General features: G+C 36.7%; 11 protein-coding genes, 1 long non-coding RNA gene and 3 pseudogenes across 15 annotated transcripts; 10 read left to right on the forward strand and 5 right to left on the reverse strand.

Annotated features, from left to right (window-relative positions):
* Positions 1–341: 341 nt before the first annotated feature.
* On the forward strand, positions 342–2801 carry DFL1 (Auxin-responsive GH3 family protein). The gene is made up of 3 exons (XM_008228536.2): positions 342–807; positions 907–1838; positions 1939–2801. Exons 1-3 carry the CDS (start codon positions 482–484, stop codon positions 2523–2525), a joined length of 1845 nt encoding a protein of 614 aa, XP_008226758.2. The 5' UTR covers positions 342–481; the 3' UTR covers positions 2526–2801.
* A 12588-nt stretch (positions 2802–15389) lies between these two features.
* Positions 15390–17527, forward strand: MORF9 (plastid developmental protein DAG). Its single transcript, XM_008228537.3, has 5 exons — positions 15390–15788; positions 16661–16758; positions 16846–16911; positions 16993–17169; positions 17251–17527. The coding sequence occupies exons 1-4, from the start codon at positions 15442–15444 to the stop codon at positions 17166–17168; spliced, it is 687 nt and encodes a 228-aa protein (XP_008226759.2). The 5' UTR covers positions 15390–15441; the 3' UTR covers position 17169; positions 17251–17527.
* A 4867-nt stretch (positions 17528–22394) lies between these two features.
* Positions 22395–23906, forward strand: LOC103326315 (serine protease, putative (Protein of unknown function, DUF538)). Its single transcript, XM_008228538.2, has 2 exons — positions 22395–22931; positions 23552–23906. Exons 1-2 carry the CDS (start codon positions 22436–22438, stop codon positions 23605–23607), a joined length of 552 nt encoding a protein of 183 aa, XP_008226760.2. The 5' UTR covers positions 22395–22435; the 3' UTR covers positions 23608–23906.
* Positions 23907–28292: 4386 nt separating this feature from the next.
* On the forward strand, positions 28293–30498 carry LOC103326356 (Uncharacterized conserved protein (UCP012943)). Its single transcript, XM_008228571.3, has 3 exons — positions 28293–28855; positions 29440–29626; positions 29784–30498. The coding sequence occupies exons 1-3, from the start codon at positions 28497–28499 to the stop codon at positions 30177–30179; spliced, it is 942 nt and encodes a 313-aa protein (XP_008226793.1). The 5' UTR covers positions 28293–28496; the 3' UTR covers positions 30180–30498.
* Positions 30499–31170: 672 nt separating this feature from the next.
* Positions 31171–35690, reverse strand: LOC103326357 (mRNA capping enzyme family protein). The gene is made up of 13 exons (XM_008228572.2): positions 35422–35690; positions 34779–34918; positions 34619–34687; positions 34463–34534; positions 33480–33581; positions 33263–33319; positions 33013–33151; positions 32725–32789; positions 32549–32599; positions 32369–32431; positions 32029–32152; positions 31783–31844; positions 31171–31651 (listed from the first exon to the last, which is right to left on the reverse strand). Exons 1-13 carry the CDS (start codon positions 35495–35497, stop codon positions 31556–31558), a joined length of 1116 nt encoding a protein of 371 aa, XP_008226794.2. The 5' UTR covers positions 35498–35690; the 3' UTR covers positions 31171–31555.
* Positions 35691–36438: 748 nt separating this feature from the next.
* Positions 36439–38575, forward strand: LOC148918839 (uncharacterized). The gene is made up of 3 exons (XR_016125142.1): positions 36439–36654; positions 37370–37891; positions 38264–38575. It is a non-coding gene; the product is annotated as an uncharacterized LOC148918839 (long non-coding RNA).
* On the reverse strand, positions 37034–40637 carry BGLU41 (beta glucosidase 41). 2 transcript variants are annotated; one of them, XM_008228574.3, is made up of 14 exons: positions 40290–40635; positions 40140–40206; positions 39957–40015; positions 39459–39534; positions 39308–39379; positions 39119–39206; positions 38789–39044; positions 38549–38664; positions 38370–38469; positions 38246–38279; positions 37844–37875; positions 37658–37760; positions 37475–37583; positions 37034–37329 (listed from the first exon to the last, which is right to left on the reverse strand). In XM_008228574.3, the coding sequence occupies exons 1-14, from the start codon at positions 40404–40406 to the stop codon at positions 37104–37106; spliced, it is 1455 nt and encodes a 484-aa protein (XP_008226796.1). In that variant the 5' UTR covers positions 40407–40635; the 3' UTR covers positions 37034–37103. The 2 variants fall into 2 exon arrangements, with proteins under 2 accessions (XP_008226796.1, XP_008226795.1); XM_008228573.3 differs by having other exon boundaries at positions 38246–38469; positions 40290–40637.
* A 4030-nt stretch (positions 40638–44667) lies between these two features.
* Positions 44668–47740, forward strand: LOC103326359 (RNA-binding (RRM/RBD/RNP motifs) family protein). Its single transcript, XM_008228576.3, has 4 exons — positions 44668–44957; positions 46052–46120; positions 46204–46310; positions 47351–47740. Exons 1-4 carry the CDS (start codon positions 44804–44806, stop codon positions 47447–47449), a joined length of 429 nt encoding a protein of 142 aa, XP_008226798.2. The 5' UTR covers positions 44668–44803; the 3' UTR covers positions 47450–47740.
* A 4035-nt stretch (positions 47741–51775) lies between these two features.
* Positions 51776–52705, forward strand: LOC103326360 (uncharacterized). Its single transcript, XM_089048159.1, has 2 exons — positions 51776–52299; positions 52439–52705. The coding sequence occupies exons 1-2, from the start codon at positions 51980–51982 to the stop codon at positions 52494–52496; spliced, it is 378 nt and encodes a 125-aa protein (XP_088904285.1). The 5' UTR covers positions 51776–51979; the 3' UTR covers positions 52497–52705.
* Positions 52706–59321: 6616 nt separating this feature from the next.
* Positions 59322–64058, reverse strand: LOC148918840 (organic cation/carnitine transporter 4-like). The gene is given in 4 exon segments (XM_089048956.1): positions 59322–59726; positions 59729–60637; positions 63488–63855; positions 63857–64058. Coding segments are annotated over 4 exon segments (1629 nt in total). The 5' UTR covers positions 63928–64058; the 3' UTR covers positions 59322–59445.
* A 1109-nt stretch (positions 64059–65167) lies between these two features.
* On the reverse strand, positions 65168–66133 carry LOC148918841 ((-)-alpha-pinene synthase-like). Its single transcript, XM_089048719.1, has 3 exons — positions 66017–66133; positions 65795–65921; positions 65168–65607 (listed from the first exon to the last, which is right to left on the reverse strand). The coding sequence occupies exons 1-3, from the start codon at positions 66131–66133 to the stop codon at positions 65168–65170; spliced, it is 684 nt and encodes a 227-aa protein (XP_088904845.1).
* Positions 66134–78644: 12511 nt separating this feature from the next.
* Positions 78645–89698, forward strand: LOC103326366 ((-)-alpha-pinene synthase-like; annotated as a pseudogene). The gene is made up of 7 exons (XR_016125327.1): positions 78645–78905; positions 87555–87824; positions 87938–88312; positions 88393–88611; positions 88728–88866; positions 88986–89234; positions 89313–89698. The product of XR_016125327.1 is annotated as a (-)-alpha-pinene synthase-like (transcript).
* Positions 89699–106041: 16343 nt separating this feature from the next.
* Positions 106042–107261, reverse strand: LOC148918842 (uncharacterized; annotated as a pseudogene).
* Positions 107262–124037: 16776 nt separating this feature from the next.
* On the forward strand, positions 124038–126534 carry LOC148918843 (cytochrome P450 736A117-like; annotated as a pseudogene). Its single transcript, XR_016125288.1, has 2 exons — positions 124038–124963; positions 125672–126534. The product of XR_016125288.1 is annotated as a cytochrome P450 736A117-like (transcript).
* A 969-nt stretch (positions 126535–127503) lies between these two features.
* On the forward strand, positions 127504–130080 carry LOC103326362 ((-)-alpha-pinene synthase-like). The gene is made up of 7 exons (XM_008228578.3): positions 127504–127764; positions 127873–128152; positions 128250–128625; positions 128712–128933; positions 129007–129145; positions 129233–129481; positions 129590–130080. The coding sequence occupies exons 1-7, from the start codon at positions 127636–127638 to the stop codon at positions 129884–129886; spliced, it is 1692 nt and encodes a 563-aa protein (XP_008226800.2). The 5' UTR covers positions 127504–127635; the 3' UTR covers positions 129887–130080.
* The last annotated feature ends 14099 nt before the right edge of the window (positions 130081–144179 follow it).

A 144179-nucleotide genomic window follows, 5' to 3' on the forward strand; every position in this document is an offset into this window, starting at 1 on the left:
TTATAAATTCATGCTCTTAATTGAATGTATGATGCTCATTAGCAGTATAATTATGTAACATGTCAGATGAGATATCCAGTACTACTAACCATAAAACTTATGACCAAAAAAAAACTAAGCATAAAACTTGTATATTGGCGTTGAATGCATTGAAACTCCATGTTTTTATGTGTGAAATGAGCATGTTCAGAAAAGAAAAACAAAATGATACCAAGGTTGCATTTTTACAGTTATGCCCTTCATAATATTGCTCTGTTTACTTTCTAATCCCTATAGCCTATAGGTGAAGCAAAGCCACCTCCATTTCCCTGCTCTATATAAACACCGGTTCTCCCTTTCTTTTCCCCCACACCTAAGCCATCATCTTTATTTTATAACAGCAACAACTATCTCTATCTCCATATACTCTCTCTCTCCTTTTCCTCTCTCTCATACACACTTTCAGACCCATCTCTTTCTCTCATTTCAAACTACAAAAACCATGCCTGAAGCACCAAAAAACTCTTTGAATCCCTCAGTGGACTATTATCTCCAAGACAAAAACGAGAAGGCCCTTCAGTTCATTGAAGAAGTCACAGAAAACGCCGATGAGGTTCAGAAGCGTGTGCTTGCTGAAATCTTGGCTCGCAATGCTCATGTTGAGTACTTGCAGCGACATGGCCTTAATGGTCACACTGACCGTGACACTTTTAAAAAAATCATCCCTGTCATCAAATATGAAGATATCGAAGCTGATATCAACCGTATTGCCAATGGTGACACCTCCCCAATCCTCTGTTCTAAGCCCATTTCTGAGTTTTTGACAAGGTGGGTTTTTGTTATCTTACACATTTTCATTAATCATGATCATCAGTTAATTAATTTGGTTGGTTTAGCTAAATGGGTTTGTTTGTATTTTCATTGTAGCTCTGGGACATCTGGTGGAGAGAGAAAATTGATGCCAACAATTGAAGAGGAGCTTGAGAGAAGGTCACTGCTTTATAGCCTTTTGATGCCTGTGATGAGCCAATCTGTGCCTGAATTGGACAAAGGCAAAGGAATGTACTTTTTGTTCATAAAATCAGAGGCCAAAACACCCGGGGGGCTTGTGGCAAGACCAGTTCTCACAAGCTATTACAAAAGCTCTCATTTCAAACGAAGGCCTTATGACCCTTACACAAACTACACCAGCCCAAATGAGACCATTCTCTGCCCTGACTCTTACCAAAGCATGTACTCCCAACTGCTCTGTGGCCTTTGCCAAAACAAAGAGGTCATCAGGGTTGGTGCTGTTTTTGCCTCTGGGTTCATCAGAGCCATCAGATTCCTTGAGAAGCATTGGCCTAGTCTCTGCAAGGACATAGCCTCTGGCACTCTAAACCCCCAAATCACTGACCCTTCAGTGCGTGAGGCTGTGATGAAAACCCTCAAGCCTGATCCAAAGCTTGCAAATTACATTGAAACTGAGTGTGGGGAGAAGTCTTGGCAAGGGATCATAACAAGACTTTGGCCCAACACAAAGTATGTGGATGTGATTGTGACTGGGACTATGTCACAGTACATTCCCACACTGGATTATTACAGCAATGGGCTGCCTTTGGTTTGCACCATGTATGCTTCTTCTGAGTGCTATTTTGGTTTGAATCTCAACCCTTTGTGCAAACCCAGTGAGGTCTCTTACACCCTCGTTCCCTCCATGGGCTACTTCGAGTTCCTCCCAGTTCAGAGAAACAATGGGATCAACTCCAATTCTCTCTCTGTCCCCAAATCACTCAATGAGAAGGAGCAACAAGAATTGGTTGATCTTGTTGATGTCAAGCTTGGCCAAGAGTATGAGCTTGTTGTCACAACCTATGCTGGTAAGTGGTATAACTTTCTTTTTCTTTTCTTCAACTCAACTTGGGATGGGACTTGATTTTTAGTCCTTGACATTGATTTGGTACTATTAATTCATTGCAGGGCTATATCGTTATAGAGTTGGAGATGTGCTGAGAGTGGCTGGTTTCAAGAACAAGGCTCCACAATTCAACTTCGTATGCAGGAAAAATGTGGTCCTAAGCATTGATTCAGACAAGACTGATGAGGTTGAGCTGCAAACCGCAGTGAAGAATGCTGTGAGCCATTTGGTCCCATTTGATGCAACTGTCTCTGAGTACACAAGTTTTGCAGACACATCAACAATCCCAGGCCACTATGTGCTGTTCTGGGAGCTTTGCCTTAATGGCTCAACCCCTATCCCTCCCTCAGTTTATGAGGACTGTTGCTTGGCCGTTGAAGAATCCCTCAACAGCGTTTACCGGCAAGGCCGAGTCTCAGACAAATCCATTGGGCCCCTGGAGATCAAGATCGTGGAGGCAGGGACTTTTGACAAGCTCATGGATTATGCCATTAGCTTGGGAGCTTCAATCAACCAGTACAAGACACCAAGATGCGTCAAATTTGCACCCATTGTCGAGCTCTTGAACTCGAGGGTGGTCTCAAACTACTACAGCCCCAAGTGCCCAAAATGGGTTCCAGGCCACAAGCAATGGTGCAACCTGGATTAGAAAGGAAGGAAAATAAATGAAGGGGTCTTAGCTTTATCTGCTTTTCTGGCCTCTTAATTGATTTGTTGTAGCTGCTTTCATGGAGGTTCACAAGAACTGTTTTTGTGATCATCTTTAGGGAAAAGTAACAACTACCCATTTTAGGTTAACCTTTATGCTTTCATGTTCATCTTTTTTTAATTTACTTTTTTGAAGTTTTTAGCGGCTGTTTAATTAATATGCATAACCATGTACAAAAACAGTTCCTGTTTCAACGAAGCTCTTTTTTTTTCTTTTTTTCTTTTTCCTTTTTTTGCATTAATAATCATCACGTTTCATGGGAATTTTGATTCTTAATTCCAGCCAGAAATCATGCCCACTGAAGTCTCATGTGCCTTTTATACTAAAACGGCACTCAGTGAGAGTCTCATCAGAAAGCCAACCTCTTCTCAACTCCTTTCTTTTTCTCTCTACTCTCTCTCCCAACCAAAGGTCACCAACTTTTCCCATAATTTATGTTGCAATTGAGTTAAACACCTTTCTAAAGATAAATTACCATATTCCGCATAATGAGCCCCAACAAAAGGCTAAACGCACAATATTAATCACATATTTTTTTTTAAGTTTTTCATTAGAAATAAAACCCTTTTAAGTTGTGAGATTTAATTTAAGAAATTATTTATAAAATTTGGATAAACTACAGTCTTGATAGACACTGTGTGTTGAGAGATGTACATATGGTCACCTCCAATTTTGGATTTATATATTATAGGAACAAAGTTATGAAGCATTCAATAATGGATTGTGACAAAATTGCATGCAATAATTTGGCATTATTATATGTGAGTCTTTGATTTGAATTTATCCGGAAATTTGGCGCAAGCAGTCAAAAGACAAGAACTGCTTGCTGCTGCTTTGGTTTGGCATGGCAGGGAAGGGCAGATGAGGTCGAAGCAGAGATTGTTCCCTGTTTGGCCATTGTCTTTCATAGCAAACAAAAACAGTTTTGGTTTTGAATTATAAAAAAAAAAGATAAATAAAAAAGATAAATATATATTTTCTTTTTCAGAGTATCAGCCAGACCAAATCATAATAGCCCCAGCAGACAAACCCAGAAAAAGATGGAGACAAATTCAGAGACAGAATTTCAAGGTCTCAGATAAAAAGAAAAAGGCTTTTTTCAGAGGCAGTACTGGTGAAGAAGATAAGGTTATGCCTTTTTCTTTTCTTAATTTTCTTTTTTTCTATTTTGTGCTGTTGTTGTTGCTGTAGTGGTGCAAGCAACTGTACCATATGGGGCTTTGTCTTGTTCATGAATTTCCCATTTTCCATAACAGATTGAATCAAAGCAAATAAGTGGTCGAGCACCAAAGGCAACTACACTGTGTCCACTCCAATGCCACCCAACACACTTTAGCCGAGGAATTGCTTACGGAAAAAGCTGATTCATGTTTATGCATGTGGTTTTGTAATTAGTGACTAAACCAACTTGTAAAAAGTTTATTATAACTTTCTACAACTTTTAAAATCTGTGCAACTATTGTGTTAAACGGAAATGGAAATACGTGTGGTTGAGTTTCATAATGAGTCTTATATAGATCAACGACTATTATAACATGATCCGTTTTCTTGTTATTGATAGTAACATAATTCAGAATAAAATTATTAGCTAGTTCCAACTGAGGTGGGCCACTTTAATATTACAAAAGAGAGTGCAGTATTTTTCCTTAAAATATCGGAACACAAGATAGTCATTCTTTGGGCATGTAAGTCATGATCCATCCTATATTTTGAAAAAAAAAAAAAAAAAGATGTGGTCATAGATCCTTATTTAGATCCTTACTTAAGGACCCTGTTAGAGAATAATTCCATATCCTTGTTCTTTATCTTATGAGGACATTTTGTCCTTTACTTAAAATTCAAAAACCAAAAACCTTATCATGAACACCAACTTTGAGATATAATTAGTTCATTTTTCTCACAATCATCAATGAATAAAAACAATTTCAAGAACTCAAAAACAATCTCACTCATGAGATAAATCACTGGCACAGGGAAATTACAAGCCCTGCCCCTGAGTCCTGACGATTTTCTACAATTCCTCGTGTATCAGCTGTGGAAATTCAAAACCAAAAAATCGGCGAGGAAAGTGCCAATTCGACGAACCGACTATAGACCTTTATTTGTGGGTCCCGTAGTCCATGCAGTACGACAAGCGAGGAGCATAGAATACCTGCTCGTCTTCAAAGGGGAAGGGGGACCATGTATGAGATCTCGACACGTGGCAGTGAAAGCAGCGTTGACCTGACGTGTTGGTCTCTCTCTTTCTCCTGCTGCTCTAAAAGAGAAGGCGACTTCAGGGCCCACCTGGTTGGGCCAATGAGAGTATAGAAATCCACGTGGGACTGTCGTTTTGAGTTTTGCTTTGGTCGGCCCCAACATGGAGGATGCAAACTCTGGTAAGGCACAGGAATCGGGTGGTGGTGCTGCCACTGGAGGAAGGTGGTCTGCCGTCATTTGGTGCTGCCACGTGGGAAAAACATGTATTGGTTGATGATGTGGCAGAAACTAATTGGATAAGACATTTTGCTGGAATGGACTCTCTCCCAACTCTCATTATCGAATTATCCAAATTAAGTGCAATAATTTGAATTTGAATTCCTTTTTTCATTTTCCAATATTTCGTTTGAAGAAAAATACAGATTTATGAAGGAAAAAATGGATGATCAATTCTCACCCTAAATGTGGAGTAAGAACTTCACTACTTGAGCTATGAAGTCCTATCTTACAACAATATTGGATTTTGTTCCGTAAGTTGGATTTTATGGCTGGATAGAATTCATAATCATAGTAAATTATTTAGTGGCATAAAAATAATTTTGGATTGGAATATTTGTAATCTCACTAGGCCTAAATGTAGTACGATCATGATCACATATCTGTTTCAACTAATCCGTACTTAATTTCATGATTTCTGTTAGTGTGAATCTCACTAAAATTATGTTATATTTCTACTAATTCGACTCCTTATATTCTTGAATCCAATTCTACCTCATAATCCTATCCAATTCGACTATATTTCACAATCAAAGCATAATGCAAAGAACAAAAATGGAGCATATACACAAGTACATGATTAGTAGCAGAAGGGAAAGAAACACAACCATCAATTAGAAGCTGAATGGGTGAGTGAGGTACCAAAGCAATTATTGAGCAAAATGCGATGTGAGATGGAGATTGAAAGACATATGAATAAGAGAGGAGAAAAGTTTTAGCACTGAAACAGAAATTACACCGTGCTTTTTGCGACAATTTATCAAACAATGATGGGGATAGCAACCAATTTTATAAACTAGATTTGAAGTCGATAATGAACCAAAGGTGAAAATGATGGTAACCAGAGCGTGATTGATTGACTACAAAGACAAGATTTAAAAGAAGAAAAAAAGTAATTGGGTTGTTAACCCTAGGATTAGGCGTGGAAAATCTCACCTTAATTACATTGAGTCAAGGATATATCCATGCATTACGTCATGCATGTAGAGTGTGTAGATGTGTAGCATACAATGACTCAATGAGTTTCACATTGATTAATGGCTAGGGTAATTAAGTCAAAGCGATAAACAACCAAACATGACACGTTATATTAGTATCATGCAAGGCACGTTGTGACACAAGAACCTAGTTCTACTATTGATACGTTGAATTTCTTGTCGACCTTATTAAGACACGGAGAAAAACCTATTCTACATACTTCTTTAAAAAAAATTATTTTATTTTTTATTCACGTGAGAATATTCAATCAACAAAATAAATTCGTTTTTTCTTATAGCAAGGATATGTGTTACGTATGCCCACAAAACACGCATTCAACCATATCTACTAGCACATGGTGCATTTGTTTGCCATTTTAGTGAGACCCATCTCTCTCTCTCTCTCTCTCTCTCACTGTCTCTCACTTGAAATTAAATTAAAACATGAGAAGTCAAAAGTGGACTTAGGACTTGGAAATTAAATTTGTTTGAAATCAAATGGACCCTCCGAAAAGAGCAGAGGAGAATGTGTCGAAAGAAAATACCACATAATATTATAATATTATTAATGATTGGCTCAAACTCAAAGGGGCAGGGCCAAAAATGGACCCCCCGATTCGTTTAGAGATCCGAAAATGGCCCAAACTTCACGTGAAATGTCACGTCCCATCCGACTAACTAGAAGGCGACGGCCCAACTTAGGTGGTTTTGGTTGCGGTTGTGGAGTGGGGTCCACTTCCCCTCCCATGTCACCTCACACGTGGGCTGTGGGCCCCTTTCAGGGTTTTAACCTCCCCACCCGCACGTGAGGGCATATCTGATTTGTTTTCTTGCCGGGCTCACTTTATGGGGCCTCTTGGGTCGGGTTGGGCCCATTACTAGCTCATCAACAGTGTCGCTGTTATTATTTATTTGTTGCTGTTACTGCTCTGCTGCTGCTGCTAGGGTTTTTTTTTCCTCTCTCTCTTAATTACAATCAGTAGTGGGTTATAGCTGTTTCCTAATCAGGCTTATTATAATCTCGTTTCTGTATAATTGCTCCCTGATAGTCAGTAATCTCCAATTATATATGAGATAATTATGAGCTGCTCCAGTGATGCAACAATGCACAAAGAAAAAGAGTGCTCAAATTGGTTAGGACAAGAAAAAGGGTTGTAGAATTGTAATTCAACGGAAGAATTTGGCTGACATCAATCGCGCCACTAAAATGCGTGCAGATGAATATAAAGCATTGGTTTGTGTGGAGCTATTCATTCAATTCGTATTCTTCAATCTCTATCAATCATCTACGTGCGCGTGAACGACTGACGCTAGCATTTCTCTTAATTAAGAAGAATGAACGAGAACTAAAACATTTAACAATTAACAAATGAGATAATCAATAATGCAACCACATAGACACCTAACTCCATGTTGACATCACACTAATTGGTTGGATATATAGAAACCAATTAATTTTTTTGCCTTAATTTCAACTTTTTGGACTTTTAAGTATCTCTTTTTTAAGCGTCATTTAGAGAAGATTAAGCAATCATTCTTATGGATTGGTCAACAGTTCAAAACTCCTCAGGTCAGCACTGCAGTCTCCACCCATCACTCAAGTCACTGGAAGAACATATTCATTAAACAAAAAGCTGTGGTTGGATTAGCTTTCATCACCAATATGACTACTTCAGACATTCTGCAGCACACAACTGACTACTTTTTTCATGTATTCAAATGCCTTATATATATAGTGAACTCACTTGAAGATTATATCATGTTCGTCTTACAGTCCAAATATTCAAATGAATGGGAAAAAAAGAAGAAAAAAAAAATACATGTCGTTCAAAGATTCTTCTCTTTCTTTCCTTCTTTTTACTATTTCTGTTGTTATTTAAAACAATTTTAGGTCTCTGTTCCTTTCAAGATGGCGTCTGGAAACTGCAATGCGAAAATGAAAAGTGGAAGAGTAATGAAAATGCTGCATGCACTTTTGAATTTAAGGGAGACGTTTGTTCCAAACTTCAACCACTTGAGTCCCACATATAAGTTATTATCAGTCAGATCAGGACATGATCCATTAAAGTAAATCTTAAAGACAAGTTACTCAATATATAACAAGTGTATATGTATATGTATAAAAATGTCCTCCTATCAGACCCGACTATCTTACAACATAACATGTTAATTAATATATCGTTGACGAGGTTGATTCTTACATGAAGGCGTGATTCAGGACATATACAATTAGTGGGCTCATATATTGTTGTTTAATTGTTCTGTTGGGTTGTTGGTTTAATGGTTACGTCTTCAAAGTGTAGAAAAATTAGCAGATAATGATGCTGACACAACTCAAGAGAAGAAAAAATCATATCAGACAAGAGACATTGTTGAACAATTAGCAAGACATAAATGGTTGTATTAAAGTTGATGATACCAAAACCAATATATATTCTGAGAATGAGACATGGTGTTAGATATTATTAATTTCTTCAATTTCATTGACCAATTCTTCAGGCTACTGGCTAGGTAGGTAGCTAGCTAGCTATAGAAAGAACTTGGTGACACTGACTTGGAGGTTGCTTCCTCCCATCAAACAGTGCTATAAACAACTAGATTTGTGCTTCCTCACGCAAACAGTTACGTCTTCAAAGTTCATATATAAACCATTATTCTCTTGTGCAATTATATTTAAGAACTGTGAAAAGAACGTCTTCCAAATCCTATTCCATTGAATTATTTGGGGTTTTGATATTCGAAAACGTACCTAGTGATCCCATTTGTTGATGTTAGTCTAATCTTTAAGAAGCAAAATTATTATGTAGTTTAAAGTTTTTGTTCTATTTTTTAGTGACTTGTGTTTCTTTTTTTATGACAAGTTTCCATCATGATTTTACCCCAAAAAAAAGGAAGAAAAGAAGAAGAAGTATCCACCATGATATCAAAAGGAGGTTCTCTAGCTATGTTGTATTGATTTCGTGAGTATGGATTAGGGTAGTCACTAAATCATTATCGTGAACATATAAATCGAATTGGAACATATTTATATAAGGTTGCACATGCACTAATACATTCTTATATTTGGCCAGTGTACCATCCAATACACTAAATACATAGTGTATCATCCAACACACATAGGTCACGTGGAATTATTCTCCAACTTACTCTATTGTTTTTTTTTTTTGACATGTGGTTGGCTGAATTGAAAGTATTCCGCATGTCCTACGTCTATTGGATGATACACCAACTATATGATGTACCCGAAACACCCAAAAATTACTCAAATAGAGATGGGCTATATTTAGAGGCTCTCATAATTTATTTTCTAAGGGATAGATTTAAATGTCCAAAATCAAATAGCTCGCAAGACTTTTTAGAGGCCCTAGTATGTGATATAGTGTCTTGACACCAAATTCGGCCCAAGAGAACTTCTGCAATAAATGTTAGCCCAATACTATTAACAATAATAAAAACCGTCAAACCTACACTCCGTTTGGATGAAGGAAAATAACTCGGGATTTAGCTAAAAGTCAGGAATTAAATAGGAGAAATTGATATTTCCATTATTTAGCAACTTAAATAGAGAAATTATTAAAGATGAAAAATTGTGGATACTGAGAATCGAGATTTTTGAGTTTAATTTCCCTCAAAGAGGCGTCATCTGACAATTTCTATTGAGTGAGAATTTGTTTTCCCTGTCATTTTTGTCATTTACAAAATTTGATATACATAAATTTAAAACATTGAAATTATTAATTGCCATAAATTTAAATGATGGAGATCTAGATTGCGTCATTTAAGAACTTTATACAATTTTCATTTCCTTTATCCAAACATAGATTGTTTCATTCTATGACCTTTGCATAACCTTTTGGGCCCGTTTAGATTGCAGAAAAGATTTGATGGGAAATAATTTCTCATGCCTTTCCTAAGGGATGAGAAATGAAATATTCATTTCTCATGTTTGGTAATCCTGGGAAAGTAACCAGGAAATACTATTTTAAATATCACTTTATTTCCTTTTACATGTTTGGTTTGTGTAGGAATGTAAAACAAAGTTTGTTTAATTTTCTAATTATACCCATATGAAATTTAAACAAAATGAATTTAATGCTATATTATAATTCTAAATTGTTAATGAGGACAAAACTATCATGAAAAATGTCCATTTAATGTTGGCTTATTTTTTCAGCTGGTGATACTGCCATTCAAAATTTGACATGTGTATAACTTTTTGACAACTAGATTTAGTATTCATTTTTACCCTTAAAAATAAATTTAAAAGAGTTTTAAAAACTTACAAATAAAAAAGAAAGAAAAATAAAAACCCAAAAATCATTTGCCTCATCGACGGCGACTAAGCCTCTCGTCATGACTATCTATCTCTCTATCTGTGAATATTATGATAGCCATGACAAATGAATCCTTCGAGTTCACAATCAAGAGAAAAACTTTGATTTTGCTCTTGATATATGTTGAAAGTTGGAATTCCTCAAAGACCATAAACTTACCCCCAAGAAAGTTTCAATCCAAATTCCTTGAACCCTACTCATAATAGAGAGGAGGGAGGAAGGGGGAGGGGAAGAGAGAAAGACACGAAGACATGAAAAAAGAAAGACTAGTAGCAACCATGGCAGAAAGGTGAGGGTGGGGGCCAAGTTCAAAGAAGAGGTTGATGTTGCTGAGGAAATTTTATTTATTTATTTTATACATTCCATTTTTGTTAATTTAAATTTAAATTGAAAAATGGATTTTAAATCTAGCTGTTTAAATTTTTAAATTTTCTTTAAAAAGTTGTACACATGTCAAATTTTGAGTAGGAGTATCACTGTATCACCGGCTGATATAATGGTACGGTATCATTCTATAATTTCTTGGGAGGAGGGCTTCACTTTCCTTCTACTTTCCCATATGCCAGACAACAATTTATTATGCCTGGACTTACCATACATAGGAAATTAGTTGATTTCTCATCTCCAAGCCTCCTTTCCCATTAACCAAATGGGTAGATAACTTCTTCTTCTTTTTTTGTTTTTCCCCCCCTTTTCAACAAGGCAATAGTCTAAACTAGTCTAATATATAAGGATTGGCAGTCGAATTCAACTGTAAAAGGGAAAACCATGACAAACTGGTCTAATCCATATATGTATATGGGAATGGACAATGAATACCGACCACCATGTCGATCATTGCTACCACCACATAGTTCATACTATTCTATGCAGGCAAACAATTGGAGCCTCAAATTTCCGAACTGTCATGTATTTGGGGAGCTTCTGTAAGAGCATCTCCACCCATAAGGGCTAAGTCTAGGGTAAGGGCTGCCACTATTCATATGAATAGTGTCAGCCTTGCCATTTGTGGTTCCACCCATGAAGGATAAGTCTAGGGCAAGTCTAAGGCAAATACTATTCATTGTACTTTATTTCCTATTTTTTTATACTTTAAATCATTAATTTTGATAATCTTTTGTAATTAAATTTTCGGACAAGATTTTTGGTTGTCAAGTGTCCATTATTTTTCAGAAAAGATTTTCGGATGAGAATCTCGGTTGCCACGTGTCTTATTCCAGATAAAATTTTCGGATATTCATTAAAAAAAATTATAATATTAGATTTCATATAAGATTTTCACCCTCTAAAATTATGCCACGTGTCCCATGTCAGATAAGATTTTCATATATTTAAAAAAATTATAATCTCAAATTTCAGATAATATTTTCACCCTATAAAATTGTGCCACGTGTAATCTCTATCTTCTGAATCCCTCTATAAAACTATACCATCAACTCATACCTCTTTCTTATCTATTCCTTCATTTCTCAGATTTTACAAAACACATTCTACTCTCAATGTCAAACTTGAGGAGGGTGTTGGAGAGGCAACAGAAAGAAAAGGAAGAAATATGGCGTAGACGTGCTGAAGAAGATCGGGATGCCGATGAAGAAAAAGAACAAATGCTTGCAGCAACGGTGTGTATGCTTAATCAATCAAGGCAACACCGTTGTCGTTGTGCCCCGAATGTGGACAGACGTAGAGAGTCTCGGGGTAAGAATCTCTTGGAGGATTACTTTATCCCAAATACGTTATATCCTGTTTCTAAGTTTCGAGAGAGATATAGAATGCAGCCATATTTGTTCCAAAAAATCATGCATGATATTTGTAATTACGACACATACTTCATTCAAAAGCATGATGCTGTTGGAGTTTTGAGTCTTATCCCGGAGCAAAAACTTATAGCTGCTTTGCAGATGCTTGCTTATGGGGCATCTGCAGAGCAGTTGGATGAGATTGCAAGGATGAGAAAGTCTACTATCCTAGAGTGCTTGGTGAGATTATGTGATGCAGTGAAAATTTGTACACGAGGGAGTACCTTTGCAAACCCACGCCGAGGGACTTCCAAAGGCTTCTACAAAAAGCGGCTCGAGGTTTCAGAATGATTGGAAGCATCGATTGCATGCACTGGCAGTGGAAGAATTGTCCTCGCTTGGCAAGGGAGTACGAAAATCGGAAGGGCCAAAAAGTATAATTTTGGAGGCATTAGCTTCATTCAACTGTTGGGTTTGGCATGCCTTCTTCGAGGTTGTCGGATCTCAGAATGACCTCAATGTCCTTGATCAATCCCCGGTGTTCGACGAGGTATTGCGAGGTCATTCCCCCAGGTCGCGTACCAAATCAACAATACTGTATACTTTGGTGCGTACTACCTTGCCGACAGAATTTTTCCTAGGTGGACGACATTCATGAAAACAATTCCGAATCCCCAATTCGAAAAGGAAAGAAGCTTTGCTTTTTTCAAGAAGGTTACAGGAAAGACGTGGAGAGGTGTTTCGGTATCTTGCAAGCTCGTTGGGCAATTATTAGGGGTGCTGCTCAAATGCTAAATGAGGAGGTGCTGCGGAGTATTATGATGACTTGCATCATCCTCCACAACATGATTGTGAAGGATGAGTATGACTACGATGCTCCAGAGGTGTTTGAACCCGATCCCATGAACATGACGTTGACAAGAATATATGAAAGGCCAATGGGACCAAATGGACTACCAATGGAGCACGAACCGTTACTTCGGGATGGTCGATTCAACAACCCCATGATTGATCATTATCAAGAAATGCAATCTTCATATGTTCACGAGAAACGTCAAGTTGACTTGATCGAGTACTTGTGGGAGATTAAAGGCAATCACAATGGATGAAGTCAAGATTAGTGCTTTGTTTGGAATTATGCTTTGTTTTTAATTATACTTTATTTTGTGTGTAGTGTTTTTTGGAATTATGCTTTTTTTTATTTTTTTTATTATGCTTTTATGTATAGTTTATTTTGTGTGTTGTTTACAATAAATTAAGGTTTGTTTTTAATTAATCTTTGTTTTGATGCTTAAATGTTTTTAATAAATAGTCATATTATTTAATGCTTTTTTTATTGAATAAAAAGAAAACAATACAACAAATTAAAGGATAATACAACAATACAACATATAAAGGTGTTTCAATACAACCTAATGGCTTTCATCATTTAACCAATCCGTATTTCTAGGTCCGTTGTCATGAAAAAGTTTTCTTCTCATCACATCCTTTCGTCTATGCTTCCAATAGGCCTTTGTTTCAGGAGACATATGGCTCGTATCCATGACCATGATTTTCATCTCTCTATCATCCATGTCTTTTTCTTATGCCTACTGCTGTTGAATAACAAATGCTTCCTCTCGTGCCATGTCTGCTTCATCTCTTTTCATGTCTCTCTCAATTCTTAGTAAGGTGTTCTTAGCTATTTGCTCCAATAATTGTACACATTCATTGTTCGAAGTGCCCCATCTCTTGGCCTTTGCTGCCTTTCTCCCAATAGGTCTCAACGGAAGTGGGAGTGGTGACTCCGTTTCCATTGGGGAGTCCAATGACGAATCGGTTGATGGCGAATCGTGGAGTGACGTCTCATTCAACACAACCGGCGGACCGGTGAGAATAATTTTGAATCTCGAACAATCCTTCACAACTTCCCAACATTGGAAATGCACGAAACTTTTTTTGCCTTGCCCCATGGCACTGAACCACATTTGTGCTTGTATGATCTATTAAAAATAAATAATTAGAAGTGCAAGAAAAAAAAATGCCAGAAAATATAAACTATTTTGAAATGCAAGAATAAAATTGATTATGCAAGAAAATATAGACAAATTGAAAATGCAAAAAGAAAAAAAAAAGATTATGCAAGAAAAAGAAATAGAACATGCAATAAAAAAAAAGTTACATTAAATTCATTAAAATGGCAATTATAAATATTTTTCCTCATCGGTAAAATTTTGACCGCTTCAAATGTTCTCCCTTGCTTTTGTTAAGGCATTTCTCCATTTCCCTAACTCTTTATTCAGAAGTTTCCATCTACTAGATAAGGTCATTTCGGTATGAATGGAACCCGATCTTTGACAAAATTCTCCATGAATTTTGCTCCACATATGATGGAACTTCATCTCATTGCCCGTGATAGGGTCTTGACTAATATTCACCCAAGATGACACAATGCAATATATTCCTGATTTGACCACGAGCCTCCGACTTCAACAGAAGATGTCATTTGTTTTTTTTTTTTTTATACAAATGGAAAGTAGTAGAAAAATGTGAGTGGAGAGTAAAAAATATTGGAAGGAGAAGAGTTTGTATGGAGAATTGGTCTGGAAAGTGAAAAATGTGAGTGAAGAGTAAAAAATATTGGAAGAAGAAGAGTTTGTATGGAGATTTAGTGTGAAAAGTGAATAATGTGAGTGGAGAGTAAAAAATATTGGATGGAGAAGAAATTGTATGAAGATTTAGTGTGGAAAGTAAATAAAATGGTTAGGTATTTATAGGGAAAAAATACAGAATTTTTTCGATTTTTTTTTTGCAATGTTTTTAGCCAAAACGAGGACCGTCGGGTTTTAGAAAAAAAACACCGATCGGAGCGTCCCTATTGCGACACGTGGCACATGCCGGTTGGATTATGTCGGGTGACGTCGTGCGGTACACGCACCAACGGTAAAAATTGAATTACCGTGCGGTGGACGCGTCATCTGGCCGGCGAAACTTGCCCTTGGGCTCGCCGCTTCTTCTCGCTAGAGGGCGTTTGGGCTTGGGGCCTTTCCTGGTTTGGGTTCTTTGGAGACGCTTCTAATGAGGATAAAAATGAGGGGGTTCAATTCACCAGTCCAATAATAACTATGCACTCAATCGGATGGCTATTAAGAAACCCCTCATTATGGCCCGCCTATGTGAATTTCCACAGTATAGGTAAAGATTTAATAAAATTTTGATGGGCCATTGGACAAAAAAAACCCAATTCATAAGCCCAAGCCCAACTCCAAACTATCCAACATAAAACCTGAAAATATCGTCCTTCTCTCTCCTTATCTGCGTTTACTCTCTGTCTCTCTCACTCTGAACTCTGAAAATGGCAATGGCACCGAGCCTCTATCTCACTTCCAAAGCCCTAATACCAACCCTAAGACCCTCTCTTTTTCCTCCTTCTTTCCAACCCTCTTTCTCTTCCCTCCGATTCAATGCGGAGACTCGGCCTTTAACTCGCTCGGTTCCTTCAAAGCTGCGCGTTCGAGCTGTGAACGACAGCGACTACTCGTCCAGGAGGAGCAGCAGCAATGAGCAGAGAGAGACGATAATGTTACCTGGCTGTGACTATAACCACTGGCTTATAGTCATGGAGTTCCCTAAAGACCCTGCTCCCACTAGAGAGCAAATGATCGAGACCTACCTCAACACCCTCGCTACTGTTCTTGGAAGGTGCTTCTTTACTTATTTATGCTTTAAATTTATATTCTTTAACGGTTTTTGTTTGTTTTAATAGAAAATGTTTTTGGGTTCTATTTGTTTTGGGCCAAATTTTATTGCTGTGGAGAAATTTTTGGTGAAAGCAGTCAAGGATTTCTGGGTTGTGTTTGTTTCGACTGGAAATAGTTCCTAGAATATGTTAAGGGGAGATATAAGTTCAAGTTTTGCTTAAATAGAATAATTTGTTCACGAATTCCAAGTTGAGTGAAGCGTGTTTATATATTTCTTTGATACTATATCAAGGAAAGGAAATGTTTATGCAGGTAATTGGGAGTAATCTGTTTGTTTTTATATAGTGCAGAAAATAATTAATTATTAGATAAATAGAAAATTACTTTCCTTCTATGAAAGGTCCAAGAAAATGAAAAGAAAAGTAATGCAATGAAGCTTGGAAAGTGTAGTATGTTTGATCACTTATCATTAAGCAGAAGATTCTCTTATATTCTGGAAGTAGTGTTTGTAATTTTCAGAGACTGGATAATAAACTATCTTCTAATTTTGAGTGAACTTCAAATACGTTTTTATGTGGGAAATCAAGTTCGTTATAGTATAACAATTATCATAACTAGCTAGCAAAACAACTTGATAGTTTGAATCTGACCAATGGCATCTGAATTGATGTTAGCTGTTGCGTTTATCGAATGGAACCATTTTGAACTAGTTTTGATTGATGATGTGGAAGGCTCTTCTTAGATCAGTTAACTTAAGATTATTTAACTCAGTCTGAGCCTAAGTGGGTTTTGTTTTGATACTCTCCTAGGTTACACACACTTAGTGGGAAGCACTTAGTTATCAATCTCACAACTTGGTTTTTTATGTTGCAGCATGGAAGAAGCAAAGAAAAATATGTATGCTTTTAGCACCACCACATACACTGGATTCCAGTGTACTGTATCTGAAGAAACATCTGAAAAATTCAAAGGTTATGTATTGCATTCAGGTGCATCTTTCTGCGGGTTTCTCGTATAACAGTGATTTTGTAGAGCTAACTTAGTTCTTCCTGATGCAGGATTGCCTGGTGTTCTCTGGGTATTGCCAGATTCGTATATAGATGTTAAAAACAAGGATTATGGAGGTATGATAAGTCACAAACAAATGGTTTGTTTTACCACTTTAGTGTCATTCTAATGATTTCAACTTGGGGGTTTGCATGTAGGTGATAAGTATGTTAATGGAGAGATAATTCCTGGCAACTACCCTGTTTATCAACCAAAGAAACGAAGAGAATCAAAATTTGAGAGCAGAAGATATGAAAGACGAAGGGATGGACCTCCTCCTGAACGAACACGGCCAAAGCAAGAAGCAACTCCATCAGAATCAGCCTCTGGATGAGGTAATCAGAATGCCATTGTATGCAACCAATTCTATTTAATTTTAAAGTTATTTTTAACTCTATTTTCCTTTACTTCTACAGTTAATTAACGTGGGAATGCAAAAACAAATTGTACTTTATGAAACTGGTAGTGAAGGTCATCTAATGGAGGAACTCATCCAGGGGTTCGCATATCTGTGCTTAGATTTTGTGGTGAAGTCTTTGTGTTTTGCCTCGATAAGAAATATTGTCTTATGAGCTTGTTATCGAGGCATAACTTTTGGTGAATTACCCAATTGACCTAAGATTACCTTTGTGATAGTGTTTTTGCTTCAACACTAAGAATTAAAGTTCAGCTATATAGTTTATTTTAGTTGTACGGATGTTTGATTTGTGATTGTCTTCTTTTTCTCTTCCCCCCTCTCTCTTATGCTTGATTGCCATTATATGCAATTGTGCCCGCCAATTTTGCGATATATTTTCTGATTTCTTTGCACTGATAGGCTAGCATAATATAAAACACACAACATAAATCTGAGTGACCTAAATTCACAGCACAAAATGATCAAACCTGTGATGGTGATTCCTTCCCTGGACAAAGCTGAGATGAGAGAGCAACATCTTACAACTGCAGAGAGTCCTTCAAGTATGCAAATCATGAAAACTAAGACAATATAAATCGTCAGAAATGAGTCATGGTGATTTTTGTTTCACTTTTTCTTGTGATATCCTGCCTCATTACCACTGCTCCTTTTCTTTTATTTGTATCTGCTTTAAGCCAGACATTAGCTTTGCTCTTTCTCTTGTGAAAATTAAAGGCAAAAATATGTAGATCCTACCAGCAAAGCTCATTCTCTTGTACACTGCAGCGTATCTGTGTTCAAAAGATTTTTACTGGGTACCTCTGGGTTCTCCCATCTAGCAAAACCCAATTCAATCATTGATTCATATTCTCATTTTCTTCAAATTTGATTATGAAAATTATAATACACATGCGATACACGAGATTACAATTTACAAGGGAATTAAAAAATCATACCATAGAAGGACCAAAAAGAAATCCCATGATGCATTTTATCAGGAAGCCACATTGCATGTGTTGTTAGCATGCCACATTGATGATGGATAATTTAAAGGTGAGTGTAAAAATGATTGCAATTGGTTTTTGTCGAGGAGTCCCATGATTTTGTTTTTAGCTCACCCACCGTGTTTGGGCATCTTTTCGAGCCACCCGCCTAACCTAATCTAATTTCAATTCTCTTTATCGATCTACGTTGTTTTATTTATGGATTAGTGGCACTAATTTATGCATACAAGACAGTGCATGCGGTTCAAGTCTAGGATTTGAGGTCCACAATCATATGTTCGGGGTTTGGTATTGGTGGGTATGGTATTTAGATTAGGATTTGTGGATCGATGCTCTCAAGTTTGATCCCGATTCAGTTCGAAGAAAGTCTCACTCTTGTTTTTGGACTTGACATCTGAGACATGTAGCATGGGTCTCGAGTTTGGAATTTTGGGTTTAGGTTCAGGTTCATGATCATATTATGAGGTTTAGGTTTTTGAGGATGGGGTATTTTGTGTGTGTTGAATATTTGGACAACTATAGTCACGACCCTGCTTCACTACTAAGATATTGTTTGCCTTGGGCATGGGCCCTCATGATTTTGTTTTCTGGACGCAAGCTTATGTTATATTACCCAAAAATGTCTCTTGTTAGGAAGTTAAGTGCCCACACATATATGACAGTTGCTTCACCTTTCCATCTTTGAGGGATATGGGATTGCCTTCTCACCTTGCATCCTTCAGGGCTCACAAGTCTTACAATTCAGCCCATTTGGGGCCCAACGTTATCGTTAGCACACTTCCGTTCAGGGTCTAACCCTGATACTATTTTCTCACATGACTTTACTTAACTAGTAAGATATTGTCCATTTTGGACATGGGCCCTCACAGTTTTGTTCATGGATCATGTCCAAAATATCTCTTGCTAGAAGTCCAAGTGCCCACACATATATGACACTTCACCTTTCCCTCTCCGAGCCGTTTGAGATTGCTCACTCATCTTGCCCATTCTCGCCTTGCATCGTTCAAGGCTCACATGTCTTACAACTATTTTTTTTTTATTAGTGAGTATAATTAAAATCCTCAAGTAATAAATCTTGAATGATATTAATCACTTCTTGAATCCAAAGGGCAAACTGCACAATATGATGAGCAACTCTGTTAGTATGGTGCTGAGCATGGGTAAACACTAGTTCAGTGACCAACCCCAACATGACCTTCGTATTCGGTAACATGACAAATGAAGAACATATATGAATTTGCATTGACATGTAAAATAATATGGAATGAATCAGTCATAAAATATATTAATGAAATTTGTTTTATCCTTCCAAAAAGAAAGAAAGAAAGAAAAGAAATAGTAGATGATAAACAATTATTGAAAAAACGCTACGATATTTTGAGACATGATTTGCTATTTTGAAATTTCTTATTCCCCATTATTTTGAAGTGGTTAGTTTGTGATTGAAGAATCTTATTCTCAAATTGACATGCTATATTATATTCTACTAGATCTTTTTGTAAAAACACTTTGTTTTATTTTATTTTATAGGTAGGGGTATCAAATTTGGAACTTCTTCGATATTGAGAAGAGAATTAACACTAGACTAAGAAGTAGTTGATCTTGTAAAATATACTAATAATTATAATTAGGGGTGAAATTACGTTCATGGCTACAGTGGATTGTAGCCTAGAGAGGTTTTTGGGGATAGAAAAATCAAACCTATATATTTGACTTTGGCAAAATATATATATATATATATGTATATATATATATACTTATATATTTGACTTGTTTTAAATATAGCCAAGTATGTTCGTCCAAAAAAAAAATATAGATATATAGCAAAGTATGTATTATTAAAGTCCAAAAAAGTCCAATTCTTTATGAACGTAGTTGCATGGCATTAATAAAAATACACATAAAAATATGTACACTTTCAATTATGTTGTTGAATTTATTTTTATTTTGATAATATGTGTTTTTTAGTTGCATTTAATATGTATTCTTTTTATGCTAAAATTTATTAAAAATTAGCATTTAGCCATATACTCGAGATCCTAGGTTTAATTATCCCTCCCCAATATCAATTGTATAAAGAAAAGCTTTTTGAAAATTAGTCAATAGAATTATGAATTAGCGTGATTTATATGATTTAACGTATACTTTTATTTCTAAAAACACTACAGAAATTGGAAGTGCAAAAAAGAAAAAAAAATAGATTTTAAAACTAATAACTTTAATTAGCCTACTTGTTAAAAACTCCTGATTATGGTCTTGATTATAATCGTGGCTAAAAAAATTATAAATCCATACAATTTGTTGGTACAAGAAGCAGAAGTGACGCGCATGTCACGCATGGGGACCTGCATGCACAGTACACACGTGGGCCTATACTCACTAAATTTTCACTGGCACTGGACCGACCTCATTGGTCCACGTGTACAAGTCATTTCAGCTGGGGCATCTACTGCCCAGGTCTCCCTCCCACAGCAAACTTTAATCATTACCTCCTTGAAAACTTTTTTGTGTTGAAGCACAGCGGACTGCTGGTACTGTCACTCTGCTGGGTCTTCTTCAATGGCAAAACAACAAGGAAAAAATGAAAAATCTTCTTGTCCTTTTTGGTCACAAAAGTTTCATCAACTGCATAATTTCCTTCTGGATCCATCCATGTTAAACCAATTCTAAGCCCATTTTACCACATGTGTAACATGAAATTAGTTAAGGCAGTTTGCTCGTTCCTTGCACTCGGGTTCGATCATTCTCTCCGTGCATTAGAGGCAGTTTTGATTGAATATTGTCTTATAAAAAGAGAGAAGTTTTTCATGTCTGTAATTACTTATTTACCATCCCTTGAGTTGCAGGATTCATGTGAGGTACCTCCTGGATTATGACTTTTCCACTTGCAGGTGCAGCCGTTACAATCTGGTTATCATTCATGCTCCATTGTTCATGTGGGATTGTAGAATGCCTAAAATGCCCTTGTCACTGTTAGTATTCTCTATCAGACGCCTTTGTTCACCGAGTCTTTTCCAAATTTAGGTTGGATCACTTCCAAACGCAGAGAGACCAATGTGGGTGTTTGTTTTCTTTTTTATGTTTAAATTAGTCCTGCCCAATTGTTTAGGCAAAATTAGTTAATAGAAAAATATTAATCATAGAGTCATACTTTGTTGTCAATTTGTGTGATGAAATGTTGGCAGCAGGAGGTCCTGTTGGCTGAGTTGTTTTGAAGTTTGGACCACCCAGAGACCTTTTTCAGTGTACATTTCTTCTGGTTCTAGGTATATGATACTTAATCAGCAAATATTATAATAAACCCATTGTTCATGCATGATTATGTCATGAATACTGCAGAGACCACTACACTTGTCTTTTATTTTGTCACTTTTTCATTTTTAGTTGCCTTTTGATTAGGAAATATATATATATATAAGTAATTTGATCCGATATGATGATATCGCAAAATTGATATCATGTCGTGAAAAGCATGTGTTTTGTGAAGCTAATTATGTTCCATTCTCATCACTCTTCAAAATCACTAGCTGACTCTTTCTGTCGTGACTATTGTTAATTTGACTAACGAGACTCTAGTTGTATAAGGAATTTGTTCTCCATTTATATTTTGTTAGCGAAAGAAAATGTGAAATACTTTGACATTGTTTCATTATCTGTGGTTTTATGTTCAAATTTCCATGACACTTTTGATAGTGTGTGAAAGATAACCCTCCTTCCCCAATAATGCTTGTATCACAAAAGTTGTCCAAAAAAAAAAAAAATCACAAAGGTTGTCATAGAAGACGACCTTTAATTAAATTGCACTTATAGAAATTTGCAATTGAACATTAATTTAACTTAAAGTAATCAATCTCATACTTACAAATTACAATTACAACAACTAAGACTGAAATGGAATATATGATTAGTATCTAACAAGAAAAATGGAGTACATATGGTGTAGATACAATCATACAACAAGAAGCAAGCACACCGATTCATTTTAATTTTATTATAAGGACAACAAACCCATATCTGGTTAAAGGATATACTCCATTATAATTAGGTGCTACAGAACAAAATAATTAAACTCTAGGCCCCTCCATAGTCACCAACCCAAGGGCAAAATGGTAAGTTCACCATTCAATCTCCATTATTAAAACAGTCTTTCAAACTTTCCAACTCTCCAAATATCATCCCCTAAAAACAAAACCCCTCTACATGCTCTCTCTCTCTCTCTCTCAACATTTCCAACCAGCCATCATGTCCTTGTTTAACACCAGCCACTACTTCTTCTTCATCACAGTCTTTCCATGGACCTTTCTCATCTTTCTCTCTCTACCCCTCTCCCTCTCCTCCTCCTCCATTCATGACCTTCTTATCTCCCAAGGCTTGCCAGCAGGCCTCCTACCAAAGGAGGTCAAGTCCTACACTCTCTCTGACAATGGCCAGCTCCAAGTCTTCCTTGATGGCCCTTGCCTGACCAAGTTTGAGAACAGGGTCTTCTTTGAAAGTGTTGTGAGGGCCAATCTCAGTTATGGAAGCCTCATAGGGGTGGAGGGCTTGACCCAAGAAGAGCTCTTTCTATGGCTGCCAGTCAAAGACATCATTGTGGATGATCCAAGATCAGGCCTCATACTCTTTGACATTGGGGTTGCTCACAAACAGCTCTCTTTATCACTCTTTGAAGATCCACCTGACTGTAAACCCTCATCAGGTAATTCATTTTAATTGATTATGTATCAGATTAGCTTAATTAATTTTTTTTTCTTCATTTGATTTTATTTTGATTTGCAGTTTTTGACATGTGTTGCAGTTTCTATGGACATAGATTTCTGGGTTTCTGTTTTTTTTTTTGGTGTGCTGAGCAGTTTTTGGTTTTTAATGTATGTCATGTCTGACGATTGATGTATTGGTATTGCAGAGACAAACATGTTTGTGTTTCAGGAACTCTGTGAGAGAGAGAGAGAGAGACTTTATTTTCTTGTTTGTTTGTTTGTTTTATTCATAAACAGATATTTTCCTTTGTCTCTATTTCCTGTTCATACACATGATGTATAAAAATTTCTCTTATAAACAATTAATTTTACGAAAAATAAAAGAAAAAGAAACACAGAGTATCCAAGAACTTTCCTATGTAGAAACAAAAGAACTTTGGTTGCACCGATTTCCCTCGAACCTAGGCTAGGTAGCTTGCTCACATAGTGCTTGCGCTAACTCTGAATTTTGATAACCAAAATTTCCTTTCTTTTAGCTTTGTTTTGGTTTGGGGTACTAAAAGTTTGCATGCAAGATGGGGCTTGATTGTGGAGCCTAATATTTCATGTGACTTTGCAGGTGTGTTGAAGAATCATGTGAGGAAGGAAAAGGCAGGCTTTGAGGGCCTGAGATAGGAGGAGATGCATGCCATTGCCAACCTGTTTCAACTTTGTCTTTTTTTCTTTCTTTAAAATGCAATTTTAAATTTGATAGGTCTAATGATATAATTAAGTAGGTGTTGTAGGTGGCCTGAGATTAGAGAGGGAGGGGTTTTGAGGAGAAGGAGAAGGAAAGGAAGAGGAGTTTGTAAAGATTTGAACTCCTGGAATCAGATGTCCTCATCATATTAGCGGTTCTAATCTTCTAACTTTTGTTAATTCCGTTATTCTACTCTCTAATCTGTTTAAGCAAAGCAAAGCATCAAATTTCTTTACTCTCTCTCTCTCTCTTCACCTATATTTATATATATACATATATATTTTTCTCAAGTTCGAATTGACAAGGCAAGAATTTTCTTCTAACATGCCCTTTTTATTTATTTATTGTTTTGAGTATGAGATCAAAACAAAATTTTCATCACAAAAATTTGACCTTTTTTATTAACTTATGATTTTGTTTTTGGCTCAAAATGCAAGTTTGCATTAAACAATCTCTAACCCGAACCTGCCGCCTATCGTATGAGCTTGGTAATTGAGCTACATCCTAATCTACACCTAGGTTCACAATTTTTGAAGCTACTTATTCAACCTTTTATTTTCTTAATGATATTGGTTCTCTAGCCATTTACTTGATTTTTCTGACCACCGAAAGTACTTTTGAGACAGTATTTGATAGGAAAATCTTGAAAGTGTTTTTGAGTTTATTTCTCGATGGGGCATGAGAAGGGATATAACTCTGCGGTAGAGTGACAACGTTTTTTAATGGAGTGTTAAGTGCTTCTACATAAAACACTTATTAATTTTTTAAATAAAAATATTGATTTGCTTCTTAAAAAAGTACTTACGAACATAAGTGTTTTCTCCCAAACTGGGATTTATAGAAGGAAGGGTGTGGAATTGTTTAGAACATAGATTCTTAATAGCCTATGATTAAGGTAGGGTAGGAAGGAGAAAAGCCTTGTTTCACGGGTGAATTGGGTGCTGTCGTACAGACAAACCTTTCTTCCTTGGTTGTATTATCAGATATTCAGATTCTGTTATTCTTCTAATATTTCATATTAGGGATTGGTAATATCCTTTGGGACTATTTTAATGTTACCCAATCACAACTCGGGGGTCCTACTTCTTGTATGGCCCACAAGCACCTCCTTGCTGGAATTGGCACCTCTTGGCCTCCTCCTTGGGGCCTTGGATTTGTTCTTTAATGTTTATTTGCTTGTGAAAGGTCATGTTAGCAAGTCGTTTCAAACAATGGTGGCCAAGCAACTTAAATACACAAGTTTATTAAATAAAGGCAATCACTGTTTTGAGCAAGTGGATTGAACCGTCCAACTTCTTTTTATTTTTTTATGCCGACAATATTATAAGCAGGGATCGAATCTAAAACTTCATATGCATGACTAAATGCTTTTAATAACTTGAGCTATAAACCCCTTACAACCCGTCGAACTTCTTAACCTTGTTTCTAGAGTCTCTCTTTTTTACTTCTTCATCATATTATCATTGAGTTTCAATTTATATTGCTTTGCATGGAGGGGAAGACTCTAATAAATAAATGGGTTGACAATGCATGTCTGACTGCAAATTGCATGACCAATATTAATATCTGGTTGCGGCCAGCCAATGTACTGAATAAATCAATGATTTTCTCCCCGTTAAACTCAATTTGAACAGTCACTGAACTACACGATGGGCATTGAAGCAAGGCCTTTCACGTATCAAAACAATCCGGTCTACAATATTGGGCCAAAAATTAGGGTTTGGGTTCGGGTTGGATTTGCCATACTTCTGCTTGAATTTTTTCTTGGGCTTTTACATACATCAAACTGTTTGAGTGTTCTTAAGAAAGAAAGAAAGAAAATGTATTTAGTTTAAGGAAAATGCTAGAGAGACTAATTTTAGATACTAATTTGTGTTGATCAAAAAAAGATACCAACTTGTGTATCATCTCTCTAATAGAGCGTGAGACCATCTCTATAAGAGAGATGATACACAAGTTGGTATCTAAAGTTGGTCTTCCTAGCATGACCCTTATTTGAAAGTACCGAGTATTTATCATACCGCAACGACGGTTTGGTTTGGTTCAAAAATTATTTAATTATTTAAATATTTTATATCAATTGGATATAAAGCAAAACTCTCGATAAAATTGAGTTTAATAATGCTTCAAACCAAATTGAATATTATAATTAATTACAAAATTAATCTTTTACTATACATGCCACCATTTTATTGGAATTTGAAAATTTGGTATTTCAAAGCGCACTAATCAAAGCTCAGATTAATTCTTGGCTCAATTCGGATAATTGAATGTAAAAGAGGTGCAATTAGGACAAAAGAGAATTTGTAAGAGGCATCAATACAAGTTACTGGCCACGCATCATGCCAAGCAAGCACGTACAAAAGGGCCAAGAACATGCCAACTTTACAAAAATCACGCTCGTATACTCATTAGGTGTTACTTGGCCCAATTATAACTTATCGCGGAATAATAAAACTCAAGCACAAGAGTATGTGTCATGCAAGAAGAGCCATTATTATAACACCAAGCTATGCCACAAGCTTAAGTAGGCCCAAAACACAAAATTACCTGGGACTTGTTGAGAAGGTTGTGGTATGGAAGGAAACAAGTAATCACAGGGCCTATTGATGGTTCGAGGAATGAAAGTTTTAAGCCACTTGGGAGCATTAAAACTGAAGCTCATTTCTCGGACCCAAATACATGGGTTAGCATGAGAGAAAATGGAAAAATGGCCCAATACCTTGGGAAGACATCTAGTAATCTGTATACTTAGATAAGCCCACATCAAAAGAATGCCCAAAATTAACAAAGCCACTTCCAGCAGCTTGACGAAAACCTATCAAACGCTGGAAATAACAAACCAATAACCCAATACCGTGCATACAAGCCCGACCCAACAACTTATAAAAATCTGGCACCAAGTTCCACCTCTGCTAGAACTCCAAGAACGGTCAACAAAGGATCCATGGCAGAGACCAAAGGAAATCTATGAAGGTAGGATGAATACCCATCGGACAAAAAAACTCTACCCATCTTCTTTTCCATTACAAGCTTCGTTTTAAAAACCAAGGGGGAAAGCAGGTGGCGCCTCATCCTTATGGGGAGGTCCAACTGCGTCAAACCCTTGGAACCACAAAGGGTTCGTTACCCATGCGCCTTGGATGAGAGAATTGCACCAAAGAAGATAAAGTGGAAAGAAGCAACGAAAAAGAAGGAAAAGGGTAGATGAAATTAGGGTTCTTTGTGGCTATAAAAGAGGGCCTCTGCTACCTAGAAAACCAACCCATTTAGGGCCTGACCAAGCATTGTCAAGCAACTGAAAATTTGCTTAAGCCACCCAATCTTCTTTTTTGTTCGTTTTCTTCTTCCTTTAAGGAAGAAATCATTCTAATTCTCCTATGCCCACTTCAAACCCTTGTTTTTCTGTAAGAAATTCATACTTTTCTCTCTCTCAAATGGCTTAACTTGTGAAAGCTTAGCTCCCATGCCACAATCTCCTCAAGCTAAGCCATTAATCGATTTATTATATTTATTTGGCTATTGGTGAAAAGAACCTAAGAGTGTTTTTCTAAAGTTTCATTAGACTTTTCAAAAACTCTTTTGGGGGCTTGGTTTTTGAACTTAGACACTTGGGGAATTTCGTTTATGTTTCTTTTCTACTTACGACAGTCCAAGCCCATTCGTTAGGATGTTGGAACAAAATGTGCTTTCTATGAAAACAATAAAAATAGTTAGAAAAATGTGGAATAAAAATGACTCACTCACACAGAATCAAACTAAAGCGATCTTATTTGGACCGTTACAATTTCAAAAAGGCATTACCAAAATAATCGATTCAGTTAACAGTTTAGGCTCGTACTGAACCAAATTGGAATATGCGCCATTGGCCATTGTATGAAAAACATATTAACATTAAAAAAAACTAAACTTTTTTTTAATAAAGAAAAAATAACTTTACCTTCGTACTTTATACAAAAAAAAAAATTCCATTTTCCATTGAACGGATAATTTTAGTTCTTCTATTTTCGAGTAAAATATTCAAATGATTTTGATGATTTAAATTCAGAATCAATTTATAGCAATAGTTCAATTGCACACAACAATTATAAGTCAAGAAAAAAAGGGTAAATTCTATATCTGGGCCTCTTTCTTGCATACCACACGACAAATCTTTACCTATTTATCTGATTTAAATAAGGAAAAGAAAAATCTCCTCGCACTCTCTAATTGAATCAAATAAAGTAACGTCGAATCTTAGTTGAGGGATTATTACTACATTTTAAGCCCTTATTATTATTATTATTTTTAAAATGAAACCATTGCTCACTTCTCAAAGAAGAAAGGAAAAAGAAAGAAAAAGGGAATCTTCTATTTTCTTCAGAGTTTGACTATTATTTTTAAAATTTAAAAGAAACTTAACAGAAAGTCAAAAATAGTTGAAAGCTAAAACAGAAGCTCCAACAAATTAAACTAAAAGAATATAAAAGAAAACAAATTTATGATTTATCCATCGACCAACAGTAAAAAAAAAGAAAAAAAACAACCATTTTAACCACTGTTAATTAAAAACATAAAACTATTTTACCCCACACGTGGCAGCATGAGAGCGATCCATAAATATATAAATCTCATCACCTCACAGATTCTGTAGATAATCAGGAACTCCTTTATTCCTTCTCTCTCTCTCGCCCTCCTCTCTCTCTAAATAAATCCATAAATATATAAATCTCATCACCTCAGACTTAAGAGAGACCTCAAGAGGAAGGAAACGGAGGGCGAGAGAGTCGAGTGATCTCAAGGGTTTTTATCGCACACGCTTTTTCACAGTGTCCAATCAATATCAATGGGAGGCGGAGTCATGAGGGCGGCTGCTAAGGTGGCGGGGATCGGCGGCGTTGTTCAAGGCGGCATGCTTCGTGGCGCGCCGGTTCCGTCGCCCTCCAGTCAGACCATCCGAAAGGCCTCGATCCCCGTTGCCGCGACCCTCACGGCTGAGAATGTCGGCGGGGTTGACGTGTCTCCGATCGAGAAGACGGCGTTGGATGCGATGGACGACTTCGTCGACTGGCAAGTGGTCGGCGCCGCAGACGAGGAGCTGGTGATGTCGGCCGGGGAGCCGATGCCGAGAGTCGTCTTCGACGCCGCGCCGAGCTTCAAGGAGGCCAGAGAGGCCACCACTGAATTGAAAGACGCCCTCGATAAGTACATTTCTCCGCCAATATAAGCCTTAATTATTTTTTCTTCGTTAATTCTGATTTCCTTCTGTGATTTCTTATTAAAATTTTCTTTTTTTCCAAAGCAATGACGTCCCCTTTTGTATTTATTTGTGTTATGCTCTGTTTCGTTGACGAGAAAAAAGTGCAAAAGAAGCGAATGAGTGCAGAAATGATTGAAATTTATATTTCTGCTCTGTTATTTTCTAAAGATGGTGTTTTTATTGCTTTATTTGAAACCCAAATAGATTTTTTCGAGATGATCGTAGGTGGTGAAAATTTGTTTATTTGGAGTTTTTGGGGATTTTTCATTTGGGATGAAGAAATGATTGGATGGTAAATTGGAGTTTTGCTGTTGGAGTAATGGATGGTGAAATAATTTAGTTTCAAATAGTTTTTTTTTTGGGTGTGAACTGTGAATTATATATTGGTTTTCATAGTTCATGAAATTGAAAGTGTTTGCTGTTGTTGCCCGTTTGTCAGCTTGTAGGTTGGTCTATTGTGTGTAGTCTCATGCTTGAATAATTTTTTTTTCTCCATCATATGTTCAATTTTCAATAAATGAACTTTCAGGGTATATCTGTCTTCACCCAAATCTACTGAATTTGGGAAGCAGTCTGCTGCTGATAAGGTTTCTGGGCTGTCTCAAATTACGAACCCTGAACCTGAGGAGGTGGAATCCCTGATTCTTACTAGGACTTCCGTGCCAAAACATGCTTTTCAGGCATTTGAAATGCTGAGTAGAAGTACTGAAGCTCAGGTATTTGATTGAACTCCCAACTCATATCCTTTCAAGATGTTATCGCTGTGAATTTGGAAGTTAGTGTATGGCGCTTTTAGCTACCAAAATTCAGTTATGATAGTCTGGCTTATACCATTTGTTAGGGGACTAATTTATTTATTTTTTTCATGCCCAGAATGTTGTTGCTTCAATTGCAAGCGACCCAAATATCTGGAATGCTATGATGGAAAATTCTGCGGTCAAGCAATTCTTGGAGTCCAACAAGAACTATAAGCTTTATGAGCCCGAATATGTGTCAGATACTGAGCTTTCTGATCCAGTATCACCCAAGAAGCGTGAAGACAAAGACAAATCTGATGGGTTTGAAGCTGTGCTCCATGGTTTTGTGCAGAAAATCAAGCTTACCGTGGATAGGTGGGTGGGCGATTTGTCAACTTACGTCCAGAATATTTTTCCCTCCCCAGCTGAGAATGGAAATGCAGATGAGAATGGGAATACGAAGACGGTAGCATCTGCATTCATGGGGCTGGCAGTTATGGTTGTTATGGTGGTTTTGATGAAGCGTTCGTAGAGTTCATTATAGGTTGCCTATCTAAATCTGCCGAAAACACAGTCCTTATGAGTGTCTCTGCCTAATGTGCTTGTAGAATAAATAAACACAAATTTGCTGCCGGGAAGTATTGCCATTAGGTTAGCGTGCTGCATATAAGTTTCTTAGCTTAATTGAACGTTTTCCATTTGGGTCAGTCCATTATTGATCGTTTATGGGAAGAGTAGTAAAATGACATGTACAGCTTATGTCTTTGGCACTCAGAATTTTTTTGGTATGTTTTGCAGTCAGATTTTCATTATGGTTAGAGGATCAAGCTTAATCTTGTGTTTGAACAGAACCGTTGGAGTGTATTTTCTGTTCTTTTTTTGATCTTTCACTATTTACGAACTGGCAATTCATAGCCTACGTGCTTTTACAGGAGAAGATAATTGTTGCTTGGTCATATCAGGCGAGGAAGGTAATTGTTGTGCGGCTCTATGCCAAAGGATGAAGTTTCCTAGGGTTTACAATGTGTGATTTTAGCATCATGTTACGTCAGAAAATAGAAATGTTTTGCATTTCAACCTCATCGTGGGTTTGAGATCTATGAATGATGATATCCTGTGTATATATCCTTCGTTGAATTACGTTTGGATTAACTATTGTGTAAACTGAATTACTTGTTGAATAAGTAAAGCCTCCAAACACTCGAAGAGAACCCTCTTGCAACTCACTCACACATCCATTAAATTATTACAAAAAATGCATTATGACTTTTCTAGAGTGCAAATAAAAACTTCCTAAATTAAGAAGGATAAAATACGTACTTTTTTTCCTTCCTGCCAATGTCATATTCTAAACTATTCTAATGTACGAGAAAGGAATTGAACTCGGAAGAAAGGAGGCAAACATGTTATAATGACAAACTAGTCTAGTCCACATATACGAATAAAATTTGTAATTTATTATACTAGAACAAAATAAGGAATAAAACTTGTGTTGAGGGAAAATGAAAATAAAGAAAGTAAAGTTAGCGAATTTGGGGGTTCAAATACAACCACCCAGTTTTATTCAATTGTTGCCCTAATCTGACGGTGATGTTACAATTCACCAAACACTCGGTTGGTGGTCACGTTTTAGTAATTAAACTATATTTCTCATCCCAGAGAGACTACAAACTGTTATTTCCTCGGGAGCATTCTTCAATTAAAATGTAAATTACAAATCTTAGATCATTGTTTAAATCTACAAAATTGAGTAATTACATCCATTTCTACAAGTAGCTAGTAGAACAGTGTGGGGAGTTGAGCTCTCTTCCCTTTCCCATTTGGCCAAGCAGAGGCTTCTCCATGCTGCAAAATCATTGTTCTTTTTTTGCTATGAAAATGGATATTCCAGACATTATTGTTTTTCCATTAATCATTGCTGACGTACATTATGTCCTCTTTTGATATATGCATCTTCCCTTTGTCTCTTCTACCGTTTGCTTGTGCCTGATCAGGTTGGCCTCGCTGAAAATAACACAGATTTATTCCTCAACACACAATCACACGAATGCAAACACGGACAATATTAACAGCAACAGCGACACCGAAATGGGATTAATCACACAGGTTATTTTGCACTAGGAACATGCACTCACCTTCCTCAAGACAAATGCCAAATACAAATAAGCTACTTCCCATTCATCTTGTGATAGCGTGCCTGGATATTGCCAAAGCAATAATGAAAAATGATCACTACTAAAAACTCATCAGAGGCATTCTAATGACAACACATCATTTTAGTGAATGACAAAATCAATAAGCAGTTGAAACAAATTTGGGTCACAATTAATCCACTGTTTGTTTGTAAAGAGGAAATAAAGGGTTACAGGGAATGAACATACTCTGATCTTGGTTACCATCACCTAATGCACCAAGCCTCCGCATTAGCTCCACATATTCTGGTTTTTTCATATACTCATGCACAAATTCATGTGAGTTCTTCACAAAAACTAGCTCCATATCATACTGCAAAAGGTAAACACAAATTCATGGGAGTTCTTCACAAAAACTAGCTCCATATCTTGCAAAAAAATTTCACATACTTGTTCTCAGTTACAAGTAGAAAAACATTTTAAATAGCAAAGAGTGTTCTTCTGAATGCACTTCCATCACCATTTGTATTTACAAGTAAGATACAGCTTTCAAAAGCTGGTGACATTGATATACAAGAAGAAATTATACCTCTTCTACCAGGGATTTGAAGACATGAAAGGGGACAATCCATTCAGGACAATCAACAGCATCCTGCATAGAAAATTTATATCAGAAATCATGGGAAAAAAAGTTAAATGGAACCATCCAGCTTAACATTTTAGATACAACCATATACAAACAGAGCATATAAATAAACATATTAGATACCTCCAGGTGAAACTTGTACTGGATACCAAAGGGGCTTGAAGACTTGAATTTCTGAGTCATACATGAAGTCATCGTCAAATTTGGAAAATTTTCAATACTCGTGTTTTCATAGGTAATGTATCAGCTTGGAGAATAACTAAATAAATGAAAAATAAAGCACATGAGTGACAACATACCTTTTCCGAAAATTCTTCATCAAATCGTATCCAGTAGACACTATTACCAAAGACCAATCCTTCAGCTGGACATTCACAATGAAAATAGGAACTCAAATCAATAATGACAAAAGTGGTTTGCCATGCCCAACAATCTTAATGCTAAATATTTCTATATCTAATGAACTTCTCTATCTACTGGGCTTAAAAGAACATATATTGCTTATGTGAGGATTTACAGGACTTATGAAGGGGTGATCCTTGGTTACTCTCCAAAAGAGACGAAAATGTTTAAGGTGTAAAATAAACCTTCTCTAAGCTTTTTGATGATCACATTGGCATCAGGCATTGTTCCAATGAAAGTACCGCCAGGACGAAGTAAAGCCGAGACATTAGCCAAGGCTCGTCGTGCACGTGCTTCAGTAGACCAGGAATAATGCAAGGCAAACTGCAAAATAAAATGTATTTTGATGGTTCTGTTTCAAAGCTTTATTCCCCTCAAATTTTTAGTTACGTTACAACAGAAGGTAGAAATCTATTAGTGCACGGATAGGCTCACCTGGCAACTGCAAATATCAAAGGGGGCATCATCAGCCAGGACTTTATCCAGGCGAACCTGAAACCATCCACAGCATTAATAATCATAGTGCATAGAACAACATAGCAGCATTACCACATATGCTGCTGCCTAATGGCTGCTTCTTTGATTGAGTCAAACCCAAGCTCCCTAGGGACAAAATAACAGTTTTAAGAGCAGCAATTATATTTGCAAGTACCTCAAAACAATCTCCACATATAAGGTGGGCGGGAAATGTAAATTTTTTACGGCGTTGATGATGGTCAGCATCGCCATTGTAACGGGTACGACAATCTTCTATCTGTACGTAAATTTGAAAATAGTAATAAGATGGTTGATGGTGGCACACATTTGAAAAAAGTAAACCGTAACAACAAGGCAGACAACAAAACGACTACAGCACATCTTCATAAGGTCTTGAGCGAAAAGAAGTCATTTATTTGTCATCAGGAAAATATACCCATACAAGGAATATGTCATGCTTGAAAGAGGAAGGATGGTGTTCAGAAAATCCTTTACTGTCGTAAAGACTCAGCAATTTATCACTACATGATGAGGTGCAGGTTAATGAAAAACTATGTAATTCACAAGAAAGGCAAACAAGCACACAAAAGACAGAATTTACATGGTTTTAAAAAAATAGTCCACATCCAGAGGGAGATCAAATCCACCATCGACAATAAGGATAAGTTAAAGGTACTGTTGAAACCTCTCAAGTCTCAACTCATGGCCTCCACGGAGCAATACAGCATCATCCTAAACCCTGGACTAGGCCCTATATACTAGAGTTCCCCAAAACTCATTCCTTGATTGAAAAGGGAAATACTTTCCTTCCACACCAAATAAAAATGTAGGAAGTATTGAATAGAGAAAAAGAAACCTCTCCAGCAGATCAGGCCAAATTTGGAAATAGAATAAAGGACACTTCATAATAGCTATAATGTAGAGCAACTACAACTCTAGCACTAGTGCAAAAATTATGCATTCTGGAAACGTAAGTGAGCAATTGAGTAGCAATACAGTAAAATGGTCCTAGAATCAATTTTTGTACTCCATAGAAAGATAACTTTGATGAAAAGCTTAGACGGCCTCAATCACATCTAAGTTATAAATATATGGAGCTATTACGTGAAAGAAAATTGTGAACCAATGAGCTAATTGTAACCAAATTTCAGTACTTACTGAGCCATCAGCGATATCGATGCCAACATAATATCCAATTTTGGCCTTGTCCCATTTGATGAGATCACCACCCTAGCCAAAAAGAAAAAAATATATTAAAAAGAGAAAATTAGTGGAAGGAGGGGGAAAAAGGAAGACGTAATGGACTATCAATACCTTGCCACATGCAAGATCAAGTACAGCATCTCCTCTGCGAGCATAGAGTTGAATTAAGACACTCTTAATCTGCTCAATATGAGAAGGAACTATAAGCAATTGGAAAAATATGGAGTGTGATTATACCATTATGGAGTATCTACGAGATTAAAGGACATACCCAATTGTTAAGCTTTTTTAAATGGATGATTGGACTAGCTTCTCGTTCTTCCAGCGTTTGATTCGTCCTTGCACTGTAATGATCTGCCACTTTACGTGCAAAAATTTTTGTGCTTTCATCCTCCAAGAATAGTGAATCACCTAAGGCCACATTGTAAGAAACTCAGATTAATTAAAAAAGAACAACCTAACACCATTGTTGCGTTCAATATCACTGCAAGTTTTGTACGGAAGAGCTAAAAAATAGATTTCAATATTGAAATTTTCATTATGTAGAGATTGAAAAGAGTAAAAAGTAGCAAAATCAAAATTTAGTTATATTCACCTTCTCTCAGTTTCCACTGTTATAAACCAAATACGTTAGTTGGGGAACTAAGAATCCCAGGTTCGAATTAAACAGCCACACTAATCAGGAACACAACAAATATTGAATGAATTACCAATCGAAAACACAAAATAGAAAAAGAGTTCAGACTTTGATGTTTCTCTCCCTCTCCCTCTCCCTTCACTTTATCAGCAAAAACTACAAGACCCAGATCCAACAACTCCCAAACAAACCAAAAAGATGAACAATTTACCACAAGAAGCAACAAATCAGAAGCAGGGAACAAAAGGGCATATGAGTTTGGCATCACAAATATTACCTTCTGGGTTGGGCTTCAACCTGGATTGAGGTGGCCCAAGAGAGGTGGATGGGGATTCTGAGTACCCTCGTTTCATGGCGAAGGATCAAACTAACACTAGCACACTATCCGGGTTTGCGGTAAATAATCGAATGCCGGCTCAAAATCAGAGCTTTGCTATCAAAAAGGCAAAGGAAACAAATACAGACAGCAACGTTTTTCTATTTGTGTTTAGTAAGATGAGAGAGAGACAAAGAATGAATAAGAAGGGTGTTTTCAAAGGCTTAAAAGTTGCTTTGAGTGTTTCTCTGTATCAGATTTTGTGCTCGCAGGCTGTGTGGGCCTAACATCACCTAATAATAATAGGTGTATTTTGTTTAACGTGGTATGGTGCGTATGTGATTTTTCTCCTAGGTTGAATGAAGTTGGTCTTAGCTAGGGCATGGTTTGGGTTGATATGAATGACACCTTTCTCGCATATGGTCAAAGTAACAATCGAAAGCCGCAAACTCACTCATACGGTGTGTTTTGGTGATGTTTTCCATTCGATGTCTCGATTCATGATTTCTCTCATTCTTACTAATCACACACCGAAATTATAAATATTATAATTGAGATTGATTTAATTCAAATCTCAAAGTAGTAACATAATTATATCATTAGTGCTGGTTTGATCAGCTTCCATTCATGAGAAACTTAGTAAATACCCTCCATGCTCTATCATAGAGAGGTATATCGTATGTGTTTGATGTTGTTGTTGAATCTCTTCATATTGGTTGTAATTCTTTATAAGCATTTGTCATGATTCTTATAATATGATTTATGAATGCAATCTCACTATGTATTAAAAAAAAAAATTACACAAAATAATGAGCTTAGTTGCATATAGATTAAAACTCCTAAAAGTTCGAGTCATGAAAACTATTTTTTATTTTTATTTTCGTAAGCAATGGGAAATTACTCAAAACATACTCTACATTAAGAAGAGAATATTTGAGCAAGAAATGTGCAAAGAGGGCCATATTAGAGACATAGAAAAAAGAAATTCCAAAATATGAACAATCCGTTTTGAGGGTCTCCCAAAATATGAACCAAACAATAACAGCAACACAAAACAACAAAACTAACGACAGCTACAAGTTAACAACAATAGTATCAGTAGAGGTTTCTCGCTCTGTCTTCCTTCCTGGAATCTTAGCCTCCGATGATTCCGACTTCACTGTTTCAAATCGTACTTTACCTCTGGGAGCAAAGGTCGGTATGCCATTCTCACTGCGCTCTTTAATTCCTCCTCCAAAATTTATGTGCTTTTTTTTTTTTTTTGGTTTGCCAAAAAAATATTAATTATTCCAGTCTTTTGCAATTGGCATGATAATTCATGGTCCCTGGCTGGGGGGTTGTTAATGTTAGCCCATATGCTCCTTTTGATTTAGCAAACCGCCTGTTAAATATGCAAGCTTGCAAGTTGGTGTTGTATGCAGAACATGGTTTTTTGTTTGAATGAAAGACATCAGTTATGTCAATCAAATTGTATAAATCATGATGTTGGTTATTTGTGAATAAATTGTGTTCTTTTTTTGGGGGTGCTTAAATGGTGTCTAATTTAGATAAGAATGTTTGGACTTTTGGAGAGTTTAATTGAATTTTTTGCTTTACTGACTTTTCCTTTGAATGTTCAATGCATTGTACAACATGTGCTTTATCTAATTTGTAGCCAAAAGTAAGTTCTTAGATCTGGTGTAGTCTCTCAGATCATCATTAACTTGGAGAAATCTTCTAAACCATTGGACTGAAGTTTTAGGAATCCTTGTAAGGTTCTTCTTGTAATCCACATAGTAAAGTCCAAACCGAACAGTGTAGCCCATGTTCCATTCCCAGTTGTCGAGCAATGACCACACGAAATAACCACGAACATCGCAGTTGTCTTGCCTGTATTCATTTAGTTTTCTGTTAATGTGGCATGTACAAGGTTGGAGGTCTCAGGCATTGGGGTCTCACTTTCCATCATCCCAATCCAAGCCTGCAGCAACCCAGGAAATTACACCAAGCTATCAAAGTGGGGAGTTGTTATTACCTTATAGCAGCAGATAGGTTCGAGAGATAGTCCCCGTGGAATCTTATCCTCTTTTCATCCTTTAAAGCCTTTTCTAAAGGTATGAAAGGTTTGTTTGGATCATCCATACCTGTTCTCATGAATTTGAACCGTTAATACTTTCTCAAAGTTTGATTTGTAAATTTTAAATCCGAACCTACTCACCATTTTCTGTAATTATCACTGGAGGGTTCTGGTACTTATCTTTCAGATGTCTTGCCAACTTTCGGATGCCCCATGGGACTATGCGTAACCAGCGGGAAGCTGCCTGGAGGAGGAATGACTGATGAAATTTCTTAAATATGAAACCAGTGACTGAATTCAGGGGTTTAGCAAGGGGTTGATACATACTCTTTCTCCGATTGCCACTCCTTCTTTATATGCTACAATCAAAGTCAGGTATAATAATTATCAGTTGAAATTCTGATTTTCATTATTTCATATTTACTTTTAGGAAGTGTTTGGTTGATTGGAATGAACCTTGGAATGGAATAGGCATTCCATAGGTAAGAATGCCATATGGAGCACCCATTCCATTGCTTGGTTGACAGAAAATAAAGGAATGCACGTTCCCCATTCCCCCAAAATGATGGATTCCAATTGCTGTCCTTACCAATTTTCTATTCGTCCTACTTCGACCTTTAACTCTTTCGACATCCATTCCTATTTTTTATTTCATTCCATTCCATCCCAATGATCATTCCAGCAACCAAACACTACCAGCGGGTAGAAGGTTGTACTTTGGCATCTTACGGGTTATAATTACTGCAGCATCAGATATCGCATCCTGCATTATGAACTTTCGAATCTGAGTCCTGTCATTTCGAGCATATAGTGTGGTGTAGTGGTTTATGCCAACAAAGTCCAAAGATCCAACCAGGAATTTTGAGATTGCCTGTGAAATCTCTGGTAATCTCTGACCCACAAGCTTCTTCATGGAAAGAGGATATTTGCCAAAAAATAGTGGATCAAGGAACCTGGTTCACTTTTCTGTGTTATAAACAATTTTTGGACTCTTCCTAAATGCAATGCATAAAATGTTTAAACAGAAATTACCATCCTAATGAGAAGTCAATTGCTCTATGTGCTGCATCTATGTCCTCATCATTATCAGATACAGGCTCGTACCATTTGACATCCAGTGCAATTCCTACTTGACCTCCTTGTCTCGCCTAGGTTTCCAGTAGAAAAAGTAAAAAATACAGAAAGCCTAAATTCCATTTTTGGATTCTTTAACACTTAGCATAATGATTAGTACTTGAGTTAGGAAGTAATATTCTATGGAAATCAGGGTACCTTGAAAAATTGCTGGTAACTATGATAAGCAGCGGCATGAGAGAGAAGGATGTTGTGAGCAACAATGTATGGCTCTGCAGATGAATTTCCTTTCTTACAAAACAAATGACCAAGAATCGAACATCTCCCAGGAGCTTGTATGCCTAAGTCATAACCTTGGAGAGCGGTATTATGAGGCTCGTTGAAGGTGATCCAGTGCTTCACTCTATCTCCAAAAGTTTGGAAGCAGGTGAAGGCATAATGTTCAAAGTCTTTTCTGTAAGCGAGGTAGGTAAGGATTATGTTTTATCAGCATTTTCAAAATGTCTCCTGCGGCTGTTTGATACTTACACTATCTGTGTGCTCAACCATCCTTCATATCTGTCTTCAAGCACTTGTGGAAGATCCCAGTGATATAGTGTTACAAAAGGCTTGATCCCTGATTGAGAGGAATTACATTTAAAAATAGATCAAATTATATTCTTCTAAAAGAATTATCTCTCTAAGAATGTATTTATTAGAGAGGTCTCATGGAGTAACCTTTTTCCAGCAAAGCATCTATAAGGCTGTTGTAGTAGTTTATTCCTTCTGAGTTGGGTTCTCCTGTTCCATCTGTTTAAGGTTATTTTCAAAAGCGTTAAGTAATCAGATGACAATGAAATAGTTAAAACAAAACAGAATCAGATCTTACTTGGAAAAATTCTTGGCCACGATATCGAGAATCTGTATGCATCCACTCCCATATCCTTCATCAAGTCTATATCACTCTGTAAATTTTGAGTTTTTAGTCTCTCTATTTTGGGGCAAAGTAAGAGATTAGCAGTCTGTTGGCTAATAATTTATTTGAACTCTGCCAACTGTCTTGTTTGGATTTGTTTCCTGTTATACTATTAAAGTTGTTGATGCATCATTGCCATCGCTTATCTCAATGTTCTTACTTTTATAATTTTATACTTCTTTCATTGTTAGAAGATTATAAGTAATCTTATCCAAATAATTTCTCTCTCCATAACCATTCAATGGACAGGTTCTTTGTTTAATTGAAGTGAGAACTTCTTTTATATCTAAACTAGAGAAGACTTAGAAGAAAAGAAAATAAAGAAAAGTTGGAGATAATCTGCTATTGCTTGTAAGGTTAAAACTCTACAATGTTAATTTTAAAGTCAATCAAGGTCACTCTGCAGTTCACCTGAAATCTGTGATATTGATCCACGGCTGTGTCTGCATTGCTGAAGTCCAAAATCCTCCCTGTTAGCAATAGAAAACAAGCAAAGCAATCACAAGATGCCGCTTCGGATCATATGTTCTGTATTTTATTGTTAAATTTCTTTTTAGCATAATTTAAAACTGCAAATCAAATTTGAGTTCTTACCTGGTTCTTTTGTGAAAGTATCCCATACGCTAGCTCCCTTGTTTCCTTCATTTACAGCCCCCTCAAACTACCACATACAATACTCCATGATTAACTGCTCTTTTATGTTCTAAGCTCTATCATGTTGTTAAAACCAAAACAAAGAAGTACCTGGTATGCTGAAGAAGCCGTTCCGAAAACGAACCCATCTGGGAAATCAGCTCTGCTAATTGATTGAGAGTTTGTAAATAGCCTGGTTATCAAAAACAGGATAAGGCACAGTCTCATATTGGTGAACTCTTCTTCAGTTTCTGCATAGGAAGTTCTTGAGGTGCTTGCAGGTTAGTTTCCAGCTTCATTGAAGATTCTTAATTTATAGAGGAAGTAGAAGCTATCGTAGTTGTAAAGTGAAGAATATTTCCCACACTCACCCAAAAAAAAAAGGAAAATAAGAAGAAGAAGAAGAGAGAGAGAGAGAGTCAAAATGGGCAAAAGCGATGTAGCTTTCTCTTGCACTAGAAGGTGACTTGGGGAGGTTGGCTGCCCATTGTGTGCACGGTATATAAGATTTGTGTGCACGGTATATTAGATTTGAGGAACTTTTTTTATTGAGAGGGGTATACTAAACTCACACACACAATACGAATGCTATGACTCGAACCCAAAGTTCTTACTTGAGAGAGCAATTATTCCAAACCACTACACTAATGGGTCATTTGCAACACATTATAGAAGATAAAACACTCCCTAGAGGAAGCAAATTACACATTTGATAATCAATTTAAAAGGGTTTATCTAATTTTGAAAATTTATATTGTTTTATAATTTTGCTCGTACTGTTTGTGGGGATTGTGATTGAGAGGAATGATGAGCATGAAGCAAGAGTCCAAATGAAGGGTAAACTTAAACCTTGAGCAACGTCGTCAACTACATATAAGCTCTAGTTGGTAGGAAGAAGAAGACTAATATATTTTCATCTCCATTGCCTTCTTTTCATTTATTTTATTTTATTTTTTAGTATTGACTTTAAAAAAAAAACATGTAGCCACCATCTCATGATAGAATAATTAGAGTATGAAAATTATGTGGCCTTGATTAGTCATCAACCCAAAAAAAGAAGAAAAAGAAAAAGAAAATAAAAAAAAAGGGACAGATCATCATCGACTGCATTAATTATATTATTTTAAAACATGGATTATTATTGAAACACAAGGGGCCTTGGCTTGGCGTATGAATTGCGTGGAAAATACGAACTTATCAACTTTTGAGCCTCTGAAAATCTGGGGGAAAAGACAAGAAGAAAAAAAAGATAGAAAAAAGAATACCGCTTGTGGCGCAAATTCTGCAGCAGCACTAGTGGAGTAAAAATGACAACAGTCAAGAATTTGTGGCCGAATAGTTTTATCTTGATATGCCGTTTTATTCTTCTTTTCTTACAGAAGTATACCCATTAATTAAACATGACAAATATTTACCCCTTCGCTTGGTTCCCAAGTAATCATACTCACAGATCCCGAGCATCTATATTTAGATGTTGTGCATTTATCTTCATTTCACAACATTTAAATCATCTTATGATCTAACCATTTACGATATGTCACATGACACATAATTCAAGATTAAAAAGAAGGCAAGCAACTCTTCCTCCCCAGTCCCCACCCTTATCCCCAGCACCCATACCCAACCCAAAGCCACCCTGGCCACCATACAAGCCACCATCTCTCTCTCCCTCTCACGCATAGATTGACCCCACAACCATAAAATAAGCAGGGTGTGAATACAAATCAAACTGGTTCTCCAAATTATTAAATTTGGGGATACAGTTTTTGGTCAATTGAGTATATTGAGAAGGGCAGTGAGTGGAGAGGTTTATTCAATGAATATATACAATTCCAATTGATATTCCATAAAAAACTTTTTCACGTACTTTCAAAATCAAAATCTGGGTGGATCAATACCCAAGCCCCTTTTCCCTCCTGACCTCAGCCCAGATTCCCCTTCCCTTCCCCTCCCCAACTCCTCCCAAGCCCCTTACCCTCAACGTTCATCTTTTTTACTTTATTTTTTTTATTTAAACAATAATATAATTAATTTGAAACAATTTTCAAATGAAAAAACTAATTTTTAATACTTAAATTGTTGATGTGTCATGTCCTAAACAGTTAGATCATTAGAATGGTCTACATGTTGCGAAATGCAGATAAATGCACAACATCCAAATGCAAAGGCTCGTGATCGCGTACTTCTCTAGATCCTCTCCTCTCCTCTCAAACCTAGACTCTAAAAGTTTACTCGTCCCTAATGGATGGTGTTATCAAAGCTAAACCTAAGGGTGTTGGGGACATCGTTCAAGACCCGAGTAGGGGTGTGTTGCTTGCTCATGTCACATTCCGCCACCCCCTTTTGGTACAAACAGCAAAATGAGCTATTTGTTGCTATGGAAGGCATATACTATAGACATGTCAGTTTGTATAGCGTGGCAGAAAGGTCAATTTGACAGTGAGGAACGTGTTGCCTGTGAGAATGTAAATGTAAAAATATCTCATATTGAAAAGTTAGAAATTTAACAAAGATTTATAAGGAGTTGGGCTACCAAAAACTAATTGGCAAAGTGGTGTAGTTTGTATGTGGAACATTATAATGTTGGTGGTCAGGGATGGACCTATGAACATGTTAACATGGGCTATAGTCTGGGCGACTTGATATTTTATAGTTCAATATTAATACTTAGCCCACCAAAGCACACCTCCACACACCCCATCCTAGTGATCCCACCCACAGAAAACCTTTTTTTTCTTCCTTTGGTTAATTAATATTTATTACTCAGCCTTTTCATAAAACACACATTCCTAGAGAACATCCTTTACTTTTTTCTGTTTAAAAAAAAAAAAAAAACCTTTACCTTTTCTATGTACATAAAATGTCAATTCATTTTTTTTTTCTTATAAATTTTGGCTACTTCTACTCATTTTTATTTTCCAAGTTGGCTTGGATGGATTAAAATGGTTTAGTTTTTTGTTTGTTTTTGTAATGGATAATAAATACTTTCAATTGTTTTCCTTTCATGGAGAAGTTTATCATGTAATTGCTAATTGACTTTAAAATTTATATTTCAATGAAATTCATTCGTTTCGTTTTCTACTATGTAAGATAAATTTAGCCTACCATATTTTCAAATCCTGAATCCGTCCTTGTTGGTGGTGGTGGTGGGGTTCTTGTTGGAGCTTCCGGTGATAGTGTGATGTGGTCTCATTGCTGCAAGGAGGACTGGTCGCTGTGGTAAACGGTCGGATGCTAATGCTGCTCAAAATTCTTGACTCTTAATTAATAAAGAAACATGAACTCTAAGAACTACAAGGTTTAAGTGGTTGTGAAGTGGAGCATTGCCCATCATCACCAAAAGATCAATATATATATATATATATATATATATAAAATTATGAAGTGGATAGTAAATAGTATCATGCCTTGTTCATCCAATTGGTTTGTGTTGTGTACGCATCCCAAAAGAAGTTGACTAACCATATGTAAATCATTATAATATAAATGATTATGGTGTGTTTAATCTTCTTTCATTAATTATTATATATTTTTTACACCTTACAGTGTTTGTCAGCTTGCTATATAATCAACTTAAATTAGTTAAACCCATCATGCAATGCATTTCCTTCCAATTTTTTGTGATAAACCAATAGATAATTGACTAAATAAACATCCTCAAAAGTTTCAATAAAATTTTCAAGTTTTTCTTATAATTTCTATGGTTTTTATTCAATTTTTATCGATATTGATAATATCCCGCTATTTCCATTGAAATTTCCTTGTTTTTGGACTACTAATATTTTCGATACTATTGATATTTTAGACCTTGACCATATGCCATGTGTGATCAAGAATTCACCCAAAAGAAAGAAATTATACAATTTTTACCATCTTGAATAAAAAGTTGGGAATTTTCAACTTCTTATTTCCTCCCCTAAACTCTCTAATAAATACAAACTAGCTAGTCTAGTAGTATTACTTATCACGATAATGAAAAAGTCTTAAGTTCGAGTCTCTTATCCTTGTTTATTAAAAAGAAAAAGGTGAAAATCAACTAATTTGTTATGAATCTAGTGAATCGTACGATTGTTACATCTAAACATTTTTTTAGGTACATCGATAAGGAGGAGGGGACACACACTCTCTAGAATTCAAAGCTAGGTCATGGGGGGATGGGGAAACACCTCAACCACTGAGGTAAACCCAAGGACCCTATTTTTCATTTTTCTTAGATAATAGGAGAAGTCATGAATCTCCTCCCTACAAAAGATTTAAAGGAACCGAAAAATTTGAGTAAGACATATTTATAGGAAAATACTTCCCTTCTTACTAGGTAAGTAGGAACCCTACATTCTTACTAATAGCAGTGTAACATGTGTGCATAAATTTTTCTTTTTATATTTTTGAAGAATTATTTTTACAAATGTGTATTCGTAAGAAAAAGGAGCATAAGCCACTGGTAAGAAAGCTATTAACCAGCGGATCAAGGCCCAATTTGTCGAATTCAAAATCAAAGGAACTGGGTCCTTCAGCTCGTAATGGACTCTTAAACCCATCCTCAATCCCGCTCTCTCGTTAGAAAACCAGCGTCGAGGGGTTAGAGAAAGGGTTTTAGGAAAGACTTTAGCTCCAAAGCACAGAAAATGGCTTTGACTCTGAGAGCAGCGGCGGCAGCGGCGGCGGGGCCCAGTCGTGGCTTGAGACGGCTCTTCTCAACAAGTTTCATCCCCCCAATGAACTCTCCGGCGCCTCAGGCTCGAGAGAAGGCTGAGCCAAGCACCAACCTCTTCGTCTCTGGTATATCCCCTCATTTTACCTCTAATTTTCTTTCATATTTCATCTATTTCTCTAGTGGGTCATCAGCGTTTTGGTTTGTTTTGCTATAAGTTGTAAAAAGCTGGTAGCTTTGTGCCGGTAATTCAATGATTTTGGAAATTTACGAGTTTGTGGCTGCTGGGATGAGGAAAAATGAGGATAGGAAATCATAGTTCTTTCTTTTAATGACTTGGGTAACCTAAAAACTGAACAACCCACTTAATTGATTGGTTTTTTTACTTCTATCATTTACCATTTTGTTCTAAACTGTAGGATCCCTAGTTAGATACAAACTGTTCCTTTCTTCAGAACCCAAACAGAGGGTTGCAGAATCAAAGTTTGCAACTTTGTAATTATAGGCTCTCATATTGGATGTTGGATATGTTGGTTGGTAGTATAAATGCCAATTTTTGATATCTCTTTCTTTGACGTTTGTCTTGAGCGGATGTGTGGGTTTTATTTTATTTTATATAAAGGTTTTAGGTCACGTATAATAGAAGGAATAAATAGTATCTTTTGGAAGTGATTGTTTAACTCTCACTCAATCATTTTGATTTGTGAGTGTGCAAATGACTGATGTATACTGGGCATGGAAGAGGATTCTGAAAATTCATGAGGCATTTGATGTTAACAATGGATAGGTGACTTTTAAACAATAGTTGATATTTGTTTTACAAGGTTGTTACAGGTCAATTCCGGTCAGTGAGATGTATTTTATATGTTCTGTTCTGATCAGCTTTTAAACAAATTTAGGAGAACGGTAGTGTTGGTTGATTTTTTATTTTTTTGTTCCTTTTCTTTTCATTATTAAGGGTTGGAAGTGAGACCTCTGTTTCTATTTTAATGGAACAATTTGTTTCTATTAAGATCCAGGAGAGTTTCAGGGTCAAACCTTATCCATTGATGATCTTGCGGGATGTTTCTTTTTCTTTCATTTCTTTTCAAGTAAAATTCTTTTTACTGTTCCTTTAAGTGATATGTGACTCATGGACTTCAGTAGTCTGGATTTATTCACACTTGAGTTACATTTTGATGTACCATGATTTTTATTGGATCACATATCTGTTTGTTTGCAGGACTTAGCAAACGTACTACTTCAGAAAAACTGCAGGAAGCCTTTTCTCAGTTTGGTGAAGTAGTTCATGGTCAGTTTCTATTCTGTAAAGTTGTTACTTTTATTTGTTATTTCCTTCATAAAAATTAACTAATTATTCTCTGCTGTTTACAGCTAGAGTGGTAACCGATCGGGTATCAGGATATTCTAAAGGATTTGGTTTTGTAAGGTATGCTACCTTAGAAGATGCTGGCAAAGGCATAGAGGGCATGGATGGAAAGGTCAGTTGACAGATTTCCCTACACTGTTATAGTTAGTTTGACACCATATGATAATTTAATCTATAACACAATATTTTGGTGATTTGCAATGTGGCCTCCCTCAAGCCAACAAAATGGTTCTTTATTTTATGTCATGGAAGCCTTGTTCCATTGGGTATATGTTGGCGCTCAAAGCTCACAACTGTGAAAAGTAAAGAAGTTCAATAAACTGAAACTTTTGCTTCTGAAAAACTTACACCAGCTCCTTGTAAAAAAGAGAACACCTTTGTCCAAAATTGGCTACCATTTGAAATTGTTTTCTGTTTCTGTTCCTTATGTTTTAAGGCAAACGAAATGGACATGCTTTTACTAATCTAAGCACAACTTAAGGAATTTTCAGCATGGAGATTAGAAGATCCTTCCACGCACTGAAGCAGAAGTTGACCAGATTTTGTTTTCTTGCCTATACAACAATTAATTGGAACTGTCTTTCCCCTTGAACCAAATAGTCAACCAAATAATTATCAGAATTGTGTATGACAGTACTGGTACCTGTTAATGGTGGGCATCTCTATCATCTCTCACTCTATGGTTTCCCCATGGTATGATAGTCCTGATTAATGAAAACAATTATCATTCTGACCAAACCTTCTCACCAAGTAAGTTACCAGTGCATTCCCTCACCTGCAAAACCACATGCTCTGGTGTCCACCAAATTAAAGGGGCAATATGAAGACTTCCTAAATTAGATATGTCAACAGGAATCATCCTTCTAAACATGATACCTTTCGCGATGTCCAAACTAACAAATGCTGGAAGTTTACGGATATCTAGTTTCCTTGTTATTTATTTATGCTACAATCTTTTCTAGTTTACATTATTGTGAGGCTTTTTAAAATATGATTTTTTTTTTCTTTTCCAAATTGGGCTTGCTTTCTCTGGCACTTCTACCTTGGAAGGTATCATTTGGTTCTGTTGATAGTGATAATGATCTTCCATTTATTTGTTATTATTGTTATTATAGACACTTGATACTGAATTTATGTTTTGTTTGTGTATAGTTTCTTGACGGTTGGGTCATATTTGCTGAATACGCAAGACCCAGACAACCACCTTCATCGCCTGAGAACAATATGTCTCCACCATATAGCCGTTATTAAATTCTGCATCCAAGGCAAGAAAGCTTGTCAATTTAATAATATTTGTCAGCAAGTGGAATTCGGTGATTATACTTCATCATTCTTCGGTTAGAGGTTGGGTTGGTCTTCATTGCCTGGGATTTTCAAAATGAGGTGGGGATTATCCTAATTTGACAATCAAGCAAGATTGGAAATCATATGTATTAGAAATCTTCTGTGTTTATGACAATAGTGTGTAAGACTGTTTGCTTTTGTTAAGATGTTGAGAAACTTGTACTGATAATATATTCGAGACCTCATTTTCAACTTGAATTGTGGTTGATTGTGCTTAGGGGTAGTCTGTTTCTATGTTTTCCTTTGAGCAAATTAATAGCTAAGGTTTGCCGCATGCTTTGTATTTTCAATTTGTGAAGGGTTTGTTTTTTTTAGGTTCTCACTTGCTTTGTATGTTAAATGTAACAAGCACCACACATTATGAGGCCTTTCTAAGAGGTCGAATGACTTTATCATAATTTGTAAAATTAGGTTTACGAAGAGCACTTTAGCAAAGTATGTAGGTTAAAGTCTTTGTCTGAGAGTTGTTAAGGCGAGCAAGTTGCTCGTTTTGGATTTGCACCGGCCTGTGGCCGGCATCCTTGATTGTTATAGGGATAAGTAGGGTTTTACTTTTCTGAGGGTATGTGGCTCAAGGTTTAGCTTTGCAATATGTGATCAGCCCTTCTGTTCGTTGAGTTATGGTTATCCTTAGGGGCTGTTGTTTAGTGGTTGACATTAGGCCTAAGTTGGTACTTACTCAATTAAGTGGACATGGTCATCCTAATCATCTTTTCTCCAGTCATGTCGGCCTCCTTGGTGTGGGCAGTTTTGTCTTGTCAGGATCGTCCTCATCCGGATTATATTGGTCGATTCGAACTACCCAAATCAATTCTAGACTTTTTCATTTTCTAGTTTTGGCAAGGAGTGATTTTGCAGCTCAGGGTTTATAGGGTAATTGCTATGAAGTTATCAAAATCTTGTTCCTGTAGCCTTTGCCTTTCATGGAGCTTCGTATATATGTGATCTGTCACTTGAGTTTTGTTTTCTAGGCATATGGTAGATGAAGATGAACTTAGCACAATAAAACAATCCAGATTCTGATAGCCTCTCTTGCCATTAATGACACTAGAAACAGGTGGCCTGATTGTACCAGTGGCATGTTCGCATAATATTCTGACATGGGCCAATGGGCCAATGGGCATTGAGCAACGCCTTCTTATCGAAGCAATCCAAGAAAATTTATGACACTGAAAGTAACCAGACTTGGGATATTTTCAAAGTTAAAGCGCCTTGTCATGCAATTAGGACAACGCAAATCGTTTTAGTTAGATGGACATTTGTTGGGGGAATTAGAAGATGACAGTGTTTGATGCGTCTTCGTTTCTCAGCAGCTATACCACCAAGCAATATTTCACTTCTTTGGACAGCTGGTTGTCCAATTCAGTGACACATATAGTTTCTTGAATTGTTCCTTTCTTTCTTTCTAGAGTGAGAACTAAGCGGAAAGAATTTTCTAGTTGAAGGTTTGAATTAATGAATGAAATCGAGAGCCACCAATATGGCTCTGAGAAGATATACTATATGTTGTGCTAGAATTAGAAGTGCATGTGGTGGAAATAGATTTGCATTTCTGGGAAAGGTGCATGCTATTGAACATCCTTTTATGTGGTGCATCCTCAATTGATATGAGTGTCACGTATCAAACCAGATAGTCAACATTTGTGAACGACTGTGTTTAGCAAAGCTCAAGATTTAAGGTTTTTTAGACTTTTGTAGAAAGCACTTCTGCTAGAAGCATTTCAAGTGGTTTATGAAGAACACTTTGAAGTGTCACTTGAATAATTTAAGCACGTACTTGACGTTTATCTAGAAAGCACTAAAAATGGTTTTTATAATTTAAAAGCACTTTTCCTTACTTTTATTAAGGAAACACATTTTTAGTCATTTCAAAAGCACTAACAAAACTTGATACATCAATGTGGCCTTCACAGAAACAATTAACTTATCAAAGAGTGTCCAGACAATTTCTGGACAGGCAGTTTGGCCATTTCCATATAGAACATGTTCTTATGTGGCACACGTTTTATTGATCGAGTCAGTTTGTTATTAATATATACATGATGTTTTGTAGATTTGTTTGTTTGTTCGTTTGTGGTATGGATATGGACCAAAAGCTGTCCAGCAAGTCTTTCTTTTCTTTATCCCTGTAGGCAAGCACTAATCCTAGTTACTTTTTGTCATGAGGTAATCTGATGTCAAAGATTATGACCCATCTATTTAATTAGGAAATCAGATTTCATTATGCGATTTAAAGGGGTTTTCAGATAGTCTTTTTGCATTTGGGTATGTTGGTAGGTGAGCTTCTTGGATATCAATTCATTCACAGTCCCTCCATAATTGTTGGACACTTCACCATTACACGTTTAATTTCTTGTTGAAATGGATCTATCGGCTTGATGCAGCCAGGCAGTCCATATTTGTTCCCTCTCTCCCTTTCCTCTAGGGCATGTTTAGTGCTATTTTCTTCAGTATATATCTATATAAATATGTTTTTGGATTTCTTTTTCTCTCAAAAAAAGAAAAAGAAAAAAAGAAATCCAAGTATTTTCTGTATGGTCACCTGCTAATACTGCCTGAAGTAACACTAAAAGATTTTGTCAAACTCAAATCACTTTTGCCTAATTTAAAATGTTACTTCAATAAGGTCTAATCTGTGAAAATGGTCTTAACTTGCCTATGACACCTTGACAATGTATGTAAGAAAACCATCATCCTTCTTATAATTTAAACTCTCATTTTTATTTATTTGTCATCGTAAATTAGTACGCAAAGTTTCACCAAAAGAAAAAGTCATACTTTTGAGGTTTGTTTTTTATATAGACACGGATGAGTTGAAAAATGTCTATGAAGGAAAGAAATTAAGTCATTCAATTAAAAATTGATTAATTAGCTCATAACTTGACTACCTACCAGGACCACCAATCACATCAAAGCAGATTAAATATCAACCTAACTAAGTGACACATATTTTGAATCATAAAAAATTTCACCCTTCAAAATCAAGTGCAAACTAAAAATATACAAATTTATTCAATTGATTAAGATGCTATATATGATGAAACCATATTGTCATAACAAATATTCCAATATATAGTGTGGTTTGTTAAATGATTGTACGTATCTAGAAGAGTTTTTTGAATTTAAATTTTCGACGAATCTCATTACCTAAAAACATAAGATAAGAAATCAAAAGCTAGTCGGTCCAGAATTATTTTACAATCCAAAGTTACTGCTCTCTAACTGGTAGCAGCTTGAGTGACATTGCCACATTTTTTTAACTTAGAACAACTGCAGAAACAAAATCTCCATTGTCTTTGAATTATATATATCGCATATTAAATTGTACCAATACCATTTTTATGATTTATTTAGTTCCCACTTTACACTGGGTTGCGTGGTCTGCATATGAACACCAATTCAAGTAATTGCAAATCGAAGTAAAAAAAAGGACATGGTGTCAATTATGCGTAATTCTTTATTATTTCTTATAAAAGCCATTTGCTTTGCGTTATTTAATTAATAATATACATAGCTTTTAAAATGGAAAATCTCCCACATTTTATTATGTTAAAGTTGTGACATGGTTAGGGTCGGCTATGAGGGGAACTCATTGAGGCGGCCAACTTGATCCCCAATTTTTCTATAGTTTTGCACCTAAAAATGTAAGAATTATGTCAATGGGTTACAACTCAATTGGTTGAGCTTTTTCACCTCTCCATCCATGTTGGCAAAAGTTTGAAACTCAAGATACGCAATGAATATTTTTGTAACCCCCCTCGCCTAATCAATTGTACCCAAAAAAAAGGAAAATATTATGCTTACCACATCAACTATATGCCACATTTTTAATACCATCTAAGTTGCTAAGGTGGACATCCAACTCATTAAAATTAGATTAGATTAGATTATAATTTTTTTTAGTACAAGCGATTAGGAAAGCAATATGTTTTTTTAGTAAAAATTAGATTATATCAGTTTGTCAAACACATCCAACCTTTTTTTTTTTTAAAAAACTTTATTTTATAATTATAAATTAAAATAAGAATTTATATGGATCGCAATCATTTAGCTCAATACGTCCTCTTTCCACAATCTTTTATCAAAAACAAATCCTGTGGCCCCAACTATTTTCTTCAAATTTTATTTTCCCACCAGGGTTTTATTTTATGAATTAAATAAACTAATCCCAATTAAAATGGCTAATCTTTCGCAGTTGATCCAAAGTTAACCCAACACATTATAAAAACCCCCGCGCTCTCCCACCAAAACCAGAGGAGAGAGTCAGGAAACAAAGTCCACTCCTCAACCTCATCTCTCCACCCTCTCAAACAGAAACCCCCTCAACCAAAATGAAACTCAGGCTGTGGCACAAACTGTAAATAACCCCAGTTCCAAGCCCCCTCTCTTTTGCACAATTCCCTAGTTAAAGCACACATCGTCGTAGATAACCGCGACATGAAGTTCTTGTTGGAGTTCGTGTCTTGCTGCGGGATCGCACGTCCGGCAACAACAGGCGAGCAGGCTCCTCTCTCCGAAGAGACCAGCTCGCTTGTGCCTCGCCGAATGCACCGGCGCAGGAAGCGGGGAAGGCCCGGGAACTCGGGCTCCACGTCACCAAATTCGGTAGAGTGGAGGCCGTCGCTCACCTCGATTTCCGAGGACAACGTTGTTGCGATGGTGGTGGATCGGACGGCTGAGGTTGAGCGAGCCGTGAAGAGGAAGAGCGGCCAGAGTCGGACGATAGCTCAGGTCCGCAGCCACGGCGAGGATTACGGGTACGTAAATAGTAAAAAAGTAAAACTGTCCGTTGCTTTGCCATTTAACGAAACGACAACGCAAGGTCCAGAACTTGTATTTGGTGGTAGGTGTATGTTATGGCTAATGATGTTAATTTTTTTGGGGTGGAATTTTCAGGCGAGCTTCACTTACGACGGCGATTCCGGCGTTCTCTCCGACGCCGTTTATGTTTTGATGGGATTAAATTAACAGTCAGCTATTGTTGATGCTCGAAATTGGGTGAGAGAGAGAGAGAGAGAGATAGAGTGTTGGTGTGTGTATATGAAGTTTTAGGAAAATAACAATTAAGTACATGTTGAAAGTTTCTTGTATTGTGTACCCTCATACTCAATTAGTGCAATTGTATATTTCCCACCATTGTTATTAAGTTTTCATTTTCTCTCCTTTCTTTTGTTGAAGAAAAAAATGACATGGTGAAGAAAGAAATTGTTACAATTACAATTACAATAATCCATGAATTTAAATTAGCTCAGTGATGTATTTCTTACCAAGATTGAAAGAGGTCTCACTTTCGAATCTAGTTATAGCCAAAATAAAACAAAACAAAAAAAGAGTTCACCCGCACGATACAAAACTCAAATCTTGAAAATCCAAACCAATGTCCTAATTTTTCTGAACAAGGTGAGTCTTTGAGTTTGGTTGGTTATGTGTCAATAGATATCAATTTCTTTCAAGACATTGAGCTCATCAAAAGTTTTTAATTTTATAAAGCGAGACATAAGTCTTGAGGCCTACGCCTTTCGAAACTCTGTATCACCTTAATCAGAACAAAATTATGGGTCATTAAATTGTTTCATAAAACACCAAAATGGAGTTGAAATTATCAGCACTATTTAAACATATATCATTACACACTCAAAACCCATTTATAAACACACAAAAAGTTGAATTTTGGGTGTGTTTCTATGTTTAAATATGGATAAATACATGTCATTAAATTAATAGTACAAAAACAACACTGTGGATCTTGGAGCCAAGATTCTAAAATCCAAAAGCAATGATCTTAAGCCCACTCAACTAACCCATATTCTTTTATATATAAAAAACCCTCATTTTTATTAAACATATTGGAGTAAGACCAAACAGAATAATGAAAAAAAAGAACAGGGGACCCATAAAATGTTAGAGAACGAAAATTTTGGAAGTTGTGTGTTCTTTTCTTGGGGTTAAATAAAAATCCATCCTACATTGTAAAAAACGCTGTTTTGTTCAAGAACAAATATACGTTTCTAAGAAAAACGGTTCATGTCATCAAAGACGGCATCACGCACACCAAAATAGTAACACTACTGGGTTTTGATGTTTGATTATTTCTATACTTTTGCAGGAAAAGAAAGAAGAGATGCCAATAAACAAATATTTTTTTGGTTCTTTGGGTTGGTCCAACCAAGCTTGTGTATACTTGGTATACTGTTGGATGCTCATGACACGAGCACTGGTTTTTATAACGTAGAAACTAGCTACAAAGTCTGCAGTGTTAGAGCAGGATCTTCATTTGGCCTGCAAGATTATAAGCAGTATCGTTCGTAGATCATCGAATGAATCTGTTCCTCAACCGCAACATAGTCCAGAGTCTAGTCATTTACTTACCTATTTCTTCGTTGCTTTTATTTAGGTTTATATATGTTGCAAATGGAGAGCATTATTTGTTGTTTCATTGGGCTTAATTAGTTACACTTTCTCTTGACTTGAAGCTTGGAAGGATTCAAACGCCAACTGGATTGGGAGAGTCAAGCCCAATAATAATAGTTTATATAATTGTCAACTCCTAATGGCACTGGCAAGAGGCAAAAGCTGGGTCATATCCAACTCAGCCCAATGCAGACATATTTGGTCTAACAAAGTCATGGAAGTTGAGGTATCTCTCTCTCTCTCTCTCTCTCTCTCTCTCTCCACGATAATCTAAATTATAAAGGAAAGGAGAGTACAAACTACTAAGGTGTTATGTAGGATTCTTAAAATACCGTTTTCCACTTAGTTAGACCCAAGGTGACTTGAGATCTCTCTTCTTATAATTATGTTGGGAGTGGGGTTAAATCCAAGCCATCGTCCATTAAACAGTTGACGATTATATGGCAGGTTTGGCCTTTTTGGGAGAGAAGCAAATTGCAATTAAAAATGAAAAACAATATGTGGTGTTGTTTTTGTTAATCTTAGGATAATTTTCCCTAATTCTCAACTTTCTCTTTAAAATGGGATTATTTGAGGGGTGTGTGAAGAATTAAGAACAGAGTAAAAGAAAGGTTGGAATTGTATATTTCATTCATGCTTGTACAGTGAGAATACCACTGTTTATATACACTTGAAAAGAATAATCTGGAATAGAATTGGTTACAAAGAATATGGAGATGATGACAGGTGTAGGATGGATATATGACTAGTAAGTTCCTTCTCTTCTAGAATATTGCTGAGCTGGAGATTGTATGCATTGGATTTGCTGTGTATTTGCACCTATGATTGTGTACTCTGTTTATCATCCCCCCGCAAGCTCATAGTGGGTAACCCAGTGATGAGCTTGTCGCTGAGAGTGTGAAAACGATCAATTGAAAGGCCTTTGGTAAGGATGTCGGCTAGTTGAGAGTGCGAAGGAACATGAAGAATGGAAATGGCCTTGGCAATGACCAAATCCCGAATGAAGTGATAGTCAACTTCAATGTGTTTCATTCGAGCGAGGAAAATAGGATTGGCAGCAAGAGCAATGGCGCTAATATTGTCACACAAGAGCAATGGTGGGGAGGGCAAAGAGATGTGCAATTCTCTCAAAAGTGTGCATAGCCAGAGAACTTCAGCAATGGTTGTGGCTAGGGCTCTATATTCGGCTTCTGTCGAAGAATGAGCAACTGTTTGCTGCTTTTTGGAGGACCAAGATATTAGATTATTGCCAAGAAAGATGCAAAACCCAGTTGTTGAGCGACGATTGTCAGGACAACCTGCCCAGTCGGCATCACAATAAGCTGTGAGTTGAGAAGAACCTTTGCTGAGATGAATGCCATAAGTGGGGTTGGATTTGAGATAACGAAGAATTCTTTTGACGGCTGTGAGGTGAAATGTAGTAGGAGCATGAAGGTATTGGCAAACTTGGTTGACATCATAAGTGATGTCTGGCCGAGTCCATGTCAAGTATTGGAGGGCACCTACAATGGATCGGTAAGCGGTGGGACCAGACAATAGAGAACCTGTTTGGGAGTCTAATTTGGAGATGGTGGCTGGAGATGGGGATGGTTTGGCATCAATCATGTCAGTCTTTTTGAGGAGATCAACAGTGTATTTTGTTTGGCTAAGAAAAAGCCCTGACAAATCACGGTGCACTTCTAAGCCCAAGAAGTAGTGGAGGGGTCCCAAATCCTTGATTGCAAATTGTTGACGGAGTTGGGAAATAAGAGAGGTGCAGTAGTTGGAGTCACTGCCAGTGATGACAATGTCATCAACATAAACAAGTAGAAAAGTGGCAGAGGTATCGATTTTGATAAACAAAGATGTATCGGCAGTGGATGTCTTGAAGCCCAAGGAGAGAAGAGCATCTTGTAGTTCCTCATACCAAGCACGAGGAGCCTGTTTAAGGCCATACAAGGAACGATGCAACTGACAAACATAGTGGGGATAGGAAGGATCTGCAAAACCTGGAGGCTGCATCATAAACACCTGTTCTTGAAGATGCCCATGGAGAAATGCATTGGACACATCAAGTTGGGAGATTGGCCAATTGTTCTGGACAACCAATGACAGTAGAATCCGAATGGTTGTCGGTTTGGCAACGGGGCTGAAGGTTTCAGAATAGTCAATGCCCTGAAGTTGGTTAAATCCCTTGGCGACAAGCCGAGCTTTATAGCGCTCAATGGATCCATCAGCATGCTGTTTGATCCGGAAGACCCATTTACAACCAACGAGGTTGTGAGCATTACTAGGAGGGACAAGGGACCACGTTTTTGTTGTACGAAGAGCAGCAATTTCATCTTGCATGGCCTGTAGCCATTTGGGGTCTTGGGCTGCCTGTTTGTATGTAGAAGGGATTTTGGGAGAGGAGGAAGTGGTAAGGTAAGCCTGCGGAAATGGATGACGGGTGAGAAAGGTTTTTGGCTTGGTGATACCGGATTTGGATCGAGTTTGCATGGATGTGTGTTGGAAGGAGGGGGCGGAGGAGCGGGAAGAGGTGGAGGTGAGGGTGGGATTGGGGCTGAGGTTGAGGATATTGGAGACCGAGGTGGGGAATGAGGTTGGGTAGAAGCAGGGCAAGGGGGTTGGGAGTTAAAGAAGTAGATTGGGGAGGAGGAATGAGAAGATATGGAGATGAGGGAGGAGGGGTAGAAGCCTGGGAAGCTGTAGGGGAAGGGCGTGGCTCAGTGAAGGGAAAATGATGTTTGTCAAATACCACATAACGAGAAACATATACACGGCCAGAACTCTGATCAAGGCATCGACAGCCTTTTTGATGGACACCATAGCCAATGAAGATGCAGGGTTTGCTGCGAAATTCGAGCTTGTGAGAGGAATACGGACGGAGCCAGGGATAGCAAGCACAGCCATACGCTTTGAGAAATTGGTAGTCAGGAGTACAGTTGAACAGTTTCTGCAATGGACTTGTTTTCTGCAAGGAAAGTGAAGGCAATCGATTGATTAGATATACGGATGTCTGAGCAATTTCAACCCAATATTTGATTGGCAGATGAGACTGCGCAAATAGGGTGCGAGTAAGCTCAATTATATGTCGGTGTTTACGTTCAGACATGCCGTTTTGTTCAGGGGTATGAGGGCATGTAAGTTGATGAATGATGCCATGAGAGGCTAGAAATTGTCGAAAGTGTGTGCTAGTGAACTCACCACCGTTATCACACCGGACTGTCTTAATTTTCATATTAAATTGATTTTCAACCAGAGACTTAAACTGCTGAAAAACCGGAAAGACATTAGTTTTAGTGTGAAGGGGATAAAGCCAAGTAAATCTTGAGAAATCATCTATGAAAATGATGTAAAATCGATATCCAGATACAGAGGGAACAGGGGAAGGCCCCCAAACATCGGTGTGTATTAATTCTAAAGGAGAGGAAGTAGTGGTGCTAGATGTGCTAAAAGGTAACTTGGAACTTCTGCCTAATTGACAGTCTTGACAAATAGATGGATGAGCTGAAGAGCGGTGGAGAGGAAGACGATAGTGAGAGATGATGTATTGAACGGTGACGGAGGAGGGGTGGCCCAGACGCTTGTGCCACAGGGAAGAGGAAGCCTTGGTACTGAGAATAGCAGCAGGTGGAGACTTGGGAAAAATTGAGAGGTTGATAGGATATAGATGGCCATCAGTGGGGCCACGATAGAGAAGGCGTCCCGAGGCTAGATCCTTCACAAGACATTCAAAAGGAGTGAACATTAGTATGCAGTGGTTATCACAAACAAAGCGATGCACAGATAACAGATTTTGAGTAATGCGAGGGACATGTAAAATATTGTTCAATTTAAAAGAGGAAGAAGAAGCAGAGGCTGTGGAGGAACCAGTATTGGCAATCGGTAAACCTTCACCACTACCAACGAGGACTTTGTCATTGCCTTGATAGGGGAGCTGGTGAGAGAGATTGTGAAGGTCGGGAGTGACATGGTTGGTTGCACCGATCTGCATACCAGAGGGAGCCTGGAGGGGGAGGAGAGTGGGTGGCGATCATGGCGGTGAAGCGAGCAGGAGGGGAGCGGCCTTGATAGGCGAAGTTGGAGCGATGGCGACATTCGATGGCGGTGTGGTTGGGTTTGTTGCAAATTTGACATCTGATTTTAGGGGTTTGACTGAAGCGATTGTGGGATGAGTGGGAAAAGGTATTGGGCTGAGAGAGGTAAGGTGGAGTAGATGGGGTGGGTAGGAGAGGTGGGTTGGACGTGTATTTGGGAGGATTTGGGCCGGGAGAAGGGCGGGAAGAGATGGGCCTGAAATGAACAGAGGTATGAAAGGCCTGAAAAGGGGCAGATGAGTTAGAAATGGGATTTAGGGTGTCACGTTGTAAAATTTCAATCTCTTCACTAATCAGGAGACCATGAAGAGCATCAGGGTCGATGGGGTCAGAGCGGACTTTGATCGAAGTACCAAAAGAGTCATACTCAGGTGGGAGGCCACGAAGAATGTGAGCAATAAGGTCAAGATCGGCAAGGGGAGCCCCGGCGGCTGCTAGACCGTCGGCAAGAGCCTTGATTTTTTCAAGATAGAGCATCATCGGGTCAGATCCCTTTTTCAGGGTTTGGAGCTGACCCTTAAGCTGAAGGATATGGGAGCGAGTGATGGCAGAGAAGCGTTTCTCGAGGTTGTCCCAGAGAGATTTGGCGGAGGAGCAACCGACTGTATAAGGGAGAACAGACTCAGAGATGGCAGCGTGGAGCCAAATTTTGCAGGTACGATCTCTGGCAACCCATGTAGGATAAGCGGGATTAGATTCAAGGGTAGAAAGAAATTGGGGTGGGCATTGGTCAGAACCATCAAGAAGGCCATAGAGGTCAGCATTCTGCAGAATGGGAGTGAAGAGGGATTTCCAGAGAAGATAGTTATCTCTGTTGAGTTTGACAGGGATGAGAGTGGCGATGTGGTGGGAGGGAATGACAGAAGCCGAAAAAGGAGAGAGAGAAGAAGAGGAGGAAGAAGAGGAAGGAAGAGGTAGAGAGTCAGAGGAGGCCATAGGATAGTACCGTAGGGTTTTAGGCGGCTGATACCATGTGAAGAATTAAGAACAGAGTAAAAGAAAGGTTGGAATTGTATATTTCATTCATGCTTGTACAGTGAGAATACCACTGTTTATATACACTTGAAAAGAATAATCTGGAATAGAATTGGTTACAAAGAATATGGAGATGATGACAGGTGTAGGATGGATATATGACTAGTAAGTTCCTTCTCTTCTAGAATATTGCTGAGCTGGAGATTGTATGCATTGGATTTGCTGTGTATTTGCACCTATGATTGACTACTCTGTTTATCAGGGTGGTCATGCATGATTGGCTCCTGATTGCAAACGATCAACAATACATAACATACTCAAGAATATCAAAGCTATATATTTTTATATCATGTGAAGCTAACAAACTTATTCTAATCAAGTAGTTTAGATTTAGAAAAATTGAAGCAGAAAAAAAATGCAGAAACACGACACTAATTATTAACTCACACTTCTGCAAGCACCCTCCCCATCCTCCATCCCAGCCATAGTGTCATACAAAGGCTTATTAAGTGTCTCAGGCAAGTAAAACGCAAACACACCTCCGGCAATCCCACACACCGCAAACACCGCAAACGGAAAACCCCCGCCCAAAACCACCACAAACGGCGACAGGATTGCCCCCATTTGTGCCGCCTGCGTGGCACAGCCAAGCGCGGCATTCCTCACAACCGTGGGGAACAACTCCGTCGTATAAATAAACAACAAGTTGTAAGTCCCGCCATCCCAAAAATCCCCAAAATCCCACACACCATCTTAACCACCTTCCACACCCCAGCATTCCCCACAAAGCTCCCAGCAAAACAAAACACCCCACTAAACCACAACGTCCCGATCGCCAAGGGCTTCCTTCCGTACTTGTCAAGCAATATTGCCGTGATCGTGAAAGCTGGCATTTCCGCCACGGCGTTGAGCAGAACGTTGATGTAGAGGTTGGTTTCAAGGTTGACGACGTTCAAGCTCAGCCCATAGTACACGACGGAGCATAAGAAATTTATGGCCACGGCTAGAAATAACCTCATTCGAGTCATTGGTAGCTTGACGACATCAATTAGAGAACCACTTATTGCGTCTTTGCTGTCCAAAAGTTCCTTGTAAGTTTGATCTTCCTCGTTTGTTGTAGGACTATCGTTGTTTGCGTCTTCATCTAGGGTTAGGACAACTCCCTCAGGAAGGTGTTTGTTATTGGACTTGGCAATGGCGCGCATTAGATTCATGGCTTCTGTTATTCGACCTCGTACGAGGTACCACCTTGGTGACTCAGAGACAAATGGGAGGACGGCGAGCAAGAAGAGCAGGGATGGGATGGAGGAGGCAATGTAGAGTTCGCGCCATTGTGGGAAAATGTAGGCTATGCCGGAGAGGATTGCGATCCCGGTTGAGAAGAAGTAGAATGTGGACATTCCTGCTGTGCCCCTCTTTGTGGGGCCCACTGGCTCGGTGGCAAGGACAAAGGCGCAGAGGCCTACTCCGCCCGTGCTGAAGCCGGTAAGGAGGCGGAGGAGGACATAGATCCAGTAGTTTGGGGAGAAAGCTGTTAGGCAACCGAAAATGGTGTTCATGATGCATACAACGGTTAGGGAGCCTTTTCTTCCTAGGAATGAGTCTGAAAGGTGGCCAAAAATTCCCGCACCTGGAATCAGTGTGTGACAAATGTTAGTAGCCAGTTGAAATATAACACGGAAGGCATAGTTTCAGATATCAATCTACAATATTTGATACATTGTTATTATTTAATAACGTCGATAAAATTAATACTAATAATATATCAACTATTGTAAATTAGTAATCTCTATAACAAGCTAATTAATAGCTAAGGAATATAAATATTAGAACCACGAATAGCATTACACAATCAAATTTAATGAAAGGAGAAAAAAAAAAAAAAAAACTTTGAGGACGATGTTACATACTGGGCTGGGAAAATGATAAATGACATGTTGCAATGATCCGGCACCAAATCGCATTCTGTACGAATTTTGATGCTAATTTTGTGTATGATTCAGTGCTCACTAGTCTCTTTCGTGGGGCTATAATTAAAACCATGATCGCGACTGCTATGATATTATCTGTGGTATAACATTCAAAATCTTCATCTACCATTCTTGAAGAACTCAGAGGTTCACGACTCATGGTCAGCTGACCAATTGCCTGTTCAGGGATAATTGTGACACTTAATGTCCACCTACAACTATGGCCAGTTATTTGGGCACACCTGCAAGTAAAAGGAGAGGGCTGCTATATGCTACATGTTAAGTCCTAATGCATGTAGTTAGGCTACTGCATGCATGTTTGTCTCTAAATATTTAAAAAAAGAAAAAAGAAAATTGAAGACCTTTGTACTTTACCTTTTAAAAGTAGAATCGATAGTTTAAACTACAGGTTAGAAGACTTCTCAAACACACAATTAAGATGTCATGAGATTCGAACTTGAGATTTTTGATTTACAAGTCAAGACCCTTTCAACTGAGGGGCTCCTTGACTTCTTTTCTTTTTCTTATTTGGATAATAGAAGTTTGTAAGTGAGTAACATTTTACGTTCTCTTTTCAGCAGTGCAGCTTTTGCTTTTGGAAGACTCGAGAACACAAAGTGTCAAAAGGAAAAAGAGAAAGTTAAAGATAATTTTAATTTTAGTATTTTAGTGAAAAAGCCTGGAATTGGTCCTAGACAATTGAGTTCACTTTCGAAAAGAATGGGACCACCTCCAATCTTTTTCACTCTTATTTCCTTTCCCTCTTCCTTTATGGTACCATCACTGGGATCAGGAATATATGCATATATATATTCGTGCACAAAAACAGAAAAAAAAAGAAAAAAAAAAGAAAGAAAACAAAAGAAAATAAATATTTGTGCAAAAAAACAGAAGAAAATAAACATAAGAAAGTTTCCCTTGTTTGTTTGGATATATTTATAACCTAACTGATGTACTTCATGTTCGATATGCAGAAGACCACGTGAGAGGCTCAGGCCTGTTAGTATCTTTTCCAAAAGCATCCGCATATTTTGACTTGATTCACGCTTAATTCATTTCAGTTCAGTTCTCTCCAAAGTCGAGAAAGATGTATTATTATGAATTTTTATTCAACGATATTTTGTAGATGAACACGGGGCATATCGGATTCAAGTGATATTTTACAGAGATAATTATTGAATAAATATCTATAAAATAGATTGTTCAGATTAATAAAAGACAATACGAAATGAACTTTATAAAGATATCAAATAAACTTATTTGAGTATGAATTGAAATTCTCAGTATATATCTTTGTTTTAATATTACACTTTTGTTCGCAACTATTATTTTTATATATTTTGCTGCTCTCATTACGAAGAAAGAGACAAAACTACTAGCCGCCACTGATAATGATAACAATATAGAAGCCTTTTAAAAACACTTTAGTAATCTCATGGCATCCTATCCATAAGGAAATGAGTCCAAGTTTATGGCCTAAATACGAGATGGTCTATTTTCCATCTTTAACTTTTTTAAAAAGTACTAAAAAGTTTACACCAGAATTATGCTCTGTTTATTTATGTGGTTGGCTTCTAGTGAGTCGTGTTCAATGTTTTTTGGGAGACTTTGGAAAAACCCAAAGGAGAGAGAAATTTTGTAAAAAGAAATGACAAATTTCTTATTTAGTTTTGAATTTCTAAGAAATCATTTACACTTGCATGTCTTTGATTTGAAAGTTGAGAGGTTTTCTGTCCTTTTAAAAAGCTTTATTTTTCCAAAAGTGAAAATTTTTTTATGGTTAAAACCTAAATTTACTATGTTTTTTTTATGTTGCTTCATTGAAATTCCCTCTTTTATTGAAAAAGAAAAAAAAAGAAAAGTACTAAAAAAAACTTTCTAAATAACTCGTTTGCAACCAACAATAGCATCCTATATACATATAACATGATGCACATATTTGCTTATATTTTCACTAGTAAGATAAATAATTACTGGTTCTATTTTTCTGTTTTTAATTTAATCATTGACATACGAGACGTCTACATTCCGGCAATGAAAAAAAAATTATTTGTACCATTTTTACTCAACATAACCTAATATATTTTGAAATACAAGGCTCATTATTATATTCTTTTATAGTAAAATGTGATCAATAAATACGACGTCGCTCGCATATTTTATATATATTCGCATCTATAACAGGCGCACATAAAATTAATGTATATCATATTTGTATGCTCGTGATCTTTGCACATTTTGGTCAAAGCACATGTAACATCTTATCATCGACAAATTCGCTATCAAACAAGTTGGTTCCAAAACGTAATTAAATTTTGGCACTCGTTTCAAGTTTATCTTATTTGTTGTTTAATGTCCGTCGTGATCGATCTAATTTAAATTTAATTATTAATGTGGCCGATTATTTTGCATGATCAATATGAAATCGGTTGATTTTCGGAACAACAAAAACAAACAGATAAATGAGAGAGAGAGAAAGAGAGAGAGAGAGAGAGAGTAGGACAACTGACCAATCATACAGCCACCGAAGAACAAGGCCTGAGCCAACCCAACCTTATACTTCTCCTCACAAACCAACCCCCATTCAGCAACGGTCGAGCTCCCTAGACCGCCGGTCCACTCCCAAGAACCGGGCTCGAGCCCACAAACGGTCCTGGCCGTCACATCGCAGGCAGAGCCAGCTGCTCCACCCAAGCACCTCCAATCCGGTTCACGATCCGCAAAAATCATGACCATGGTGTGGAAGGCCTCCAGAGCCCAGGCCAAGCTGGTCAGCACAAAGTGCCTCATTTGCCACGGGCCAAACTGCCCGCAGTATTTTTGGAGCATGTCGTCGATGCACAGCTTCTCTGATTCGCGCTCTTCGGTGGGTTTTCTCGTCGGAGAGAAGAGGTTTCCGGAGCTCGGGGCTCCGGTCATTCGAATCAGATGATGACAAGGTGGCCGGCATGTTAAGTGGCTAAATTTCTCTTGTAGGAGTTGGTGGCGATGGGTGCGATGGCGGCGTTTTTTATCATGTGAAAGTTGAATATACGCTAACTTGCTAAGCCTTTTTATATGTGTAAAAACCATGTATGGGGGAAAACAGATACATGCTTGTGCTTTACCTCGTCATTAGGAGCGTGATACCTTTGGCTTGACACGTGGAGGGCATTCCAGCCCTTGATTTGTTGGACTATGGTTTTTGATTGAGATGGGTTTTGTAGGGTGGGGTCTTTGAAAGAAGGGAGCTTGCGTAGATTATGGAATGTTCTGGGGATCTTTTTTCTTGGCACTAACCCACTTTTCATGGAGATAGTTATTTTCAGCAACGAGTGTTTTGTGTTGTGTAAATCAAAAGATTTGAAGGACAAATGGTGGTGGGTATGTGTGGGTCGTAAACTCCTAGCCCAAAAGAGAGAACGAGAAAGTTGGATACAAAATTTTAAAAAATAAAATAAAAGAAAGAAAAACAGAAAAAGAAAAGGGTTTACTTTAAGCTTTCTCTTGGGATTCTTCCACGGACCTGAAATAATCATTCTTTTTGTGAATCACAGTTTGACACATATGAAAAATAATTGATCAAGAACAGGACAAAAAAAAAAACTTATGTACACATTTCACACTGCTATTAGCAGAAATGTAAAACTCCTATTTACATGATAAGGAACGAAGTATTTCCTTTCTTCCACCATCTGTTATGTTCCCTACTCTTTTTTCGTTCGAAATTTCATACATTTTGGTGAGATATTTGTTATCTTGGGTTACAGCTTAAAGATGTCTTAAATTGTAATACATCTATGCATCGAAAGGCCTTTTTGATGGGAGAGCATGCCAAGAAGGCAGGGATGGACTGGGCCTTTTGGTAGTGGGCTATGGTTGATATTACAGAAGGCCTTTTTTTATAAAAAAAACTAGGCTTTTTTTTGGTCTGAAAAAAAAAAAAAAAAAAAAAAACTAGGCTAGAAATGAATTATTGCTATAGAAAAAACTAGGCCTTCTTTTCATTTTTGGTGGTATCAACTAGGCTATAGCCCAGTCGAGCTCTTTTTAATTTTTTTTGGTGGTTTCTTAATTTTACATTAAGATATATTAAATATTGCTCTTATGTTTGCAAAGCAAAGTGTCTTTCAGCAGTACACTTGCTGAAATTTTCTATTTTGCTAAGGATACATTTACTTGAAGAAATTAAAAGAAATATGCTGGCCGATTCAATACAGTGCACTGAGCTCATTTTTGTGCAAAGACTGAACAAGATTGAAATCTAACTTCGCAAGTTTCAACAAAGCTTCATTGTGTGAAGCTTCATCTTGGTAGATTGACATGTAACGCCTGGCACATACCCTCTCTAGATCTTTTCGCAAGGGTCTCTCCAAGGCTTGAGTGATTTGTTCTGCATGTTCGTAGCTTACATGAGCTTTTGCAGCAGAGTCAAGGTGAGTGGTGGTGAAAGCAAGAGCTTCATCTAGTATTTCTTCTCCCTGTATGCCTAGATGCCCGGCTTCATAAAGGCTTAGCATCCCCGGAACATCGACAATTAAGCATTCCTTGAAGCTGCCATTTTCGTCTTTGAACTTGTTGAACACATCTGCTTGATTATCATAAAAATGAACAGGCATTAGTTGGCCAAAATCAGTCACATTACACTCCACTACATGATAATTTGTTGATTAACTTACCACATGAAACCTTATATCCATGTGTTGTCTTAGTAGCCGGAAACCAAGAGCAACGTTGTATAGATCTCCATCATCACTAAAGTCATGGTCATGAAATGCAGCATGCATACGCTCCAACGCTTCTTCCTTCAATTTCACTTTCAAAATGGTATGACAAACCAAGGCGTTGGATTGCATCAATCAACTTGAGCTGATGTGAAAAGTCACCTGCACTAGTTGTGAATACTTGCCTCCTCACTACTTCTCTCAGCTCCTCAACTTCTTCATGGTTCTGGGCATTTGTTATCTGCGGCCAGCAATTAATTAAATAAGAAAAACACTTGTGATTTTTTTTTTTTTTGGAGAAAAATAAACATGAATATATAATTTGCATGAGATTACAATGTCTTGGGAATCATAGTTCATAAACCGATCTCCCCAAATGCTTGGTGGGAAATTTGCCGTCCGACGAATAATTTCGGGCTTAGATTGGGCTGCTGCACAAACTTGGATAGACATGTTTTGCTGTTTTTCCTTTGGTAGATAAAAATCAGACGGCACTTATTAGTACTGTTTTCTATACGCTTCGAGCTTTGCTACGAAACTATGAAACACATTGATGGTAGACTCATGTATATATAGGTAAGGGTTGGGATATAAGATTATTGCAAAGCAAGAATAGAATCGTGAATAGCAGAAGATAGATTCATATAAACCATATAATAATTTTCAAAGCAATAATTTCCACGGCTAGGGGCCCTCCTTTTTCTGAGTGCGGGGATACATATTATCTTTTGGGAGCTTCAGTAATATACCCAAAACATGACTTTAATTATAAAAAAAATCATAAATGGAATGCACTTTAGAAACATAATCAAAAACCATTTACTACATACGAAATTAGTATTGAAGTTCCTATAAATTACATCTTTGCCATTTATTAATTTAAAACAAGCCCATCCAAGATTAAAAAAAAAAAAAAAAAAATCCAAACTTCAAAAATAAAATAAAAAATCACCAAAACCAAGGGCCTGTCCCCATGACCCTTCATTCTCCATCAAACCTCCGCAAACCATGTTATAGAAGTACATTGTTAATACCATGTCATAAAAGTACATTGTTAATACCATGTCATAAAATACATTATTAATACCATGTCATAAAAGTATATTGTTAATAACATATCAGAGAAATACATTGTTAATACTATATCATAAAAGTACATTGGTAATACCACGTCATAGAAGTACATTGTTAATACAATTTCATAGAAAAAATATTATTAATATAAGATATATTTAGTCATATACCATTCTTAACACTAAAACTATAAATAAACCCTACTCCATTTAGTTTTTATAAACATACTCAAAAAAAGCCCAAAAATGATAGTTGGACCTATTAAATTTAATTTTAATTATTAAATTACTTTGATGCCTTATTGAGTGTTTTGGGCTTTTTTGTGAGGTTTTGGGGTTGGATTTGTTTTAAAAAATCAATGACAGTTTTGTAATTTAAAGGAAGTTAAAAGCCTTTTTGTTATGTTATAAATGAGCTTTGGGTGTGTTTCTAAAGTCCATTTCATATATGGTTTTTTTATTTAAAATTTTATAATTTGGACTCCTATATTGGATATAATAGTGAATCTCCCTTAATATAATTTCATAGAAAAATATTTTTAATACCATTTCATACAAAAAAACTCAAACATACCCAAAAAAGCCTAGCAAGACATCCGATATACTTTGCAACCACCTCTAATTGTCCATAGTTTCACTAGATATAATTGCAAAGGCAAAAGGAAATACCTCTACAAGAAAAAAAAAGTACACTATTAATGCTATGTCACAGAAGTACATTGTTAATATTATGTCATAGAACTATCTTCCTAGTAAAAATCACATTTTGCATATTATAAACTTCAAGTGCACAACTATATATAGAGCAAAATATAGAGCATGCTTTGTTATTGAAAATCTGTTAATACTATGTCATAGAAGTACACTATTAATACTATGTCATATAAATCAACTCAGTTGCAGGGTGTGAACAGTATAACAACTATTCATACCACTTATTGGAAGTTAACAACTGTTCATACCACTTACAAATAACAAATTGTATACTACAAATCAACTTACCAGCTTGTTGCAATTTACATGAGTCATATATTAGATCCACAACCACCCAAAAAGCCAAAATTGACTTTTAAGGTGGCCGGCATGTTAAGTGGCTAAATTTCTCTTGTAGGAGTTGGTGGCGATGGCGGCGTTCTTTATCATGTGAAAGTTGAATATACGCTAACTTGCTAAGCCTTTTTATATGTGTAAAAAGCATGTATGGGGGAAAACACATACATGCTTGTGCTTTAGCTCGTCATTAGGAGCGTGGTACCTTTGGCTTGACATGCGGAGGGCATTCCAGCCCTTGACTTGTTGGACTATGGTTTTTGATTGAAATGGGTTTTGTAGGGTGGGGTCTTTGAAAGAAGGGAGATTGCGTAGATTATGGAATGTTCTTGGGATCTTTTTTCTTGGCGCTAACCCACTTTTCATGGAGATAGTTATTTTCAGTGACAAATGGTGGTGGGTATGTGTGGGTCGTAAACTCCTAGCCCAAAAGAGAGAACGAGAATGCTGGATAAAAAATTTTTAAAAAGAAAATAAAAGAAAGAAAAACAGAAAAAGAAAAAGGTTTACTTTAAGCTTTCTCTTGGGATTCTTCCACGGACCTGAAATAATCATTTTTCCTGTGAATCACAATTTGATACATATGAAAAATAATTGATCAAAAAAAAAAAAAACTTATATACACATTTCACACTGCTATTAGTAGAAATATAGGAGCTTCTACTTACATAATAAGGAATGAAGTATTTCCTTTCTTCCACCATCTGTTATGTTCCCTACTCTTTTTTCATTCGAAATTTCATACATTTTGGTGAGATATTCGTTATCTTGGGTTACAGCTTAAAGGTGTCTTAAATTGTAATTCATTTATGCATTGAAAGGCCTTTTTGATGGGAGAGCCTGCCAAGAAGGAGGGGATGGACTGGGCCTTTTTGGTAGTGGGCTATAGTTGATATTACAGAAGGCCTTTTTTCTAAAACTAGGCCATAGAAATGAATTTTGCAAACAGTTCTTCTTAATTTTTTGGTGGTATAAACTAGGCTATAACCCAGTCGAGCTCTTTTTAATATTTTTTTTTTGGTTTGAAATTTATTGCCTGAAGATAGAGCTGGCATTTTCTATCGAGAAACCGCAAAACCACAAAAATCAATTGTATTTTCACAAAGGAACCGGCATGTCAGGAAAATCGACCGCAAATTGTGGTTTTTTTGTCGATGTGATTCTGCATATCTAAAGATTGCGGTATACCACAATATAATTTTAATAATTATTAAAATAAATATTTATAAATATTTGAGATTGAAATTGCAATTACAATTTTACATTAAGATATATTAAATATTGCTCTTATGTTTGCAAAGCAAAGTGTTTTTCAGCAGTACACTTGCTGAAATTTTCTTTTTTTTAGCTAAGGATACATTTACTTGAAGAAATTAAAAGAAATATGTTGGCCGATTCAATACAGTGCAGTACTTGTCTATGTTCTTTTTTTTGTTGATAGAAAGTTTTGTAATGTTTTTTTGTTTGTTTGTTGAGAAAATGGATTTCATTAACATATCAAGATTACAATACAAGATGTGGCAGCGTGCACATAAGATGGCCTCATTAAAATCTTTGAGGAAAATCCAAAGGGATAAAACCTCAGAGGAGGAAAGAGAACCACACACGCCATAGACTATATAGAGGAGTCATACAAAACTAAAACTGGCAGGACGATTATCATAGGGACAGTCCCATATATAATCATAAGGGTGGCACATCAAATCAAAAAGCAAGATCCTCTTGACTAAGACCATAATGTGCAATACGATTGGCAACCCCATTAGTAGTCCGGAGAACATAGTGAACAAAATAAAGATGGCACAGAAGCCAGAATATGACGAACATCCTCCACTGACAGGACCCGCCGAATTTCTTGAGCAAGGACGGACCTTGCCTAATTACGACATCACCGATGTCGGGCCACTTACTAAAGACTGAGACTTTCTACCAAAAATTTGTGAGTCTCCCCATAAATTGAACATTTCCCAAACTTCAACTTGCTCAAAATTTACAGTTAATAAACCAACCAGAGCATGCATTAAAAGCAGTTAAACAATTTACAACAAAGGCCTCCGGCCTCACAATTTAAACCCTAAGCGGGTAATATAGAGCATATCTAAGAAATTCAAATACAACATAAACAAAGTTCCACTGGAAAAGAAAGATGAAGGAGTCCCTACAAAGACTCAAGGTTCGGAAGCACCCGATCCGGCTCGATCATGCGGAGCTCATCACTACTGGCTGGGGGGCGCAAAATAGAAAATTGTGAGTGGATAAAAATAAAGTTCAGTTCAAATAAATCAACGTAATATAACCCCACCGTTAGAAAATCATGCAAGAATTCCAAATGCATCTTAAAATCGTCATAAGCAAGTATATGAACATATACTAAAATAATACCGGATACCAAGTCCGAAATCCGTGAACAACACTTCACAAACCCACCATTCAAAACTTAAAAGTCCCGAAAGATTAAGCTCTCGAAAACTTACCCACTGGCACGACCGGCGAGGAAGTATCTTTACTGAGAAACAAGAACGAATGAATATTCATATGTATAAATATGTATAATAATATATAATATAATAATAATAACATATCTATATAATTATAACCAACATTTAGTTGTACCGGGGAAACAATCCAACCGGGGGATTGTTTGACTAGTCAACATGGCAGAGCCATTCCTCAATTCACCATGTGACTAGGGAACGAGCCTTCCAACTGGTGGACTAACTCTCAGCCAGCACGTACAGCCGAGATACTCAAAGCTTGTACACGCTGAAAAACCAGTCCTAGGCGCGCAGACTACTCCAAATCCAGGGTCTACAACAACATCCCCCCAAGTGATTATATTCAGAACACAATTTGCAACGTGATCATTTCAGCACACCATTTGTGAAACGTGATTACACTAGCATATTTCCCAAAAATCTACGTTGTTTGCCAAATTAGAAACACAAGGGTACTTAAAGCTACATGTGCAACATATGTGTTTAGTGTTGTAAACAAATCATTGCAGCAGAATCCTCAATAATGCTATGGATATCTATTAATGCATATATGTATACCTTCATTGAAAATTTCACAGTTCAAGGGACACAATAGAAGAAAAAACCTAAATAAAAACAAAAACAAATCTAATCATGAGTCACGTTATCCCCTTAAAAGATCAATATGTCTTGTCAATAATTGTCTCCTTCAAGAGGTAATATTAAAAACAAATTTGATCATGAGGCACACTATCCCCTTAAAGAGACAATATGTCTTGCCACCGGCCTAATCTTAATCTGGAACTGAAAATTGACATAGGAACAGGATACAACAAGGAAAAATCTTGGAAGAATTGATTTTATAAAAATTACAACAGACAAGTTAATTGAATCAGTTCAAATAAGAAACTTGACAGCTAAAAACAAGTCAAAATGGTACAAAACACTTGTCACTCAGATTGATTCCACAAATTGACTAAAGAAAGACAAATAAATCAAAGGAAATAAACAAGCCCAAAAGTTATTGCGAAAAATGCATGCATATTACATAATATGAACAACTATTGAAAGCAACGTATCTGAATCTAGATAGCTCTAAAATTATTGTTTAGATATCTCAAGGTAAGCCATTTGAGTATATCCATTAAATACAAAAGGATCGAGTCTGGTTAAACCAAGTTGTTGTAATAAGACATGAGTATCTTGGATGAGTCCCAATTATAGAAGGGTGGGATCTTTTTATGGGATTTGGTATTTATATCACCAACTCAAAAGTCTTACACAATACATCATTTAACGAAATACCTCAAAATCGGTAAGTTTTTTTAATACCACCGTACTTTTTTTTTTTTATCTTTTAAAAGTCCTAATTAAATACCACTAGACTGGGATTGATGATTTAAAAATTCTAATTAAATACCAATAGATTTTTTTTTTATTACTTGTGCAACATTGTATTGAAATGTTATATGGCTAAACAAATTTAAAATGTTATGTTTCAGAAATGAATTTTAGAGCACTTCTACCCATTTGCCATGGCAAAGGGCAAGAGCAAGGCAAGAGTTGTTACTATTCACATTAATAGTGGCAGCCATTGCATAAGGTTGTGGTGTTTCCACCCATTGCCATGGCAACCACTATTCACATAAGATATGAGGAGAGGAATTTGTAAAGAGTTTTGGTGTAGCAAGTGAAGAATACGACTAAGTATTTATTTTAAAAAAATCTGAAATTTTGTGTAGATTTTTTTAAAAAATTTTGGTTGCTGACGTCATCCCTAATGTCAACAAACCCAGGCTAGAGCACAGCTGGTTTTGCTGAGGGCTGGCTTAGTTTCGTCCAGTATGCCCTGGCAGCTTCACCGCTGGAAGACGATTTGGGGCTTGAGCCCTTCTGCCCTGTCAAGGGCAATCTACTGGAACGCTCTTATAAACGGTAGTTTAGATTTACATTCTAACACATAATTAGTCAGTACCTACAAAATTAACAATTGTTGTGAGACTGCCTATCAAATTAACAATAGAGCATTATCATGCATAAACATGGCGTCCATGGAAGAATCCCTATTGTGGAGGCTCATTACCCAGTGTCATTTGTACGGAATTACTACCTCGGTTGGACATTTTCATATAAGCTCTACTTCTTACTGCATAACTGCAGTTGCATCTAATACTTTTAAAAGTTAATATTATTTCTGATTAGGATATTGATGATCATCGATATCATCATAAAATTCAAAATTATTTATTTTTCTTTTGGATAATAATATTATGTTTCTAAAGCTTCAACTAACACTGACATCAAACAATATTAATCGTTCCTGCATAAATTAGTGACTAAACACTTCTAGGTATCTTGCAATTACCAGATAAGGAGTTAGTAATCATGTAGGGAAATTGCTTAACAGAATCCAATTGCTTTCTCTTCAATTTGTATCTTATGGCTGGCGATTGCAATTTATACATACAAGGTAAAAGGCCCCATTTAGGTTATTCATCTAGAGTTTTCAAAAAATAAAAATGTACGACCGGCCCTGAATAATAGACAACAATAGAGGAGATTAGTTTTCATAATTTCAGAGAGTGATGTTATTAGAATTGAGAGAGAGTACACGCGTGACTTGGTGTATATAGGATATAGGACTATAGGCTTTTGACCATAGTACTATAGGCTATTGGCCTTTTTTGTCTTATAGCTCTTGCCTACTTAGTGGGTTCATAAGACCCGATATTGACCTTCTAGTGAGTTTATAGGACAACAATCTAATTGGCCCTTAATAGCTCGTAGCTTGTTGCTTGTTTGCTTATAGAGGACCAATTTGGCATTGCTTCACTTTTAAAAAAGGTTGTTTCTGCTATGCTTTGAAAATAAAGTAAAGCAGCTCCATATTTGGGAAACAATATTTTTAAAAGTGTTGTTAGTACAAAAAGCAATGTCAAAATCGTTTGATAAATTTTAATATAAAACTGTTGTAAATGTGAACAATGACTAAAATAGACATGATGTTGAAAGTATTATGGGCTAATCATGTGGTGGTAGTGGTGGCGATGGTGAAAGAGATGGTGGTTATGGTAGTGGTGGTGGTGGGGATGGCAGTTGTGGAGGTGGAGGTTGAGGAGGAGGTGGTGGTGGTGGTGGTGCCAGCATGGTGGTATAGAGTTAGGGTAAACGACTAGTAATTCAGGCCTAGTCAATCAACCTGCTTTGATATCGAGGAGGCTATAATGAGGAGTTTAAAGTGAGGAGGCTTTTTGAGGAGGTTAATCTCACCATCAACAAATGTAAAGAAATCATGGGACTTAAACATTTTAAATGTTTTGATGGTGGGATTGGCCTCCTCAAATAGCCTTCTCACTTTAAACTCCTTATTGTAGCCTCTCCCACTATGATATTATGTTAAATTTCAGAGAGGCGGGCTATCGGCCTGTTACTAGCAATACCGATATTGTCCCTAAGTTGATCACCTACAAAGCCTAGTAGATATGGGGTTTTGTCACAAAAGGTCTCGGTGATATTAGTTGTGGAACCACTCATTATATAGGATATTTATTTTGTCAAATTTCCAATGTGGTGGGACTTTAGATTCTTCAACAGTTTAATATGCAATTCAATTAATAAACATATATGTACTTATCATTGATCCTACGAGGAGAAACTCTATAACCATGTAATTCAATTAAATTCAATATGGCCAGCTATTATTTTTTGGGTTTGTTTATAGAAACTAATTGGTGTAGGGTTTATCTATATCATTAGTGCTAAGAATGGGTATATGACTAAATATCTCTATAGATTTTTGGTTCTTTTCTCCAAATTTGTCAACCAATTTATTGTTTGAGTTCATGGAGATTTGTGATTTTGTTGTAGGTGGTGAATACACATAAGACAATTGTCAGATTAATTGATTAGGACTTTGTGTTTTGATTAATTGATTGGAGTTTTGTGTTTTGATTAATGAATTAAGAATGAAAGTAGTATCGTTTAATTTTTTTGGTGTTATTTTCATATGAAACAAATTTCGTAACTTTTATATCGTGACTCCAAAACTCAACAATCCTGGATATGCCATTGGAACCATTATTTCTTTTGTTGAAAGGGAGAAGTTATAGTGTAGTGGGATAATAGATATTTGTTGTAGCTAGAAAACATTAATTACTATTTTTTGCTTTTTAACATTTAGTACCACAAAAAATCTATGTTGTTTGCCAAATTAGAAACACAATTTAAAGATACATGTGTAACATGTGTTTACTGTTGTAAACAAATCATTGCAGCAGAATCCTCAATAATGCTATGGATATCTACTAAAGCATATATGTATACCTTCATTGAAAATCTCACAGTTCAAGGGACACAATAGAAGAAAAAACCTAAATAAAAACAAATACAAATCTAATCATGAGTCACGTTATTCCTTTAAAAGGGCAATATGTCTTGTCAATGATTGTCTCCTTCAAGAGGCAATAGTAAAAACAAATCTGATCATGAGGCACGCTGTCCCCTTAAAGAGACAATATGTCATGCCAATGGCCTAATCTTAATCTGGAACTGAAAATAGGAACATGATACAAGAAGGAAAAATCTTGAATTAATTGAATTCATAAAAATTACAACAGAGAAGTTAATTGAATCAGTTCAAATAAGAAACTGGACAGCTGAAAACAAGTCAAAATGGTACAAAACACTTGTCACTCAGATTGATTCCACAAATTGACTAAAGAAAGACAAATAAATCAAAGGAAATAAACAAGCCCAAAAGTTATTGCTAAAAATGCATGCATATTGCATAATATGAACAACTATTGAAAGCAACGTATCTGAATCTAGATAGCTCTAAAATTATTGTTTAGATATCTCAAGGTAAGCCATTTAAGTATATCCATTAAATACAAAAGGATCGAGTCTGATTAAACCAAGCCGTTGTAATAAGACATGAGTATCTTGGATGGGGTCCCAATTAGAAGGGTGAGTTTTTTTGTTGTTGTTGTTGTTGTTGTTGTGGGATTTGGTATTTATATCACCCACTCAAAAGTCTCACACAATACATCATTTAACAAAATATCTCAAAATCGGTAAGTTTTTTGGTAACACCGTACTTATTTTTTATCTTTTAAAAGTCCTAATTGAATACCACTAGACTAGGATTGATTATTTAAAAATTCTAATTGAATACCAATAGATTTTTTTTTTATTACTTAAAAATCATGACTAGATTGTAATTACATGATTTTAATGTAATAGATTTCAGCGTGACTTGTAATTACATGATTTTTCTTATGATTTTAATAGATTGTAATTACAAGATTTTACTTATAATTTTAATTCACGTAGGACTTTTTTGTATTCTCCAAAGTAGATTTGGCTGAAGTGTGAATTGGATTCGGGTTAGCCATCTTCCATCCATTAGTTAAAGGGCACTAAGCCTTAAAGAAACAGAAAGTTGAAGTTACACCAATCTTAGCTCAAATTATCATTACTATGTGTCATGTAGGGATTTCTTTAAATCATCATTTTCTAGAGCTAAAACCATAGCGGTCCCAAAATTCAAATGTAACTGTCATTAATTGAATAGATAACTGTCACTAAACTTAATAAGCGCCACCAAAACGAGCCACACACTTATCCTGCAACCGTACCGAAAATCATCATTGCATGGTAAAATAAAAACCAAATAGTATGTGGTCCACTTCAAATGCAAAGGTTTTGATATAAATGTTTTTGGGTATGAACACGTTTTGATATATCACACCTACATAATTTCAAATAAACTTAATTACCTACATGAATTCAAATAAATTTAATTAACGACGTCAATGGAGTATAATTCAATTGAATGAGTTCTTTGATATCTGTCAATGGAATAGAAGTTCGAACCCTCAAATGCTCATTGAATATTTGTGTAAACCCTCCTTTTCCGATCAGTTATACTAAAAAAAACTTAATTAATAACACGCGTAAGCAATCAATTAAGATTGGATCATTGACAAGACAAATTGTCTCTTTAAGGTGCTAGCGTGACTCAGGATTAGATTTGCTTTTGTTTTTGTTTAGGTTTTTTCTTCTTTTGGATCCCTTGATAAAGCTATGAGATTTTCGATCAAGGTATACATACATGCATTAATAGATATCCATAGCATTACTGAGGATTCTGTTGCAATGATGTGTTTACAACAATAAACACATATGTTTCATATGTTTTAGTCTTACTTTTGCTCTTCTACTTTCTGCATATAAAAGGCTAAGATTTTGAAACATTTGTTTTCCTTGACTAATTAGAAATTAACTAGGGTTTGGTGGATATAACCGCGGTTGACATTATGTAAAGTAACAGAAAAACTATTAACCATCATATTGTGAATAAATTATTTTATGTAACTATCATACCGCTATGTGATTTTTTTTGTTTTGTTTTGTTTTTGTTTTGTTGTTGTTGTTGAGAAAATATGGTATTTCATTAAACCGAAAGGAACATTACATGGTAAGAACTAGTATGTTAACGGTAGCCTCGTTAAAACCTTCTCAGAGAAACAAAATCCTAGGGTAGGAAAGAGTACCACCCATGGTATTGACTAAACAGAAGAGTCAAACAACTTATACGAAACAAACCAACCTAAAACCCAACTACAAAACCCTTAAAACAACATCCCATTACTACATAGGTGCTGTCAAAGAAGTCCTCATATGATCTAGAAAAAGCATCATAGTTCTTCGTACAGAGTCCTCCTATGATCTTGAAAACTCATATAATTGGCATTGGATCAATAAAATGTGAAGCAATCTTGTCCTTCACCACTTTACCAACACGCGTGTAGCCATCGTCACCTTTGTAGAGGAGATCTGCCACTTTTGTTAAATTAGGAAACTCTCATTAGGATTGCCAATGGCGCTACAATTGGTCTGAGAAACTCCCCGTTTATGTCCTTCCACAGATCCACCACTTGGTTGTTCAAAGCATCAAGTGTCTCTTGCTCCGACACCCCATATTGCTTCATGTAGCAATCAATACTACATGCAACATGGCCTCTCTCTTTCTCAAACTGCGTATAGAAATTCAAAATATTAATTCAGTAATATTATTGAAAATCAGATCGTCATTCTTACTACTACTGCTTTTAAACTAATAACTTTAGCTAGCTCACCAATTGAAAAATTCCTAGTTCCGCCCTTGCTGGAAAGTGTCATTAGAGCTTCAATTCAAGATGAATTGAGAAGAAAATGGGAGGTGGGAGTCGAGAAATATATGCAACGTATGTGGATACGTTTACTCCTAAGTTTTGACAAAAAAAGGCAAAGGAACATACAGATGGACCAAAACTGACAAACAATTAAATATACAAGGACTATATAGCTCAAATAGTTGAGGACAATTTAGTCAAAATGAATCTTACAATCATGAATATTGGATTCTATTTTTGCTGTTCTTTAAAGAGTGTGTTTGTACCCTATTTTTCAAATGGGCCAAAAATGGTCTATCTCTCAAGGGATCAATTCGAATTCATATATTCATCTAACTGGATAGAGAAATCTCAGTTTTTCCCTTGCATTGTAATCAATATTTTGAATTAGTTGAATGAATAAATTCAGAACTCTCGTTCTTCCTTATTATCAAGTTAAAATCAGATAAAGAGACCTCAGAGTTTATCTTAACTGTTTCATTAAGTATTTGCTATTTAATTGTTTTTACATATTTTAAATATCTCTATAGATTAATTTAATTTCCCTCCTTAGTATCATTTAAATTTATCATTCGGACCTAAGTATCATTTAAATTTATCATTCGGACCTAAGTATCATTTAAATTTATCATTCGGACCTAAGTATCATTTAAATTTATCATTCGGACCTAAAGCAGAGGTCTAGGCCTAAATAGGGCCTTGTTAGTCCAAAAGTAAAAGGTTAATTCAGGCTCGAACTATACTATTGGGTCGAATTGACTGGAATCCTGAACCGATCTAATGGCCGATTGAATTTAAATTAGGTTTCTAAACCGAAATAGGGTATCATTAACCACAATTTTGATTCCCTCCTTGTTTTATTAGGTATTGCTCGTATCTATCAGACCGACATGCATAAATGAAAGAATATTGAAGTCCTCTTGATTGACGCATAGAAAAGAACTCATCCAAGCCAGACCCCCCTTGGAGCACAATGGCTTGAGTAGAACTCCAGAATAAGCGCAAACACAACAAATCAACATACTCACACCAGGTCTATTAGGCTGGTCTTGTATCCACTAATGGCACGACTACGTAACTTTCAATCGGGATAGAAGGAACAAGCTGATAGGGCCCAGTCTGAGCTCACTTATTCAATTTTGTTCAAAAGTTGAAAGAATCCTCTTTGCGAGCCAGAAAATTAAATAAGGGCATGGGTGTTGATCCAACGACCTCCTCACTCTGTAGAGCAATAAGATCCAAGTCATTCAAGATCATCAAAAGCGGTGTTCACGGGAAAAAAGAATCAACAGAGAGAGGGCATGTTGCTTCTGCTATTGATTGTTACATGAAGCAATATGGGGTGTTAGATGAGCAAAAGATAATTGATGTCTTCAACAAACAAAATGTGGATTCATGGAAAGATATGAACGAGGAGTTACTTAGACCAACTTCTATGCCAATGCCCATCCTTGTACGTATTGTTAATTTAACAAAAGTCGTGGATCTCCTCTACAAAAAAGATGATGGTAACACACATGTTGGAAAAGTCATGAAAGAGGTGTTGCTTGTTATTTTATTGATCCGGTACCACTATGAGAGGACTGTCTGTGAGTTGGGATTGTGTGTATGAAAAATAATTAGCTTTGCTTTTTATATTCTCTGGTTGAATAAGATGACCCAAATGCTTTGAGTTAGCCTTTCATTGATATGGTTATTGAGTTTGATAAGTTCATGTTGTTGGAAAACAACAATCAGTGACTATTTAAACTAATTAGATAAATAAAATTTAAAACAATCTGTAATACAGAATATAGTATATAAACAACAAATTAAACTAACTTGAATTCGAGATAGAGGCTTGCAGAGTTGATGCAATGTCCTAAAGACTGTAATTTCACCTCTTCCGGTGCTTGAAGTTCTACAGGTAACGCCTCCCATGATTCAACTATCTGTATTCTAAGCCCTAGCACTCGGACTTAGAATCTGGCGACTATTTATAGTAGTTATAGGGATAGGATAAACTTCAAAATTAAAAGGATAAGAACATCCAAGTTTATCCAAAGGATAAATATCTTAAAAAGATAATATCGTCCAAGTTTATTCAAAAGATAAATATCTTAAAAAGATAATATCATCCAAGTTTATCTAAAAGATAATATCTTCTTTTATCCGTTTAAAATATGGGTCTTCACATTGGCATTGCTTATTTGGGGTGATAAGTGATTTTTAAAAAAATTTGGGAAGCCCAGCCCATTTGATAAACTATGATAAAATCACTTATTATTAAAAATTGCTCTGAGAGAGAGCTATAAGGTAAAACTGTAACACCCCGACCCCAAATTTATCCCATGTTTAATTGATTTAAGTGGAATTGAGAAATTACCCGTGGGATAAGGGTATTTGGTCATTTTCTTACCCGAAGGAATTTGGGAATTTCGATTGTACCGTTGCGTAGAGCACGGTAAGATGAGTTCGAGACACGAGGGCTCGAATCGGAGTTGTAAGAGAGATATGATCAAAAGAAGCTCAGTGGCATAATCGTAAATATTTGGAAAATGAATTTTTTTAAAAAGACGGAATTGCCCCGCCACTCTCTCTCTCTCCCGCTCTCCCTCTCTCCGGTTTTCGCGACGGCCGAACAGCCGCCACGTTTTGGCCGGCCGCGCCTCGTCCGCCACCAAAGTCGACGGTCCGTGCCAAAATGACCGCCGCCGCCTTCTTCCTACCCCACCGGGTCTCGCCACACCGCCGGTTTCACTCAAAATCGAAGAAAACCGCCTTGCTGAACCGCCGCCTTCTCCGTCGTCCGCCACCGATTCCGCAAGTGAGGTATGGTTTCTCACCTATTTTCCGAGCTCTAGCCGACGGTTGTAGGATTTCAAATTTTGAGGCTGGCAGCTCGATCCACGATTGAAATCCGCCGTTTTATGATCGCAACCCGCCACTTCCTAATTTTGGGTATGTCCAAGAACAAAAGTGACTCCAAATTAGGTGTATTACCTAGGTAGGAGTCTTGGCTCACGATTTGGAGGTTTTCGCGATGCGATATCGCTTATACACCTACACGCCGGTGTGGCGCGCTGCGGGCAATCGTAGCCGAGGGCATTTTTGTCCCACCGTGATCCTCTCGATGTCACGAGCGTAGGTGTGCTCGAATCTCAATTTGATACCGTTAGAGTTCCGAACGATATCGATATCGAGTATTTTCCGTTCACTAGGTTTGGACCGCGGATGGTCCTGAAATTATAATATGTTGATCTAGGTATTACCAGGATCGTAGGATTCGACGGATCATAAAATGGAGTCCCGATACTCCAAAATGCCAACCCTAGGTTAGGGTTTTAGCGACCGTCCGATCGTGCGATCGTGAGCGATCCGACCGTCCGATCCGACTAAACTTGTAGGACGGTGTCCTAGAGCCTTTAGAACTTATAGGACTTTCGGATTATAATTTGAGGTCGTGGGCCCCGCGGGCCTGTTTGACCAAGTTTGGGTAGTTTCACCCCGGGTTGACCGCTAGACTTTTGTTGTAGTTCTACCATCCCAGGAGGGTTAGAATGACCTTAGTGGCAGGTCTTGAGCGTTGTTGAGTTAAATGGATACTGTGGGCTTAAGATAAATTAGTGAATATAAATGGGGGAGTTTGTGGAATGCTTTATTTGTTGAGGTTTATATAAGATTAGAAATTATATTTTTTATGATTAATTGTGTGGATGTATAAAGGTAATTAAAGCGATCAAATGTTAGCTTACCGTACTACGCACTACCCCACGCACTTCTATATTGTGATTGTGTGAGGGTCAGTGAGAATGTGGCGAGCGAGTGTGAAGCAGGAGGTCGCAGCGCCTTTGGATTAGCCGGCGCAGTTGGCACTCCCCATACGTGGCGGAGTAAAAGTGTCCCGGACGATGAGGAGATATGATTGTGTGAGGGGTCGTGAGAATGTAGTCGCCCTGGCAGTGAGGTCGCATACGCGGCCTTGGATTAGCCAAGCGCAGTGATTGCGGCACTCCATACACGTGAGGGTCGGGTCCGCCCCGACGTATGAGGGGAGATATGATTGTGAGGCGTGAGAATGTGCGAGCCTGTGCAGGGAGGTCGAACAGCGTCTTTGGATTAGCTGCAGCGTGTTGTGAAAGGATGCACCCTTACACGTGGCGGTCTCCCCGGACGTATGAGGAGATATGATTGTGTGAGGGGTGAGAATGTAGCCAGCCCAGCCGAGGGTGAGGTCGCACGCAGCGTCTTGGATTAAGCCTGCCGTGTTGATGCATCTGACATACGTCGGGCGGTATCGGGCCCGACTGATGAGGAGATATGATTTGTGCGGTTTGGTGAGAATGCAGCTGTGCCCGTGGTCAGGAGTCGTCCACGCCGCGTCTTTGGATTAGCCGCTGTTGGACAGATTCCGATACGTGGCGGTGCGTCCCCGACGGATGAGGGAGATATGATTGTGTGAGGGCTGGTGAGAATGGTAGCGAGGCCTAGTGGTGAGGTCGCACAGCGTCTTGGATACAGCCACGCAGTTAGCCGATTGCACAGACCCTACACGGTACGGCAGGGCCGGCGACGATGAGGGGAGATGTGATTGTGTGATGGTCAGTGAGGAATGTAGCCGAGTGCGGGTATGGTGAAATAGCAGGGCCCAGGGAGGTCGCACGGCCTTTGGATTAGCCGGCGTGTGTTAGCGACATGACACCATACGTGGCCCGGTGCGTCCCGACGATGAGGAGATGTGATTGTGTGAGGGTCGGTGAGAATGTAGCCTGTGCCATGCAGGCAGAGGTCGCACGCGTCTTGGATTAGCCGGCGTGTTGACAGACCCATCACGTGGCCGGGTGTCCCCGACGTATGAGGAGGTATGGTTGTGTGAGGTGGTGAGAATGTAGCTGTGCCGCAGGAGGTCGCACGCGCCTTTGGATTAGCCGGCGCAGGTTTGACAGCCCCATACGAGGCCGCAAAAGGCCCTGGTCAGATGAGGGGTGATATGTGATTGTGTTTGATGGGTTGTGATGGATAAATATTAGAATGTATGTAATTGTGTGGTGGTAATGGTTTATTTGATATTAGGAGCCAAGATTGATAATGAAGAGCTACGGTGGCTTGATCCCTTAGTAGGGTACGAGGCAGCCGGGTTACTAGGTGCAGCACAGATTAGACCCCACTTAGGTGGTCTTATTGGGATTGGTTTGGACCTCGTTGTTGGTCCCAAAACTTGGTTGAATTGAGGCTTGTCCTGGGGACTAAGTGAGTGAAGGTGCGCGTGAGTAGATTTTGAAATTGTTATATGCATGTTTGATGCATTAAGTTATTTTAAAACTTTGTGGGCAGTTTTGCTAGAATCATTTGAAGGCCGGAGGCCATTTATGTAAATTGCATGAGATTGTATTGTGCATGCTGCCGGTTGGGTTATAAAATGTGTTTTATGTGGAAATTTTGGGAAATGTTCAATTTATAGGGAGACTCACTAAATTTTGGCAGAAGTCGTGCCCTTAATCCTCTAGGTAAACGAGGACGATTTAAGTAATGAACCCGCGTGGGTGTGATGCCGGGTCTCCGCAGGTTCGCCTCGTTCCGGAAATCGGGACAGGTCCCGCTTGGTATCGAGCTTAGGTTCAATTTCTTGTGGACCCGCACCTTGTGTGTGCATCCCTGTTGTGGGTTCGTGATGGGTCTCCATTACTGGGCGCCATCGCTCGACGCTGAGGATCATGGATATGGATGGATTTAGGATATTGATGAGTACATCAAGGGTGTCACGCTCCTAGAAACGTGTCTATCCAAATTGTCATATCTCAATATCCTATGTATAAGGAAAATGGAAGGGTGAAAGTATTGAATCCGCTACGAGACGAGATGAAATCGTCAGAGAAAAGTGATAGACAAGTTACAAGGGAGTGAAGGAGTTGTGAGTCCGACCAAGGAGGGTCGTGACATATTAAAGTGAGAAGTAGTAGTGTTGGGTGGAGTATCATCTCACTCGCGTGGGCTTGAATGTCGCAATTGATGGAGTGGAACCTCATGGTTCTTCTTCCTTGCTCTCTCACGCAGTGAATATGAACTCCAAAATTTCTTGGAAGTCCGCCATGGGAGTTCGACCGCGACTTGGATCACTTCGTCACCCCTCCTCGAAAGGGAACCAATAGGGAAAGAGAAAGAAGAAAGGTACAAAGGCCGCTGAGGCGAAGCAGAGCTAGAGCTTACCACGCAGAGGTTGTTGAGTTCTTATGGGCAGGAGGGCATGGAGCTGATAAACCTTTCTAGAGATCCTCCATTGCCCAACATGTTGCTAATTCTCGATTGTGTGCAGTGAGCACGAAGTCGAAGATATTAAGAGCTCAACCTTTTTTGAGAAGAGTGAATTCTCGAAGATTGAATCACCGAATTCATGATCCGAAGAACGGCTTTAGTATAATCGAAACCACAAGTGTGGAAAAAGATTTAGATAGCCGTATTCCTCTTATAGAAGGAGGCTCGTGTGTGGTGGGAATACTCCACTCAAATCCACAGATGAAGAGAATGCTTTGGGGTCTCACCTCATGTGAGCACGTTTGAGCAGAAATCTTCATCTAATCAGAATGGATCAGGGTAGAGAGAGAAAGATGATGATTACAACGGTAAAAATGATCCTTTCTGACGTCCCTCTCAAAGAATCGTGTTGGCAATATTGCTTATCGATTCTAAAGAAAGAAGGAAGATATCAACAAGTCAAAGAGTTTGGATTCTCTTCATGGGAGAGATGGAAGAGAATCAAATCACAAATGGAAGCGTTTAGCTTTCAGAGGAAGATTAAGCATTACAAAGCAGCTATTAAAGGATATTCCTAGTGGAAGAAAGAGACTTCTCTTCCTCTGCTTGTTTGGATAGAGCTAATGGCTTGGCTGCCAACCTGGTTGTGGAGGATGAAGCATGGGAACCCGAGTAGTAGATGCGGGCCCAGTACCCACACCCTTTGGAGCGATTGTATGAAATTGGGGACTAAATTTTATAAGGTAGTATGTAACACCCCGACCCCAAATTTATCCCATGTTTAATTGATTTAAGTGGAATTGAGAAATTACCCGTGGGATAAGGGTATTTTGGTCATTTTCTTACCCGAAGGAATTTGAAATTTCGTTGTATTGCCATGTGAGCACGTGAGATGAGTTCAGACACGAGTGGGCCTCGAATCGGAGTTGTAACGAGAGAGATATGATCAAAAGAAGCTCAGGGCATAATCAGAATATTTAGAAAATGGATTTTTGTTAAAAAGACGGAATTGCCCCGCTACTCTCTCTCTCTCCCGCCTCCTCTCTCTGTTTTTGCGACCGAACAGCCACGCTTTGGCCGGCCGCGCCTCATCCGCCACCAAAGTCGACTGGCGGTGCCAAAATGACCGGCCCTCTTCCTACCCCATGGGCTGGTCTCACACCACGCGGTTTCACTAAAATCGAAGAAACCGCCTTCTACCAAACATCGCAGCTTCTGTTTTCGTCGTCCGCCACCGATTCCGCAAGTGAGGTATGGTTTTCACCTATTTTCCGAGCTCTCAGCTGATGGTTGGGTAGGATTTCATAAATTTTGAGGCTAAGTAGCTCGATCTACGAATTGAAATTCGCCGGTTATGATCGCGACCCGCCACTTCCGTCAATTTTGGGGTATGTCCAAGAACAAAAGTGACTCAAATTAGTGTATTACCCAGGTAGGAGTCTTGGCTCACGATTTGAGGTTTTCCGCGATGCGATATCGCGAGTACACCCAGCTACGCCGGCAGTGTGTGGCGCGCTGGGCACCGGAGTGAGGGCATTTTTGTCCCACTGCGGATCCTCTCGATGTCACGAGCGCCAGAGGTGTGCTCGAATCTCAATTTGATACCGTTAGAGTTCCGAATCGGATATCGACATCGCGTATTTTCCGGTTCACTAGGTTTGGACCCGGATGGTCCTCGAAATTATAATATGTTGATCTAGGTATTACCAGGATCGTAGGATTCACGGATCATAAAATGGAGGCCCGACATCGAAAATGCCAACCCTAGGTTAGGGTTTTAGCGCATCGTCCGATCGTGGCGATCGTGAGCGATCCGACCGTCCGATCTGGACCAAACTTGTAGGACGTGTGTCCTTGAGCCTTTAGAACTTATAGGGACTTTCAGATTATAATTTGGAGGTCGTGGGCCCCACGAGCCTGTTTGACCAAGTTTGGGTAGTTTGACCCTGGGTTGACCGCTAGACTTTTGTTGTAGTTCTACCATCCTGTGAGGTTAGAATGACCTAGTGGCAGGTTTTGAGCGTTGTTGAGTTAAATGGATACTGTGGGCTTAAGATAAATTAGTGAATATAAATGGGGGAGTTTGTGGAATGCTTTATTTGTTGAGGTTTATATAAGATTAGAAATTATATTTTTTATAATTAATTGTGTGGATGTGTAAAGGTAATTAAAGCGATCAAATGTTAGCCAGCATATACGACTACCCCACGCACTCTCATATTGTGATTGTGTGAGGTCGTGAGAATGTAGCCGTGCCTAAGCAGGAGGTCGCACGCTGCCTTTGGATTAGCCGCAGTTGACAGACCCCATACGTTGAGGGAGATATGATTGTGTGAGGGGTGAGAATGTAGTCGCCAAGCAGGAGGTCGCACGCCTTGGATTAGCCCGCGTGGACACTCTACACGTACGGGTGCCCGACGTATGAGGAGATGTGATTGTGTGATGGGTGTGAATGTAGCCGTGCCGTGGCTGGTGAGAATGTAGCCGTGCCTGGCAGGAGGTCGCACGCGCCTTTGGATTAGCCGGCGTGTTGAGACACTATACGTGGGCCGTGTGTCCCACGATGAGGGGAGATGATCGTGTGAGGGTGGTGAGAATGTAGCCAGCCTGGGCAGGAGGTCGCACGCGCCTTTGGATTAGCCGGCAGTGATGGCACTCTACACGTGGCCAAGCGCCCCGACGTATGAGGAGGTATGGCTGTGTGAGGGCTGGTGAGAATGTAGCCAGCCCAGGGTGAGGTCGCACGCGTCTTGGATTAGCCGGCGAGTTGACAGTTCCCATACGAGGCCGGGTGCGTCCCGTCGTATGAGGGGTGATACTGTGATTGTGTTTGATGGGTTGTGATGGATAAATATTAGAATGTATGTAATTGTGTGGTGGTAATGGTTTATTTGATATTAGCAGCCAGGATTGATACGAAAGAGCTACGTGTGGCTTGATCCCTTAGTAGGGTACGTAGGCAGCCTGAAGTTACTAGGTGCAGCCACAGATTAGACCCCACTTAGGTGGTCTTATTGGGATTGGTTTGGACCTCGTTGTTGGTCCCAAAACTTGGTTGAATTGAGGCTTGTCCTGGGGACTAAGTGAGTGAAGGTGCGCGTGAGTAGATTTTGAAATTGTTATATGCATGTTTGATGCATTAAGTTATTTTAAAACTTTGTGGGCAGTTTTGCTAGAATCATTTGAAGGCCGGAGGCCATTTATGTAAATTGCATGAGATTATATTGTGCATGCTGCCGGTTGGGTTATAAAATGTGTTTTATGCAGGTGGAAATTTTGGGGAAATGTTCAATTTATAGGGAGACTCACGAAATTTTGCAGGAAGTCTCGTGCCCTTAATCCTCTAGGTAAACGAGGAGATTTAAGGAGTGAACCCCGTGGGTGTGATGCCGGGGTCTCCGCAGGTTCGCCTCGGGTTCCGGGAAATTCGGGACGGGTCCTGTCAAAAACAGCTAATGAGGTGTTTGCATTTTCTGTTATATAGAAATTAGTTTCAAGAGGCGGCGGTAATTTTTTTTTTCATATTAAATTATGTGAAGGTTCCTGTTTAAATTTCACACAGGGCCCTCAAAATTCCATGACCGGCCCCTGATCATTTTGCCTATATATACATAATCGTTTGAGCAATGTTTCAGTACAAAGCAAACCATGTCTTTCCTAGTAGCCGCTCAAGTAGCACACAGTGCTGAGCCAGAAATTGTTCGGCAGACAGCAAATTATCACCCTAGCATTTGGGGAGATCGGTTCGTCAATTATGATGAAAAAAACATTGTAATGTTATTCAAATTATTTATATGCATTTTATTCTTTTCAAAAACTTGTAACATAACACGAAGTTGCTAAGTTAATTTGTTGTGTTGTGTTATAGCAGATAACTTATGACCATATGCAGCAGCAAGTGGATCAACTGAAAGTAGCAGTGAGGAAGGGAAGTATTCACAACAAGTGCAGGTGATTTTTCACATCAGCTCAAGCTAATTGATGCAGTCCAGCGCCTTGGCGTGGCTTACCATTTCGAAAGAAATCGAAGAAGCCTTGCAACGTATGTATCTTACATATTATGACTATGATGGTGGTGATCTCTACACTGTTGCTCTTGGTTTTCGGCTACTAAGACAACATGGATTTAATGTTTCTTGCGGTAGGGATGAAGAAATTAATTTATTTATTTGTGGAATGTGATGTGAGTGGCTCTGGGTTATAATATTATTCTATGTCTCATATATGTGCCCATTTTTTCTGACAATCAACCAGATATATTCAACAAGTTCAAAGATAAAAATGGTAACTTCAAGGAGAGCTTAACTGCTGATGTTCCTGGGATGCTAAGCTTTTATGAAGCAGCACATCTAAGGAAGCATGGAGAAGACATACTAGAAGAGGCTCTTGTTTTCACCACCACTCACCTTGAGTCAGCAGAAACAACAGACGCAAGAAATCCACTGGCTTTACAGATAACTCAAGCCTTAGAGAGACCTCTGCGGAAGGGTCTGGAGAGGTATATGCCAGGGGTTACATGTCAATCTACCAGGATGATGCTTCACATAGTGAAGCTATATTGAAACTTGCAAAGTTAGATTTCAATCTCGTTCAATCTTTACACAAGAAGGAGCTCAGCGAGATTACTAGGTAAGTCTTTGAATCATGTAAACATAAATTAGTTTGCAATTAGTACACCCTATACACTTAATATTGTCAATTAATTATAGGTGGTGGAAAGAACTGGACTTTGAAAAGAAGCTGCCTTTTGCAAGAGATAGGATCGTGGAGCTGTACTTTTGGATAGTTGGAGTCTATTTCGAACCGCATTATATGGCAACAAGAAAAATTCTTACAAAAGTGATTGCCCTGGTATCAGTTTTGGATGATATCTACGATGCATTTGGCACATACGAAGAACTCGTGATCTTTACTGGAGCAATTGAAAGGTTAATTGGAAAAAATATATTATCTGCTTTCTAATTAATTTGAAACTGATTTATTTGTTGCATAACTACTACCTGTGTGTATATCCTAAGATGAATGTGGTTTATGCAATTTTCAGGTGGGATATCAATTGTATGGATGAACTCCCAGACTATATGCAAGTATTTTACCATACCCTCTTGAATGTTTACGACGAAATTGAGGAGGAGACAGTAAAAGAAGGAAGATCATACCGAGTTTACTATGCAAAAGAAGCTGTACGTAATGCAAATGCACAACTTTATTTGCTGTTAATCTATTTTGGGTTTGTTCCATGTGATTTTATCAACAGTCACAACTCACTTTCACTTTTCAATGCTTTTAACAAATGGCATAGTTTAAAGCTCAAGCCCGGAACTACTTTGCTGAGGCCCAATGGTTGCACAAAGACTACATTCCAAGCATGGAAGAGTATATGAGTGTAGCAACAGCTTGTGTTGGTAACACCTTGCTTTCAATTACATCTCTTGTTGGCATGGGAGATATTGTAACGAAGGAAGCTTTTGAGTGGTTGTTGAATGATCCTAGAATTCTTAGAGCTTCAAATATTATTTTTAGGCTCATGGATGACCTTAGTGGATACGAGGTACGTATAATAAGATATTCTTACCTTGGTACAAATAAGAATTAGGTAAGATATTGAATTCTGTATTTCTTTTTGCAGTTTGAGAAAGAGAGAGAGCATGTTGCTTCTAGTATTGAATGCTACATGAAGCAATATGGGGTGCCTGAGCAAGAGGTGCTTGATATTTTTAACAAACAGGTTATGGATTTGTGGAAGGATATCAACGAGGAGTTCCTTAGACCAACTGATGTGCCAATGCCGGTCCTCCTGCGTGTTCTGAATCTAACAAGAGTGGTTGATCTCCTTTATAAAGGGGAGGATGGCTACACACATGTTGGGAAAGTGATGAAAGATAGTGTTGCTTCACTTTTTATTGAACCCGTGCCTCTATGAATTGCGTCATTCCTTAGAATTAATCTTAAAAATAAGGTCATTTCCTAAGAATTTGATGTTATCATGTTGATTGGATTTACGAGTCTTTGCGAGAGATGGTTGTTGGGCTTGCTGTGCTGTATTATTATGTGTGTACTTCTTTACGATATGTTTCGGGCCAGACATAAACTAAACCTTAATAAAGAAATATTTGTATTATCCACTATACCTTGGTCATAACTATTTGCAGCTTCGAAAAGCAAATGGAGGGTAATAGCTTCTTGTTTCACAGCATCATAAATCACAATGCACTTGGATTTTGTGAAACCCTATATTTTTAATATATATTATATTATATATTATTTTGAATTAAAAAAAAAGGTTTATTTAAATTATATATTTGTTTATTATTGCTTGATATGCCATTGGGGGCTTTATATACTTATATGTATTTAAACAATTAACTAGCTCTAAAGTCGACGTGTAGTTTGTGTTTTATCAAGTTACTTTTTCTTTATCAACAACCCATGACTTGGAGCTAGCATGTGGAGGTTTTATATGCATTCTTAGTAATAGAATTTTGGTAGAGCAACACGTAGAAACCCATTTTAACTTGAGGTGGCTTGTCCAAATTCATCCTATTGACACATGCACACACATGCTAATACTTAGTCTTTAAATATAGTAAGATATTTGCATCTTGTGAAAAACACACAAACCTTGTGTATTAATTGAGGTTACACAACTGCATGCATCGCATACAAAGTAAGAGTTCTAGAGAGAGAGAGAATATAGTTCCTGGAAGAGTAGAGGTCTCAGCTTGTGTATTTTCTAAACTTGGAACTAGCTTTGGAAATGAGGTAGGGATATCTTGGGAGCCTTTACAGGGATTGATCTAATTCAATTTTGTGAGCTCTGTATTGTATAATGTTCTGGATATAAGATATTTACGTATTGTGAACTATTTGAATAATGTTGGCATAATTATATCATGTCATGGTAATTGGTTGGAGTTGTTGGATTGAGAAAATAATGATGGAAAATAGGGTAATAGAAATAGTCTTTTGTGTAGTTGAGTCTAACTCTTGGCAGGTACCAGGTCTCAGTGGATCCCACAGTGCACATGGTTTTTATTGGATGATTCGGGACTGGCGAGAGGGAGTTAGACAAGATGACTAACAAAAGGGAAATTATGGGATGGTTGAAATGGGTGTTAGTTCATATAAATGGGCATTCAGGACTAAGTGGTATAAGCATGGTATGGGACGTGCAGGTCTGCTTGTCCAGTTATATGAATTAACGGGAATAGATGAAGAGCATTCATTCATGCATTATTATTGATAACGTGATATTTTGGTTGTGTGATTGCATGTCACTTAATTTAGTTATATCAATTTACTGTGGTAAGGTCTCATGTCCCCACTGAGCTGTGGTTGCTCACCCTTCACCCTGTTTAATTTTTCAAATGAATTAGTGGGCAGGAAAAGGAATAAACCAGTTGAGGCTGAATTAGATGAGAGTGATAAGAGCTTTATTTATTGTAAAGTTGTAAGATTTTGGATCTATTTTTATCAGAGAAGTTTATTTTAAACCCATATTTCATCTTCTTTTTATTTTGTTTTACATTTTATTTTCTCATGCACTAGGTGTAGGGTTTCCACCAACCCCCGGGTCTGGGGCATGACAGATTTTTAATCATATTTTTAACGTAATGTTAGATTTCCTTAATGCACAAACAAGATCTTTCACACAAACTGTAACATGTATAAAGACATGAAGACATACCTAGAGCCATCTTCCTTGAGTACACAACTTCAACTCATCCAATGTAGCAGAACAATCCTTGCAAGAACAGAACAATCAAGACTTCTACTCTCTCTCTCAGAATCTGTTTCAGCTATCTCTTTATGATAAGAATAGGTTTAGAGAACGTATCTGATGAGAGCAGGGCCTTTAGCTTATATAGGGTTAGGTCAAGTCGTCTCTACTCATCACCGAGGGCCGACTTGACTTATCTTCCAAGCCCACTTAATCGATTCACACATAAATGGAAATAAAATAGAACCCCTTAATAGGCCTCAAAACCCTTCCTAGGTTTTGGGCCTCAAGGTACAACTTAATTTAAACTCTTATCAAACCTGATATCACTTAGTATCTAGTGCACCAATCTAAATAGGAAAACATAACACATACTTCTAATAAAGAGCTTTTAGAAAAAGCTATTATAAACTGATCGAAGCACATTGAAATTGATTGTCATTTAGTAACATTAGAAACTCCAAGCAGGCATGATTTGAACTGCTCATATCTCAACACCTCATCAGTACATGTTTGTCCCAATTTGAGACTTGCAAATTAGGCATCGATAACACATAGTAACTTGGGGGAGAGTGTTAAAGTAAATAAAGTCAAATAGCTTGTTTTAAGCAATCTTTGGCAATCACAGAATTATAGCAACTTTTGGCAATCACAGATTCACCAGTAGCCTTGCTAAACAAAAGACCTGAACTCTAGGCCTCACTTGAGCACAACAAGGCGGGAGGTGATCTCTGCCCCTTCCCACTTCTCCCTTTTCTTTTCTCCTCTTTCCTCTTCCTTTTCAACCCATTTCTCTTTCTTTCTCCAAATTTATGGGTTTTTTCTTTGTTTGTTGTTGTAGGTTCTTAGGTTGCAGTAGTTTTGATGGTGTTTACTCTATCTCCACTACGGCGTCGACAGTTTAATTTTATTTTTATTTTACGGGTATGCCTTCTTCCAAGCCTTAGTTGTGGGCTTGAGTTGGCTTTAGGGTATGAGTTGTTTGTTGTTGAATAAGCATATCAACTCTTTTGAGGTTTGATGTGTATTTATGGTCTTTCTACAGGAGAGTTTGCATTTGTAGTTTGTGTTGTGGGTTCTATACCTATTGTTGAGTCTACTTGATAGGATTTTTAGTACCTGCGCAAATAGGGTTAAAATCACGTAAAATACTTGCAAGAATACAAGACTATTGTAGTATAGATGCACATGTAAGGTCCTTCTCCTCAAGGACTATTTAGCAATTTATGTGAAAACAATTTCCAATTTACTACCTAAAATTAAAAGTAGAGAAAGATGAATATGAAGTTGGTTGATTCTAAAAACAAATTTTAAACAGAAACAAATACGATTGAAGGAAAGAGTTTTGAATATCAATTTATAAAAGCACTAGGGTTCCACCATCACCTAGCAATCCTATGAATTTTTACCAATTACTTATGATTCGCACATGCCACTTTGAAGGTTAGGTTTTCTTAATTTATATTCTACTTGGAACCTCCAACATAGAACGTATATCTAACATGCAACCTGTCCGGATGTTCGGATCAAATCTGAACATGAAAGACTCATTAAGTTTTGTGAAAACCCTTTGAAAAACCATGCAACCCTTAAGACGTCGTGTTCATCTTAAGTGAAATTAAAATTATTAATCACAAGAAGCCATCGTCAACTTCAGGGAACCTTCCGACCAAAATTGCATCAAATTACTTTTCTAAAGATCCTAATGATGATCAAGCATTAAGACAATTAGATAGTTTAAAACAGTGATTAACAATTCAAAGTATGCATGCATTCAATCATAAGCAATTAAATAAAAATCACATATTCATGCTAAGGTTCAAGGCTTCACCCTAGCAAAAGAGATTTAGTTACGCATATTCATAATTGAAATCCAAGAAAATATCATTAAGAAGAAAAGAACGAAAACACCTGAAAGTCGCGAAAATCCAAAACCCTAGCAATTGCTCCAAAAGCCAAAAAGAAGTTCAAAGGGGGTCCCTAAATTGCTGTGAAAAGGAGCTTAAATACCTCCTAAAACCTAGCTGCCCAATCCCCAAGGAAACTAAGTTAAAATAAAATAATACTAGGAAATAAAGTCCAAATTGGATTAGGAGAATCTGCCCACAATCTGCCCAGCCACGTTTTGATCTCAAATCTCCTCCAAATCTGGCCCAAGATAGCTCGTTTTAAAGATAAAAATATTCCAAACACTTCTCCAGAAGGCCACGAACCCATCCAAGGTCATCTTGGGCTCCAAAAATGCAATACAAGCCAAAATGTCACTATTCCAACACTGTACATCGCTCCTTCATTTATTCACCAGGAAATCATCGCTTGGTGGAAAAGTATGATAGTTTGATATGATCAAGCTAAGTGACTCACGTACGTTCTCCAAATGGAATTACTCCAAAATTCGTCCATTTGATTATGTTTTGCTCTAGAAGAAGTTGACAGTCCTATATTGGAAATATAATTCAAAATATCAAAATTTTCCAAAATATTAACCAAAATATACTTTGAATAGGGTTAAATATATAATATAAAATCGACTCATCACTACCCAAGTACAAATAGTATCCTCAATGAGCAGGTCTTTTACACATAGTAATATTCTTGGAAGTCCAAGTATCGTATCCTTAAGGAGCAGGTAGGCAAATGTTTGCACACAAAAAAATAATTAAAAGTACCAAAATAAAAGAGACAAGCAAAATGCGAAACTAATTTGATTTGAGTATTGTAGAGATTGAGTTTAAAAATGAATTATCAAAAATGGAAATGCTAAGGTATCAAGGTTCAATTCTTTAAGCAAAATATGTTTCATGCTCTTTAATCCAAATTATAACTCGATTAAAATTATCATAGAGACACTTTAACAGGAAGATAAAGAAATTAAAACTAATTTAATTTTTCAATGTTATCTTTTATTAATGATTGTTCAGAAAATGGAATTTCTTAATATATAATCTTTTTAATTTAAAAGCATGTTAAGTCAGTTCTTAACAATGAGAAAAATATAATTGAACTCATGAAAAGATAGTAGCACTTAATATCAATCAAAATAAAAGGACATGAAAATATTGAACAACCAAAAATAAAATAATTTAGCAATCATACCGTATATTGGATTAAAGAACAATTCACATTCCCTTTTAGCCTTAGCTAGAGTTCTAGCACCTCATTACAAAGGAAAATATAACTAAATTTTTAATGAAATGGATAAAGAAATCTATCGTAGTGGTCCACTTGCCAAATAAGTTGGTTGATTTATAGTAGTCAATGAGGTGAGTGGAAAGTTAATACATTCATGGTGGGTAATGAAGGGTTTAAGTGAGGGATTAACTGGATTAAACATGTGTTGATGGTGGAGAGTTAGTGGAAAAGAAATAACGGTGAGGTAGTAGGCGTTAAACGGCTATGAATGACATGAAATAGGTTTTTTAGCTTCAATGGTTTTGTATTCTCTTCTCCCTCTTTACGTCTCTTTATAATCACAATAATCCCACAATCAATTCCTCAATAAAATCCGCCAGCAATTCTCTTCACACTTGGCTTGAACTTGGACAAATATATATCTTCATCTTTGGCTTTCCAACTTCCTACAAAAGATAAATTCATTTGTTGGAAAGAATTCAACACAATTGTAGTTTGTTAGAGCATCCACAATGGGCTCCCCAAACCACCTCATTAGACAAATTTTAGGGAAGAATTGTAAAAATACTACTCCAACCATGCTCCCTATCCACCTCTTGAAATAGAGAGACCTCTAGGAGCTCCTAAATCTGAGGAGAGAGAAAGGACTCCTAGTGGCTCCCTATAATTTAATACTGCTTTATTTAATAGGTATTTCAAACCTTTATTTAATATTAACTATTTTTTATTTTATTTTATAATAGAGATGGACCAATCAAAAAAGAGTTATAGCATTTATGACTCTCTAAACTAGAGAGCACGATTGAAGTTTAAATTTTATAGAGAGCTCCTAAAATAACTTTTATATATTTTTAGCTAAAATTTAACTAAAAAAATAGAGAGCATGATTGTGGATGCTCTTAGGGCCTTATAATTTACACTACTACTATTGTAGGATCATGATCATTATATCCAGACAAACGATTGATGGATGAGAAAACAATGACTTCAAATTTTTTTTTTTATATCAAATTTCTGTTCTTTTTTGGTGTTAATATTTCTTCCTTCTTTTTTGCCAGCTTTGAGAATATATATATATATATATATAAATCTTAGGCTGATTCTTCTATTGATAGAGTTAGCACCAAGGCTATCATCTTGGTAATTAACTCTCTCTCTCTCTCTTTCTCTCTCTCTCTCTGTTATATTACATGCATAGTGGTGTTGGATTGTCTTATCTTTTTCACCATAGTAATGCAATAATTACTCAGTTTGTTCAAAGAATGATGTTACATTATGCTTGTTATGTGATCATATCTAAATAAATAAATAAGTTTAGCCAAAATTGAACCATATTTGACATTTTTTTTATTGTCAAACTTGTGCTAGCCTGCCAAGAAACACAAAGAAAAAGATGTGTTGTGTGACAAGAGACTAGTAATATTAAACAGAAAATATTTTGTAAAAATCTAAAATAAGTCAAACATTTTGGACTAACGTGGTATTTTTTAGGCTTATTTATTGATATGCCCCCTATGCAGTACCGAAAATCTCAACCATGCCCCTCACAGTTTCAACTGAGTCAATGTGCCCCTTGTGTGCTTTCATTTCATGTCCCATGTTCCTTCATTCCAGTTAACTTGCTGACATGGATTAGGTGTTTTAAAACTAAAATTTAAAGAAGTCAAATGATTTGGAAGATTGAATCTGCAGGGAGAGAGAAAAGGATGGAGGAGATAGAGATGGTTAGGTGCTGGGATTTTAGGATAGAGAAGGGGGGAGAGGATTTTGAGATTTTTGTTTTGGTTGAGGTTGCAGGTGGTGCGATATGGATGGGCAGTTTTTATTTTTATTTTTTTGAAGTTAATTTTGTTTTTGTAAGGAAGGGCTGCTGGGGATCCTTCTTCATTTTTGTAAGTTTTAATTTATTTATTCTTATTTATATATAATTTTTAAACATTTTAAATAATAAAAATATTTTAAAAAGCTATATAAAATATTTTTTTATTTAAGTTGAATTTTTAAATAGCTTAAATTACTAGAATACCCATGTCACGTCAACAAGTTAACGGTGTTACCCAAAGAAATTGATGGAATGGGGGAACATGGGACACAAATGAAAACATAGGGGGCACATTGACCCATTTGAAAATATAGGGGGCAAATTCAGATTTTCGATAAAACACAAGGAAATATAAATAAATAAGCCTAAAAAATACCACGTTAGTCGAAAATGTTTGGCTTATATTAGGTTTTAAAAAAATATTTTCTTTTTAATATTACTAGTCTCTTGTCACACGGTTACACCAATTGACATTTTTAGAGTTTTTATTTATTCCAACTAGTTTTATATATGGATATATAAAAAGAATTTTTTTTTTTTTAAAGAGAGAGGAATGTGGGTGTAGTATGGAGAGAGATATGGAGGTGGAGTTGACGATAACTACTTCCCCTTATTTGTTTAGATGGAATTAGTCTTTTATTTTCTAATTTAGCAAATTAGTTTTTTATTTTATTTTATTTTTACTATTCATCCCTCATTATATTAGATTGTGGTGTTCTAATATTTCTTTGAGGAGCATACATGGGCTTAGCCAAGTTGGCTAGAGCGAATGTGCTCCCACTCTGCACCTGAGTTCGAATCTCCCTCCACATAGTTTAGAGGAGAATATCGCTTGTATAAAAATAAAAAAAATTCTTTGAAGCATGAGTATTTTCAGAGTTTTTGAATGTTTCACTTTTAAAGTCTTCTACCTATATATATAACACGTGAAATAAATAAAAGTTTAATCAATTTTTACCATTAAATATATAATTTTCCATTAATTTTTAATCGATTTTTACGATTAAAATTCTTGTAGGATGTGTTTGTTGGTGGAACTTATACCTCATTCACTCCTAGAGTGGACAATGTCTGAGCTTTTAAGGCATCGAAGAATTATGGAAAAATTGCAGAATGAGGTAAGGGATGTGGTTGAAGAGAACACTATAGGACAACCATTGTCTAGACATGATTCTAGACGTCATGACCATGATTTTGGGAAGTTAATTGCCCAATTATTACGACAACATAGCTGATTACTCCTCATTAATTTGCTGTTATCTACATACCACTTATGGATCTTTATTTTAGCCTAACATAAATTACTTACTATAAATATCCTTGTATTTGTCAATCACATATAACTATATAATGCAATATCGATACATTCATTCAGTCATTCTCATCTTTCTTGCCTAATACCTGTTACTTCTCTCTCTCTCTCACCTCAAACCTCTTTTTCTACATGGTATCAGAGCCTAGCAGTAGCTAGTGCTCAAATCGATCCTAACCTATGACCAACCTTGAAGACACACTACTACAAAAAGTGAAAAAGACGACCAAAAAAATACGATGGTAGAAGAAAAAACCGTCATTGTATTTAAAAAGACGACGGTAACAAAAAACCGTTGTGGATAAGTGACTTAAACAACTAAAAAATGGAGGTACTATTGAATATTTTTTTATAACGACGCACACAAATAAAAAAGCGTCGTCTTATTAAAAAGGTTTTCTTCATAGTTAAAATCTGACCAAAAAACAACGACAGCAGGTATGACAAGCGTCGTCTTTTAAAAATCAAGTGTCCTTTCTTTGGTAAAGACATGGTTGTTTTGAAAGAACTGTCATCTATTATATGTAAAGATGACCTTTTTTTCAAAAAATGGTTGTCTATTATGAAGTAAAGATGACGGTTTTTTTTTAAAAAGGGGTCGTCTATTATGAAGTAAAGATGACGATTTTTTTTAAAACGGTCGTCTATTATATGTAAAGATGATGGTTTGTTTAAAAAAGGGTCGTCTATTTTATGTAAAGATGATGATTTGTTTAAAAAAGGGTCATCTATTATGAATTAAAGATGACGGTTTTTTTTACAAATAGGTCGTCTATTATATGTAAAGATGACAATTTTTATACAAACCGTCGTCTATTATATGTAAAGATGACGCTTTTTATAGAAAAAAGGTCGTCTATTATATGTAAAGATAACGATTTTTATACAAACTGTCGTCTATATTTATGTAAAGATGACACTTTTTATAAAACCGTCATCTATTATATGTAAAGATGACGCTTTTATAAAAAACCATCGTCTATTATGAAGTAAAGATGACGGTTTTTTTTTAAAAATGGTTGTCTATTATATATAAAGATGACGCTTTTTATAAAAAAAAGGTCGTCTATTATATGTAAAAATGACGCTTTTTATAAAAAAGGGTCGTCTATTATATGTAAAAATGACGCTTTTTATAATAAAAAGGGTCGTCTATTATATGTAAAGATGATGGTTTGTTAAAATAACCGTTAAATCATGATTTTTCATTTATAACCGTCGAAATTTTTTGTCCCGTTACTTGATTTCTGAGTGTTTATTTTTTTCGATTTTTAGTGTATATGATCTCGAAATACAAACAAACAAGTTTGACGGTTGGATCGTTGAAACTAGTTTCTTAAAATGCGTATGCCATTAAAACAATATATTCACTAACAATTAAGAGTTTATTTATACTTTCGTTGAATATAACATAAGATTTTGTGGTATCCACTAGTGTCGTCTATTATATGTAAAGATGATGGTTTATTTAAAAAAAGGTCGTCTATTATGAAGTAAAGATGACGCTTTTTATAAAAAAACCGTCGTCTATTATATGTAAAGATGACGATTTTTATACAATCCGTCGTCTATTATATGTAAAGATGACGCTTTTTATAAAAACCGTCGTCTATTATATGTAAAGATGACGCTGTTTATAAAAAAACCATAGTCTATTATATATAAAGATGAAAATTTTTATAAAAACCGTCGTCTTTTAAAACACGCTAAAAAATGGCTGCTTAAGTGAATTCGCGCTCGACAAATTTTCAAATTTTCACCCGCCTTTGAAAACCTTATATCTCATTAACAAGCGTTGTCTTTTAAAACACGCTAAAAAAAGGCTACTTAAGTGAGCTCGACAAATTTTCAGATTTTCCCCCGTCTCTGAAAACCTTATCTCTCCCTCCTTGAAACCCTCCTGCACTCTCTAAAACACCCTCATGAAACTCTCTACAAAATCATCAAAAAATCTATATCAATGAAGGAGTTGAGAGATTGAGGTCTTTGCAGATCCATAAGATGTAGAGGGATGTTCTGTTTTTAAGAATCAAATCTAGTTGAAAGGTTTGATTTGAAAGTCACCTAATCTCTTAATACCCTTCTATATCTTGCTAGTAAATTCTGGATTAGTCTCTTTGCGTTTCTGGTATGTTCTTTGTCTCCCAAATTTCAGATTTTGTCTCTCTTGATTTGTCTGGTTTGTTTACATATTTTTTTATATTTCTGGTTTCTTTTTAGGTTTTCTAATTTGGTTATCAGGAGATGAGGAGGAATCTTGCAGATTTATAACTTTTTCTTTTGCAGGTTTTCTATGTGAGTCGTATGTTTTTTTGTTGTTGAAAATTTGCAGGTTCTCGATGGTCTTTTTTATGCTCATTTTACAAGTTTTCTATGGAAATATGGACCAATGGTAAAATTTCTCTTCCACCTAATTTTTTATGTTTATAATATTAGGTTTTATTATTTTATTATTATTATTATTATTTTAATCTTTGTCATTTTGATTTATTTACAGGGATGATGAAGGAGACTTCAGTTGTGCATCATTTGTATGTTTGGATGAGGAATGCATGGATTAGGAGTACGTAGGTCTTGTTTGGAATTATGTTTGTTGTAGAATAAAGATAACTATGTAATAACTATTGAATCTTCAAGTTTTATGAAAGAAACTATTTTTGAGAGTATATATTCATTAATAAAGTATTATGGTTGGTTTTCTAGTTAAAATCGTTGTATAGCATCATAGGAAATCAAAAAGAACTAAAATGTAGCAGTTTGGAAACTTATTAGACGACAGTTTTTATAATAAATCATGGTCTTTACGGGAGCGGATCCGCTGTCCCCAATTTGGTGTCCCCTTCATGTCCCTTCTTTAAATGTTTGACAAGTGTCCTATCACTTAACCCTAATATAACAGTGTTAACTTAATAAAATAAAAAACTAAAAATTGAAAAACAAAATATCAATAAATCATAACAACCACTGTTACCAAGTCCCTCCGCCCAGCAAACACCAACAGTCAACCACCCCAATCACCCCATCCCACTGGCGGCAACCTCCCTTTCTTACCCTACCTTAGACCAGCCACCCAACATAAGCTGCCCTAGGTTCACGATCTAGTAGTGGGTTAAAGCTCTGCTACCAATAAAAATCAACCACCCTTTCCCGAAATCATACACATGTGAGCAGTCCCTTTCATTGTAAACACATGCAAAAATAACAAAACCAAACCCAAAAATCAAATTGAAACAAAAAATAAAGATTGGCAGAGAAAAGAACGATATATAGAGGAGGGAGGGAGGGATGGAGAGAAAGAGACAGATACATAAACAGAGGTTGGAGTGGGTGGCTGCCAGGTTGGAGTTCTTAATGCTGATTGATGACGAGCTTTAACCTCATATCCCAAAATGCCGGTTATCTTTGCTCGTGAGGCTCCCAAGGTTAAAAAAGAGGTTGGAGTGGACTGTTGGTGTTTGCTGGGCGGAGGCATTTGGTAACATTGGCTGCTATGATTTATTGTTATTTTGTTTTTCAATTTTTAGTTTTTTATTTTATTAAGTTAACACTGTTATATTAGGGTTAAGTGATAGGACACATGTCAAACATTTAAAGAAGGGACATGAGGGGTACACCAAATTGGGGACAACGGATCCGCTCCCGGTCTTTACAGATAATTAACGACGGTTTTTATAAAAAAGGGTCGTCTATTATATGTAAAGATGACGATTTTTATAAAAAAAGGGTCGTCTATTATATGTAAAGATGACGCTTTTTATAAAAAAACCATCGTCTATTATATGTAAAGATGACGATTTTTATACAAACTGTCGTCTATTATATGTAAAGATGACGCTTGTTATAAAAATCGTCGTCTATTATATGTAAAAATGACGCTTTTTATAAAAAAAAACCTTCATCTATTATATGTAAATATGACGATTTTTATACAAACCGTCATCTATTATATGTAAAGATGACGCTTTTATAAAAACCGTCGTCTATTATATGTAAAGACGACGCTTTTTATAAAAACTGTCGTCTATTATATGTAAAGATGACGCTTTTTATAAAAACGTCATCTATTATGAAGTAAAGATGACGGTTTTTTTATATAAAAAGGGTCGTCTATTATATGTAAAGATGACGGTTTTTTAAAAAAGGGTCGTCTATTGTTAATAAAGATGACCTTTTTTAAAAAGGTCGTCTATTGAATGTAAAGATGACGGTTTTTATAAAACAATCGTCGTCTTTATAAACAATCCATGACGGTTTTCATAAAAAATCGTCCTCTTTATATACAATACACGACGGTTTTATTAAAAACGGTCGTCTTTTATCCTATAATTAATTATCTTTACCTCTAAACAACGCCGATTTTCTTTAAAAACCGTATTACATGTATAAACAACGACAGTGAAAAGCCGTCGTAATTTGACACCCAAATAGATGTCGGTCGATTTCACGACGGTTTGAAAACCGAATACACAACGGTGAATTCCCGTTGTCTTTTTCCTTTTTTTGTAGTAGTGACACTCCTTTATCTTCTTACGTTAACTCTCATCACAACAAGTCAACCACAAGCACAACCTTGCCTGGCAGCATGCCTCCAATCCCAACTTCATTCAACATCTCTTATCTTTTCACCACACCAATGGACAAAAGTAATTACCTTTCTTGGAGATTTCAGTTTATGGATGTACTAGAACTTCGTGATCTAGAAGATGTCATCACGTATGATACCTGTCCTTCGAAGAAGCACACTGATGGAACATCAAATCAACATAGTCAAAGGACAAGTTGGTCTTGAGTTGGATTAAAGCAATTGCATCCTCAACTATCAAAACTCTTCTCATCCCGTGCACAACGGCTCATGAAGCCTAGGATTTACTTGAGCGAAGGCTTTCTCCAACACTTATTTTTGTACCTTGCAGGATCAAATTCGCACTCTCAAAAGAGACTCAGACAAACCCATTGTTGACTATCTGATGCACTCCAAATCACTCTTTGACTCCCTCACTGCAGCCGGTACAACAATGTCGGATGAAGAAGTCATTGAGTACAACAGTGCAATCCTCGCTTTCACGAGCGCGTAGGTGTGCTCGGATTGGAATTTGGTTACCGTTTGAGTCTCGATCGGATTTTGCCTATTGTGCAATTTCCTGGTTTGATATGTTCGGACCGTTGGATCGAGTTGAAACTCACGTATGTGGTACCATGTATTTATAGGATCGTTTAGGATTCGACGGATCGTGGATCGGAGTCCCGGATACTCCGAAATCGCAAACCCTAGGTCAAACTATGATTTTAATTAATTAGTTCAATTTTTTAATGACACTGTATGTGCTAAATTTGATTAATGAAATTGTGCAGATGTCAGACTTGATTAGATGTCGTAGGGCGGTGACGACTACACCGAGTTCGAGCCCCGGCTCACCGGTATCACCTGCCACTACTCCAGATCGATGGAGCAGACCGCGTGCTAGCTGGTCTGGGGATCCTGACGCCTACATCATCGGCTTCTTTGGTGGTGCAGCCTCTTAGCGCTAGGCGGCGGCACTGCCCGCCAACACCATCGACACCACATGGACCGATGGTACTGGTGCCTCGGGGCACCGCCGTATATATACCCCGCAGCCAAGAGGAACACCCGAGGGCCATGTCGGCGGTGAAGACGGCGAAGGTCACCGGATGACCAACGATCGTATCAGCATCGGATATGACGAGCGTCATCGGGCTGCACCGATGGCGGAATTGCATAGTGCCTTGGCCCACGACATTGGCCACGTCATTCGGACCCATTGCCCGATGCAATAGAAGTCTTAGAAGGTCATGCCTGACGAGATCAAGATACAAGTTCGCGGCCAGTTGTCGGTATGTTTCCTATCTTTTAATTATTTTTCTTTCAAACGTTATATATTTCTATTACTTAATGTATATAATGAATTTATTACAGACGAACTACCACTTAGAGGACCTCAACAAGGAGTCGATGGCGTACGTCAACAGACTCTTCGGTGAGAGGTACAAGCAGTGGAAGAGCGACTTGCACCACCATTTTGAGGCGTTTGATGATCCGTAAGTCGCTCTTCAGGAGGTTTGCCCGAAGGAGCTTGAGGGGCGGGAGGATAGTTGGGCGTGGCTCTGCGCTCATTTTCAGGCGCCCGATTATGCGGTATTTTTTTAATAATATTTGTTTAATTATTACATATTTCTTATTAATGTTTATTTTGTTTTTTATATGTCATTATTATTTAATTTATTTATATTTCAACTAATACGTTTTATTTTTTGTATAACAGAATAAAGCCCAAGTGAATAAGGGCAATAGGAAGAAGAAGACTCTTCTCCACCATTCCGGCTCCAGGCCCTTCTCATATAGGATGGATGCACGGCGTCGGGTAAGAATAATATAATTTATATTTAATTTTTAATACGTCATTATTATTAATTTATTTTGTTCATACTAATATTTTCCTTCTCTTGTTCAATTTAGGGGGGGTCGAAATTCCCAGAGATCGACGTCTTTGGTGACGTTTATGTTCGACCTGGGAATGAGTTGGCCGAGTCCCTTTATGTAAGTATTATTTAATTTTAATTCTTATGTTACGCTTTCAATTTATATGCATTTTTTAATTTATATTTTATGTAATGTTAAATAGACGGCGATGGTGGAGAGGAGCCAGTTGGTTCTTCAAGAGTCGCCTCTAACTTCCTCCCGAGACTCCGATCGAGTCTGTATCCTCCGCAGGATGCTGGATTTTAGATTTTGATGCAGACGTTGGATCGGACTCTCGGGAGGAGGCCGGGAACATATTGTAGGGGATGGGAATGCCCGATGAGGAACCTCGACCGTGGTCATCGTCGCGAGCAAGCGGTGAAGTGACTGCTTTGACATCGCGGGTTGCCAAGCTTGAGGGTAAGATGTCGGTGATTCTGCAGTCCTCGCGCGTCCGGCATTCCAATCCCGAATTTTGATGCGTCGACCTCCGAGCCCGTCCACCCCGAGCATCCCCAGGACCACTGCCCGGCAGACGCCTAGACCTCCGAGCCACATGTGGCAGATGACCAAGTAGATTTTGGAACATTATTTGATTAGTTTTTTATTTTTATAATTACTTTTAAAATATTTCTCTTGTATACATTTATTTTATTTTATATAATAAATGTTTCTTTACGATTAATCTTTTTATTGCAATTTCATTTTAATTTAAAAAAAAAATTATTTTTTTCAAAATTAAAAACAAATAATATTAATTTTTATTTTATATAATATATATTACTTTTGCGCGACGAAGTGTATATCGTCGCGCAAAATCATTTAAAAAACCCATTGAAAATATATTTTTAATACACTTCATTTAATCATGCGCGCGAATATTTTCGTTGCGCGAAATGTGTATGCTTGCTGACGATTTAATTGTTTCGTCGCGCAAAAGTTTGTGCCTCGGACATTTGGGTCGTCCCAAACGCGTTTTTTGTAAGGTAATATACGCCGACCGCTTGCACGGCGAATGTTATGTGGCGTCGCACAAAGTCTTTGTTCGGATCTTTGCGAGACGGATTGTTCAAGATCTTTGCGAGACGGATTGTGCGCGACGAAACTTCTGTCGCGCATAATTATGTGAGACTAAAATCATCTTTGCACGACGAATATTCCTTCGTTGCGCAAATCCTAAAATGTTGTAGTGTATATGTCAAATACAATAGTAGAGGTATAACTTACAGTTTCCAAAAACCATTGTGGAAACAATTCACAGTGTTTCGTGGCATACAAAAGTGATGGATGTTCTCGCCTCATCATCTCTTCATGCTCATCTAAGTACGTCATTATCTCATCATAATTGTTCATTATGAACCAATGTGCTACCTCCATATCATTTCTGGAAAACTATTCTCCTCGTACAGGATCTCCAAAGGGTCCTGTGCTTTAAGCAAAAACAGAGAGTTTCTCATTTCTCACACCTCCATCATTATTGCGCTGAGAACGATTGAAATCCGTGTCCACATGTTTTAAAAACATTCCACAGAAAGTAAGCGACTCATATTGAACCCAAGCCTCTATAATTGATTGATCCTTCGGGCTTTGCCCTGTTGCGTACAATTTTTTTTCAGCCCTCTGAGCAGCCTGCCAAAATAAAATGATACGATACAAATTAGCAAGCATGGGATAAGGATGTATAAACAAATGATGAGGAATATATACCTTTCTATTTGATACATCCAAAGATAGTTGACATGACCAGCAAGCAATGCCTCTTCTGGCAAGTGAACCATCACATGGATCATACTTGTGAAGAAAGCTGGAGGGAATATTATCTCAAACTTCCATAGGACTTGGACAATGTCATGGCGCAACTGATTAACGTCTGTCTTTCGCAACGTTTTTGCTGTCAGTTGGGAAAAAATCTAAACAACAACATGATTGGTTTCACTACATCTTCAGGCAGAAGGTGTCGAATACCCATAGGAAGTACGCGTTGCATAAACACATGGCAGTCATGGCTCTTTAGTCCAGTAAATTTACCCCCGTCAACATTCACGCAACGCGCGTTATTAGAAGCATACCCATCGGAAAACTTTACAGACGATACAAACTTTAGGAAATCTTTTTTGTCATTCGGTTTCATGGAAAAAAATGCAAGATCTCTTCTAGCTTTATCATTGTCCCTGTTCATCCATAAACCTCTTCGTATGCCTATTCTTTCCAAATCAAGACGAACTTTGATCGTGTCCTTTGTCTTGCCCTCGATATCCAGAATCTTGCCCATCAGTATGTCAAATATATTTTTCTCAACATGCATAGCATTGAGATTGTGCCTCAATTTTAGTTTCGACCAATATGGGAGCTCAAAGACATAGGCTTGTGCATCCAGTTTAAATGTGTAGAAGGTCTGGTCCGACTAACTATTTTTCCAAATGGAGCAAAATCCAAATGGTTAAGTTGTTCCAAGATCTCATCATTGGACCATTCTCTAGGTCTGAGGTGATGCTCTGTGTTCCCGTCAAAGTCTTTACTCTTTTCCCGCCACTTGTGGTCCCATGGCAACCATCTCTGATGACCAAGATAACAAACTTTTTCGGCGTGCCAATCAGAAGTTACATCTTTCTTGCATACAGGGCATGCCATATAACCCTTTGTGCTTCACCCAGAAACCATTTCATATGCGGGAAAATCATTCATAATTCACATAACTGCTGCCCGTAAAGTGAACATCTTCTTAGTGGATTTATCGTACGTACGCACACCGTTTGTCCATAAATACTTCAGCTCATCAACCAACGGTCTTAAGTAAACATCGATTGATCTTTCAGGATCCTCAGTTATCAAAACAGTCATCATCATGTACCCTTTTTTCATGCATTTTCAAGGCGGCAAATTATATGGGAATACGAAAATCGGCCAAGTGCTGTGGTGTTGGTTTAGAACCCCGTACGGATTGAATCCGTCAGTGGCAAGTCCTAATCTAACATTTCGAGGATCAGAAGCAAACTCGGGGAACGTTCGATTGAATTCTTTCCATGCTTCCCTATTTGCAGGATGATGCATCACATCGTCGTCTACCCGTTCTTCCTTATGCCATATCATGTCTGTGACAGTATGCGTCGACATATATAATCACTCTAGCCTAGATTTCAGGGGCAGATAACGCATGAATTTTTGTGGGATCTTAGTCGTTCTATTCTGAGATGTCATCTTGAACCTTGACTCTTTGCATATAGGGCATGTATTCAATGTTTCATACTCTTTGTAGAATAACATGCAATTGTTTTTACAAGCGTAAATTTTTTCATATCCCAATCCAAGACCATTCAACACCTTTTGCGCGTGTCTATGGTCTTTCGGCAAACAATTGTTCATCGGAAGCCCCCAAAAAGTAATCGAAACATAGGTTCGACATACGATACTTTATTTTTCCGTGCATTAGCTCCACAATGGCCGTGAGAATAGAAAAGCTCTTACACCCCGGGTATAACTCTTGGTTTGCATTTTTTAACAGTTGTTCATATTGTTCGAACTCACCGTCCATTGGGTAGGCACGTCATCTTCCCCTTCCTGATTGATGTTGGTCGATGCAAATGGAAAATACTACAAAAATTGAAATAGACGACGGGAAACCACCGTCGTGTAAAAGGTTTTCGCCGGTCGTGAAATCGATTGCCGTCTATTTGAGTTTCAAACTACGACGGCTTTTCACCGTCGTTGTTTATCAGTAAAGATGACGGTTTTTAAAGAAAATCGTCGTTGTTTAGAGGTAAAGATCGTTAATTATAGGAGGAAAGACGACTGTTTTTAATAAAATAGTCGTGTATTGTATATAAAGATGACTATTTTTTTATGAAAACCGTCGTGGATTGTTTATAAAGACGTCATCTTTACATACAATAGACGACCTTTTTTTATAAAAAGCGTCATCTTTACATACAATAGACGACGGTTTTTATAAAAGCATCATCTTTACATACAATAGACGACGGTTTTTATAAAAAGCGTCATCTTTATGTACAATAGACGACGGTTTTTTATAAAAGCGTCATCTTTATGTACAATAGACGACGTTTTTTATAAAAGCGCCATCTTTACGTATAATAGACGACGGTTTTATAAAAAGCGTCATCTTTACATACAATAGACGACGGTTTTTATAAAAAGCGTCCTCTTTACATACAATAGACGACGGTTTTTATAAAAAACGTCATCTTTACGCATACAATAGACTACCATTTTTTTATAAAAGCGCCATCTTTACGTACAATAGACGACGTTTTTTTATAAAAAGCGTCATCTTTACGTATAATAGACTACGGTTTTATAAAAAGCGTCATCTTTACATACAATAGACGACGGTTTTTATAAAAAGCGTCATCTTTACGTACAATAATGCTTTTTGATTTCCTATGATGCTATACAACGATTTTAACTAGAAAACCAACCATAATGCTTTATCAAAAATAGTTTCTTTCATAAAACTTGAATATTCAATAGTTATTACATAGTTAACCAATCTTTATTCTACAACAAACATAATTCCTAACAAGACCTACGTACTCCTAATCCAAGCATTCCTCATCCAAACATACAAATGATGCACAACTGAAGTCTCCTCCATCATCCCTGTAAATAAATCAAAATGACAAAGAGAGAAAAAAAAAAGAATCTATGATTGTAAACATAAAAAATTAGGTGGAAGAGAAATTTTACCATTGGTCCATATTTCCGTAGAAAAGTTGTAAAATGAGCATAAAAAAGACCATCGAGAACCTACAAATTTTCAACAACAAAAAAACATACGACTCACATAGAAAACCTGCAAAAGAAAAAGTTATAAATCTACAAGCTTCCTCCTCATCTCCTGATAACCAAATCAGAAAATCTAAAAAGAAACCAGAAATTAAAAAAAAATATGTAAACAAATCAGACAAATCAAGAGAGACAAAATCTGAAATTAGGGATACAAAGAACATACCAAAAACGCAAAGAGACTAATCCAGAATTCACTAGCAAGATATAGAAGGGTATTAAGAGATTAGGTGACTTTCAAATCGAACCTTTCAACAAGCTTTGATTCTCAAATACAGAACATCCCTCTACATCTTATGAATTTGCTAAGACCTCAATCTCTCAACTCCTTCATTGATATCGATCTTTTGATGATTTTGTAGAGAGTTTCATGAAGGTGTTTGAGAGAGTATAGGAGGGTTTCAAGGAGGGAGAGATAAGGTTTTCAGAGACGGGGGAAAATCTGAAAATTTGACAAGCGCGAATGCACTTAAGTAGATTTTTTTAGCGTGTTTTAAAAGACGACGCTTGTTAATGAGAGATAAGATTTTCAAAGACGGGTGAAAATTTGAAAATTTATCGAGCGCGAATTCACTTAAGCGGCCATTTTTTAGCGTGTTTTAAAAGATGACGCTTTTTTAAAAAAATTTGTCATCTTTACATATAATATACGACGGTTTTTTTATAAAAGTGTCATCTTTACATATAATAGATTTACGGTTTTATAAAAGTGTCATCTTTACATACAATAGATACGGTTTTTTTATAAAAGCATCATCTTTTACAATAGACTACGGTTTTTATAAAAGCATTATCTTTACGCATACAAGACGACGGTTTTTATAAAAAGCGTCATCTTTACGATACAATAGACGACGGTTTTTATAAAAACCGTCATCTTTACATACAATAGACGTCTTTTTCCACTACACTCCTTGACCCTATATGAAAACAATGACTGAATTTGATATTCAATTTAAAATATTTACACTAGTGGATACCACAAAATCTTATGTTATATTTAACGAAAGTATAAATAAACTCTTAATTGTTAGTGAATATTTTTTTTTTATGGCATACGCATTTTAAGAAACTAGTTTCAACGATCCAACCATCAAACTTGTTTGTTTATACTTCGAGATCATGTACACCAAAAATCGAAAAAAATAAACATTCAGAGATAAAGTAACGGGACAAAAAAGTTCGATGGTTATAAATGAAAAATCATGATTTAACGGTTATTTTAACTCCGATTTTGATTATTTTTTACCACTACACTCCTTGACCCAATATGAATACGATGATTGAATTTGATCTTCAATTTAAAATATTTACACCAGTGGATACCACAAAATCTTATGTCATATTTAATGAAAGTATAAATAAACTCTTCATTGTTAGTGAATATATTGTTTTGATGGCATATGCATTCTAAGAAACTAGTTTCAATGATCCAACCATCAAACGTGTTTGTTTATACTTCGAGATCATATACGCCAAAAATCAGAAAAAATAAACATTCAGAGATCAAGTAACGGACAAAAATTTTCGACGGTTATAAATGAAAAATCATGATTTAACGGTTATTTTAACTCCGATTTTGATGATTTTTTACCGCTACACTCCTTGACCCTATATGAATACAATAATTGAATTTGATCTTCAATTTAAAATATTTACACTAGTGGATACCACAAAATCTTATGTCATATTTAACGAAAGTATAAATAAACTCTTAATTGTTAGTGAATATATTATTTTGATGGCATACGCATTCTAAGAAACTAGTTTCAATGATCCAACCGTCAAACGTGTTTGTTTATACTTCGAGATCATATACGCCAAAAATCGGAAAAAATAAACATTCAGAGATCAAGTAACGAGACAAAAAATTTCGACGGTTATAAATGAAAAATCATGATTTAACGGTTATTTTAACTCTTATTTTGATGATTTTTTACCGCTACACTCCTTGACCCAATATAAATACAATGATTGAATTTTATATTCAATTTAAAATATTTACACCAGTGGATACCACAAAATCTTATGTCATATTTAATGAAAGTATAAATAAACTCTTCATTGTTAGTGAATATATTGTTTTGATGGCATACGCATTCTAAGAAACTAGTTTCAATGATCCAACCATCAAACGTGTTTGTTTATACTTCGAGATCATATACGCCAAAAATCAGAAAAAATAAACATTCAGAGATCAAGTAACGGGACAAAAAATTTCGACGGTTATAAATGAAAAATCATGATTTAACGGTTATTTTAACTCCGATTTTGATGATTTTTTACCGCTACACTCCTTGACCCTATATGAATATAATGACTGAATTTGATCTTCAATTTAAAATATTTACATTAGTGGATACCACAAAATCTTATGCTATATTTAACGAAAGTATAAATAAACTCTTAATTGTTAGTGAATATATTGTTTTGATGGCATACGCATTCTAAGAAACTAGTTTCAACGATCCAACCATCAAACTTGTTTGTTTATACTTCGAGATCATCTACATCAAAAATCGAAAAAAATAAACATTCAGAGATAAAGTAACGGGACAAAAAATTTCGACGGTTATAAATGAACAATCATGATTTAACGGTTATTATAACAAACCATCATATTTACATATAATAGACGACCATTTTTTATAAAAAGTGTCATCTTTATATATAATAGACGACCCTTTTAAAAAAAAAAAATCGTCATCTTTACATATAATAGACGACGGTTTTTATAAAAAGCGTCATCTTTACATATAATAGATTTTTTTTATAAAAACCGTCATCTTTACATATAATAGACGACGGTTTTTTTGGTTTTTATAAAAGCGTCATCTTTATATATAATAGGCGACGGTTTTTTTGGTTTTTGTAAAAAGCGTCATCTTTACATATAATAGACGACGGTTTTATAAAATCGTCATCTTTACAAATAATAGGCGACGGTTTTTTAAAAAATCGTCATCTTTACACATAATAGACGACGGTTTTTATAAAAATCGTCATCTTTATATATAATAGACGACGATTTTTAGTAAAATCGTCATATTTACATATAATAGACGACGGTTTTTTCAGTTTTTATAAAAAGCGTCATCTTTACATATAATAGACGACGATTTTAAATCGTCATCTTTACACATAATAGACGACGGTTTTTTAAAACTCGTCATCTTTACACATAATAGACGACGGGTTTTTAATAAAAATCGTCGTCTTTACATATAATAGACGACGGTTTTTTATGTTTTTATAAAAAGTGTCATCTTTACATATAATAAACGACGATTTTATAAAATCGTCATCTTAAAACATAATAGACGACGGTTTTTTTAAAAATCGTCATCTTTACACATAATAGACGACAGTTTTTATAAAAATCGTCATCTTTACATATAATAGACGACAGTTTTATAAAATCATCATCTTTACATATAATAGACGACGGTTTTTATAAAAATCATCATCTTTACACATAATAGACGACGGTTTTTATAAAAATCATCATCTTTACATATAATAGATGACGTTTTTTTAATAAAAAGCTTCATCTTTACATATAGTATGACGTATGATAACAAAATCAAAGAAATAAATTGATAAAAAAAATTCGTATTAAGACGACGGTTTAAATATAAGGTATGACGTATAAAGGGAATAAATACGACGTTAAATTTTATAATACGTCGTTAAATGAAAAACAAACGTGGTGAGATTTAAAGATACCGTCGTAGAACTATACAAGAAAGACATCAATATATTTTTATTTTCCGTCGTTGTACATTAATTTAATACGGCGATATTTTGTATTTTACCGCCGTGGATTTATTTGTAATTATATGGCGCCTTTACGAAAACTTGGTCGTGTTATTTTCTGCGTAAAAACGCGGCTTTTTTTGAAATCGTCGTCTTTACTTTCTACGTCGGTCGATTCATAACTTCTGCCGTTCTTTATTTGCTTTGATTTTACACTGCGGAAATCCTGTTTCAAATAGACATCGGTTTTTTAATTAGGTACGTCGTTGTTTATGAACAACCATTTGAATCTCCATTTTTAGGTGTCTAAGGTGTTATTACACGGCGGTTTTGTAGAACCGTCGTCTTTTAAAAAACGACGACGGTTTTCATTTAGACCGTCGTTTTTTTCTGGCCGTCTTTGTCACTTTTTGTAGTAGTAAGCATCATTTATAATATCCATGACTTGTTCATTAGGATCCACAATTGGTTCAACATTGTCCACCCTTGTGGCATTTGAAGACGAAGTATTGTCTAATTGTTCCCCATGAAGGTTCCAAATGCTATATGTCTCAATCATTCCATTCCTTACTATATGAAATCCAACATTTTCAATTATCTCCCACAACGTGTTGTTACACCTCTTACAAGGATAACAGATTCTGGTTGCACCCGGGTTGTGTCTACGTGCAAACTCAATAAAATCCTCGATTCCATCAAAGTATTCGTCTGCGCATCTATTTGGGTTTTGTATCCACCTTCTGCTCATAATTCCTGAAACCACAATCACAACAACTTCATACAAAGTTATAATGTCACCTTATGCCTCCGGTAAGGGCCCTATCCCATTCGGGAATGCATAGTCTGTCACGTAACCTACGACTACCGAGATTAGATTTCGACGTGGATGAATTTGCAGCATCTCGACTGTTCTTGAGTTGGGCATAGGTATAAATACCTACGTACCACCCGAAGAACATACCGAGATGACACTGAAATCTCCCCAATCGAAACCTAATCCTGTAGCCGTAGATTACGTGACAACACTATGCATTACCAGATTGTCCAAATAATAGGACAATTCAAGAATTAATTGTACCGCAGTCATGCTTTACGCATCCATGCACGAAATCCAACTAATCTCGAACAGGAAACTAAGTTTTAATACAATAAAAAAACAAAGTACAAAGTTAATTTCAATTAACTTCGTACATCACTACACATTGTGCTACATAACGGACAACTTAACAACATAATATAAATATAATTTTACAAAAAAATAAATTTAAAACGAATCAAATACCTTCTCAATTGTTTTCCACCAATCACTAATTACAAATATCCCTAACGACAACGAAATTAATCGCGTTAGTATGAATTTACATTAATACTTTTAAACTAACGACAAAAAATACTTACCTAATGAACATAGTTAATTCCCAGCATAAGCAGATGTAGAGGCAGAGCAGAGCTGAGCTAAGCTTTTTTTTTTTTTTTGAAGTCTGCCTCTACAATGGTAGAATCCAGATAATATGAAGAATGGTTTTGCGCAACGAATCCATATTTCTTCGCGCAAAATATCGTCACGCAAACATCATTTTTTTCGTCGCGCAAAACATCAATCTCGTCACGCATGTGTTCCGTTTCGTCGCTCAAAATACATTTTTCGTCCCGCAAGTTCGTGTTGACATCCAACTCTTGTGCGACGCAAAATAATTTCCGTCGCGCAAAGGACCTATCTTGTTGCGCAAAAATCAATTTTCGTCGCATATGTACGGGCTGACATCAACCTTTACGTGATGACATCAGCTTCCGTCGCGCAAGGTTTTAGCTCAATTTCTTGCGTGACGAAAAAGTTTGTGTTCGCGCGAAGTTTTCTTTTGCGACGAAAATATTATTCGTCGCGCTATGGTCTTTTACGCGACAACGAATATCATCGCTCAAGATTTTGGCGCCAAAAAAACATTCCCGCGTTTTCCTTCCTCCCTTTGCGCAATGACGAAGTTTTCTTGCGAGATGGAAGAGTTGTGTCCCGCAAGTTTTTCACAATTTGTGCGACGATTGGATTTTTCCGTCGCACAATTGTTTATTGAGCGACGATAGTGTCTTCGTCGAGCAAAATATCGTCGCGCAAATAGGAAAATGTAGTAGTGCATAGAAAAGTAAAAAATTTAGGGATTTTGTATCAAGTAAAAAATTAGTTTCTATTGTCACCCTAAAGAAAAATATATTTCAATATATGAGGTGCCGTTCTATGAAAATTTTCTAACTCCACCACTGTCCCTACCGTTTGACTTTTAAAAAAAAAAAATACGCCTGCTGATTTCAGTTTCTACATTTTAATATGGAAATAGTTGCATAGGAGTAATTTACTCTTTCGTTCTATAAAAGTCGTACAAATCCTCATAGTCAAATAAATTGATCAAGTCAGTCACTTGTACAGATGCGGAGGCGATTTTCTCTACTCGCTCAAGTTTTTCCATAGCACTAGATATTGATCACAAAATAAAGAATTTTTATCAAAAATAGCCCAAATTTAACCCCCAAATTCATAAATGTCAGTTTTTTAAAATATTTTCTAATATAGCCAAAAACTCACTTAAATTGACCCAAATGCCCTCTAAATTATAACTCAATTACACCTAAAAATGACCATGAATCCTATTATAAAAATGACAATGTAATTACCAAAAAGAAGAAGAAAAGTAACAGCCGATGTTTTCATAAATCCAAGCAATAAAAATCATCTCTGCGACTATGGCTTGATTCGTGGGTTTGGGAGTTTTTTACAATAAAAAAAGTTAAAGTCAGTTTCTTGACATGATAATTTTTAATTGAGAAGAAAAGTTGAACTTTCTTGCAAAATTCGTATCATAAATACTGCTAGTCTGCATATGATATGGGAGTTAAACTTTCTTGCAAACCATCATATGTGCTGCTGCCTTCCCTCAGCACAAGAGGTCTAGAAAAATTGCAAGGCCCTCGTTGTTCATAGACTATCTTCCCACAACACAAACTTGTCTATATTAACTTTGCTTTCCATTAAGGGTGATTGGCGAGGGACAGTGTCCTTGTGTTTGAGGGTAGGCTTGGTGGAGAGTGAGGCTTGTGCTCAGTAGCTTACGGCTTGGAAGAGCATGCTTTTTGATTAGGTTTTAATTTAGAGGGCATTTGGGTCAATTTAAGTGAGTTTTTGGCTATATTTAAAAGTTTTTAAAAAAACTGACATTTATGAATTTAAGGGTTAAATTTTGACTATTTTTGATAAAAACTCCAAAATAAATTTAAGGGTTAAATTTTGACTGTTTTTAAAAAAGCTGTAACTTTCGCTTCCGAACAAGTGTTTGCTACGACAAAATGTATATCACTAAAAGACACCAATTATTGAAGGCCACCAGCCTTTATCTTACCATTTTTTGAGAATTCGGATAAGTCCAACTCTGATGACATCTTCATATTTGTTGTTATTAATCTAATTGCAAAACGTTTTTTTAAAAACTGCTTATTTTTTATTCACCATAATCCAAAACACTGTCTATCTCTTATGACTTTTGTGTCATTGCCTTTTTATTTTTTTTTATTTTATATTTTTTATGTTTACTTCTTAATTTTTTAATTATTTTAAGAGCTAACATCATTTTATCCCTAAAGGTTTGTGGTCATTCTTGAAATGGGCCATGGAGCTTCAATTTTGTCAATTTACGCCCTAACGTTTTAAAATTCAACCAATGTACACGTGTCGTCAATTTGACCCTTCGGTCTTTTGTTAAATGATGACAAGGCAAAAGCAGGATCTACATTTTAGCTTAGATATAATTAAGTATTAAGAAATAATATTTTTTTTAAATTTAAAATTTTTGATAGATGTTAAAAAAAAAAATTTAAAACACACACACACACACACACATATATATATATATATATATCTCTCTCTCTCTATCTCAATCACCAATCTTATCTTTGTATCAACTACTACTACATTTTACACTTTTGCGAAGAGAATTTCGTTGTGCAAAATACACTAGTCGCACAAATTTCAGCGACAGAAACTTCGTCATGCAGAATCCGTCGCGTAAAGATCGTGAAGAAAGACTTTGCGACGATTTAAAAATATTGGTCTCAAAGTGACTTTGTGCGACGACGAAAAACTTTGGTCGCGCAAAGTCTTTAAAAAATTGGGAGTTTCACTAAAACACCCCAAATTGGGGCTGAAATTATAAAAAAACCCAACACCCAAAACACTTTATAAACACACCCAAAACCTATCATTACACACACTCAAAACTCATTTATAAACACACCTAAAAAATATACAATTGTTGATTTTGGGGTTGATTTTGAGTGTGTTTCTATGTTTAAATAGTGTTTGGGTTTTTTATAAATACATGTCTAGGATTGGGTTTATTTATAAATTTGTATAAAAAATTTAAATAAAAAAAAATTCCCGCGTCCCATTTTTGGTACCTGCCCAAACTTTTAGAGTTTTGCGCGACGAATACTAACGTCGCACAAATATTTGCGAGACAAAATATTTTGGTTTTTGACTTTTTATTTTATTATTTCTTGAATATTAATTTAAGTATATTAATTTTTTAAAATTTTTACTTTTTAAATTTAATTTAATCGTCTGATTTTTTTCGTTACTTTAATTTAAATTGATATTAATTTAATTATATTAATTTATTCAAATTTTTTACTTTTTAAATTTAATTTAATTGTATGATTTTTTTAATTACTTTAATTTAAATTGACATATTCAAAATAAAATTACATATGAAAAATAGTGATCAAATTATCCAATAAATATATATATAATATTCACAATGTACACATAAATTAACAAAGGACAATAATAAAATCCTAATACAAGCATATTGTGGTGGTAGTGGCGGATGATATGTTTTGATAGCTTCCTAATCCTCAACTTTAGCCGTCAAAGTCTCGATAATTCCCTACAAAAAAAAAGGTTAAATAACAACAACAAATAAAAAAGGGATAATATCCCCTAAAATTGTTATACCACAAATCCACCCCAAACTCCAATCTCTCCCCTTTACTCAACCCCAAAACCTCACACAAACTCAAAACTAACTCCAAAAACACATATTAATGAAAAAAATTTAAAATTTGGAGAGAATATACATTTTGGCAAGATTGAGAGTGAGTGAGAATGAGAGAGAGAAGTGAGTGTGAGAGAATTAGAGAAGATAGTGATAGAGAGATGAGAGAGAGAAGTGAGTGTGAGAGAATTAGAGAAGATAGTGATAGAGAGATGAGAGAGTGAGTGAGAGTGAGAGATAGTGAAAAGAGAGATGAGAGAGTGAGTGAGAGTGAGAGATTGTGAAGAGAGAGATGATGAGAGATTAAGTGAGAGGAGTGAGTGTGAGAGAAATGGTGGGATTTGGGGAGAGGGAAAGAGAGAGGAGAGGTAAGAGTAGAGAAAGACATTGAGAAAATGGTGGAGGAGTTATTTTCATTTTAAAAACCGTATCACTTTGCGCGACGAAAAATATTAGAATATTAGGCGCGCAGAGTTTTTGTGACAAAACATATTGGTCGCGCAAAGTCAAAAAATAAAAATTCGCGTCCCATTTTGGTACCCTAAAATTTTAAATTTTTGTGACGAAAAATACATATTGGTCGCACAAAGTCTAAAAATTATATAAAAATTCCTCGTCCCATTTTTGGTACCCTACCAAATTTTTGTGACGATTTAAAATATATATTGGTCGCCCAAAGTTTTGAGTGACACAAAATATTGGTCGCGCAAAGTCTAATTTTATTTATTTTTTATAAAATCCCGCCCAAATTTTTAGAGTTTTGTGCGACGAACTGTTGGTCGCGCAAACTTTTGAGAGATGAAAAATTGGTTCGTAGCACAATATTTATAAAAATAATTGTTATAAATAATAAATAATAAAATTATTTTATTTTACGATTTAAAATATAAATAAGGTTAAAGCTACTTAATAAATGTATATAGTATTCATTTCTTAATTGTTATACATACAAAATAAATAAATTTAAAGCTACTTAATAAGTAAATAAATATATATATACATACACCATTCAACGATTCAACCGTCAGACTTGTTTGTATATACTTCAAGATCATATACCCCAAAAATCGTAAAAAATAATATTCAGAGACCTAGTAACGGGACAAAAAAATTCGGCAGTTATAAATGAAAAATCACGATTTAATGGTTATTTTAACTCCGATTTCGATGATTGAATACAATGAACTAATTCAATCGTCAATTTATACACTAGTGGATACCACAAAATCTTATGTTATATTTAACAAAATTATAAATAAACTCTTAATTGTTAGTGAATATATTGTTTTGATGGCATACACATTCAACAAAACTAGTTTCAACGATCCAATCATCAAACTTATTTGTTTATACTTTGAGATCATATTCGGAAAAAATAAACATTCAGAGATTAAGTAATTGGACAAAAAATTTCGACGGTTATAATTGAAAATCACTATTTAACGGTTATTTTAACTCCGATTTTGATGATTTTTGACAGCTACACTCTTTGACCCTATACGAATATAATGAACTAATTCTATCGTCAATTTAAAATATTTTATACTAGTGGATACCACAAAATCTTATGTTATATTTAACAAAAGTATAAATGAACTCTTAATTGTTTGTGAATATATTGTTTTGATGACATACGCATTCTACAAAACTAGCTTCAACGATCCAACCGTCAAACTTATTTGTTTATACTTTGAGATCATATACGCAAAAAATCAGAAAAAATAAACATTCAGAGATCAAGTAACGGGACAAAACTTTTCGACGGTTATAAATGAAAAATAATGATTTAACGGTTATTTTAACTCCGATGACTAAATTTGATCTTTAATTTAAAATATTTACACTAGTGGATACCACAATATCTACACTCCATTAATTGTTAGTGAATATATTGTTTTGATGGCATACGCATTCAACAAAACTATTTTCAACGATCCAACCGTCAAACTTGTATGTTTATACTTCAAGATCATATACCCCAAAAATCGGAAAAAATAAACATTTAGTGACCAAGTAATGGGACAAACCTTTTTGACGGCTATAAATGAAAAATCACGATTTAATGGTTATTTTAACTTCGATTTTGACGATTTTTTACAGCTACACTCCTTGACCCTATATGAATCCAATGAACTAATTCGATTGTCAATTTAAAAAATATATTTTCTAACAAAAACCCAATCCGAACAACAATAATATATTTTTCTAACAAAAATCCGATCCGATCTAAAATAATAAATTTAAAGCTACTTAATAAAAATATATATACCGTTTAATTTCTAAAGTGTTATGCATACAAAATAAAAAACAAAAGTAAATTGGTTTAGGCGACGAAATGTTTGGATTGCACCATGCAAAGATTTTAAAAAAGAATTATTTTATTTTGTTTATTTTTATAAGGACTTTGCATGATGAAGTTTATCGTTTTGTCGCTCAAAGTGACTTTGAGCGACGATTTATTGTCGTCGCGCAAAATTTGGTTACGCAAGACTTTGCGCGACGATGTATTGTCGTCGTGCAAAAGTTCGTCGCGCAAAGTAACTTTGCGCGACAATTGTTTTTCGTCGTGCAAAGTTGATTGCCAAAAGTTTTGAGCGACGAAGTTTTGAGTTTCGTCGCGCAAAGTGACTTTAAAAGCGACGAATAATTTTTCGTTGCTCAAAATTTGCTCGCGCCAGGGTTATTTTTTACTAGTGAACCCTCACTCCATTTCAAGAATGAACACAAACCTTCAAAGGGTAAAATGAGGGATTTTTATAGAAATGTCACATGAACTTATACATGAGTTTCCATTTGTCACCTTAAAGAAAAATTTAGGAGAAATGTCACCCTAATTTTTCAAAATCCATGATTTGTCATCTGACTTTAACGCCATCCAATTTTTAAGGGCATTTTAGTCTTCCTATTTTAAAGGGAAAATAAAAAAAAAGAAGGTGTTGTTACCAAGCCCCCAATCTTACAGAATGAAATCCATTGTCCCCATTTTTCTTGTCTCATCCTTGTCCCTTCATTATTTTTTTGACATATGTCCACACTTACCCTAAACACTAAGGAAAAAAAAAGTTAATCAAGCCCTTTTCTCCAAGTCACCCCCAATCTCTTCCTCTCCTCTCCCATCGCTGATGCAACTTTTTCAACACCTAAAAGAGTATCCAAAATATGAGAATCCTTATTCTTAAAAATGTTAATATTTTATTTTTGTAAGTATTAAATTATAATTATAATTATTTTATGGAAGTCTATGTTTTATTTGCTTCACTTAATGCAAATTCAATAATTTTGATTATATATATAGTTATTTGACCATTTTAAATAATTATATATATTTTATTTAGGAAGCATGAGGTGGATAACATAAGCTGGAGGTGGCACCATTCCTTGGTTGCTTAAGGGACGTGTAAACACATAAGATTGTTGCCTTGTTATCCAAGTGCTAGCTGGCTTTCCTTGGTTGCTTAAGGGATGTGTAAACACATAAGATTGTTGCCTTGCTATCCAAGTGCTAGCTGGCTTTACTCCATCAAAATATCATCCCAATACCAAATGTTAGCACTTATCTCCAACCTCCAAACATATCAACCAATGATAGACTAATAGTTGCCGCCTTTATTCTAGTATAAATAGAGAGTTGCATGTACAAATGGTTTACACATCTAGAGAAGGGCATGTATAGCTTGCTTAAGAAACGAGAAGACCGTATTGGTAGAAAGAAAAAGAAAGAGAGAGAGAGTGGTAATAATATTCTTGGAGGAGTTAGAGATCGGAGCTTGTGTTTTCTTAACTTGGAGTTAGCTTTGGAAATAAGGTAGGGGTTTCTTGGGGGGCCTTTTACAAAGATTGATTTAATTAAATTTCGTGAGCTCTATATTATGGATATTTTTTTGATATTATATAATGTTATGGATATTGGATGTTTATAAATTATTAACTATTTGGTTAGTACTGTTTGATTTACGTTCCTTGTATTGGATATTTACGTACCCTTAACTATTTGAATAATGTGGGCATAATTATATGTGCATTGGTGATATTTTAAATGGCTACATTGTTGTGAAGGGCATAATTATATCATGTCATGGAATTTGACTAGAATTCTGGAGTTGAGAAAATAATGGTGGAAAAGAGGGTAATGGAAATAGTCTTTTGTGTAGTTGAGTCTAACTCTTGGCAAGTACCAGGTCTCAGGGATCCCACAATGCACATGATTTTTATTGGGTGATTCGGGACTGGCGAAAGGGAGTTAGACAAGATGACTAACAAAAGGGGAATTATGGGACAGTTAAAATGGGTGTTAGTTCATATAAATGGGCATTCGGGACCAAGTGGTAAAAGCATGGTATGAGATGTGCAGGTCTGCTTGTCAAATTATATAAATTAACAGGATTAGATGAAGAGCATTCATGCATGGTTACTAATAATGTGAAATTTGGCTTCTTGATTATTTATCACTTAATTTAATTATATTAATTTATCGTAAAAAGGCTTATGTCCCTACTGAGCTGTGGTTTCGCTCACCTCCTAATAGATTTTGCAGGTACCGAACCTGAAATCTAGAGCTTGTGATGATTTTTGGCATGTCTATAAAGTGTATTATAGCTTGTGGATGAATAATGAGCTACTCTTTTAGTGAACTCTCGAGTAGTTCTGACTTGTAAAATAATGTAAAATTTTTATGGTTTAAGATATTATCGTTTCCGCATTTCTGCTAAATATTTTATGCGAAATATTTATTTTATTTATTTAAATGTTTTCTTCACATTTTAGTTATAGTTTTTATTAAATTCTATAATTAAGGTGTGAATCACGTCTCACATTTTAGTTATAGTTTTTATTAAATTCTATAATTAAGGTGTGAATCACGTCTTAACCCAAGGTTTTGTAAATCCGAGGGTTGGGGTGTGACACAAAATCCACAAATTAAATTACTCGCAAGCGCACGAATCAACAATAGTATAGAGATATGCAAGTACGAGGTCGAACCCACAAGGACTGATAAAAAAAAAACTTAATTAATTAATCGCACTAAACCCAATGAAACAAACTATTGGTTGATTTGAGTGATGACTTAAGGAAAACTTAAATTAGAAGAATTAAAATAAAGAAAATTTAAACAAACTGAAAAATATAGGTTTAAAAGAAAAAGTGATGAAGATCTAAGGTTATGAATTCACTAACGACAATCCTATTTCCTTTTTTTAGAACCAATTACTATCCAATTATGATGCCAATGTTAAACTGGGGGCACTCCCCCGGAACTAAACTAAAGGGGTTATGAGTTAGAAGAGTTATTAAGAGTTATAGCAGTTAGGGAGTTTTGAGTTGCTAATTGTCATTCTCTTTAGTTCCCTACGGGGTAGTTATAGGTATAATAAATATAAATCTTAGTTACCGGTATGATAAATATAAGCCCGTGAAGGTCATAAATCATATATCCTCATATGCAATTATACCATGTCAAAGTGTCAAAATTTAACATATAAGAACCCGTTAAGTTAGAAGAATTCAATCAACCAAGGAGGACTAGTAGATGACATTTCTTTCCCAGCTATCTACTCTCTATCTCCGTATCAAACCTTACTCCATTTCAAGAATGACCACAAACCTTCAAAGGGTAAAATGATGTTAGCCCTTTTTAAAATTATTCTGTGGTTCCAATTTTACACCAAAAACATAAATAAGTTAAAAATTGATAATTATTTGGTATAAATGGGGATTTCTGTCACAATAATGACAATATTTTATGATTTCAATATATGGTCGTAAATAGGATGAAAAATTGGGTTTTATGACAATAATTACTTCAATAAACTATATGTTGTGCATAATTGTTGGAGTTGTACTTTTTCAATTTCTTCTCAAAATTTGTCTAAGGAGGTGGTTTAGAGAACCCATTGTAGATGCTCTAAATATCTTAAATCTTGGGGACATAAGATTTGTTCACTTGGCCACATTACTGGATTTGTAGACTGCAATCAACAATAGACAATTGATGTCCTCCCAATATGTCATGCTTGCCTCAATTGGTTCTACTTATATTCGTTTTTATTAGTCGTAAGGTGTTTTATTTTATAGAGCATCCCAACAAAAACATATTCTTTTTTATTATCCAATAATTATTTTTAATTCCTGCACACAGAATAATAAAAAAATCATTAATTTATCATATTTTTTAATAGGTGTTCACCTGATTGTTTTCATCCAAAAAGTCCGGGGTGATCTTATAAATGGAGCACCCTACAAACTTTTTAAGCACAAACACAACACCACCTAAATAATTAAGAAGTGGAAGGAGATGTAAAATCTTCTGAATGAAACCTTCTCAAGCTTGTTGCAACCTTTTTGCTTTAAGTATTTAGCACTTCTTGCAATTTTCCTCATCCTTGTATACAAATGGTTCTCCACTTCCGCAAACTCATCACCATCTTCTCCACCAAAGCTCCCTATCATTGGAAACCTTCACCAACTAGGCCAGCACCTTCAGCGCTCTCTTCAATAGCTCAACGCCACGGGCCGCTCATGCTCCTCCATTTCGGAAGTGTGCCGGTCCTTGTGGTCTCCTCAGATGAGACTGCCAGCGAGATCATGAGAACCCATGACATCACATTCGCCAACAGACCCAAGAACACCTTCTTCAAGAAGTTTTGCTACAACTTTAAAGACGTGGCCTCGGCTCCTTATGGTGAGTATTGGAGGCAGATGAAAAGTATATGCGTCTTAAATCTCCTTAGCAACACAAGGGTTCGTTCTTTTCGTGCGGTAAGAGAAGAGGAAACTAAATCCATGATCGACAATATAACTAAGCACTGCTCCTCATCCCCCTCCTCAGGATCATCAGCGTTTAATTTAAGTGAAATGCTCGAGACGCTTACGAATGATGTTATCTGTAGAGTGGCTCTTGGGAGGAAGTACAGCGATGGCGGGGAATGTGGGAGGACGTTTAAGAAGCTTGCCGGGGAGCTGATGTTGGTGATGTCGCGTATCCATATTGGAGACTATATCCCTTGGCTTGCCTGGATCGCCCGTCTCAATGGTTTGGAGGCCAAGTTTGACGATCTGGCTAAACGGTTCGATGAGTTTTTAGAAATACTTGTTCAAGAGCATATGGATGAATTTGATGGTCTTACCAAGAACGAGGACCAAAAGGATCTTGTGGACGTTCTGCTTTGCCTTCAGGCTGATTCTCCTATTGATAGAGTTAGCATCAAGGCTGTCATCTTGGTAATTAACTCTCTCTCTCGCTCTCTCTGTTACATTACATGCATAGTGGTGTTGGATTGCCTTATCTTTTTCACCATAGTAATGCTAGGATTACTCAGTTTGTTCAAAGAATGATGTTAAATTATGCTTGTTATGTGATCGTATCTAAAGAAATAAATAAGTTTAACAAAAACTGAACCATATCTGAAATTTTTTATTGTCAAACTTGTGCTAGCCTGCCAAGAAACACAAAGAAAAAGATGTGTTGTGTGACAAGAGACTAGTAATATTAAAAAAAAAAAAAATTTGTAAATACCTAATATAAGTAAAACATTTTGGATTAATGCGGTTTTTTTAAGGCTTATTTATTGATGTGCCCCCTATGCTGTACCGAAAATCTCAATTTGTCCCCTACAGTTTCAACTGAGTCAATGTGCCCCCCTATGCATTCATTTTGTGTCTCACGTTCCTTTATTCCGTCATTTTACTCAATAATACCTTTAACTTGTTGACATGACATAGGTGTTTTAGTAATTTGACATATTTGTTTGAAGCATGAGCATTTTCAGGGATTTTGAATATTTCATTTTTAAGGCCTTCTACCTATACATATATAGATATATAGATAGATAACACGTGGGGTTATCCCTAATGAACCCCAACTCTTTTGGGTTTATATCTAATTTTCCATTAATTTTTAATCGATTTTTTCCGTTAAAATTCTTGTAGGATATTTTTGTCGGTGGCACTGATACCTCATTCACACTCCTAGAGTGGACAATGTCCGAGCTTTTAAGGCATCCAAGAGTCATGGAAAAATTGCAGAATGAGGTGAGGGGGATAGTGGGCAAGAAAACAGACATAATTAGAGAGGATGATTTGGTTGGAATGCACTACTTGAAGGCAGTGATCAAGGAGACTCTTCGCCTACATCCTTCAGTTCCATTGCTATTGCCCAGGCTATCGACCCAAGATGCACAAATAAATGGCTACGACATTAAAGCCAACACACAAGTTATAGTGAATGCATGGCAAATTGGAAGAGATCCCAAGTCATACAACAAGCCAGAGGAGTTCGAGCCAGAAAGGTTCTTGGACAGTGCCATAGATTATAAAGGCAATTACTTCCAATACATTCCATTTGGGGCTGGCAGAAGAGGTTGCCCAGGAATTCAGTTTGCCATGGCTGTCCAAGAGATTGCTTTGGCAAATTTAGTGCACAATTTCAACTGGGTGCTGCCCGATGGCACAAGTAGGGAGGACTTAGACATGACTGAATCTAGTGGAACAAGCCTTCGTAGAGATATCCTCTTAAAATTGTTCCTATTCCATATTCGGGCTAATATAGTGTTGGTGTATCCGAATTGGACCTCCTTTATTCACAGAAAATGACAAATTATAATATCTTACGCCATTATTTGGTAATAAGAATTTGAAATAATGTTTAGGTTTTATGTTATCATTAATATAAATATGTATTAAGAAAAGTGTGTGGAACTGCTTGTGGGCTCACTGACTATCGAGTTGTTGAAATGTCCATTGTTTGGTTTCCCAGGAAAGGATTTTCTAATAAACTCTCAATTTGGCTTTTATTTATTTATGTAAAGGATATAATTTAAAAAAAAGACACGATAAATGCATAATTACCATAATCACAATAGTGTGAGAATTGGTTATGATGCGCAAAGAAACATGTGCAAATTATTAAAATAGTTATGCATATAATTGTTATAAATATAAATATCAAATGATATACATGTGAAATTCGAGTTATATAATGGATCGTATCGAAAATTGCCACCCCTAACTAAGGTCGCCCTAGAAATAAATTCATATATGTAATTTGTAAGAAGTTCTATATCATACACTAATTTTAATAAAATTGATCATTGTGCAACCTTGTGCACTATCCACGTGTAGACGTGGACTTACAAATTACAATAGGTGTCTATTATGTGTAGATTGTGTATGAGTCGGTAACATGACATAAATATATTCGTATCACTTTATTTTAACCATCTATTTAGCATCAATATAATTTTCTTTTTATATGAGTACCATATTTGTTCATATGCCGCCAAAATGAGAAAAACACACTAAAGCCCAACCTTAGACTGCAAACTGAGATAAAAGGCCCATTCAAAAAAAGACATTAAAATACACCCAAAATGAGAAAAAGTAACCTGAGAATGCAAACAGTAAAATGCAGCACAGAAACACCAAACGAGGCCCATAGGAACACCGTCCAAACTCATTGCCTATAACATATATTACATATGATACATGTGTTATATTACAGGGGAGACATTTGTGAAAAAATACATTCATGTTTCCCAATGGTCGGTGGAGGGTCACTGGTCGCTCAAAACATGGATATATACGCTGCAAAGGGACAAACGATAAACACGTGCTGCAAAACTGGCCAATGGGTCGGTGGAGGGTCACTTGAGATTACAAAAGATATCCCACAAATATGCTAACGCTGGACCATTCGTTGAAGATAAAAGTACATCGAACCCATATGAAGTTTTACCATGAGCAAAGAAGTTTTACCATGAGCAAAGAAGTTACTCATTCTGCATTTGTGCTGTAAGCCAGTTCCATCCCTTCCCTATATATACATGAGTATATGAACAATATTTTCCATACTTGCAGAGCAAAAAAGATCTGACATTTTTACACGAGTGCAAATCATGGCTCTAGAAGCTGGTTCAACTGCTCAATCACAAAATTCTAAGGCTGATCAAATTGTTCGACGGACAGCAAATTACCACCCGAGCATTTGGGGGGATCAGTTTATGAATTATGATTCAGAAGACATTGTAATTTATATATCATACAAATTGTTTCAATAACTAAATGCATGTTTCTCTGTTTTGTTTCAAAAGAAATTTGACATGTATTTTGCTCATTCAATTTTGTGGATGCAGATAACTTATGCTCATAAGCAACAAGAAGTTGAAGAACTGAAACTAGCAGTGAGGAGGGAAGTGTTCACAACCAGTGCAGATGATTCTTCAAATCAGATGAAGCTCATTGATGCAATCCAGCGCCTCGGCGTGGCGTACCACTTTGAAAAGGAAATAGAAGAAGCACTGAAACATATATATGCTGCAAATCATTTCCATGATGATGATGGTGATGGTGACCTATACAATGTTTCCCTTGGTTTTCGGCTACTAAGACAACATGGACATAATGCTTCATGCAGTAAGTTATTAGAGAAATTAATGTAACGAGATTGAATTTGGCAAACATTATTTCTTAATATTTACGTGTTATATGTCCATTTGCTGCAATCGAGCAGGAATATTCAACAAGTTCAAAGAAAGTAAAAATGGAGGCTTCAAGGAAAGCTTAATCGCTGATGTGCCGGGAATGCTAAGCTTTTATGAAGCAACGCATCTTAGGGTGCATGGCGAAGATATACTAGAAGAGGCTCTTGTTTTCACGACAAAACATCTGGAGTCGGCAACAACCCATGTAAGCTATCAACTGGCAGAACAAATAGCTCAAGCCCTAGAGAGACCGCTCCGAAAGAGTCTCGAGAGGTTATGCGCCCGTCGGTTCATGTCCATCTACCAAGATGAAGCTTCACATAATGAAACTCTATTAAAACTTGCCAAGTCAGATTTCAATCTTGTTCAGTCTATGCACAAACAAGAGCTCAGTGAGATTATTAGGTAGGTTATCTTTTAATTATGTGAGATTAATTATGAATACCGACTGTAATTAAGTTAGTAACTCACTAATTAATGCCGTCAATTAGGTGGTGGAAAGAACTAGACTTCGGAAGGAAGATGCCTTTTGCAAGAAACAGAATTGCGGAGTTATACTGCTGGATTTTGGGGGTCTATTTTGAGCCCCAATACCTTGTTGGAAGAAAATTTCTCACAAAAATTATTGCCCTGATTTCTGTAATGGATGATATCTATGATGCATTCGGTACATTTGAAGAACTTGAGATCTTTACCGAAGCAATTCATCGAAGGTTTGAAATTATTTATTAAAAAAAATTGTTTTGTTTATATGCTTCAGATGAATATGGTGTATGCAATTTACAGATGGCATGCCAATTGCATGGATGGACTGCCAGACTACATGCAAATATTCTTCCATGCGCTTTTGAATGTTTTCAATGAAATTGAGGAGGAGATGGTGAAGGAAGGAAGAGCATACCGAGCTCACTATGCAAAAGAAGCTGTATGTTAATTAATTAAAGAAACACACAGCTTATTAATTTTCACTATTTTAATTAATTTACGTAATATTTATGTCCCACATATTCAGTTGAAAACTACTGCCAAAGCTTACTTTGATGAGGCCAAATGGTTCCACGAAGGATGCATCCCAAGCATGGAGGAATATATGCGTGTTGCTGCAACTTCTGCTGCTAGCTTCGCACTTTCAACTACATCTTTAGTTGGCATGGGAGATATTGTAACCAAGGAGTCCTTTGAGTGGTTGTTCAATGACCCTAAAATTCTTAGAGCTTCCAATATCATTGTTAGGCTCATGGATGACATCGTTTCGAGCAAGGTACACAGAAACTACGTACTAAATTGTGTTACATAACTTAGGTCTCTCAATTCATAACTATTTCATCACTTAGATTCTTTTTTGGGATTATGGATTCCATTTTTGCAGTTTGAAAAAGAGAGAGGCCATGTTGCTTGTGCTATTGATTGTTACATGAAGCAATATGGGGTCTCAAATGAGCAAGAGATAATTGATGTCTTCAACAAGCAAATTGTGGATTCGTGGAAAGATATCAACGAGGAGTTCCTTAGACCAACTTCTATGCCGATGCCTATCCTTGAACGTATTGTTAATTTAACAAGAGTGGTGGATCTCCTCTACCAAAAAAACGATGGCTACACACATGCTGGAAAAGTGATGAGCGATTGCATCGCTTCGTATTTGATTGATCCGGCACCAGTATGAGCCTATGAGTTGGATTATGAGAAAGAACTAGCTGTGCTTTATATATTCTCTGTTTGAATAATATGACCTAATGGCCTTGAGTTAGCCGTAGTGTCAATTGAGTATTGTTGTACTTCAAAAAACGTTGTTTATCTTGAGAATAATCAACTTTTAAATAAAACAGTTGAGTGTAGTGAAACTGTTGTGAGTATAAACAACACTGTCAACTGTCTGGTAAACTTTTATGTAGAATTATTGTGTTAGTGTATAATATCCAAAAAAGGCATGATGTTAAAAGTGTCATTAACTTAGTTGAGTGATGCTATAAGATTGGTTAAATCGAGTGCTGCTATTTTCACCCATGTCTTATTTTCTAACCCATCTTATATTCAAAATTTTATAAACAAATTTACCTTTCTGTAAAATGACATCTAAGAATTTAGAGAAAAAACCTCAATTCCCCAATCCCGACCCACACACTCTCTCTCTCTCACCGACCCAAACTCCCAGAAAAATAGAAAATATCCCTTAGCTCCTATAAAATGTAGATCTGGTTACATGAGGTTGATGGTTTTTAGAAGAAAGAGGGGCCATTAGTGAAGGAACAACTACTAAGCAAAAACCGCCATATTAATCATATACAAAATACAAATCACTACTACATTTTAGTCTTTGCGCGACGAAGGCAAGTTAAATCGTCGCGCAAAGTTAAATTTAGTCTCACATAATTTCTCTGCGCACATTTTTCGCGCGCAAAGATTGTGAAGACGCACAAGCGCTTATGCGGGACGAGCGTGTTCGTCGCACAAGACTACGCGACGGACAGTTTACGCGAGATTCGTGTCCCGGACATTTATGCAACAAAAAGTCATTCGGTCGCAATTACTATTTGCGCAACGAAAGTCGTCGTCGCATACACATTTTGGCGATGAAAGACTTAGTCGCGCATGATTAAATTAAGTGTATTTAAAAATTATTTTTTAACGTTTTTTTTTAAAAGTGATTTTGCGCGACGAGATACATTTCATCGCGCAAAATTAATATATATTATATAAATTTATTATTATAATTATTTTTTAATTTTGTAAAAAAATAAATTTGGTTTTTTTTAATTAAAATGAAATTGCAATAAAAGGATTAATCGTAAAGAAAACATTTATTATATAAAATAAAATAAATGTATACAAGAGAAATATTTTAAAAATAATTATGAAAATAAAAAATACAAATTTATAAATAAACTCAATCCTAGACATGTATTTATAAAAAAACTCAAGCACTATTTAAACATAGAAACACACCCAAAATCAACCCCAAAGTCAACTTTTTGGGTGTGTTTATAAATGAGTTTTGAGTGTGTGTAATGATGAGTTTTGGGTGTGTTTATATGTTTAAATAGTGCTTGGGTTTTTTTATAATTTCAACCCCAATTTTGGGTGTTTTAGTGAAACTCCCAATAAAAAACTAATCAAATAATGTTCCAAAATCTGCATGGTGCGTCGCCTACATGCTGCGAGGTCCAGGCGTCTCTGAGGCCATGGTGCGGTGGGGATGCTCGGGGTGGACGGGCTCGGAGGTCGACGCACCAAAATTCGGGATTGGAATGCCGGACTGTGCGAGGGTCAGAGAATTACCGACATCCGACCCTCAAACTCAAGCAACCGCGATGTCAAAGCAGTCACCTGTTGTTTGCTCGCGATGATGACCGCGGTCGAGGTTCCCTCTGTCGGGCATTCTCCATCCCCTACAATATGTTCCCGGCCTCCTCCCGAGAGTCTGATCCAACGTCTCCGTCAAAATCTGAAATCCAACATCCTGTGGAGGATCCACAGACTCGATCGGAGTCTCGGGAGGAAGTTGGGAGACGGACTCCTTAAGAACCAACTGGCTCCTCTTCACCATCGTCGTCTGTTTAACATTACATAAAATATAAATTAAAACATACATATAAATTGAATGCGTAACGTACGAATTAAAATTAAATAATACTTACATGAAGGGACTCGCCAACGCATTCCCAGGTCGAACATAAAAGTCACTAAAGACGTCGATCTCTGGGAATTTCGACCCCCCCAAAATTGAACAAGAGAAGAAAAATATTAGTATGAACAAAATAAATTAATAATAGGGTTAACTACAGTAAACCCCCCAACCTATAGGGTCATTTACGAGTCCATATCCGATTTTGGGGACATTTATGAGTACATACACAACGTCGCGAAAACTTACAAGTTGCCCCCCTCCGTTAGCGAGTCCGTCAGAAAATCCGTTATCTGCCTACGTGGCATTTATGGGGCCCATTTTTAATTGACGTGGAGTTCCACGCGGACAACAAAATAATAAAAAATTATGTACATGTTAAAAATAATTTTTAAATCATATTAAAATCATTATTTTAAATAAAAAAATTCTCCTCTCTCCCTCCCGGCTCAACGCCACCTCTTAGCCACCCCTCTCCCGTCGCCCACCTCCAAACCCAACTCTCTTTCTCTCTCCTTCTTCATCCCAACCCAACCCAACTTCTCTAGCATAGGCACGATGCCAGCCATTATCAAACCTAAACCCCATCCTTCTCTCCTCCCCTCCCTTCTCCCCCAAAAAAAAAATCAGATCAACTGGAGACTAGGGATTTGAGCTAGACGAAGGCTAGCGATCTTATCCTTATGCTTCATCGTTGCTGGCCTGACGTTGGTTGCTTCTCTGCTCTAGTCAAATAAAACCATCCAAGGAAGATGGACCAGATCACGAAATAATTTCCCAAAAAATTCAGAATCAAAATATTAAATCCAATCTTTCTAATCAAATTTCAAAGACAAAATTGAACTTACAGCAAAACCCAGTTGCCATCAAGAAGACCCGGACTCAATCTCATAGACAAAATTGAACTTCCACCTTCTCCTCAATCTCAGCCTCAGCTTTGGCCTGATTCACATTCCCAATTTCAACAACATCATCTCCTTCGCCTCCCCACTCATCCTCGTTCTCGCGGAGGGTCCGATTCGGAGATTTTGGATGCGGGTTCGGCCCGGCGGCCTCCTCCCCCCGCTCGTCAATGATCTTCGTTGAACAAATCGCCGTCTGTGGGGGTACCGTCGGAGATAGAGGAGCGTAGATGGAGTGAGGGGAGCTTAGGGTTAGGGTTTGGTGAGGGGAAAGAGAGGAGAGATAGAGATTGGGATTTTGGGGTTGGAAATGAGAGTTCGTTGGAGAAGCTTTTGGACAAGAGATCAGATCAATTTTTTCCTTAAAAAATTCAATCTTTAAATTTTATGGGTTTTGGTTATGTAAATTGTGTTATATTTAGCAGATGAAACGGTGATGGGTTGTTGTAATTGATGTTTTAAGTTGGGTTTCAAATCTGGGTTTGCAAATATGAGGCGCAGCAGAAATGGTGATGGCTTGCTTGAGCTGAATGTTGGTGGGTTGGAGAAGAGAGATGGGATTTTTTTTTTCTTTTTTTAATTCATTTTTAATGATTTTAATATGATTTAAATATTATTTTTAACATGTACATAATTTTTTATTATTTTGTTGTCCACGTGGAACTTCACGTCCATTAAAAATGGGCCTCATAAATGCCACGTAGGTAGATAACGGATTTTCTGACGGACTCGCTAACGGAGGGGGGCAACTTGTATGTACTCATAAATGTCCCCAAAATCGGATATGGACTCGTAAATGACCCTATAGGTTGGGGGGTTTACTGTAGTTAACCCTATTATTAATTTATTTTGTTCATACTAATATTTTTCTTCTCTTGTTCAATTTTGGAAATTGAAATTCCCGAGATCGACGTCTTTAGTGAGCGTTTATGTTCGACACTGGGAATCGTTGGCGAGTCCTTCATGTAAGTATTATTTAATTTTAATTAAATGCGTTCGCATTCAATTTATATGTATGTTTTAATTTATATTTTATGTAATGTTAAGCAGCAGCGATGGTGAAGAGGAGCGATTGTGTATGTACTCATAAATGTCCCAAAATCGGGTATGGACTCGTAAATGACCTATAGGTTGGGGGCCGACAGCGGGTGCCAAAGCAATAACAATTGTCGGAAAATTTTAAAAATGAAGGGCCAAGGTTCCTACCCTAGGTTCAAAACATCAATTGGAGGCACTTTTGTTCTCGGACCTACTGAAAAACATCCGGAAGTAGCCGAATTTCAATTCAAAAATCGGTGAAACCTAGGGTTTCAAATCCACTGCCATATTCAAACAATCAATCAAATCCTACCCAACCATCAGCTAAAGCATCAAAAATAGTCCAAAAACATACCTCAATTGTCGGATTTGGTGGTGGAGGAGAGAGAACAAAGCGGTGAATTTCGGTGAAAAGAGCAAATCTGTAGGATGGATCGCGGCGGGAAGCTCCGGGTTCGAGGGTTGTGGTGGCCAGGTCTCAATTAGGGCAGAGTTGTGGTTGAGGTGACGTGGAGAGAGAGAGAGAGAGAGAGAGAGAGAGTTAGGGCAGATTTGAAAAAGCTGGGAAGAAGGAGAAGTTCAAGGCTTATCGAAAACTTATTCCACTTTGCGCGACGAAGGAGTAAATCGTGGCACAAAATCATTTAAAGAATTTTGCGCGATGAAACTAAACACATTTCCGTCGCGCAAGGTTGTCCATCCGCCCAAATTTTGGGATTGAGTTTTGCGCGGGAAGATAAATTAAATGATCTTGCACAACGAAATGTATACATTAAATCGTGCAAGTTCTGATTGCAAAAAAAATTACTAAGTGTTAAGGGCAAAGGGCTGAAATTCTGACTGAGATTAGCTACGAAGGCAAGTCTATTAATCTTGCAAGTCTATAAGTTGTCAAAAAAATTTACTAAGTGTTGGGGTGGGAGGATTGAAATTACATTGCGATTGCGCGTGACGAAGGAAAGTCTTTTAAATCACGCAAGCCTTTAGTTTGTATACTTTGCCGACGTGTTTGTGAGTACATTCGTCGTGCAAGTGTTTGATTGCCAAAAAATTTACTAAGTATTTTTTTTGGGAAGTGGGGACCTTTGTTGAGTGAAGTTGCGTGATGAAGAGTCGTGATTTAAATCACAGGGCTTTGTATGTACTTTGCGCAGCGCAGAATGGGCGTCCTTTCATCGTGCAAACCCTTCCCCTATACTCTAAACTAGTTTCAATGATCCAACTAGCAAACTTGTTGTTTTATACTTCGAGATCGTATACATCGAAAATCGGAAAAATGAACATTCAGAGATTAAGTAACGGGACAAAAAATTTCAATGGTTATAAAGAAAAAGTCACGATTTAACGGTTATTTTAACTCGATTTTGAAATTTTATTACAGCTACATTTCTTGACCGAATATGAATACAATGACTGAATTCGATCTTCAATTTAAGATATTTATAGTAGGGGACATCACATAATCTTATGTTATATTTAAGGAAAGTATAAATAAACTCTTCATTGTTGGTGAATATTGTGTTTTAATGACATACGCATTCTACGAAACTAGTTTCAGTAATCCAATCATCAAACTTGTTTGTTTATACTTCAAGATCATAGACCCCAAAAATCGGAAAAAAAAAAAAAAAACATTCAGAGATCAAGTAACGGGACAAAACTTTTCAACGGTTATAAATGAAAAGTCATGATTTAACGGTTATTTTGACTTTGATTTTGATGATTTTTTACAACTACACTCCTTGACCCTATATGAATACAATGAACTAATTCGATCGTCAATTTCAAATATATACGTGTGTATATATAAAAAATATATATATATATGTTTACGCGACGAGAGAAAGCTTTTTTCGTCGCGCAAAATATCATGGCAGCGACGGATTTTTTTCGTGGGAAAATTTTAAGTTTACGAGCGAGTAATTTCTGCGTCGCGCCAAATATAATGCGTGCGACGATGCCTTCTTCGTCGCACAAGGATTAGGCATGTCAGATTGTTTATGATTTTCATTTTTTAAAAGTGTTTTGTCATAATAATTTTAAAAATTATTATTAAAATGATTTTGATATATGGATTTACCAATGGTTTATAACTAAATTTATTTTAATAATGTTTCATTTCTCCACATATATAATGTTTGGATATAACAACTACATATATTCAAACATTTGCATTACACAAAATATGTCCACTAACATAATAAAATTACAAAAAAATTCATTATTCTATCCATCATGAACAATAACTATACTTTCGTTATTGTCGCTATCATCACTTTCGGTCTCCCAATCCTCCTCCTCCTCCTTCTCTGTAACTACATCATCGTTGTTGCTCGGGCCCACTGCAACATCGTATCGAAGAAGATCATCGAGGTCAATTGTAATTGACCGAATCGGTATTTCGATTGAAGACACTCCTTGTATTTGAACAGTTATTGTATAATATTTGTATCTCGAAGTGTTTCCGCATCATTTTCCATTGAAGATTCTAAACTTTGGTCAGCCACATTGTCGACGTCGTTGTCAGTTGGGTCTAGTTCTAGTATAGCATACATGTTCCTATGATCCATCTTCTGAACAACGTTCCAACCGCTCCCGGGTTTAGGGTCATCTAGATACACAATTTGTGTTGCCATGTTTCCCAAAATATAAGGGTCGTCATCATACCAAGTTCTATTAATGTTCACAGATAGTAAGCCATGATCGATTTTAACACTTTCTAGCCTATTAGGGTTGGTGTCAAACCATCGACACTTAAAGATGATCACTTGGTATCGATCTTTGTAAAGCAATTGCACGACAGTTGTGAGTTTGCCATAGAAATCAATGTCCGTACTTTCGCCTCCACCTGGGACATGGACACCGCTATTTTGCGTACACAACTTGTCATCTCGTGCAACCTCCGAAAATTTGACGCCGTTAACATTACAACCCGAGAACAATTCAGCGCGAATCGGGCCGAGCGCCAAGTTATATAACTCATCACTGTAAGTGGGGAATTCGATGATTTCAACTTATTCACCTAATATTATACAAAACCATTCACATGTTAGTCTGATAAAATTAAATACTACAATTTATATTTCTCAAATAAACACTTATAACTTACAAAATCCAAAAACCATTGTGGAAATAATTCACGGTGTTTCTCTGGGCAACCAAATGTGATGGATGTTCTCGCTTCATCATCTCTTCATGCTCATATAAGTATGCCATGATCTCATCACAATTGTTCATGCTACGAACCAATCGCGCTACCTCCATGTCATTTCTAAGCGACTCTCCTCGTCTAGGATTTCCAAAGGGTCGTGTGCTTTGGGCAAAAACAGAAAGTTTTCATTTCTCATACCTCCGTCATTATTGCGTTGAGGACGGTGAAAGCCATCTCCACATCTTTTTAAATACATTCCACAGAAAGTAAGCGACTCATATTGAACCCAAGCCTCTGTAATTGATCTTTCAAGCCATGCCTATTGCGTACAATTTTTCAGCTCTCCAGAAGCCTGCCAAAATAAAACGTTATGATACAAATTAGCAAGCATGTGATAATGATGCATACATAAGCGATAAGGTTATATACCTTTCTATTGGATACATCCAGCGATAGTTGACACCGGATCGGCCAAGCAATGCCTCTTTGGCCAAGTGAACCACGTCTCAACTGTGTGAAGAAAGCTGGAGGAAATATCATCTCAAACTTGCATAGGACTTGGACTATCTCATGGCGCAACTGAAACATGTCCGTCTTTCACAATGTTTTTGCCGTCATTGGGAAAAAAATCTGGACAACAACATGATTGGCTTTAATACATCTTCGGCAATAGATGTCGAATACCCACGAAGTAGGCGTTGCATAAACACATGGCGTCATGGCCCTTAAGTCATAAATTTACCCCCGTCATTCATAGCGTTGCGATAGAAACATATCCATCGGGCTACAGACAATACAAACTTTAGAAACTCTTTCTTGTCATTGGTTTCATAGAAAGAATGCAAGATCCTTCTTTATCACTGTCCTATTCATCAATAAACCCTTACATATGCCCATTCTTTCCAAATCAAGGCGAGCTTTGATCGTGCCCTTTGTCTTGCCCTCGATATCTAAGAATGTGTGTTCACCAATTTGTCGAATACATTTTCTCAACATGCATCACATCTAGATTGTGCCTCAATTTGAGTTTCGACCAATATGGGAGCTCAAAAACCATAGGCTTGTGCGTCTAGTTCATATGTGTAGAAGTCTGATCCGACTAAGCTGTTATCCCAAGCAGACAAAATCAAGCGGTTAAGCTAGTCAATATTTCATCACGGACCATTCTCTAGATCAGGCGACGCTCTGTGTTCCCGTCGAACTCTTTATCTTTTTCCCTCCACTCGTGGTCCAATAGCAACCATCTCCGATGACCAAGATAACAAACTTTTGAGCGTACCAACCCGCAAGTTACATCTTCCTTGCATACTGAGACATGCCATGTAACCCTTTGTACTCCACCGAAACGCATATCTTGAAATCATTCACACAGATCCACATAACTGCCCTTAAAGTGACATCTTCCCGATTGATTTATCTTACGTGCAAACACCGTTTGTCCATAAATCCTTGACTCTCATCAACGGTGGCCTTAAGTAAACATCGATTGACTGCGGGATCCTCAATTATCAAAACAATCATCATCATATATTCTTTTTTCATGCATTTCCAGCGGCAAATTGGGATGGGAATATCGAATCGTCGTAAGTCTTTGTTTTGGTGTTGGTTTAGAACCCTATCTGGTTGAATCCGTTGGTAGCAAATCTCAATCAAAATTTGGAGGATCGGCGACAAACTCGAGGCGTTCGATCGACTCTTTCCATGCCTCCCCATCGTATAGTAGGATGCCGCATCACATAATTGTCTACCTATTTTCCTTATGCCATCTCATATCCGTGGCGTTATCGTCGACATATACAATTCTGCAACTTTGGTTTGGTATGGAATGCATAACTTTTGAGGATCTTAGTCGTTCTATTACTGAGATGTCATTTTGAACCTCGACTCATTGCATATAGGGCATGTATCCAGTTCATGCTCTTTGTAGAATAACATGCAATTGTTTTTGCAAGTGTGAATCTTTTCTGCTTAATCCCAAACCATTCAACACCTTACTTGCTGCGCGTGTTTGTGGTCTTTAAACAAACAATTCCTTCGAAACATTCTCTTGAAAACCCCACAAAGTAATCGAAACACAGGTTAGACATCGATGTAATTTTTATGCATTAGCTCCACAATGGCCGTGAGAATGGAAAAGCTCTACTTTTGGGTATAACTCTTGGTTGGCATTTTTTAACAATTTTTCATATTGTTCAAACTCTGCATTGTCTATTGGTGTAGGCACGTCATCTTCCTCTTCTTGATTGGTGTTGGTCGATGCAAATGGAAACGCATCCTATATAATATCCATGATTTGATCATTAGGATCCACAATAGATTCAACATTGTCCACTCTTATGGCATTTGAAGACGAAGCATGGTCTAATTGTTCCCTGTGAAGATTCCAAATGCTATATGTCTCAATCATTCCATTCATTACTAAATGAAGTCCAACATTTTCAATTGTCTCAGCGTGTTATTACACCTCCTATAAGGACAAGCGGATTCTAGTGCACTCGGGTTGTGTCTACGTGCAAACTCAATAAAATCTTCGATTTTATCCAAGTATTCGTTAGCATACATTATTAAGTGTATCCACCTTCTCCTCATAATTCCTAAAACCAAAATCACAACACAACAATCACAACTTCATCACGAGTTATAATGTCTGCTTATGCTTCGGTAGGGCCCTATCCTATTCGAATCGTAGTCCTGCCACGTAGCGTGCTGGCTACATGAGATTAGATTTCAAGCGTGAATAAATTTCATGACATCTCGTCTGAGTTCTTGAGGTGGCCATATGTATAAATACCTCGTACCACCAGAGATACCAAGATGACACCAGAAATCTCCACAATGAAACCTAATCCTAGCTGTAGATTGGAATTACGTGACAACACTATCATTATCAAACTGTCCAAATAAAGGGACAATTCAAGAATTAATTGGACGCGGTCATGCTACGCATCCATGCACGAAATCCAACTATCCGAAGAAACTAAGTATTACTGAAAATAATAATATATAAAGTCACGAAGTTAATTTCCTTCTTGTACATCACAACAAATTGTGCTCGACACGCACAATTTAACAACATAATATAAATATAATTTCACAACAAAAATATAAATATAACAAACTAAGTTGAACATTATAAATAATTTAATATAAAATGAATAAATACCTTCTCAATCGTTCTCCACTTATCATAATTACAAATATCTATAATGAGAACAAAATTAATACCATTAAGTACGCAATTTACATTAATACTTTTAAACAAATGACAAATATACTTGCAATGGCGTATTGAATTCCCAGGTATGAAGGCGTGACCTTGGCAGCGTACGGCTTACAATAGAAGAGAATTTTAAAAAATTTTTGCATTCTAACTCTACAATGGTGGGATGCATATATGTAGAAGGACTTTGCGCGATGAAACATTATTTTCATCGCGCCAAAATAATTTTCGTTATAAAATAACAACTTTAAATCACGTAAAGACCTGTCAACATCGGACTTATTGTGAAAATATCTTCGCGCATCTCCGTCGCGCAAACCTAAGGGCATCGCTCATACAAATTTTCGCGCTGAGCGTACCGACATAACAATTTGCGCGAACTTTATCTCCGTCGCGCAAGCATTACCGCCAAAAAATCGATTTATCGCGATTTTCCTGTCCACTTTACGAGACAAAATTTATAACTATCGGCGCGTTACATTGCGCGCGACCCACAGAACTATATCATGTCGTAAATGTTTGGCGCCAAAAAAATTAACCCGGGTTTTCTTCCCCACTTTGCGCGATTAGTGTGTTTGTGCGTGCTAAGTATCTTTGCCGCGCGCTTTTCTACAAAAAGTGAAGGCGACCAGAAAAACCACGGCGGTCTAAGTGAAAACCGTCGTTGTTTTTTTAAAGGACAGAGTTTTTATAAAACCGCCGTGAAATAACACATTAGACAACTAAAAATGGAGTTTCAAATGGCTGTTCATAAAAACGGAGTACTTAATTTAAAAACCGGACGTCTTATTGAAATAGGATTTTCAAGAGGTAAAATCGAAGCCAACAAATAACGGCAGGAAGTTATGAACCAACCCGTAGAAAGTAAAGACGCACGGTTTCAAAAAAACCGTCGTTTTTACCCGGAAGATTAACCACCAAGTTTTCGTATAAGGCGCCGTATAATTACAAATAAATCCCACGGCGGTAAATACAAAATACCGCCGTATTAAATTAATGTACAACTCGGCAAAGGTAAATATATGACGTCTTTCTCGTATTTCTACGACGACATCTTTAATTCTTACCAAGTTGGGGTTTTCATATAACGACGTATTATATAATTTAACGTCGTATTTGTCCACTTTATACGTCATACATTATATTTAAACCGTCGTCTGAATAAGAATTGTTTTTAACAATTTATTTCTTGGATTTTGTTATCCTCGTCGGTAGATCTACTTATGACAAAATTGAAATAACACACGGTTTATATAGAAAACCGCATCGACATAATCAGTTATTCTGAGATCACAAGGGTTAGGAAATCTTACAAGATGGAACTCTATTTGCTCATCATCATCTTACAGAAGACAATATTTTAGGAGGTTAATGATGTATGTGTATTTGTGTCTTTGAGATACACAAGCGCACATACACATTAACATCAAGTGCATCGAAAGGGTGGCATTGACAGCGGCAAGTGACCAGTCGGTTGCTGCAATCAGAGAGACAATTTTTGGAAGTAGAACATTCACATCAAACAATTGCCTCCTAAAACTTCACGGCGGCAGCCACAGTTTGCAATCAAGCGAGACAATTTATTGAAAATTGGTGATTTGCAATCAGAGATGGAGTGAGACAGAGAGAAAGGGGCAAGAAGAAGTTGAAACCTAATCGAATACTAAAGCACTGAAAGAACAGTGGAAAAAAACCCTATTTATAATTAAAAAACCAAATCCACGTCGGTTATATTACACATAACGACGTTTAACAAAAATAATCCTCGTCGGTAACAAATACATTACGTCGTTTTCTTCTTACTTAAGACGACAAGAAACAACGACGGTATAACAAAAACAGATCGTTGTTTTATATTTTTATTTGATTTAAATCAGTCACCTAGAAAAGAAACTTTATAAATTCTAGAACATTAATTTCCTCGGGAAAAAAAACTATATGTATAAGACCACTTTTTTGAAAAATAAACTATAAGAAAAAGGAGAAAAAAATTATATTTATAATAAAAAAATAAAATCCACGTCGGTTATATTACACATAACGACGTGTAAAAGCGAATCCACGTCGTAAAAAATAAATCGTCGTTTTAGTTTAGTGTTATCCACGTCGGTATATTACAATAAAAGGACGTATATTATAAAAATAAACGTCGTAAACTTTAAAATAACCGTCGTGTTAAATATTTCTACCATGTGCGAGATATTGAGTTATCGACTTTTATTTAGGAGTTTACTACGTGGTACCTACAACACTCTTGTCGTATTATGTACCCGTCATAAGTTCAAATTAGCTTGTCGTAGTTTGTCTATTAATATCGTCGTTTATATATAAACCGCCGTCTTATTACTATGAAACAGTTTGTATACATATACAACTCCGTAAAACTACGACTTACACATGCTTGTTTCCAAACCGAGAAAAATTTCAATCTCGGAGAAAACTTTTCGTCTTTTTCCTTGTCGAGCCTTAATGTGGAGTATCTCATCGTCTTCCTCTTGTCTTAAGTAAAAAGCCTCTGAACTTAAACACCAAAATCAGAAAGCTTTCATTGCATAAAGGTAAGCTTTCATTTCTCACTATTTTTGTTGCTATTTTGCATGCTCATACTATTTTGTTTTGAAAATCTTTTTACCTTTTTTCTGGCGAAAATCATTTTTACTCTTTCAAGTTTGATAAAATACACAGAGAAGAGAGGGAAAGTTTCAACTTTGAACACAACTAATTCAACTAAATAAGGCGTGGTAGCTTTGTATTTGCGTGGTTAAATATGTGTACCACGACGGTTCGTCGATCGTCCTAAGCGTCGTCTTAAAATTGATCTAAGTTGTTTTTAAAGCGAGACGGTCAAATTTTTATTTGCTTGTTTAGTTGCGAGGGTTTGATTTCTCACTGAACCATGGTTTTCGTTTTTCCTAATTTGATAAAATACAGAGAGAAAAGTAGGGTTTGGTATCTTATATAGGCGACGGTATCTTATTATTATGGTGTGAATGTTCATACCACGGCGTTGTTTTAAGATACCGTCGTCTATAAAAATATGCCAAAGCTTTTTCTTTGTATTTTATCAAATTAGAAAAAACAAAAACCATGTTTCGAGAGAAATTAAACTTCTGCATCATCGCATTCACATGAGAAAGAAAAATGTTTTGGTTTCTTATAAATCACGGTAGCTTATTATTCACGTCGTGTGAATATCCATAACAGCGGGTATATTAATATTTCGTCGTGTTAATATGAATATCACGACGTCGTGTAAATATCGCCGTAATAAGTTCTTATTACGTCTTATTTAATATTGTTTCGTCGTTGTTTAAACATTTGTATTGTTTCTTCTTTAAACATTTATTAAACGTCGATGTTATGTTATTCATTAAACGTCGTGTAAAATCTTATCATACGTCGTAGTTTATAAATAGCACCGTCGTTTGTGTTCTAATTTTTTCCCGAAATATTTTCACTTGCAGGTTTGTTTATTAACTAGTAACCATGGTTTCTCAAGACCAAAGTAAGTACTCTGGCTCCAAAAAAAATGGAGTAAGGAGCTTGGAATGGTAACTCCTCAAGACAAGCCCTTGAAGAAGATGAAGTTTGTTTCATCTGCTGAGATGAGAACCAAGCAGCCCGACAACAATTTCTGAGGATTCAAAGTCAGGTCGAGGTATGAGCACAATGCCTCGTGTTGTGAAAGAAAATTGCAGAAAATCAAGCCAGTTGTTGAGTACAATAAAAGGGGGAAAGGATGTGGCCCTGCACATACTTGAGATGCAGTCCTACATTGGTGTGTTAGGCACGCTCCAGAGTCCCACTTGTGGACAAGAAATGGGCTGAAATCCCCAATGATATAAAGGGCAGATTTGGGAAGCCGTTGACATGGCTTTTGTGGTAGGTCAAGGGGGCAAGACCTCGGTGTTATCTTCTGCTGCCAAGAAATGGAAGGATTTCAAGTCTACACTGACAAGGCATTATATCCTTCCATACATCAAGGAGAGGGAGAAGCCAAGCCCTAAAGTATATAAATTCATA

Source organism: Prunus mume, linkage group LG3, assembly GCF_029339155.1.
Source record: "Prunus mume cultivar Tortuosa linkage group LG3, ASM2933915v1, whole genome shotgun sequence".
Lineage (NCBI taxonomy): Eukaryota > Viridiplantae > Streptophyta > Magnoliopsida > Rosales > Rosaceae > Prunus > Prunus mume.

Coding starts and splice junctions, on each gene's coding strand:
- LOC103326357 (XM_008228572.2), bottom strand. CDS start 35,497: ATGAAACGAGGGTACTCAGAATCCCCATCCACCTCTCTTGGGCCACCT. Junction 31,845..32,028: donor TGATGGTAACCAAGATCAGA/GTATGTTCATTC, acceptor GGCAATATCCAG/GCACGCTATCACAAGATGAA. Junction 31,652..31,782: donor TGGCATTTGTCTTGAGGAAG/GTGAGTGCATGT, acceptor TGTTATTTTCAG/CGAGGCCAACCTGATCAGGC.
- BGLU41 (XM_008228573.3), bottom strand. CDS start 40,406: ATGAGACTGTGCCTTATCCTGTTTTTGATAACCAGGCTATTTACAAAC. Junction 40,207..40,289: donor CGGCTTCTTCAGCATACCAG/GTACTTCTTTGT, acceptor TGTATGTGGTAG/TTTGAGGGGGCTGTAAATGA. Junction 39,045..39,118: donor TGGTTGAGCACACAGATAGT/GTAAGTATCAAA, acceptor CCTCGCTTACAG/AAAAGACTTTGAACATTATG.
- LOC103326362 (XM_008228578.3), top strand. CDS start 127,636: ATGGCTCTAGAAGCTGGTTCAACTGCTCAATCACAAAATTCTAAGGCT. Junction 127,765..127,872: donor ATTATGATTCAGAAGACATT/GTAATTTATATA, acceptor TTGTGGATGCAG/ATAACTTATGCTCATAAGCA. Junction 128,153..128,249: donor TGGACATAATGCTTCATGCA/GTAAGTTATTAG, acceptor GCAATCGAGCAG/GAATATTCAACAAGTTCAAA.
- LOC103326315 (XM_008228538.2), top strand. CDS start 22,436: ATGCTCTCTCTCTCTCTCTCTCAACATTTCCAACCAGCCATCATGTCC. Junction 22,932..23,551: donor TGACTGTAAACCCTCATCAG/GTAATTCATTTT, acceptor GTGACTTTGCAG/GTGTGTTGAAGAATCATGTG.
- LOC103326356 (XM_008228571.3), top strand. CDS start 28,497: ATGGGAGGCGGAGTCATGAGGGCGGCTGCTAAGGTGGCGGGGATCGGC. Junction 28,856..29,439: donor TTGAAAGACGCCCTCGATAA/GTACATTTCTCC, acceptor ATGAACTTTCAG/GGTATATCTGTCTTCACCCA. Junction 29,627..29,783: donor GTAGAAGTACTGAAGCTCAG/GTATTTGATTGA, acceptor TTTCATGCCCAG/AATGTTGTTGCTTCAATTGC.
- DFL1 (XM_008228536.2), top strand. CDS start 482: ATGCCTGAAGCACCAAAAAACTCTTTGAATCCCTCAGTGGACTATTAT. Junction 808..906: donor ATTTCTGAGTTTTTGACAAG/GTGGGTTTTTGT, acceptor TTTTCATTGTAG/CTCTGGGACATCTGGTGGAG. Junction 1,839..1,938: donor TGTTGTCACAACCTATGCTG/GTAAGTGGTATA, acceptor AATTCATTGCAG/GGCTATATCGTTATAGAGTT.
- LOC103326360 (XM_089048159.1), top strand. CDS start 51,980: ATGAAGTTCTTGTTGGAGTTCGTGTCTTGCTGCGGGATCGCACGTCCG. Junction 52,300..52,438: donor AGCCACGGCGAGGATTACGG/GTACGTAAATAG, acceptor TGGAATTTTCAG/GCGAGCTTCACTTACGACGG.
- LOC148918841 (XM_089048719.1), bottom strand. CDS start 66,133: ATGTCTATCCAAGTTTGTGCAGCAGCCCAATCTAAGCCCGAAATTATT. Junction 65,922..66,016: donor ACTATGATTCCCAAGACATT/GTAATCTCATGC, acceptor TGCTGGCCGCAG/ATAACAAATGCCCAGAACCA. Junction 65,608..65,794: donor TGATGCAATCCAACGCCTTG/GTTTGTCATACC, acceptor ATTATCATGTAG/TGGAGTGTAATGTGACTGAT.
- LOC103326359 (XM_008228576.3), top strand. CDS start 44,804: ATGGCTTTGACTCTGAGAGCAGCGGCGGCAGCGGCGGCGGGGCCCAGT. Junction 44,958..46,051: donor CACCAACCTCTTCGTCTCTG/GTATATCCCCTC, acceptor GTTTGTTTGCAG/GACTTAGCAAACGTACTACT. Junction 46,311..47,350: donor TAGAGGGCATGGATGGAAAG/GTCAGTTGACAG, acceptor GTTTGTGTATAG/TTTCTTGACGGTTGGGTCAT.
- MORF9 (XM_008228537.3), top strand. CDS start 15,442: ATGGCAATGGCACCGAGCCTCTATCTCACTTCCAAAGCCCTAATACCA. Junction 15,789..16,660: donor CTCGCTACTGTTCTTGGAAG/GTGCTTCTTTAC, acceptor TTTATGTTGCAG/CATGGAAGAAGCAAAGAAAA. Junction 16,759..16,845: donor AACATCTGAAAAATTCAAAG/GTTATGTATTGC, acceptor TTCCTGATGCAG/GATTGCCTGGTGTTCTCTGG.